This window comes from Fistularia commersonii, chromosome 3 (genome assembly GCF_037954325.1).
Source record: "Fistularia commersonii isolate RoL2024-O1a breed Wild chromosome 3, RoL_Fcom_v1.0, whole genome shotgun sequence".
NCBI lineage: Eukaryota > Metazoa > Chordata > Actinopteri > Syngnathiformes > Fistulariidae > Fistularia > Fistularia commersonii.
The window spans coordinates 11,290,099-11,429,810 of record NC_141286.1 but is presented as its reverse complement, the minus strand read 5'-3'; the positions used below and the strand labels follow the sequence as shown (position 1 = coordinate 11,429,810).

The window sequence follows — 139,712 nt, the reverse complement described above, 5'->3', positions numbered from 1 at the left end:
TCACACCACATGGTCTAAAGGCCAGCTTCCACCGGTTTCACTACTACTGAAACCTGCGACAGATCGACAATGCAAAAGCTGTTACCACGACGACAGACTGAAAGACAACAGAGCTGACTGGCTGTTAGACATGTTTTGAGGCATAAAAACACTTAGATTAGCTTAGCATGCATTCTAAGGAAGCATATCTCAGCTATTCATCACATCACAGCCATTGAGGAACCTCTGATATCCTGGAAGCAGACCCAGACACAATCCTTCTCACCCCGTTCCAGCATCCACTGGAATGTTCTAGACTCTTCTCAGGTTGTTCTCCTCCTGCCACTGCTGTGTGGTGGTCGTGGTCAGGAGAGCATTGGTGCTGAGTCCACAAAACCCGACATGCTCCAGTTCCAGTTCTCCAGAGAACACCCGCAGCATCAGGCTCTCATGGTTTTCAAGGTGCCACCTTAGAGAGCACCACCTGGGTTTCAGTCTGTTCATGGAAGTCATGGATAACAAAGCAGAACCTCCTCCTCAGGTGTTTGGTTCGTGTGGAAGATCCCCATCTTTGGAAACCATTTTCTTATACTCACGGTTTCACGGTTGCCACCCAGCTGGAGGTAAGAACCATGGACACTCTGGAGTCCAAGCTATGTTAGCTTCAGGAACCATTCTCCTGTTACTGCAGTATTTCCACTGATACTGCGCTATTCCTCCTGTTACTGCAGTATTTCTCAGGTTACTGCAGTACTTCTAAGTAAACCTGCACTGAGTGTTCATAGCAGCATCCAAGGCCAGAGGTTCCTCAGCCCAGGCTTGGAGGACCTTCTTTCTTTAGACAGCCTTTTGAGCCCACCAGCCCCGCAACCTCCAGGATTCCACCAGGCACTACGCTGAGCTGCTCTATTGAGGGAACACCTTGTTACTGCAACAATTAACCAATCAGTCGAGGCTGTAGGACTGAAGGGCCAGGGCTTAACTAGCTCATGCCTTCTGAGAGGCCTTCTAAGAGCTTCTAACCCACGGACTCAGAACCAGGAGATCCCACTGAGACCCAGGAGGTCCGACTCGGGACCGAAGCAACAGATGAACCTCTGACCTGCATTCAGAAGAGCTACCTGAGACAGGAGACACTGTTCCGCCATAGGACTCAGAGCCTTAGAACCCAGGCCCAGGTTCCACTGATCACCTAAAGCAGGTTCTCCAGCTCGGTTCCACACTTGGGTCCAGAGTTTGGTTTCCTCGGGTATGAGAAATCTAGTAGAACCTGGGAGCCGAAGCAGAGGACGGACCGTCGGACAGAACAAGCCGCAGATACGTATTTGGAATCATATTATGCATGTCCTGGAACCCTGGAATCCCGGACCCCTGGAGCACAAGAACCCTGAGGCCCCCGGACAAACAGAATTCATAGCCTCTGTTTTGGTGGTGCACAAAGATTTGCCCCGACAGTCCCTCCATCCTGGCATCGGGCCAGGGCACAATCCATTTACTGGAGGGGGGGGGGGGCAGCAGTGGCTGCAGGCAAGGTGATGTTAAACTGCAGATAAAAATTGATTGTACATTTTAGAAGAGAAAGGTCTACACATGTCTGCAGGGGAAACAGGGGTTGGGGGGGGGATCTACTATGTTCTGTTTCTGAGCCAGACAGAGATCACCACCCTGGAACCAGTCCACAGCACGGCTTCTGGATTCTAGCTATTCAACATACTTTCATCATCTGCTGTCAGCAGAAGCCAATCACGGCTCCCCCTGGGGAAGAGGGTGGGGCTTAACATACATTGCTCAGCTGTCAATCATCCAACCGTTCACCCTTTCATTCAAACCTGAGGACAATTTGGAGCAGAGGTCCCCAAACTTTTTCCTGCAAGGGCCAAATAACTTTTCCCTTCTCTGACGGGGGGCCAGGCCAATTTGTAACAAAAAGTGTGATGATCGCAGAGGTGTGTAAACATAAACATTTATTGTTTTCCAGAGAGCCACACAAAAATTAACCCTTTCTGGGATCTTGACAGGAAAAAAAAACAGAAAAGAAATTAAAACATTATCAATGAAATAAATAATACCATTTATGAAATAAATAATAACCAAATAACCCTTTTCAGTTTTTCAGGCTGTAGTTTTGGGACCACTGATTTAGAGCCTTCGATGGACTGTGGGAGAACATGCAGAACCTGGAGAACCCAACCAGGAGAACCTGGAGACCCCAGGCAGGACAAGTAGAGGTGGATGTGGACCCGCACTGAACAGTTCAACGACAAAGCTTTGTCACCCTGCTCCCTGTCCTCCATTTGTCTTTTAAGGGATAGTGGTGGTAGTCGTAGTATTGATGGGGGTTACTACTCTCCTGTGTATCTCTGTCCCATGTAATGTGATACATGAAGTATCAAAAACCAATAAAATACTCTTAGTTGATATCAGAACTTCTATTGGCGTAGGATAGCAGAACACCACAGTAACACTACTCTTATTACTACTACCACCACTAATACTGCCACCACTGACATTACTCCTACTAGCACTACTAACCAATACTACTACTACTACCACCATTACTACTACCACCACTACCGTTACTACTACTACCATCACCACTACTAGTACTACTAACAAATACAACTATTACTACTACCACCATTACTGCCACCACCACTACTAGTACTACTACCATTACTACTACTACCACTAATAGCGTCACCGCTACTATTACTACTAACCAATACCACCACTACTTCTACTAATAATAACAAATACTATTACTACTACCTCTGCTAGTACTACTAACCAATACAACCACTGCTACTACTACCACTAACGAGTGCTACTACAACTACTGGTACCACCACCACCACTTGAACCCCTGCTAATACGATCAGTAATACTACTACTACTTCCGGAACAACTACCACACCTACAAGCACTGAGACCACCGGGTTCTGACCTGACTTGACGTGATATGTTCACTGCCCCCTTGTCATATCAAGTCAAAGGTCAGATGAACCGGTTCCTCTAACCCCCGATCAGTGAACACTTCACACCAGCTCCTCGGATGAGCATTGTTTGAGGTTCTTTAAGGTTCTGGGGTAACCCAGCGGACCTCCGGCTGACAAGGTTAGATCCAGGCACCATTGTAGAACTTCCATATGATTCCAGGTCATTCTGTCCAATGAGCCATAGTGTGCAGAAGGTCAGCAGGTATGGGGCTCTACCCAACTGTCACTACATTCTACCAGTCAATCAACACCAAACAAAGCAGTTTGACTGGGTGGAGCGCCCAAACACCGGACCAGCTGAGTGTTCCTCACTCTTGTTGGTCTCCTGGTGCTTCTGGACCCTGAAGAACACAAACCAGGTTTCTATTCTGTCTGAGTTCCACTGGGTTCCTCTGCCACCCAACTCTGTCACAGGCTGTGGGTTGAAATTCTTTTCCCGCACTTTTTCCCTCCTCCATCCCCTCCTCCTCCACTCCTCCCCTCCATCTTCCTGTGTCCTCGTTCTCCTCATTCATATACCACGACCTCTTTCTTCTGGCTCCTCAAGACCCCCTCCTCCACCTTTTGTCATGTATGAAGGAGGCAGGGAGAGCTCTGCTCCAGCTCCCTCCTCGGAGTTGGGAGACTCGGTGCGTGTGCGCGGTTCTACCCGTCAAATAAACTGGGCGTACGGGAGCGCGCAACGGAATTAGAGCATAATTCTTAAAACGAAGGCGCGCTCACGAGGAGAGAAGAGGGGCAGCCAACCAGCAGGGTGCGCGTGCACGAGGGAGCAGGTGCCGCGGGTTCCCGGTGGAGAAGCTAATCTCTATTGCTTATGCCCCCCCCCGCGCAGACCTCCTAACATGGCGACGGCTCTCCGTTTGTTTTCCGCTCTCGTCTCCAGGCAACAACAACAACAACAACAACAACAACAACAACAACAAGTAAACAATCATCTCGCACTACAACAACGTTTTAACCAGCATACCCCCTTCTGCGACCGTCTGTCAGTGGTGCGTTCAAGGAACCCCATTAACGGTCTCTCTCGGCGCACGGGAGACAATGGTTGCGCACGTACGCACACGCGGGTAGGATGCGCGCGCTCCCGGTAGGCCAAGGTTCCGGGTGGATTAATTGCTAATGAAGATGATGGGGGTGGGGGTGGGTGAATCTCCCCCTTTCAGCGAAACGCGCGGGGCGCCAAATACACAAGCAGCCCCTTGTTCAGTGGGGGGCGGGGGCGGGTATGGGAGGCCTCCCCCATGACCTCCTTTCCCGCCGCCATGCGCTCCTGTCTCCGTGGACATCACAGAAAATGGCTGAGACCTTGGCGCCCCCCCCCCCCACTCCCATCCGTCCGTCCATACATCCCTGCGCGCGCTCACGCTGACACCTTCTCGTCGTTGAGGCGCCTAATAGACTTCATCTGCACGCGCACCACCGTTGACACACGCACACGTATGGCACAGACACACACGTGACAGATGTGACATTACCCCCCCTGTTGCTCCCCAGCTGCAGGTGCAGCGGGTCCGGGATCCGGCGGGACCGACACCCCCCTCTGTCCCCCTCCAACACCCCCGCCCCCCTGTCACAAAGCCCCCCCGTCTTTTCTGCCATTTCCCCCCAGAAACAGCACATTGAATCATCCATTCATCCATCCATTCATCATTCATCCATCCATTCATCTCTTTCCACGTTCTGCCCCCCCCACCCCCCTACACACACACACACACGTCTGCAGCTGCCCCCGGCCCCCGCCCCCGCAGGTTAACGTAACTATTAACGGCTAATCACCCACCATTAGCCGCGACCTGTAGCCTCCGGACGGGCGCGTCCACACGCACACCGACCGCGTCCACGGGGGGGGGGGGGGGGGGGGGGGTACAGACAGACGGACGGACGGAAAACAGAGGGACGGAGGAGGAGAAGAAGAAGACACCAACCTCCGTCCGTTCGTGCGCATAAATCCGTTTCTCCAAGCGCGTGCAGCGGTCGTTGTGGGCGCGTGCGGCCGGACGGGAAAAGACGGCTGAGTACGCCAGACGTCCTCCTCTGCGCGCCCTCCCCTCCCCCTTTCCTCCCTCCTCATCCCTTTCTCTCTCTCTCTCTCTCTCTCTCTCTCTCTCTCTCTCTCTCTCTCTCTCTCTCTCTCTCTCTCTCCCCCTAATTGTGTAAGAATTGGCGGGAGGGGTCGTACACGAACACAGGCACGCCTGAGGACGCCTTCCACCTTCTTGCCCCCTATGGTTGCCCTTAGCAACCGCGCCCCCCCTCATCGAATCCCCTCAGAGACAATCGCAACTCTCACATTTGCAGGCATTGTTCTGTGCACGCTTGCGCACTCGAATTTGAGGGGAACAATGGGGGCCTAGCATCGAGCAGAGTAACCCCCCTCGCCGGCCCTCAGTTGTTCTCCTCCGGCCCCTGTGGAACCTTCAGCGTTCTCCTCAGAACCTCAGACACAGAGCCAGCCCAGGTTCCTTGGGCCACACAACCTGCACTGGCTGCAGGGGTCTGGAGGTCTGGGGGGCTCCGTGCACACTGGGATCTGGAGGTCCAGGAGAATGACCCCCAGGTTCCTGTGTCTCAGTGGCGTTGAGAGAACTGGGGTTTCCTTGGGTTCCCTCTTACCAGCAGATGTTTTCTGGTCAAGAACCAGCCACTGACTCTTCAAAGAACAAGTTCTCACTTCTGGAGAACTTGGTAGAACCATGTAGAACCTGAAACCAGGGCGTAACTTAGGTCCATCACTATGGAAATGAGCTGACTTACAGGTGTGGTGGGTGTGGTCACGTGACGGGGGGGGCTCTCCGCACACTGAAGTCAGGCGCATGTGGGGGGGGGGGGTGTAGAAAATAATCTAGAACAAAATCACAGTTCGATCCCAGGGGCTAGGTAGCAGCTTCTACCTGGAGATCGAACACTTCACTCTACTCCACTCCTCTCCTCCACATCTCCACTCCTGATGGTGGAGGGTTGGAGGGAGTTTGTGGGGTTTGGCGGGGTCCATCCATAAAACCACAGCTGAGTCCATCCTTGTTTGTGGTTCAATCATCTCCTCCATATGCTAGCCTAATGAGGCTTCCTGACAGGGCTACCTGTGCATGCACACACACAATGAATGGGTTTGCAGCTCCTTGTAATGTGGAGCTGCTCAATGATCAGCTGGGATGTCCAGACGTTTAACCCTTTCTGTGCTGCCTTTAACTGCAAATACTCCCTGACAAGCACACAAACACACACACACACACTGCAGTGTAATTCATGGGGTTCTCATATCTGATCTTCAGCTCTCGTCCTGCTGGTTAAGCACTGATGTAGCCAGTGAGGTGAATGCTTGCTGACCTATTACATTCAGATTTACAGCAGATTTACACTGTGTGTGTATTTGGCTTTTACTGCGTCCATGAATGCCACCTCATAGCACCTCACCTGCAGCTAGCAACATCACTGGCTAAGGCACAGAGTGTGTGCGTGTGTGTCTAAAAACAAACACACACTGAGAGTCCCATTGTGTGACATCACAGCTTCCCTGCACCACACAAGCCCCTCCCACAGGCCATGCCCCCCACCTCTTACATCACACAGTACTTCCCTATGACATCATACTTTCCTGTGTGACATCTTGCCCCCGTCCTTACCTCCCCCCCTCAGTGACATCACAGTCTTGTGTTGACTTTCAAGCAGAGAGCTTCCCCTTCACAGGGCGCTCCCCCCCGTCCCACACCTCACAGTCACCCAACCTTGGGTAGACCTGAGTATCTGTGATCAATAGCAAGAAAAACACATGTAAACACATACACACACACACTCCATCCCATCATCTGACAAGACCCTCCATGACAACTCCATCAGGAAGTGATGGAGGAGGTGCTTCCCCACTCTCTGGATTGCCCCCACCTTGCTCTGCTCTCTCTAATCCCACCTCCAGCATCCCCCCCTTGACCCCCCAAATCGATTCAATAACCCCCATCCCTCCACTCTAATCAACGTTAGCACTTCTACTGACTGACACAGGTTGAGGAACACATGCCTCTGTTTGTCTGTCTGGGAGGCATGTAACACACACACACACACAGTCCAATGTCGTCTGGATGTCATAAAAGATGTGCCTCGAGTCCTCTGGTGACAGACATGCACGTTCACAAAGTTGTGACGTAATATGTGCATCTCTATGCGGGCATGTGTTTGAGTGGGTGTGCAGGTGTGCCTCACAGGCTGAAAAGGGATAGAGGGAATGTAAGCGCATCAGTGAAGGAGAGAAGGAATGAAAAAGTGAGGGAAGAAGGAGGGAGGGAGTGAATGAGGAATGAATGAGGGCAGGAGTGAAGGAGTAAAGGAATGAAGGAGTGAGAGAATAAAGGAAGGGGGGTGGGAGAAGTGGAGGAGTGAAGGGACCAAACAGTGCCCTGCATTACTGACCGATAGAGGGAGAATGGAGGTAAATGAAAGGGAGGGGGGCCAGAGTCATTGTGATGTCAGACATGGGGGGGGGGGCAGGTCTAGGAGAGATTCGGGGGTCCACAGTCAGAAGTAGGTCAGTCCGGGGCGTCCTACCTGGAGGTCAGAGAGGTCCTACATGGGGGTCATGAGGTCCTACGCCGGGGTCAGGAGATCCTCTGATGTCTAGCTGTTGGGCTTTAATTTTGAAAGTCTGATGAGTAGGCAACCAAGGTTCTTCAGAAGGTGCTCGGATTCCATACTTCCATACATACCTTCAGATAACCAACACTGCCCCATCTGTGGTTGGAGAACCTGTCACCGAGGCCTTCATCACTGGAGGTCAGGGGCGGCTGGAGTAGAGCAGCAGGATCACCTAGTAGGAAGGCCCATGTTCTCCTGCCATTTTTTCTCTCAGGTTCTCCATCTTCCTCCCACTGTCCAAAACCAGTCAGAAGGTTCATTGAAGATCCCAGTGGTCCAAAGGTGTGAATGGGAGGGTGAATGGTTGGAACCCAGAGCAGACAGTAAGCTGTCATGTTGGACATTCTATGAGGTTCTCGTCCATGAGATGGATCTTGCTCCGGACTGGAGCGGAGAACCACGTCCTTTATTTGACATGTGGAATGAGACACTTCTTCTGAGAAGGACAGAGTCTGTTCATGTTACACCTCCTAGCATCTTCAGCAGCTTCATGTTCTGTGCATGTGCACTAATCCATCAAAGCCTCAGCAGGACATCCTACATTCCTTCAGTTTAGCCTTGTGACTCCAGGTTCTGTAGGAGGAAGAGGAACTGTAGATAGTGATGGTCGGGCTCAGGAGTCCAGAGTAGCCATGAGAGATTTCTTGTATGAACCCCTGAGGACACTACTGACTGAATAACTCTCTGCCTCCTCCAGAGACGGACTGGTGGATCTCCCGCTCTCCAGAAATCGAAGTCGGCGACAAAGACCCGATTGGACCCGGTGACCTTCAGTCAGGTCCGCACCCTGCCAACAGCAGGGTGGGGTGCCGGGAAACCCTTTGTCTGCTCGGTGTGCGGCAAAAGCCTTCAGACTAAAGTGCAAACTGAAGGTCCACAGCGAGAAGAAACGTTTCAGTTTGACGTTTCAGGTGACCCTGCTGACACCATCTCCATCAGGTGAGAGCAGCTGCTCCAGCCCTAACCTAGCTAGCTGACTGGCAAGCACCCCCAGGCCAGCATGCTAACACAGTGCCATAAGGTTGCATGTGTATCAGTGATAGTCGTTATTGGTAGTATCAACTGTGATCCTCAGGTAGTGCAGCCTGTCTAATGCTAGTAATGGAGACAGTCCACACACACACACACACACACACACACAAACACACACACACACACACACTCTTCACTTTGAATTTGGCTTGGCTATAGGTCAGTGAGTGTGTTAGCCACCATGGCTACCAGTGCGCAGAGTTGGGGGGGTCAACCTTGGCCCTGATCTCCAGCAGGTTCAAACGCAGGGTAATGACTTGGATAAAAATTTGAAAATCAGCAGGAACTTCAAACACCTCCTACTACAGCGTTCAGTATGTGTATGTGTATGTATGTGTATGTATGTGTATGTGTATGTGTATGTGTATGTGTATGTGTATGTGTATGTGTATGTTTATGTGTATGTGTATGTGTATGTGTATGTGTATGTGTATGTGTATGTGTATGTGTATGTGTGTGTATGTGTATTTATGTGTATGTGTGTGTGTGTGTGTGCGCGCGCACTAGCAGACCCCCGTGCTGCCTGTCAAACTCATTTCCCACTCACTCATCCCTGCTTTGCTTATTTTCAGGCGTGCACTGTGCACGTGTGGCAGCATGTGGCCCCACTGTCCAATCGCTCCCAGCCTGGAGGTGCTGGCTGCAGCATGGGGCTCTGTGATTCGCCAAGTCGGCGAAGGCTATAAACGGAGGAGTTTAGCTGGGATTAACTCCGATATCTAATCAATGTTAAATGTTGGAATAAAGATGGGAGAAGAGGGGGAGGGGAGGAGAACAAAGGAGAAGAGGAGCACAGAAAGGAGGAGGAAACATGTGACAGCTGCTGCTGCCGTGACGCCATGACAGGAAAGAAAGGAGTGTGGAAACCGCCCGGAGAGGAGAGCGAGCAGGAGGCAGATGGCGAAGGGATGAGAGGAAGAAGATCAGGACAAAATCCTCTTCCTGTCTGAGGACGGCCACTGATAAAAGAGCTGTCGGGAGGAAACATACTTCCAACCGAAGCCGACAGGAAGTTAAGGAGAACAGGAAGTGACAGAAGAAGAGAAACATTGATACAAACCGAGGCCTTAAAAATGGAGGGAAAAATGGAACAAATTAGTACAAATTACTTATTACATTGCAATAAAAATGTTTTTACAATGTAACAACTGTTATTGTTAATTTCTAGTATAACTTGTTACATTGTAATAAATAGTTGTTCCTCTGTAACAGCTGTTCCTGGGAGCAGACAAGCCTAAGTTTGCTAAAGTGAAGAAAAGGGCAGGAGGACAGAAGATGGATGAAGGGGTGGCGTCGGCGTCCTTCAGCCCCCCATTCAGGGCTTTAAGGAGTTGTATGTCATTGTCACCGGGCGCCCAAACAAAGCATGACTTATCACTCACACACATACACACACACAGAGCCATGGCCTTGTCCCTCCTGTTGTGTGTGTGTGTGTGTGTGTGTGCGCGCGTGTGTGTGTGTGTGTGTGTGTGTGTGTGTGTGTGTGTGTGTGTGTGTGTGTGTGTGTGTGTGTGTTTTTGGGGGGGTCACACAGTGAGGAATGGTAGCTTGCCCTGCGGTTGCCATAGTTACAACAAAAAAGCCAATCCAATAGGCCTGCAGGGGATATTCAGGGATTGGAACAGACTGAGAAGCACGTATTCATCCGTCCATGCATTCAAGTGAAGTTCTGGCAAGTTCTTAGTGATAGGAGCCTATGGATACGTGAGAACAGGAGGAGGAAGAAGGGAACGCCAGAAAGGTCCGGAGCAAAGGAGCAGTCCGGGTAGTCACTGGGACAGGAGGCAGGGCTTAACCTGGATGGGTCAGCTGTTAATCATCCAGCCATTCACCCTCTCATTCATACCTGCAGACAATATAGATCTTCAATTAGCCTGTTTGAGGACTAAAGACGTGGAGAACCCACAGACATACTCAAACAGCCCAGGGTTCTTAGAAGAGCACTATTATCTTCTTTCTCTTCATTCCAGTGAAAGTGACGGAATAGAGGGAAGGAAGGGAGGAAGACAGGAGCCCACTGATACTGAAGATCCCTCCTCCTTCCTCCCCCTCCCTTCTCTCAGATCTTCATCCTTCCTTCTCCTTCTTTTGTCTCCATTTCATTTCTGCGCAGAGCGTGTTGTGTCTTAAGTTATTTTGTACTGATGTTTTCCTGATTTTCTACTGATGATCTCTTGACATTCTCCTGTGAAGCTGACTAGACCCATATTTCACGTTCCACAAGTTCCTTCTGGATAAATAGAGTATTTCTGATTCTGAGAAAAGAGGTTGAGTGTTCCAGTTCCAGAGAAGTGGGTTCTTCGGTGGTGAAGATTCTTGTAATCAAACAGCTAGCAGCTAAGATGCCAGCAAATATTAGCTTAGCTAGTTCAAAACACTCAGAGCAAGCAGAGAGGATTGTGGGAGGTGTAGTACTTCCAGTAGGTTCCAGGTGTTCTTTGGGGACCATGGCAGGAGAAGCAGGTTCCAGCCCTCACAGTACCCACATTAGAACCTGAAACACTGCTCTCCATTCTCCGGGTGTCAGAGTCTCAGACCCTCCATCAGTCAAGATGGCTGCTGGATGGCGGCGACCAAGACGCAAGCGACCACTGGAGCCAACACAGGGTAACATGAACTCCTCCATCTCTCCTCCTCCTCTACTGCCCCCTCAAGAGTAATCCCATTATGTGCGGCAACAACCTGTCAGAGTCAATCAGTGTTGTTGTTGCGGTGACGTTCCCCCATAGGCCGGTGCCTAGGCTGCCAACCAATGAGAAAGGTTCCTGCTGATTAGCTGGCGATGATCTAATTAGGGTAGCCCCGCCCCCTCCCTATGGGGGTGGGGTGGGGGGTTCCAATTAGGTCACCCCTTCTGGCAGCCATCTTGACGTTCAGCTGGAACACACGTCCTCCACCCAACATCAACAAACACTAATTAGCAGGTAACTACTGCAACTCTGCCTGCACTACAGTACAAGTACTGAGTAGTACTACCACCGGAAGTTCTACCAATACAAGGACACACTTTGGGCTATAAGCTAAGGTCCAGTAATACTGCTACTGCAGTATGAGTGCAAATACTAGAGGAAGTACTAAAAGTACAAGAACATATTTTTGGCAGTATGCAAATGCAAAGTGCTTCTGCTAATATAGTACAAGTGCTTCTATTACAGGAAGTAACGTATTTTCCGCACTATAAGGCGCACCTTCAATGAATGGCCTGTTTTAAAACTGTTTTCATATATAGGGCTCACAGCATTATAAGGCAAATAGAAAAGAAATTACTGTCGTGGCTGAGGTTGCGTTATGCATCTTCTAGATGAAGCTGCGCTTAAGGGAAAGTCAACAAAACAGATACGTCAGTCAGTCAAACTTCATTGATAGAATACAAACCAACGTTCTGACAACTCCGTTCACTCCCAAAACAAGTTAGTGCATTCACAATAAGGTACTGTACGTACCAGTAGCTCCTACTGGTATTTGCACCGCCTTTGTTGAAAACAATGTTTTTCCAACTCCATTTGTCACAGTTCAAAACGAAAGCACCCAGAAGGACCGCCTCTTAATTCATTGATGTTCATGTTGCTAGCTAGCGCTGTTGCCTTCATTTGAATAGTGACTGTAGGAAACACTTCTACTTGCTGCTCTCAGTTCAACAACCCACTGTTCGAGTTTGTCCTCCAACTGTAGCTATTTCGCTTTGTTTCCTCAGAAACTCTGTTTAGTCTTCATTACTTGGTGCAGGTCATCTTGTTGCTTCCTCCAGTTCTGTACTATTGATTCACTAATATTGAATTCTCCCGCTGCTGCTCTATTCCCAAGTTCTACTGTGTGACTGATCGCCTTGAGTTAAAACTCAGGGCGTAAGCGTGTCTCTTGAAAGGTGCCATTTTGGGGTCTTTATACACACACAAGTGGTGTGGGACTGGAATTCCACTTGACCGTTTTTACCGCTGCTTCTTCAGCGACGCTCCCTGAATACGGTAGCTATAATAAAGTTAATAAAGTTGTTCTCATCTCATCTCATCTCTCATAATTAACCAATATTGATCCATATATAAGGCGCATCGGATTTTGTTTTTTTGAGAAAATTAAAGGCTTTTGGGTGCGGCTTATAATGCGGAAAATACGGTACTTCGAGTACAAGCATGCATTTTGAACTGTAAGAAAAGGTTCTGCCATACTGCCACTGCAATACAAGAACTAATATTACAGGGAGTACTACAAGTACAAGCACACATTTTGGGAAGTAAGCAAAGGTGCAGAAGTACTGTTACTGCAGTAACACTGCATTTTACTCCAGTAAACAGTTCACAGCTCATTTGAGGTACTTCACACGGAGTTGGCTTCAGGCACTACAGGTACTTCATGGGAAGTTGGTAGTTTAATCTTATGTATCACAGGTACTTTTACTATCTCTGGTTCTGTTTCTGTGATGAAAACTGTGATGAGAGGTTCTGAACGTGTCTCTCCAGGTTCAGGAGGAAAATGAGCTCTTCTCCGAGAAACGTTGAGTAACATCCTGAACCTGATCCAGATCCTGATCCTGAACCTGAACCTGAACCTGAACCTGAGCCTGAACCTGAACCTGAACCTGATCCAAATCCAGATCCAGATCCAGATCCAGATCCAGATCCAGATCCAGATCCAGATCCAGATTCAGATTCAGATCCTGATCCTGATCCTGATCCTGATCCTGATCCTGATCCTGATCTTGATCCTGATCCTGATCCTGATCCTGATCTTGATCCTGATCCTGCTGGAGCTTCAATCCCCCGATCCATGCTCACCTTCAGACTCCACCCCCAGGGTCAAACCCCTCCCTCTCAGGTAGGGGGGGTGGAGTTTCATGCCTGCCCGAGAAGATCTGCATTCTGATGGAGTATGTTCTCCACATGAGACCTTCATCGCTCTGGAATCAGACAGATCTGATAGATCTGACAGAACATAGGATTGAGGTTTGACCAGAGATGCTGATCCCTCCTGACCCCTCATCTGATCTAATCTAGTTCAAAGTGATCCAATTGGTACTTGGATCACCAGGATCTTTTGTGATCTCATTTAATCTCATATAATCTGATCTACACCGTAATCTATTCTCAATTGGTCTAATCTTATCTATGATGATCTCCTCTCATCTAATAATCTGATCTAATCTGATCTACAAAGTAATTTAATATAATCTCTGTCTAATCTAATAAAATCTAATCTGGGGTTCCTCCTCCTTGCCCCCCTCAGACTCAGTTGATATCAGGGATTAGAGGATAACAGTCATCAGAAGATTGAACCTGTGGCCACTTCCTGTTAGGTGCATTCACTGACCAGCTGCATCATGTTAATCTGATGTCAGTAAAGGAGGTGGATTATAACGTCAGTCTGTGATTTTACGATGTTCTCCTGCATCAGAGAGGCCAGAAGAACTCAGAGAAGAGAGATGGACATCCCTAGATGGACCAGGGAAACATGGCTCAGGGGGTTAGAGTGGATTGGCTTGGAACCAAACATTCCTGGTTTGATTCACAGCTCCTCCTAATTGTTGTTGAGCAAGGCATTTGAGCCCTGACTGCTCCCCGGGCGCTGTTCCTTAGCTGCCTTCTGGGCAATGCTGTCGTCAAATTTCGGAGATGTGTTCAATGTATACCTGAATGTGACAATAAAGGTATTTCATTATAGCATCAGTCTGTGTTTCCACTACATTCTCCTGCATCAGAGAGGCTAGAAGAACTCAGAAGAGAGATGGACTCAGAGATGGACACAGAGCAGAGGTGGACCTCAAACCCAGCTCAGGTTCTCCTGCCTTCATTTGATCTTGATGGAACAAATAGCAGTGACCTTTTCTCCTGATGAAGGAATACAGCAGCGGCATGTAGATTCGGATCCAACGTGCACCCAGAGCTCACACAGATGCCCAACCTGCACAGACCCGTACCGTGTGCGCTAGCCCCCCTTCTAGGAGGGCAGAGCCTTTGGACCGGCCCCGGTCCCATCAGTGGCAGTGCAGCAGCCACTTCCTGTGGGACAAGAAGTGGAAGACCACCTTCACACCCCTTCAGATGAAGCTTCCGTCCCGAGCAGGAACGACTGAGGCTTTTATTAGTCCCAGAACCACCTGACAACCCTGGTGTTCAAGGTTCTCCTCATTTAAACTCAACATTGGGTCCAGAATATTTACCCAATGGAATGTCGAGGAGGTTAAGAGGTCAGAAGGCTCCTGATCGGAACAATGTCCCACAGGTGTTTTCATTGTTCTTTCCATGTTCTCCTGCCTGGGTCCTCTCTGTGTCTGCAGTGGCGGTCTTCACTGCTGTATGAATAGACTAATGAATGAATGAACCTCCCAGGGTTAGGGTTAGGGTTAGGAACCCGCCAGTTCCACCAACACACAGAACCAAACCTGGGTTCTTGTGATGCGGTCCAGGATTTCTAAAAGGTTTGTTTTCTTCTGGAGCTTCAGATGCTTCACCAACAAGAGAGGGGAGAAGGAGGCGGAGGCTGGAGAAGGAGAGGGGTCACAAGATTCCTGCGGCATTCCAAGTTGAAGAATTCAAGATATTCGGACTGATTGAAGCAACACACTGATACTGTTGCTGGATAATGCACACACAGAGGGTAGGAACAGAGGAAGCTACTCTGCTCTTCGGTGTGACCAGGGAACCAGGGAGGTTGAGAACCTGGAAGAGCCAACAAAAACAACAACCCAGTTTTCCAGGAAGCGCCTGGTGATGGAACCGTGGCATGATGAGTGGAGAACCATCCCTCTCCAGGATTCCCTCCAAGTGTGGCACAGGAGTTAGAGTAATTGTCTTCAGAACTGAACACTCCTGGTTTGATTCCTGGCTCCTCCCAGTGTTATAGTGTTGTAGTGTTGAGCAAGACACTGAACCCTTAACTGCTCCCCTGGCACTGGTGGACAGCATGCCTACTGCTCATGGTTTATCAATGGGTTAATTGCAGAGAACGAATTTCCCCACAGGTATTAATAAAGGATAAATTAATTATGACAGGTGTCTTATTAGGACTTCCATTCACAGGATGTTAGACGCCTACTCTCAAAATTTCAAGACGTCATCCTGAATCCTCCTTGGTTCTTTGGTTCTCCTCCGGTTCCTCTCGGACTTAACCTCCCTGGTCCCTTCTCATCTGGGTCCCTGTTGTATGAAGCAATAAGAACCCAGAAGGTTCCTGTGTCTGGGACCTGAGGTTCCAAAGTGGAACATCTAGAACCCTGAATGGGGTCATTGTTCCCTTGGGTTCTCCCCGTTTTACAGCCCCAGGGTCAGGAGTCCAAACACGAGAAGATAAGAGTGCATTGAAGATGGCAGCCAGAGACAATGGGCTCCATTCACCCCGGTTCTGTCTGGGATCTGGAGTCGGAACCCAGCTGACCTTCAGACGGAACTCCATTCATTCATGGACCCAGTCAGCAGCGTGGAGAACACACTCCTCTGTGTGTGTGTGTGTGTGTGTGTGTGTGTGTGTGTGTGTGTGTGTGTGTGCGTGTGTGTGTGTCTGATCAGAGGTAGTGACTCAATGACTTGGAATATCAAAATCAGACTAAACTTTACTTATCCCCTGAGGGGCAACTGGGGGAAAATATAACCTTGAGAATCAGCAGGTTCTGCTCTCGGAGAACCAACGTGGAACTGACTATTGCCAACAGAAACATGGCAGCATCAACTCTGGAGAATTCAGTTCAGGATCCGAGTCCTCAGAGCAACGATGGAAACACACACACACACACACACACACACACACACACACACACACACACAGGCACACACGCACACATGCACACTTTCCAGCAGGTGTCAAACTAACATTTGCAGGGTGTAAACAAAGCCAGCTGTCCATTTGCCATGGCAACAGAAGTCCACTGCTAACGCGGCTTCTAAAGAGCCAATGTGCAGCAGAAGCCCATTTTCTGAATCGATGCATCTTCAGGACAGAAAAAGAATTATGTATGGGCTCAAGTACGTGCACACACGCACACACACACAACAATGAGCAGCAACTGCACGTTTTACACACCGATGCTTCCATCACCTGACAGTGATGGCCACACAATTCACTAGCATGGGTAGGTAAACGTGTACACACACACACAAAGACACAGTGTTTTTTTGGGGGGGTAAGGGGGTGCAGTGGGGACACATTTTCAACACGCAACTTCTGACCTCAAACACAGGGGATTATACTGCTTTTAATGGTCAGATCTGGTGACTGTGTGTTTGTGCAGAATGACTACGAATAAAGGAGTAAAACACTGAAGTTCAACGGAAGTCTCAGGTTGATGGATCCAGTCAAAATCTTAATCTACACTGAAACTCAGATTAAGATGAACAACTTTGTGAAAAAGTTGCATGTAGAAAGAATGGTCATACTGACACACACACAAAATGGTTCATCTCAATGACTACGGTGTTTACAGTGTGTGTGTTTCTGTGTGTGTGTGTGTGTGTGTGTGTGTGTGTGTGTGTGTGTGTTTGCGTGGATTAAACAGACACACCACCTACTTACAGTTTATGAGAATGATGGCTCTCATTCTGCTTCAAGATGCATGCACGCCCACACACATACACACACACACACAGTAGTCCTGTGCTGCTAATCCCGGCTAACTGTATTAACGTTGTCACCAACGGCAGTGACTGCAACACGTGAGCGGCTCAGCGACAGATCCTGCAGCCAAATCTGCCGTGCTGTAAAAACCTGCAGCAGGAACCTGCCGTCAGTCATTCACACTCACTCACACACACACACACACACACACACACACACACACACACACACACACACACACGTCCCTGTTAGAGAAAATTAAGAATGAACAAAATTATGGTCACCATCAGGGTCCCCCCCCCACCAAACACACACACACACACACACACACACACACACACACACACACACACTGACGGCTTCCAGAAGGCAGAACTCTCTCAATAATATAAAACAGAGAAGAGTGTCCAGTCCTTGGAGAAGTGGAAATGTTTCATCTGCATTCTCAAGATGTTCCCTCACAAAGCCACCTGTCAATCACCCCGACAGGAACTCCCTCCAACTCAGAGTGAAGGGTCCTGTCTGGGGTCAAAGATCAGGGTCTGACGCATGGTGGTGGAGGACGGGTGTTCCTGTTCAACAATCGGACCACCTCCTGTCATCTGCAGGATTATAATCCATGGGAAGACATGAACGTCACCTCAGGTCCTTGTAGACCATTAAAATAAATACCAGATAGCTTGTTGTTAAGTGAGTTAGCTTGTTGTTAGGGGAGATACAGTAAGGTTAGGCCATCCATTGGTTATTGCACAGGTTATTGCACCATTGGCAAGGTGCAGTAATTTGGCTGGACCTTGCCAATGCTTACGGGTCGATTTCACATAAGCTGGTGGAATTATCCCTGAGGAAATACCATGTCCCAAAGAAGGTGTGCATCCTCATCCTCGATTATTGCGACAATTTTAGTCTAAGGGTGTTCTCTAGGACATCAAAATAAGATTGGTACCATGGTGGTGCTCCTCGAGCTAACAGTTCCCTGAGAGGACAAAATGGAGGAAACCCAGGAGAGAAAGAGACCGAAATACGCAGAGCTTGTGTCTGAATGCCGGAGGAACGGTTGGAATGCCCGCTTCAAGCTTATTGAAGTGGGCTGCTGGGGCTTTGCAAGCAGATCCCTCTACCATGTCCTTGGACTCCTAAGAATTTGCGGACTGCAGAGGCGAAGAGCCACCAAGAACATCTTGGAAGCAGCTGAGAAGGCTTCAGCGTGGCTCTGGTTGGGGGGCGGGGGGCGGGGGGGGGGGGGGGGGGCACCTTTCGTCCCGCTGTAGTGACGTTGTGCACTACCTGGACACAAGTCACGGGACTAGTCACCCCCGGCTGGGTCAGTGAGTCACTGAAGATGTGTCCAGGTTCCACTGCCAGGTGTATTGTAGGTCTAATGCTAATGGTAATGATATCGGGATATCGTCAGGAGGTAAAAGATGGCAGAAAGGAAGTGAATCAGACATCTCAAGCTAACAATGTAAAGATGTTGGTACTTTAGATTTAATTTTGGGTGACACATTTGGGTCAAAGAATGAAAACTGTGAAGATGCTAAAGGGTTAGTAGCAATGTAATAACTCTTAACCCTGGACTTCATGACAAAAAACCTTTAAGGACTTTTACGACCAAATTATTGGTCGGCAGATCAAATCAGTGGGCGAGGCTAAGTTTTATAACACATATATTACAACTTGATTAATATCTATAGCTAACGTGTGTTTAAGGACTGCGGTTCAAAGTGATTACGTTCAGCAGCAGCTAGCAGACACACTGGGTGCCATTCAAGAGGCCCAATTGGATGGATTTTACTTTCGCAGTTAATGATGGATTCATCTTTCATCCAATCCAAGAGGGGTAGGGAGAGATTAGTTCACTGCACATTGCCAGCGTTTGAAATCACGGAACTGTCATCCCACAAATTGGCAGAACTCCAGTTTCAATGGCATCACAAGGTAGCGCCAAACAGCTCTGAGATGATTTGTTCCTCAAACGAACAGGCTGGAGACTCATGGTAGCCTGCTGGGCCAGCATCGTCACTAACAAACACGCAGCGATAGCACAAGCTAATGCTAAAATAAAGAGACTATGGAACTGCCGTCGGGTCCAAGGGCCTCAGGTCTGGGTCAAGTGAACTAAGTCGGAATCTTCTGCGGTCACGCTTTCCTGAAGACGTTCCCACTGTTGGAGGTTCTGGACACGCATTCCACAGCAAGCTGCATGGCCAGAAGTGCTGAGCTGGAAGTTGTGAAGCCCTTCGCACCAGCAGGGGGTGGGGGGTCTCTGTGGGTGGGGCCTATTTGGGTGGGGGCCCATTGCCGTAGCTGAGGTGGAAGCTGCGAGCTATCTTGCTGCTCCAGTGACAGGGAGGCTGCAAGAAGGTCTCGCAGAGCAGCAGAACGAGCGGCAGGCACATGAGCACGGCCAGCAGGAGGCGCCACCCCCTGGTTTGGGGGTCACATTGTGGGGGGAGGCGGGGTTCGAGCAGTAGGACGGAAATTCAGGAAGACGCTGCAATGTCACAGTGTGACATTTGCCACAGAACACCATTCTTACTGCTAAGCTAACTGAGGCTAACATTTACCGTAGAACCCCATGCATTGCGCTCAGCTAACTGTGCAGGGGAACATCTGCTTTTCAGTCTCACTCTAAAGCCCCCCTGCCAGCAGGGTTTCTGGGTTCCTCACCTCTGTTCTGAGGGGAGACACTTGGTCTCGTCTCAACAGGACTCATCTTCATCCTCCATCATCTTCTCCACCTCCTCCTGCAAGCACGCTAACAGCTCCTGAGTCTCCTGGTGGGCTTATTTGAACATGGCTTCCCCTCTGTTCTGATAACAGTAATCGAATCATCCACTATCCAGAGCCACTCACAGCCCATACTGGAGTGAGGGAAGGGGCTTAACCTGGATGGGTCAGCTGTCAATCATCCAACATTTAACCCTCATTCACGCCTGCCAACCATTTGAGTCTTCAGTGAACCTGAATGAAGAACCCAGAGGGAACCCAGGCAAGAGAAACTGGATAGGAGAACCCAGAAAGAACCCAGGTAGGAGAACGTGAAGAGAAAACAGGCAGGACAACATGGAGAGAACTTGGGCAGGAAAACATTGAGAGAAGCCAGAGACTATTTCAAAATAAATCAAAGCTCCTGTGTGGTTGGATGTTGAGAATCTTTATTGATTAGATATGAGTTTCCTATTGGTTGAACGGAGAAACTACCTGGAGGCTTCATCCATGAAGGCTCTGCCTCTAATCAGGAGAGGTGCTCAGGTCATGTGACCACAGGTCGGAGACAGGACTTGTGTGCATGCATGCATCACATGCATTACATGCATCAAATGCATCACATGCATCACATGCGCTGTGGGCAGGTGCCCACAGAGCTGCAGCAGCTCCAGCAAGCGGCACTCTATGTGCTGAGTGTTGGCCAGCCGGCTGCTCTGGATCAGCGCTTCGCCATCGTGCAGTATGCCATTCACATGGCCCCAGTTGGAAAACACATCCTGCTGGAAGGACTGTGGACACAGTGCACAAAAAATCATCACACACACACACACTCTTTGAAAAACTGTGGACACAGAGCACACACACAGCATTACACACACACACACACACACACACACACACACACACACACACACACACACGCACACACACGCGCACACACACACACACATTCGCACATGCACGCACACGCGCACACACACACATACGCACGCACGCACACACACACACATGCACGCACACACACACACACACACACACACACACACACACACACACACACACACACGCACATACATACACACACCAGGTGTTTCCCCCCAGGTTCTGGACCTCGGTCAGTTTAGGTCCATTTTAGCGAGCCACAAGCAGAACTCCAACCACTCCGCCTCAAACTCCTCCCACTGACACACACACTCCTGGGATTGATCGACACTTAATGTCAGCCAAGATGTCCTTCCCAGCTTTCATCCAGAAAAACAAACTGTTATACTCACTCACACACACACACACACACACACACAAACGAAGCACCCCAAAGAAATACAACCTGTCAATCAAATGGGGGCAGCGGATCAGACAGACAGACAGGGACAGTTTCATGTTTGTGGAATTCACCCATTCATTCACTCACTCACTCATCCATCCATCAACAGCGTATCCTCCTCCGGGAGGGAGCGGAACCAATCACAACTGTGACTGGGTGAGAGGTGGGGTTTAACCTGGACAACCTCTTGTCAATCATCCTGACATTCACTCTTTCATTCATATCAACAGTCAATTTAGCAGACAGAGATCCTGGACAGAACCCAGGCAGGAGAACATGCGGAGAACTGAAGTAGGAGAGCATAGACAGAACCCTCAGCAAACCCGGGCCAGAAAACCCTCAGAGAACCCAGCAGGTGGATATTCTAGAGAAGCTCACTGAACAGACACTGGTTGTATTTGAAGGTTCCTCCCGAGGATGTTCTGTGATGACCTCCAGCTCGGTGTTGACCTGGTCTCAGCATAGGCTGCTCCTCCTGGTGGGAGTCAGTAGGCATGCTGCCATGGTACTGCGGAAGAAGCAGGTCAGGGTCTAGTTCCCGTGGATCAACCTTTCCAGGAGGGCCAGCTGGGATCCAGCTTCCCCACGTAGCCTCTGAGGACACAGGAGAACAGCAGCAATCAAGGATGAGAACATGAAGACAGAGGGACTGGTTTCTGTTGATCTGGGTTGGCAAAGCAGCACCTGGACCTCCTCCAACCTGGAACCTCCTGAGCTCCTCCTTGGCCCAGAAAATCTGCAGTCACTTTGGGTGGTGGGTGCCCACAGCCTCTTCAGCCGAGCTCAGCCAGGCATCTGCTGGACCTTCTCCATCATGAAACTGTGCTAGAGTAGCCATAGCCGCTCCAGCTCCAGGGGTTGGGGGGGTCAGGACCTCCAACGTTCACCAAGAACACCACTTCGGTCACTCCAGGACCATGACAGGGATCCCTCTGAGAAAGTCACCCATCACCGTCCCCCTGAGCAACTCATCTCTGCCTTCCCCAGGCCCCCCTATCTCTGTCCTCCCCTGGTAGCGGCAGGGGCCGCTCCGGGTCTGCCTCCTCCTTCTCACACACTTATGCCTTGGGGATGATGTCACCGTGGCAACATTAAGGGGCCGCGTCTACCACTGGCATCCCAACAACCCTTCAATCAGCCTGCCATCACATACAGGACAGGAAGTTCAGACATTTCGACAGGAAGTGACACCTGAGCAAAGAAAAAGAAGAAAAACTGGTCTATGCTCTCCTACTTCAGTTCTCCTCATGTTCACACCAGCGAGGAACCAGTCTCTGCTAGAGAGAACAAATAACACAAACTGAGAAGGTGGCGAATGCCGAGAGCATACGGATTATGGAGAACGTGGGGAATGGAGAATGTGGAGAATGTGGGGAGCAACACACTCAACCAATGGATGAGGGTCTGAGCTGCAGACAGAAAATAATTTTCTGCCCGGCAACCAGTGACCTCTCTCTGCTGAGGGGCTGACGTGGAGGAGACCAATTTACTGCTTTGAGGTTAAGGAAAAAAAGGCCAAAACCAACATCAGGACCTGAAGTTCTCCAATGAAAAGATGAGATGTGGAGAGGTGGAGGAAGAAGAGAAGAACAAGGAGGAAGAAGAGCACAGATCTTCCTCCTGGTCCGTCGGAAATGTTATCTATCACAAAGGAAGAAAGGTTTTGAGACATGCTCAGGGCGAGAGGTCCCTCGAACACAGCCGGTCGTGTGTCACACCCCCCAGAGCACGCACACACACACACACACACACACACACACACACACACACACACACACACACACACACACACGCGCGCACACACACACACACACACACACACATACACACACAAACACACACACACATACACACACACACACACACACACACACACACGCACACACACACACACACACACACACACACACATACACACACAAACACACACACACACACACATACACACACAAACACACACACACAAACACACACACCTGTCTTATCATAAGACTGGTGTGCCTCCAAAGATCTTCAGGGGTTGGATTTGAATTACAGACACTTTATGATCCTCCTTAATATCTTAATATTTTATCATCGTCTGGATTAGCACACACACACACAAACACACACACAAACACACACACACACAGATGTGTCTGATACATGGTATTACTAATTACATCACTAATGACATCACCCTGCTGGCAGAGGCCGTCTGATTGGTTGCAGCGACCGGCGCTCTGTCAGCCAGCACAGGGACCAAACACATTCTGGTTGTGTGCGTGTGTGTGCGTGTGTGTGTGTGTGTGTGTGTGTGTGTGTGTGTGTGTGTGTGTGTGTGTGTGTGCGTGCGTGCGTGTGTGTGTGTGTGTGTGTGTGTGTGGGTGTGTTTGTGTGTGTGTGTGTGTGCGTGTGCGTGTGTGTGTGCGGATACTGAAATGATTTATAAAGAACCTCAGAAGAAGTTGGAGATAAGATCTCCCTGAGTGGGTTTCAGTCCAGAAGCAATGATAAGCACTGAAGGGAACACAGAACTGCACACCCTGCTGGGGGAGGCAAGGTACAGGAACCTTCTGGATGCCTGGTTCTCTGGAGCCTGGAAAACTGACAGAATGTTTCTACAAACCCTAGCAGAGAACCGCAACCTACTGAGATGGGAAAATCCACCACCAGTGCTTCCAACATGGACCGTTCAGCTGTCAACCACAGAGTCTGCTATCAGTCACAGAGAGGACATAGGGAGAACTCAGGCATGAGAACGTGGAGCTTGACCTGAACCTGTCTCCTGTCCTCACTACTGCTTCTCCTCCTCCCAGAACCTCACACATTGAGCTTGGCTGGAGGAATTTTGAGGGTGCAACCAAACACAGTGATGGAACCATCAGACAGAATCCAGGGGGTGATAAAGACTCAGAGAGAACCTCCTGACACACACACTAACTCATGACATGTCTCAACAAATATCGTAGACTGGTTTGTGGCTCAACAGCACACGCATTAGCATGACTACACACACACACATTAACATGCCCACACACAAATTAGCATGAGCAAACACACAGACAAGCATGAGCGCACACACAAACACACATATTGACATGACCTCTGGGTCACGAGGAACATATGCAAGGACTTGAAGTCCAGCTCGGACAACTCATTACATTTAGCTTCACTTCCTTAGCCACCAATCCAACATGGCCGATGAGTTCAAAGGGGGAGGGGCTCGACAGAGAGTACCGTCCTCTGCATCAGCATCACATCGCTACTGTGGCGACCCAACACTGGGAATGTCCAGTAGAATGATTGTATCGTCCAATCAACCTTTGTATTGTCACGGTGAGGCGAGATTTGCTGTGGGCTCTTTGGTCATGTGACTCACAACACCGCTGTGTTGATCGTACAACGGGCGCAGTGCCGAACTCCCTGGCGTCTCGAGGTGGGAACCGGGTTGAGCCAAAATCTCCATTACGCTGAAATCCCAGCTGCCTTAAGACTAGGTGGCAAGCCCACTCATGCTGAGTCCCAGTATCCCCATGGTCTGTGAACTCACTGCTCTGCTCTACACAGGATCCAAGATCTAATGGCCTGATCCACCTCAGACTTCCACCTGTGTACTACTAGTTCTTCAAGTACTCTGAAGAACCTCAAATATTGCAGCAAAAAGATACTTCAAGGAAGGAGGTCCAGGTATAGTGAAGGTCCAAGCTGGAATGAAGGTCCAGGTGAAGATGACCAGCAGACAGTTCCTGCACAAACAGAAAGCTCCAGCTTCAGCTGCATGTCAGTGATCATAGTTTCAGTAGATAAAGGGTTAATAGCTATATCTGACACACACCACACACACACGCACACACACAGCTCGTGTGCAGCAGTCTGAGCGTGGACGTGGAGTTGGTATGCCGTCACTCCACAGGCCGATTCTTTTCTATGGGGGGAGGGGCTGACTCCCTAAAGAGGAGGATAATAATTACTAGAACAACAACAAATAATAATAATAAATAGAACGACCTGGTCAATAAAACATGCTTTTTGAAGCAGAGAACTTATAAACTGCACAGATTCAGTGTGTTTTGAGGGAGGGCAATTCTGTCCTTACATACAATGCCAAAAGGAGTTCTGAGGCGCAAACAACACAACAACACCGGCGCTCTGTTCACCTGCATGCGCAACCAGCACATTCTGGACGCCAGCCGTCCGGAATGAAGAATGAGGGGAGGGCGGCTTCCGTCATCTTCAGCCGTCTACATGCCACAGCAGAGGAAACTTTGAATCAACACACCTGCTGCAGGTAGCTCCAAGGTCACGCCCCTCCGGGACACCCTGCAAGCAGCTGCACACCCACTGCCACTGGAACACCTGAGGAGCTTCACCTGAAGCCTCCTGCTTCTCCTCCTCCTGATGCAGACTGATGCAGGTTGAGCTGATATTGTACTACTACTAGTAGTAGTACACTAGTATGCCCACTACTAGTATTGTACTACTACTAGTAGTAGTACAATATCAGCTCAACCTGCATCAGTCACCTGGTCACATGAACAGCTGGGACCCTGGAACCTCAGAACCCAGAAACCCTAGAAACCAGGTTCTGAGGGATTAAAGTATTTATAATCTGTTGTATTTAAGTGTTAAATATGAGTTTACTGTTGAAGTATTTCTAATATTTGCAGCCTTACAGTGTTCATAGCAGACCTTTATTTATTTGGATACGATGTGTTCAGGGACCTGAATGTCTGCAGCTTACAGTGTTTATAACAGACCTTCACATTTGTTTGGGTTCAGGGACTCCCTCCAGGTGTTTCCTCCAGCAGACAATAAAAGACATCCCTGGTGGGATGCTAATCTACAACCTGACTAGAAATCCACTGTCCATTGCGCCACAGAGCCACTTCGCCCCCAGTAAACAAAACTGAGAATCCCCCACTGCACCTGAAGACATTGCCTTCCAATGTTTATCTGATCTTTATTTATTTATTTGTTTGTTTGTTTATTCATTTTGATTTGATTTTATTTGTGTGTGTGTGTGTGTGTGTACTCCCCCATCTGCTTGGTGTGAGCCAGAATTCACTCCAACATCAAGAAAACACTGCCTCTTCCAATCATAAACATACAGCCATACACACACACAAACACACACCCACAGTCTTGAGTCTTTTGTCCTGTAAATGGTCCAATGATTGGGGCTTTGTCTGGCTGTCCACCAATCACAGCTCCTGTTGTGACACAAACCAGCCACTCAGGCAGCTGCCAGTGTCTGAAATCCACCAATCATCTGACAGACGCCCCTTTCATCCCGCCTGTGCCCCTGACCTCCATGTGGGAGTGCTACATCTGCATGTGTGTGTGTGGGGGGGGGTGAAACAAAACTACATCACATGATTGTGACCATCAGAGGGTTGGCGCTTTTTTTGTATCACAACACATACATACACTCATATAAAGACACAAAAAACACATACATCCACACGAACACGAGGATGGAGATGAGGGTGAGGATGAGGTTGAGGATGAGGATGAGGATGAGGATGAAGATGGTGATGGAGATTAGGATGAGAATGGAGATGGAAATGAAGCCTCCGACTGAATACCTCCTCTGAGGATGAAGATCAAAGGCCTCCAGACACAAAGACAAGAAACCTGGTTTCAGTGGAAACCCGCTCGGTGCCGCCATCTGCTGGCTGAGGAGGGAACAGCAGGACGTATTCTGTTAAATATAATCTAACATGTTTAATATAAAAAATACATTTGGTTTGAATTAATTTAATATACTTCATTTAAATCAATTTAATTTAACACATATCTTTAATTTTTTTTATTTAAATCTACTAAACATCTTTAATTTAAACGTTCCTGTTGCGTCTCAAGAGATTTTTTTTTAGATTGGTTTCTATTGATGCTGAATTTAACTTCCATCATTTTTTCTTTCCATTCAACTTTAAATTGAAATAAAAACTGAAAGCAACATTTTGAATTTGTTTTATGTTTTATGAATGACAAATGAAATAAATAATTCATGCAGTCTACAAACACAGATGGTTGTTATTTATGTAGAAATAATTGGCATGTAATGGAGTTACTTTTAAAATGAAAACTAAAATAATTGAATGAGTGAATAAATAAATGAATTTATTCATGAATAAATACCAGGGACCAAACAGGACATCTGGATTACTGAAAGCAAAAATAACCAGAATAAAGACACAAGTTCTCTGTTGGGCTTCCATCCATGTTCCTCTGTCTGCAGGTTCTAGCGGCTTCCAGGAGGTTCCACCATGTGTGAAACATCCCTTTGTTGTTCTAATCCCCTGGAATCAAAGAACCTCCTTTGAGGTTCTAAGATTCTCAAGCTGAAAGGAGGTTCCTTCAAAGACCCAAGCAGGAATGTCCCAAGAGTCCAAGCTTTTATCTGCCACTAATCGATGAGCAGATCTGGGGGTTGATTGAGAAGGTAATGCCTCTCTCAAAGGAGGCTCTGATTCCTCTGGAGAACATTCAAAGGTTCAAAGAAGTTCCATGTCCAGATCTGAGTCCCTCTGATGTGGCCTGAAGGCCCCCCCCTTCCACTGAAACCCCTGGCCGGCTTAAAAAAACCCACCGCACATGACGGTGGGGAGAACCAGACACCTTAAGAACCAGAGACAACAGGAGAACCAGAGACCTTCCCGTGGACATCCAGCAGACCTTCGGTGGACCTCCGGCAGACCTTCAGAGCGGCCCTGGTCTTTGGTGCTAGCAGCAGAATGTCAGACTTCAGCATCCGGCGCATTCTGTCTCCTGAGTTTGGATTCAAACCTGCAGCCGCCCGTTGGTTCCTCCCAGCTCTCCACTCTGGGTCCACCCACCCCTCTGGATTTGCCCCCCCATCTGCGTCCAACCCCCCCATTGGGTTTGCCCCCCCCTCCAGGTCAGGCCTCCCTGGCCCCGTGCAGTTTCCGGATCGGAGCTGTGGAGATGGGCTTCATGCCCTTGGAAGAACCTTGCATCACCTAGAGCTTCCAAACCCTGGAGGACTGGTGATCTTCAGGTCAAAGACAGAAGGTAATTAATCTGTAAGAACTACAACGATAGAACCCTGGAGGTCTAACACCTTCACTGGAGATGGATCAGGAATAGTTAAGGTTCTAATGACAAGTGAAGGTTCTATTGACAGAGATGAAGGTTGGGCTGTGAAGGTGAAGGTTCTAATGACAATAATGAAGGTTCTAATGACAGAGATGAAGGTAGGACCATCAATAATGAAAGTTTTGTCTGAAACATTGAAGGTTTTCACATAAACATCCCATAACTGCTTCTCTGGTTAGTTGTTGGCATGCCAGGGGGGACCTCAGACCTTCTCAGATGTTTTGTCCTGATTTCATTCATTATACTGACCTCCTCTTTGATTGTCTTCACACAGATGCTGCTCTGCTGACTGGTTTCCACGGTTATCACCACCTTCACCATGCCGCGGCGCCCGAGAAGGTCCGTCTGAGGACAGTGTTCACCGCCACCCAGAATAGACGTTTGGAGGCCCTGTTCCAGACCACCCCCTACCCCCGGTTGGGGGAGCGGGCTGAGGCGGCACAGGCTGCCGGGCTGAGCCAGGAGACGGTGCGGGTGAGTCAGGGTTCCTCACAAAGACCTTAAACTGTGGCACCTCGTTTGCTGACGTTGCTTTCCAAATAAGATACTGAGGCCTGCTCCACTCCTTTTCCTCTTTGACCGTCTGGGTCTCCAGGTCTGGTTCAAGAACCGGCGGGCCCGTGGGAAGCGGCAGGTCGGCGGGTCGAAAGTCAAGCCCCCCCCACCAGCTGCCATGATGCCAACAGAGAGGAAGATCTTCTCCTCCCTCATTTGACCCTCACGGGCCGACTGCAACCCGAAGTTCAAAGATCAGCCCGATCAATAGCAGGAAACTAGCGAGGACTGCTGGGGGGGATGATCCGTTCATGTGCTGCTGGAAAGTCAGACCTGCAGACTCAAAAGATTTGGTGTGGAGTTGCAGCTATAGATCTTCGTTCTTCTTCTACTGTATTTATTTGCCCCTTTCGACTTCTGCGGCTGCTTTGTGCTTCCTGCATTTTATTCTAAAAATAAAGCTCAGCCTGTGGGGGGGCCAGTTGATACTTTTGTGTTGCATCCTGAGTCCAGCTTTATTGCCCCCCCCCCCCCCCCGGAGAATGGAGGAGAGATATCAGGCTAGGAAAACATCAAGTCTTTATTATTTTCATCGAGTTGTTATAATTGTTTACATGCTGATGAGGAGGGGACACACAGACAAACTCACAGACACAAAAACAAAATCCAGGAAACATCAAGATAAAGAGAGAGAGCATGCAGTGAGTATCTGTTACCATGACGACATCCAGTGATCAACACCCCCCCTTCCCCAAGCACCCACCATTTTGACATCCCTCAATAAATGCTGCACGCACACACACACACACACACACACACACACACACGCACTCACACACACACACACACACACACACGCTAGCCTGTCGGCACCAGAAATAGACACCAGAACTCAAAGTACACTTGGTGAAGTTATCAAAATATAGGCTATAGACCACTGACACCCCCCCCAACGGCTAGCATCCAGCAACACACACTCACACACACACAAACACACACACACACACACACGCACATGCAGGATAGGAGATGATGTAAAGGACCAAACCAGTGATTTGGAACACATGATGATTATCACATATATATGTGGAAATATGTATACTGTATGTATACATAGTGTATACGTATATTAACTGTGGTTATATATACTGTTTATTTAGAGCACAATGACTTTGACATTAAAAATAAAGACCAAAGGTGTGTGAAGGTCTTCTGCTGGACTTTCTGAACTGACCTTACTGGGTTATGGAATAAGGTTCTGGTTTGACGGCACCCCCGGCTGGACGTGCTCATTAGTGCACAACGACTAGAAGCTAACGGCTACTTCACACATCTGTACAATATTAATAATCCGATTTGGGTTCTGGAGGAGACGTCAGGAGAACCTGGATTTAAAATCAGTCATTGAGTCTTCTACAGAGACTATGAGAAGGATGTTGTCCCCTCTGGAGGTGAGGGTTCTACCTGAAGCTAAGACGAGGGACTTCGGCGGGCACTCCTGCTGGCCACCAGAGACGCTCCATGATTTACACCAAGTTAAAATCAATGGACGTGTACAGAGATATGGAGTGCACTTTTATACTGTACGTTCACTGAACAAGGACAGACCTCCACCATTACTGCATTTGCACAAACATCACGGTTCTCCAAGGAGGAGGGTCAGTGGGTTCTCACTGTGGAGCTAAAGCATTGAGGGGCGAGCTGCAGACACCCTTCCTGTCCATGAAATCACTGGCAGAAGTGTCCGGGCAGATCTACGGGGTGGTGGATTGTGTGGAAGTTTGGGACCTATGGCTGGGGGGCATCTGCGAGAAAGTCCACAGGAACCCGAACCACCTTTCTCCAGAGGGTACACATCCAGAATCAAATCAACTTCACCTTGTTCTCAGCCTCCAACTATGTTCTATTTCTGTTCTCTAACACCAGAGAGACCCTCAGGTCCTCCTGTGACTGGCTGGGATCTGAGCCGGATGCAGAGGACCATCTGGGTCTCGGCCTCTCATGTCTGGGGAACCAGACATTGAAGAGGCTTCAAAAAGTTCTGGCAGGTTTATGACAAAGATGTTTCGGGTTGACTGATGTCCCAGTTTTCGACCTCATGTTCTCAGATGGCCCTTATTTCCAGTCCACCCCAGCTGCCTCCTGTCTGTGTTGATTGACAGCTGGCTGGCGTTCCTGGGCCAGAGATGGACGGGAACGTGGAAGTACTTTTGGGTCAACATTGATTCAACACTGCCGTTTACCCTGGACCCCACAGGAGAACCTCCACCTGCGATGGCTCCCGGATCCAGTCCCACCAGACACTTGATGTGTCGAATGGGAAAGTACAGATCGGTTCCACCATCTGACAACATCTGACCAGCGTTTCCACTTCGAAGGCAGAGCAACACCATCAGAGAGGCTACACAGAGTATCTGCTGATGCTCACATTCACAGAAGGTAATGGGAAGATCTTAACCCAAACAAGCACCAAGGAGCTTGTTTGGGTTAAAATACCTTTCAAAAATATGGAAACTCCAAAATAACATCAACACCAAAGAAGAAGGCTGTTCAGTGCCAGGATGTGAAGATGATGGCACCGCACAGCTGATTATCACTAAGAAAGTCCAAGCCATGAAGGTGCCCAAAGAAACCTGGGAAACAACTGAGGTTACTGAGGTTACAAGGTAGGTTTGGGGCTTAAGCAGTTTTGGTTGAGGATGGTTGTACATTTTTGACCAAAGAATTGACCAAACAGGAAGTGACGTATAAAGATCCAAACGGTTCCTCTGAGACATGACGAACCGATCGTTGCCCAGGCAAACCTCAGCTGCCTTGGTCACACAGTGGCATCAGTCGCCATTACACCCCACCCCCCCGCCCGCATCCATGACATGTGACAGGAAGTGGAGCTCCACCTCAATGCTTCGTCTCACATCCCAGTGGCCGGTGGATTCAAAACACCGGAAGCGTCTGCAGGAACGCAGTGGAAGCAGAAGCAACCTGACCCCGTCCTCGGCTCTCCGACGGAATCCCGCACCGGGACGATGGATTTGGACACCGCGCTGGCACCAGGGACATGGCAAAAACTCTTGACAAATGAAGGCATGATTTTAGCCAAATTCATTCAGAGTGTAGCTAATCTACTTCTCAGGATCCAATCAGGGCCCCAGGAGCCAATAAAATCGAGCTTTTTGAAAACTCCAGCTACCTGGAGACACAATTCTGCAAGAACCCCACAATGAGAAGCAGCAAAGCAAAGAGACGTAGCAGCGCATGCTAACGCCGTGTGTTGTTGGTGTGGTGTGGGAGCAGCAGTGGCAGTGGGGCCACCAGAGAACATTGAGACGGAGAACAAGGCACTAGAGTTTGCTATTGGATGAATAAATTAGAAGATACTACTACGAGGAGTTGGAGCAATGACGACTCTGAGAGGGAACGGACAGTGGAGAGAAAGTAGATCTGCCAGAAGAAGGAGAAGCAGAGGAGCTGAAGGGCGGAGTTAGGACTGCATCTCAGCGCGAAGCATCCATGGGAACCAGCAGCAGAACAGCAACCTGGAGGTGCAGGTGAAGGTGACCATAGGGCGAAGGAGAAGAGTGAAGAAGAGAAAAAGAAGAAACAGGCTTCAGTACATTTCCACCCAACAGGTTCTGTCTGCTCCACCGTCCAGGAGCCACCTTCTCCATGACATGTTCCTCTGCTTTTCAACCATATTCAGACTTCAGGAAACAAAGATTCAAAGGATATAGATCTACTTCCTCACCCAACTAACACCCACTGACCTTCCACTCACTCATTCATGGCCTGAAGGTATTCTCCTGCTCTTAGGTTGGGGGTTTGGTTGGAATCGGTTCCAACCTGTCAGGAGAAGGGGGCAGGAACTAACCTGAATCTCAGCTGTCAATCATCCAACCTTCACCCTCTCATTCACACCTATGGACAGTATAGTCTACAATAAGGGAGGAGGAAGGAGAACCTGGACAGAACCAGGGTGAGAGAGCATGGATGGAACTCAGCAGGAGTCCTAGTAACCCGTTCCTCAGACCACTCTGCTCTGCAGAGAATGTTTAAAACAATGGACCTTGGTGTGAGGCAGCAGAATGCGCACATGCTCCCCAAGTCTGAGGACCACACCTGAACAGCATGCTCCTCACCTGGATATGGAGTTCTCCGAGGTGAGATCTTTAGGAGAACGTACGGTGTTGAAGTTACGCTTGGGCTGTGACACTGAGGATGAGGAGAGACATGGAACGTTAGCACTCAGGTGAGAAACACAGATGGAGAACATAGGTGGGGAGAAAAGATGGAGAAAACGGGTCTGATCTAGATAGACTCAGGAGACTTACTGGTGACTTGGTGTACCTTCTTCACCATGGAGCTGTCATTCTGGGATCCATCTTTAGGACCTCCGATTCTGTTCAACACGATAAGACATGGATTATCTCCACTTTGCACTGGTTGCTACCCCACCACTGACAGAACCCAGGCCGGAGAACGTGGAGAGGGAACCCAGAGAGAACCCAGTGGAACAGGGGAGGAGAACCAGCCTCGATACGCCTAGTGAAACCCTTTTGCCTGTCCACTGGATCTCATGAGGTGTTCCAAACAGAGAGGCAAGGTTCTCCTCACCTCTGGACTCGTGATGGAGGAGCAAAGACTCCATACTTGGGGAGGCAGCTGAAGTAGCGGACGCCGAAGACAGAGCCATCGTGTTTGCCTGTGGGCTGGTCCAGCTCCACCCCAAACCAGAACCCTGCAAGATAGCACGCCTCAAATGCTCACTTTCCAACTGTGGAGAACTTACCCCTACTCAGAATGCTAGCATGCTAATGTGCATTTGAAGGTGTTGGACATGCCCGGTCCAGGGGTTCCGGAGAACATCCTGGACATATGCCGTGATGAATGATGGTTTGGTGGATGGACCTGGAGCGAAGTCGGTCTTGCCGTAGAAGCGGACCACGCCATGTTTCTGTCCTGCTACCAGGACCTGGTCCCCAACCTCCACATTCAGTCCCTCTGGGTCCAGACTCACAACGGAAGACTTCTTCCTCTGGGCTGAAGAGACACAGCGAGAGGTCCACCCCGGTTACTGGACCCTTAAAACCTGACCACCACCCCAATAGAACAGAGCTGCTGTACCCTTCTCCTTCTTTTCTTTCTCCTTCTTAGTCTTCCCAGCTAGCCGTGAGGCCAGGTCCATGCGGGGAGTACGGGGGGTGGAGGTGACAGATGAGAGCATCTGGTCCACCTTCTTGTTGATCCTGGAGACTGGAGCGAAGATCCCTGCGGGGTCGGATAGTTACATGATGACGGGATGAACCTCTGGCCTCGGAATCCGTCAGTACAGACCGAGACGGCCACCGTACTGAGCCCAGAAACAAGACTGAACAAGCATGTGCCCCACCCATGACCTTCTGGTTACCGAGTTTGGGGGGACAGATGAAGTATCGGACTCCGCCCACACTGCCGTCGTTCTTCCCCTCGGGCTCATCCAGCTCCACACCGACCCACTGCCCGCTGGCAAACTCAGTGGTACCGCAGAAGCGCAGGGTTCCAGTCTGCAGCAGATACAGACATGTTTCTATAGTTAGAGGTGAATGCACCAGGGTTCCCAACAGCAGAAAGACAACAGGAAAACATTCCACTGAGACGTTCCACTGGTCAAAAGAGCCTGGTCTCGCGGATCTAGAAGGTCCCCCTGTGGTGAAGAGTTCTTGTGCAGGACAGAATCTGCTGTGGCAGCTACTTGTCCTGCAGTTCAAAGACGGGAAAGTGATAAAAGAACCTGAACAGAACCTGTAAGAACAAGCTGTGATAGGTTCCACACAGGATTCCAGAAAGGAGACCACAGTACTTCCAAGGTTTCCTAGAACACAATGTGATGATTACACAAATGCTGAGGTTCTGCAGGGAGGCTCAAACTACAGGAACCCAAGGGACATTTCAGATGTTCTAAAGGTTCAGGGAGCTGTAGGTGGGGTCTCCAGAAGGTTCCTGTAGAGCGACCTGGGGGTTCTGACCTTCATGTCGTCCAGCACCACACGGTCTCCCAGCTTCAGCCCCAGCGACGTCAGCATCAGGTTCCCAGGGATGTTGTCATAGTTGGGCAGCGTGGCCCGGGGTAGGTTGCAGCTCAGTGGGACGGCATCCTGCAGAAGCTGTTTCAGCTCCTTGGCCACCATGGCCGTCTCTGCCTTGTCCAGGCTCATGTCCATGGGGTCGGGGACTACCTCCGCCGGGACCTGGCCTTTGTCGTTCTGTGAGAAGGAGAAGAACATTAACCCAGGGGTTGGCTTCCGACGCAGCCACGTGGGCGGTGGTCATACCCGGAGGGTGGGGCTGGCTCCGTGCTCCAGCAGGCACTTCACCGCTCCCAGGCACAGGTTGGAGGCAGCAATGTGGAGTGCCGTTCCGTAGTGGAAGTCGCTGCAGGTAGAGTTCAGCACTGGAGAGGAAGAAGAGGAGGAAGTTGAGCGCCTCCCTGCCCATCCTGCTGCTGTGGGCTGAGCTGTGCTCGTACCTCTGGGTCTGGCCGCCTTCAGCAGGACGCGGATCAGCTCTGGCACGTCGAAGTAGGCGGCGTAGTGCAGGGCATTCATGTTGGTCCAGCGGCTCCTCAGGCTCACATCAGCACCCAGGCAGATCAGCTGGTTGGTGAGACGCAGCGCCGCTGCCGGGTCGCCTGGGAAACCACACCAGGACCCGGACCACTGTTAGCTATACCTGTTAGCAACATCTAGCCTATGTCAGTCTCTGATCTGAATAAAAGTAAACAGCTGACACTTAGTGGCAACCATTAGCTTCAAACCAGGTTTGAGGATATTCAGATTTATTCCGATAGAATAAAAGTGAAATCCAATCCTGCCTGTTTGCTGGGAACCAATGGAACCTTGCACTTTGTCCTGCTGCAGCACCAGAGTACTTCAGGTGCAAACCGAGGAGTCACACTCACTAGCGGTAATAAAATGTCACATGATGTATCTGAAGGGGGGCAGAGTCACGCCTAGGTGGAGGATCTCACCAACTCCGTGCGCTCCAGCCTTGCAGCTATAGTGAAGCAGTGTCATGTCCGTCAATCCGTCGCGGTCATTCACATGGCAACCGCGCTTCAGGATCTACAAGCAGAGATTCAGAGTTCAACATGTCTTCTAGAATGCATTAGCTGTAGTAAGCAGTGAGTTAGCCTCCAATAGCCACATGTTTAGACTCCATTAATAAGTTTTGCAACTGCTAGCAGGTAGTAGATCAGTCTTTCCCAACCAAGTGTATCGTAAGAGATCATCAGGTGGGCTGTGGAAAAATGCCTACTTTCACCTGATTAGTCCAAACATTATTTATTCAATGCAAACAATGTGTCTTCGTACATCTATCTATGTGGGCAGCATGCAGTAACAGGCAGAACAATGAAATGCTTTTGCCCTAGATGGCAACAGGTAGTGAATTTACCTATGTATCTTATACGCTGGGGCAGAGTAACAGCAGAGTAATTAGTGATCCTTTAGTGAGACAGCGGCAGTGATGCACGATGGACAAACATTTTATTTCAGTCTGGACCCTCTAGTCCGAAAGAATATTCTGACCCAGGTGAAGGCCCGATGGGTAGCGGTCACAAGAAAGTTAAAAAAAATAGCTTAAGGCAATACAATGAAAATTATATTGTATTTGGATTCACTTTGGATTCACTTTTACTGGGGAACCAACTGAGACGACTCCATTATGCCTGGTGTGCAGGGAAAAGTTGTCCAACAGTGGCATGATTCCAAACAAACGCCATCCCCAAACTAAACACCCTTCACTTCAAGATAAGAACAAAGACTACTTTAAACAGACTGAGAAACAGGCAGCATTGTTGAAGAAAACCATGAGGACAAGTGAGAAAACTCTGAAAGCTAGCTAAAAAGTTGCTGAACTCATTGCTAAACCCAAACAGCCACACACCATGACAGAGACATTAATACTACCTGCCTGTAAAATCATCATACAGAAATGCTCAGCTCTGGCAGCGGGGGCTAATTAGCATGTAGGAGCTGCTGCTGCAGCCAACATGATGGAGTCGACGCTGTTCCACTTATTTTCAGGTTATCTGTGGCAATATCAGGCCATGGCTGCCCACAACTACCAGTTTTTACTCCCTTCTCTGCAGGAACGAGAGCCACCAAAACAAAATGCATGAAAAGACAAGAACACCAAAGGTTTTCCATCAGCGATTTGTTAATCTCTCCATCACCTCGCCGCTCTCCCTCTCCCTCCACTCACATTTCTGTTGAGTCACGATACAACCCCCTCCCACCTCTGCACCATTTTATCTCTGCACTCAGTCTCGTCTCGGACGTGCTGAGATGTTAACTGGGTCATCTCCATGGCACTGCCCTACCACCAGGCTCCACAGACACTATCCTTACCAGATATTGACAAAGCAATAAATGACTTTCCACCTTTTCCATTGGCAACTACTGGAATTAAGATCTTATAATAAATGTAAATACTTGTCTTTTATTTGTGTGTGAAAGTGTTCTTATTGTTGGAGTGGCTTATCAGTAAATATCTTTCACTAGTCATGTCAGTAAAGCTCATAAACAGCTTAATTAATGGTTCATCATGGTTCCAGCTGTTGGATTCCAATGTTTACAGTTCTCATCCAAACTCGATGGATATGAAGGTTCCCACATGAATACTGGGGATGGCTTTGGGTCTGACTCTGACTGATAGCTGAAAAACAACCACTTCTACTGCCAGTTTGTCTTTAACTATAAACAGCTTTAATTACTCACCTCCTAGTGAAAGTACTTCTACTACTGCAGCCAGTACTACAGGCACACAGAGGACCTGAGCTGCTTCCTGCAGCCAGCTAGCCAACTAGCTAACATGAGCACTTGAGGACTGAACTATCTAACTAGCTAACTTCAGCACACTCTGAGGACTCAGCGAGCTAACACAGAAAGGCACATGTTTACAGACATTAAAAACACCATGGTAAATAACTAGCAGTGACTAGCCAATTTCTGCAGGAGTGAACAGTCATTTTGTTACTTTGGATTCTGCTTGTTTCCAGGTATTAGTCACATCCCACAAGGGCAGCAATGGCTAAAAGTTGGGGAAGTGTTTTCATGGTAATGGAACTGCACTGTGTATTTGCAGCACTACTATTTAGTACTTGTTGTAGCTTACCACATGCTGGGACATAAACAAACACGGCAAAGACAATAATCCAACAGCCCTGATAGGAGTGTGACTGGATTCGAGATGGAGGACAGTCTGGTCACCTCGTTGCCAATGACGTCAATCTTGTGCTGCACCTGTGGGACCCACTGGCGCACAATGGCGAAGAGCTCGGGGATGGAGGTGTGAGGGTTCATCAGGATCTCCAGGCAGGCCAGGTCGTTGGGGTCGAAGAAGGTGAAGGCTGAAGACCGAGAGCAGGAGGCTGTTAGCGCGCCATAACCTCAAGGATTGCCATTAAGCGCCACTTCTGAGAAATATTAATGATTGACAGATGATACACTGATAATTCCGGATCCTAAGTTTATTCTTTTAGAAGAGCTTCTGCTGCTCTCCAGATTGCTCCCAGGTCAGGTCAGTGTGGCACGAAACCTCTTGCTGTCATTTAACTCATTTTAAAAATTTCCGAAAAACACACAAAAACAAAACTGAAACACATGGCAGTTATCAATTAGCCATGACACTTCGTTATTTAAAGTGGTATGACAATGTGTACCTAATGTTAACAGATAGGGTGTAGCATTTAAGGTGAAATAGGAGTTTGCTGTATTGGGTTCGACATACAATATGTACTTAAGGCAGAAAATGGTCAGCAATATTAAGAGTGATGTGTCATTGTATTTAAGGTGGTAGTAAAGGTGGTATGACAGAAGATATTTAAGTACACAGATCTTATAGCTGTCAGGTTCTGATCTTATGGTGGTTTCAGGCGGTATGACATTTTGACTGGTGCAGTGTTCCTTTTCAGGTGGTATGAGAGGATATATTGAGTGTGGTGAAGTATTATTTAAGGAGAAATGAAAGGACATATCTAAGGCTGACCAGCATAATTCAAGGTGATATGAAAGAGAATTTTCAGATTGGCGAAATGTGAATATAAGATGGAATGACAGGATATATTTAAGGAGGAACCGTATTATTAAAGTTGGTATGACTGATGACATTTAGACTGCTGCAGTGTGTATTTAAGGTGGTATGACAGACGTCGTTCGGACCAGTGTGGTCTGTTTAAGGTGGAATACCGTACCGTAGTCCTGGGGAAGCGGTGCCTGGCCGGAGGGGTGCACCATGGCCCGGCGACGAGGCTCATGGACCGGACTCTGGTACTCAGACACAGACAGTGGCTTGGGTCGAGCCCAGTCCTCGCCGTCCCCAGTGGCCAGCGGATCCCTGTCTTCCTCCTGATCCTCTCGCTGGCCCTCCGGCTCAACCTCCTCATCCTCCTCTGCTCTGACCGTCGCCTCCCTCTCCTCCAGCTCGTATTCTTCCTCATCGTCATCCTCATCCTCTTCTGTCAGCTCCTCATCCTCCCTCTGAACCCTCTGCTCCTCCTGCTCCTCACGGTTGTGCCTCTCCTTCTCCTGCACCTCTAGGGTCTCCTCTTTAGTCATGACAAGGACCTATGGGCCTGGCAGACACAAGCAGAATAACAGTTCTTCAGCTGCTTTCAGGACACTTGGGTATCACATCTGACCTCGAACCTACAGGCCATCCTTAGCCGTCAGCTGACGTGGTCACGTTCCTTCAGCTACTGGGTGGTGAGGTCAGGGAGTCGGAGTGTTGCAATTCAGATGTCAACCAACCAAAGGACATTTCCCACATATCTCTCAAACATCTCCCAAACACCTCTCAAATATCAGCGTAGTAAGGCCTGAATCTGCTGACTGTTGTATTTTAGAGCCTTAGATGTTCAAACACATGGTTTTCACAACAAGAAGAAATGTAAAAAAGTTCTGACAGTGATCCAGGTGTCTTCAGCTGTGCTCGATAATAAAGTGCAAGTACTTGAGAAGTAACACATAGACCAATGTACTCTAAACTACTAGAGTACGTTAGAGTACAGGCGTAAAGGAAAAGGTTTCATATCCATCTGACAACAACCACATCAAGAGTGTGTGTGCTTGTGTGTGTGTGTGTGTGTGTGTGTGTGTGTGTGTGTGTGTGTGTGTGTGTGTGTGTGTGTGTGAGTGAGCAGTAGGAAACAGCAGACCCGTACATCAGTGCCGTTGACAGGTTGGTCTGGATTAAGTCTAAAGTCCACTTAGCAAATGGCCTGGAACCCATCCAGGTGCTGACCCCCCACCTCCACCAGCACCTCCATGTCCTCCTCCACCCTGGTTCTTCTAATGTTCCTGTTTCCATCCAGCAGCATCAACCAGATGTCTAGACAAAAACCACAAACACCTGAACACAGCACCAAGCTCAGGCTCCACTTAGGTTCATGTCATTTGAAAAAACTACATAACAGCACTGGGTGAGTCAGCACACACACAAAAATGTGTGATAAATGCAGAAGGTTGCGTCAGACAGGGCATCCGGCATAAAACTTTTGCTAAAACCAAACATGCAAATCAATCATAATAACCAGACCAAACCGGATCAGTCGTAGCCCGGGTTAGCAACGACCACCATTGGTACCGATGACCTACAGGGAACCAACAGAAACTGGGCTACTGTCACCTAAAGGTTTGTTCAAAAGTAGAGAGAGAAGAGGAAAGGCAAGAGTCTGGGACGGAGAGTAGAGACTTTGAATATAGGGACTATGACAAGAAAAGGTAGAGAGTTGGTTGACATGATGCAGAGAAGGAAAGTGGATATACTGTGTGTGCAGGAGACCAGGTGGAAAAGTAGTAAGGCTTGAAGCTTAAAAGCAGGCTTTAAGTTGTACTATCATAGTACTGACAAGAAGAGAAATAAAGTAGGAGTTATCTTGAAGGAGGAGTTTGTTTGGAAGGATCTGGAGGTGAAAATAATGTCAGATAGACTTATGGGTCTGAAATCGGAAATTGAAGGTGTGATTCTCATTATGTTAGTGGCTATGCCCCGCAGGTGGGATGTGAATCTGAAGAGAAGGAGAAGTTCTGGAATGAACTAAATGAAGTGATGCAGAATATCCCCAGAGATGAGAGTGGTAATAGGTGCAGACTTCAATGGGCCTGTTGGTTCAGGTAATAGAGGGGATGAAGAAGTGATGGGTAGATTTAGTATACAGGATAGGAACGCAGAGGGACAGATGGTGGTATATTTTGCAAAATAGGATGGAAATGGCTATAGTGAACACTTTTTTCCAGAAAAGACAGGAACATAGGGTAACTTATAAGAGCGGAGGTAGGAGTACCCGGGTAGACTACATCTTGTATAGACGAGGTAACCTGAAAGAGATCAGTGACTGCAAAGTACTTGTATGTAAGAGTGTAGCCGGACAGCATAGCATGCTGGTTTGTAGGATGACTGTGGTGACAAGGAAGATAAAGAGGACAAAGGCAAAGCAGAGGACAAAGTGGTGGAAGCTGAAAAGGAAGGAGTGTTGTTTGGTTTTCAGGGAAGAGTTGAGAAAGGCTCCTGGTGGTCAGGGAGAGCTTCCAGATGATTGGACATCTACGGCCAGTGCTATCAGGGAGACAGGTAGGAGACAACTTGGTGTGTCATCTGGAAGGAAACTAGATGAGGATACTTGGTGGTGGAATGAGGAAATGCATGAGCACATACAGTAAAAGCGGTTAGCAAAGAAGAAGTGGTACACTGAGAACTGGAGAGAACAGACACGAATACAGGGAGATACAACGTAATGTAAAGATAAAGGTAGCAAAGGCAAAACAAAGGGCATACGATGATTTGTATGCTCAATTGGACAGTAAGGAGGGAGAGAATGATCTATACAGGGTGGCGAAACAGAGAAATAACGATGGAAAGGATGTACAACAGTTCGGGATGATTAAGGATAGAGGGAAATGTATTGACAGATGCTAGAAAAGTAATGGGAAGATGGAGAGAGCTGATGAATGTGGAAAATGAAAGAGAGGCAAGGGTAGAAAAGGTGACTATTGTAGACCACAAAGTAGCACAGATTAGTAAAATTGAAGTGAGGAAGAAATTGAAGAGGATGAAGAGTGGAGGGGCAGTTGGTCCTGATGATATACCTGTGGAGGTGTGGAAGTGTCTAGGAGAGGCAGCGGTAGAGTTTCTGACTAGTTTATTCAGCAGGATCTTAGAGAGTTAGAAGATGCCTGAAGAATGGAGACGAAGTATGATGGTGTCCACTTTTAAGAATAACGGGGATGTGCAGAATTAAGGCAGCTATAGAGGGATAAAGTTGATGAGCCATACATTGAAGTTATGGGAAAGAGTAGTGGAAACTAGACTAAGAGCAGAAGTTAGCATTTGTGAACAGCAGTATGGCTTCATGCCTAGAAAGAGTACTACAGATAAAGTATTTTGAGAATGCTAACAGAGAGGTACAGAGGGAGCTGCATTGTGTTTTTGTAGACCTAGAAAAAGCATATGACAGGGTGCCAAGAGAGGAAGTCTGGTATTGTATGAGGAAATCTGGACTGGCAGAGAAGTATGTTTGACTGGTGCAGGACATGTGTGCTAGCTGTGAGACAGTGGCGCAGTGTGCTGTAGGTGTAACAGAGAAATTCAAGGTGGGACTCAAGCAGGGATCAGCTCTGAGCCCCTTCTTGTTTGCAGTTGTGATGGTAAGGCTGACAGATGAGGCTAGACAGGAATCTCCATGGACCATGATGTTTGCAGATGACATTATGATCTGTAGTGAGAGCAGGGAACAGGTTGAGGAAAATCTAAAGAGGTGGAAATATCCACTGGAAAGGAGAGGAATGAAGGTTAGTCGCAGCAAGACAGAGTATATGTGTGTGAACGAGAGGAACTTAGGTGGAACGGTGGCTACAGGGAGTGGAGATCAAGAAGTTGGAGGATTTCAGGTACTTGGGTCAACAGTCCAGAGCAACGTAAAGGATGGAAAAGAGGTGAAGAGACGGGTTCAAGCAGGTTGGGATGGGTGGAAAAAAGTGTCTGGGGTAATATGTGATAGAAGACTATCAGCCAAAATGCAAGGAAAGGTGTAAAAGACAGTGGTGAGACCAGCGATGCAATATGTTCTAGAAACAGTTCCAATGACAAAAAGACAGGAGGCAGACCTAAAGGTCACAGAGATGAAAATGCTAAGGTTCTCTTTGGGAGTGACCAGGATGGATAGGGTCAGGGATGAGAAGTCCAATCATGTACAGAGGAGGGAGAGTGAATATATCGGTAGACGGATGCTGAAATTGGAGCTGCCAGGTAGGAGGTCTCGTGGAAGACCAAGGAGAAGATTTATGGACATAGTGTGAGAGGATATGAAGGCAGTTGGTGTGAGAGATGAGGATACAGAGAATAGGGTTAGATGGAGAAGGTTGATTCACAGTGGTGACCCCTGATGGGAAAAGCCAGAAGGAGAAGAAGATTTTCTCTTTCTTTGCCTTAATTTTATTTGCTGTCAGTTTTGCAGGTTATTCCCATCCTTCCCTCTTTCTTTCCTCACTTCCCTCCACACTCCACACAACAAAGATGGCCAACTATACCGCCCATGGCTAGTAGAAGGAGGAGTAGGAGGAGGAGAAAAACCACGACAGTCATGTTTCTAATGAAGGTGAGTCACTGACAAGGTTCCTGAGGGAACCAAGCTCTGGTTTAACTACTAATTGTCCCGGACCCCCAACACACATATTCACACACATTTATACATGGATGGACACACACACGCGCGCGCGCGCGCGCGCGCGCACACACACACACTTCCATAAACATCTTCTGAGGTTTATCTATTTTCATTTCATTATTCCATATTTTGGTCGCTTCCTTCCTCTTCTTCTTTTCCTTCTATCCTCCTCTCATTTCCTTCCTTCTTTCCTTCCTTACTTCATCTCTTCCTCCTGCAGATGAAGCTGGTTCTGATCCGGGGGAAACATCATGTGTTGAGGAGTAACAGCAGGTGGAGCTGTGTGATGGAGGCCTTCTTCTTCTTCTCCTCCTCCTCCTCCTCCTCCTCCTCCACCTCCTCCTCCATCCACCGCGCCTCCATTTTATTCCCGCGGTCAGTGAACGTCGCTGAAAAACACGGTCTACCGCGCACGCCCTCCTCGTCCCGCCGTCCCCGGTCCGGTCGGTCTGGTCTGGTTCGGTCTGGCCGCTGGGCCAAAGTGCGCAGCAGGTCTTGGAGATAAACGCCCAGCTGACAATGAGCGTGCGCGGAGATAAACATGCACGGACCTGAAAGCGCGTGTTCGTCGCAGAAAGCGGACGCATTATTTTGACTGATAATTTCAACTAACGCGTACGCGTACGCACGTGCAAGGCATCACCCACTAAATGGCAGATCAATGTCTTTACCTGAAAACAAGCCGCTGCGGTTTGATGGCGAATCTCCTGCCTGGACCTCCGTTAACTGATGCTCCTCTGCTGCTCCTACTGCTCTACCCCGCCCCCACGCCTCTCAGCCAATCAGGAAGCTCCCCCGCTCCAGCGGTCAGACCGCCAGCAGAAGGCGCGCTGCCGCCTCCCAGCGGCGCCTCGGAGCACCGACATCTCTGGAGGGATTAGGAGGATGGAGGGTTAGGAGGTTGGAGACCAGCCTTCATCTAACGGGGGCTTTGGCCAGCGGGGCCTCCTGGAGCTCCAGAACCTTCACCCCTGGAGGAGGTCCTGCTGGGATTCAAACCCAGGACCTACCACCAATGTAGGTAGGTATGCAGCCATGGAGCAAGAAGCAAAGGGAGCAGAGCCACAGGGACGGATGCCTGATGGCTGTATATCTGCTTTCAAATGATCAGAGTGACCATCTTTATCACTGAAGCTGGGGTAGAGCGGCACTGTAAGGCAGTGGTGGACTGTGTGCTGCAGGCAGGGAGCACCGTCCCGACAGCATAAAAGCACACGTCATCCCCATGTCGCATGGGGCATGTCGACCTTCACCGCTGCCTGCCGGGACCCTGAGGAGGGGGAGGCCTGGACCTCCCATCCAATATCGTCCAGGACGAAGAACCCACCACGGGAGCAGGCCAGGCTCCAGGACTTCCTGCCTTCCCAGCACAGGACCTACTCCCAGAGGCCCAACCCCCCCAGGCAGGTCGGCGTGTGGGGGCTGACCCCGCGCCCACGTCAAGAAGACAATCCTGCTCACCATCCGCCAGTCCTCGTACACAGACAGTCTGTGTTGGGCAGAGCCTGGGTCAAGGGTCAGCGGGCGGGCGTCTGCAGGGAACAAAATAGTCAGCCTTCTCACACACAGAAGCTCACCTGAGACTTCTTGTCCTGATTCTTAAACCCCCTCCCAAAGCTGGACAGCAGCATCAGCCCCGGGTCAAGCAGGTCGTTGGAGCTCAGGTCCAGGGTCCTGAGCCGGGAAGGCAGAGAGTTCAAGAACGCACTGCTCTTCTCGGAGAGCCCACAGTGGCCCAGCCTGAGGCCACGGAGCTCTTTGCAGACTGCGGACAACGGTGGCCAGAGACCGGCAGCCACTTTGTGGACCTCACATGAGGGTCCCCAGCCTGCAGTTTGGGCTCTTGAGTCCAGCAGAGAGCAGCCTCACACCCGGGTCCCCCATTCCATTGGACCTCAGGACTAGCTCCTTCAGCCCAGAGGAGCCCAAGCTCAGAAGCACAGCCAGAAGGTTACAGCTCCTCTTGGACAGATGGCAGCCAATCAGGCTGGAGAGGAAGAAGAGCAACAGCACAGAGGTCAAAGCTGGAAGAAACTCCCAACATCTGGTTCCTTCAAACATCTGAGGATGTCCAATCAGCTGTCAGCCATCATTGGGCAGGGCCTTACCTGGATGTCTCAGCTGTCAATTACAGACATCCAACCATTCACCCCCTCATTCATACCTGGAGACAATTTAGATCTTCAGTGAGCCTGCTGACTGTTTTTGGACAGTGGGAGGAAGCCGGAGAATATGGAGAGAACCCAGACAGGAGAACATGGAGATAACTCACCCTGTGAGTTATCTCCATGTTCACAGGGTGAGTAATCTCCAGGGTGAGTTAACCTCCAGGCAGGAACCTGGCCCCTCCAGTACAGAGATCAAAAGTGCCAGCCCGGAGTTTTGCAGGCTGTTGTGAACCAGGTGCAGGGTCTTCAGATGGGAACAGGAGAGCACCAAGGAGAGGTTTCCACAGGACCTCTTTGTGACGCTGGTTCCATTCAGCCTGGAGGTGGAATCAGATACTTATCCACATTACAGAAGGTTAGGGTGAGGATAACTCGGCAGAGTCCAGAGTCCACTGAACCAAGGGTTTCCAGCCCACAGTTTGGGTTCTCCAGCCTGGAGCACAGCACCAGCACCCCTGAGACCCGCAGGTTGTTGTGGCTCAGGTCCAGCTCCGTCAACTGCAGGACGGGGCGGCAAGAACATTGGCCAGGACCTCGCAGCTCCTGTCAGCCAGCTAGCAGCCAGCTTGGAGAAGAAACAGGGACAAACAGAAAAGTCTGCATCTCCAGGCTTCTACAACATTTCTTCCCTGGAACCTCAGTGTAGACATGGGGGTGACCAGGGGGCATTGCCCCTGTCTGGACACACTGATGGATCATCTCATCTGAGCTGCTCCTTTTCTGGTCCTTGGATCTACATCCTGCCCCACCAAGGAGAAGCCCAGATGAACCACTGGCTGTAATAGATGAGTTTGCCTCAAGAGCCAAAGAAGAAAATTCCACCTAGGGACGAACGGTGAAGAACCTCAGAGATGCCACAGCCCGTGGAACCTGGCCAAGATCCTGGGAGCGGGTGGTTGGGTGGGATGGCTCCTGCAGGTTCCATCATGACCTGCATCAGGAGCAGGATGTACTGCTCGAGGTCCTCAACCAAGTTCAACGGAGCAACCTCAGCCCCCAGCCTGTTAACCAGCGGGTCTGGTCCACCCTTGCAACCAAGATTCACCAATGTATCTGAGGAAAAGACCGTGGTTCAGGGCTTCAATCATCTACAAACATCTACACTCACAGAGCTTTGCTGGAGGACCTGGCCATGGGCAGCAGCCTCAGCAGACCCTCCTATGAGTCCAAGTCTCCTGAAGTCAAACACATCCAGATCTTCTCTGGCTGTCACCAGGATGATGGTCAGGTTGGACCATTCAGAGGGAGTCATATTCTGGAGGTGCAGGTGCCTCTAGCTCAGGAGGTCTGCTGGCAGGGAGAAGTCTCCCAGCTCCTTCAGGCAGTGGACCAGGTTGATGCTTTTTTGGGAAGAGAAATTCTTCCACATGATTTTCTTGATGTACGCCATGGTTCTCTGGTCAGTTCGGGCCGAAGTCCACCAGATCAGCTCCAGCAGGAAAGACCTGGGGGCTTTCTGAGGAAAGACCCAGGAGGAAATGGAGGAACAGATCAAGGCATTCATCTGGACTTTGCAGCACCTTGTCCCAGGTACTCTGGTAGAACCCTGTGGACTTTGCGGATGCTCCTTGGACCACCCTGTATCATCTGGATTTGGATTCGGTCAACTGGTTTGACGTTCTGATGGCTGAATGTCTGTTGGACATGAAGTGCAACAAAAAATTCCAGGAGGCTCAGGTGTGTGAAGCAAAAGACTTTGTCTTTGCCCAGTCCTTGCTCCTCCCTGAAGATGAGCCCAAAAGCTCTGGCACAGAGCAAGGCCTTCACGGTGTCGATGCCACTCCTGCTCAGCTCCGATTCACAGGAGACTAGGTTGCACTCTTTGAGCTGCTGAAAGCCCAGTTTCCCCAGAGACGTAATGATCTCCAGAATCTCTGTCCTCCGGCATAGGTTTGTCTCTGCACTGTGGCTCAGCACAGGAGACAGGTGACCATCTCAGTTAGGGTTCTGGGAAACACCTATGCATTCAGGGTTTTCAAAGAGTCCTTCAGAACAGTAACGGCCATCTAGCAGACCAGGACACTGGCCAGGGGGTTGAAATTCTGCAACTTGATGAGGGCCAAGATTCTTCTGACCTGTTCCTTGTCCTCGAAGCTCCTGCCTCTGTGAGTTCGTGAAGACCAGATGCTCTGTCACCAGCCCGAAGCAGTCCACAGGGATCTGAGCAGCTGCTCTGGGTCTGGAGGTGATCCAGAGGCGGGGAGATGGAAACATGTTCCCCCTGATGAGGTTCATCAGAAGAACCTCCGGTGACTCACTCTTTTTAACATCAGTCAGGACATCGGTGTTGTGACTGAAGCCCAGAGGAAGTCGGCACTCGTCCGGACCTTCTGGTGGTCGAAGCTGCACTTTGCCTTCATGGTGACAGAAAAGAACCTCTGGAGAAGCTTTAGGAGGCTGAATTTTTCATCTTCAGCTCCCTGAAGAACAGAAACATGAACTGTCCTGGTTTGTTGTATCTTCAGCCCAGTCCAAGGTGAACCTCTGGGCCAGGATTTTCTGTCCCAATTCCAGCAGCGCTCAGACCAGGTCCAGGCATTGGACCTTGCTCAAGGTATCTGCTGAAAGAGGTCTTTGGATGTGAATCAGCCATTCTGTTTCAATCAGGCGGACATTGGGTTGGTGGTCCGGCCCTTAAGCAACACCTTCTATGATGTGGAGCTCCCGCTGGAGCCGGACCTTCAGGGCCGGGTGTCCTGCAGCTACAGCCTCCTTATACCAAGAGTGCAGCTTCCTCTTCAGACCAGCTTTAAGTTTCTGCCTAAAGACATCCTCATGAGCTTCCGCAGGAACGAGGGGGAATGAGCCACGTTTCTTCACACAGTCACATCACTTGCTGCCTTCTGACCCTGAGCCGATCACCTACCTCCACCTGACTTTCAGCCAATCATCTGTCTCCACCTGACCCTCAGCCAATCAACTACCTCCATCTAATCCTGTGCGCTGCATCCTCTCCTCCCACATTATCTAGCTTCCTGTCCTCCCTCTGTCCATGAAGCTCCTCTCTGGTCTTCTGGGCCTCCCGGAGAAACTATCTAGAGAGTCCACCAGCTGTGTCTGATCCATCTTCCCCAGAGGGTGCAGAGCCATTTGGCAAAGGGCAGCTCCTCCTCCTCCTTGCAGTCCTCCACCTCCAAGCCGACCAACCCAGTCTCAGAACCTTCTGGAACCTCCTTGCCTCAGCCCTCAAAGGGGCAGTAATGTTTCTCACCTGGAGAATGACATCACATAGAGAAGTAGAACAAGGCGACGTCTGGGTCCGGTCCAGAATCCTGGTGTGCCCCCCCAGGGGAGGTCCTAGACTCTGGATCTAGGTTCTCCAAACAAACCATGTTTGTGGTGGAGACTGGAGAGTTGAATATTGAGAAGGTCTGACGAGAACAAGGCCCGAGCCCATCCAATGGTTCCACTTTTAGCTTCTTACCAGAGAAAGTGAGAGGGTCCTGCTTGGCCCAGTCGTTTATCACGCCAACGCGAGCGGCTCTGGGGGGGCTGGTCTCCTGGAGATCCTGGAGGACAAAACCACGCAGTTATTTTCCAGGAATGTCTGCACCTGCTTCCAGTAGAACCTTCCTCCATCTCTGCAGACAGCGGTCCAGTGAGTTTCTGTTTAGGTATTAAGGACTGGAGCAGAAACTGGTTCCTCCGATAGGTTCCTCCTCTGCTGAGACCTGCAGGAGAATCTGAAGTGACGCTGGAATGATGCTTGTTTAACCCTAGGAATGACATAAGTCACTGGCTTGGACCCTGGAGGGCTTCTTCTTCTTCTCCTTCTTCTCCATCCTCTCTGGGTTGGAGGTGTCTCTTTTTGTCTCTCTTTGCTCATCTTCTGAAGCCAGCCTGAGGGCCATCCTAAGACCCGACAGTCTCCCTCTCTCTGGCGTCAGGACCTTTCAACCGTCTGGCCATCAACAAACAGCGGATGGATTAAAAGCTATGTGAGGAGGAACCTATTGTTCTGTGCCGTGTCTCCATCGGTGCTGTCAGAAGGTCTAAGCAGGTCTGGACCAGAGAGCCCTGGATGGCAGTGGTGCCCCAGTGAGGTGTTAGCCAGAGCCTCTCAGACTGTCCAAGCAGGTCTGACCACTCTCAGCCTCTTGGCTGGAGGCTGGCGAGCCGATGACATCCAGAAATGAAGAATGGTGGGATATCTTCAGACAAAGAGAAGATGGAGGTTTGGAACCAAAGCCAGCCTTCAGTGCATCAGTATTTACATTACATTACATTTCATTACATTGCATTTGGCAGACGCTTTTATCCAAAGCGACCTACAATAGAGGACATATGGACTGCAAATACACCATACATTTACTGATCTGTATCAATATCCTGCTCCAATGCTCAAAGTTTCATCTCAACTTTCACGGAGCTTCAAATGATCTTAGTGTTAGTGGAATAGCAAACAACTATTTTAAAGGATCATGTGCTTCTTCTCTGGACTGGTCCTCTGGACGTAACATTCTCAGAGGTCTTATTATTCACATAGAATAAAAATCTACATGTTTAGAAATAAGTGTATCTAAGAAGGGGTCTTGAAAACACTGAAAATAAAATTAAAAACAGGCAACAAGAAGTTTCCTGGATGTTCAGAGTTTATTGGTGTCTTTACTTACTACTTTACAACTCAGAGATAAAGTCCAGGCCTGGAAACCTCGAGATGAAATGTGTTATATTCATGAAGGTGGTTTTGAGTATGAAACCTACTCCAAACCCTGCATAAACGTTCCCACACTTTCCCCACACCTCACCCTGGACCTCTTAGGTCCATCACCAGGCCCCTCCTCATGTGTGTCATCTCCGTCAACCATCATGGCCGTTTACCCGTTCAATCGAAGGTCAGGCACACTCTCATCTCTGATTGGTCCATATGCTTATGCCCCACCCATCTGGCGCTCCAGAAAGCTTACGCCCGCTCTGAGAGGCTTGTGAGCCTATCGCTCAAAATGACCGGAGCCAATCAGGTGCTTTTGTCCTTTTGACTCACCGCCGTCGTACAGTCACCGGCAGCTTTTTCCCAAGATGTCGGCTACATCCGTGTTACCCATGTGTGTTAGAGCGAGCGGCGGCCTCTGGCGGTTCAGGAGTGGGGCAGCGGCTCACTTTCTGCCGTCCGCGGTGGATGCGGTACGGACACTGTCCGCGGACAAGACCCCGGCCGGGGCTGGGGGTGCGACGGGCGGGCTAGCACAGGCTATCCTCCAGCAGAGGCTCCAGCAGCAGAGTCAGGTGAGGCGGATCTCTCTCAGGCTCGATGTGATCACAGAGGTAGCCAGCGGTCGGTGAAAACGGCGTAAACCTGTAGCCACACTCGCGGACGGGCAGCGCTGCCCACGGAATCTGTTCTTGGGTGTAAAACCATGGTATCCTCACTGTCGTCCCCTGCTTGACGTTAGCATGAAAGCTAGCTTAAGTTCACGTGTTAAGCCGGTAAACCGAAGGTGAAACTCAGCTTGAACCGATGTGTTGGTCGTCGCCGGGGGCTTCCCCCGCATCCTGCATGAGAGGCGCTCTAAACGAGTTAATGAACCCCAGGTGAAGACACGTAACAGGTTAGTGGACTTATGTGAGCATGCGTATTTTACCGGGCTGTACTGCGCCTTCTAGCCTCAGAGACACGCGCTCAACACACACGCACTACGGAACACTCAAGGCTGAAGGTGTGTGTGTGTGTGTGTGTGTGTGTGTGTGTGTGTGTGTGTGTGTGTGTGTGTGTGTGTGTGTTTGCTGGACGCCGTGATGAAACTACCCGGGTGTTTAGAACGCCCCCCTTGTGTTTGAGACGGTTCGTCCGCGGGGACCGTTGTACCGGAACCGGAAGCAGCTGAGGTTTGTTTGCTCTGAAAGTCAGCAGAGGAAACCCACCGTCCCCCGGCCCTCCTGCTGATTGTGCAGCACTCACCTATGCTCCCATCACACCTGCCCCCCCAGATATTTGTCTTATTTCTCAAAGTTGAGGTGAAGCATTGAGCCAAAGAAGCGGCCGATGAATGGTTCCTCTCTCTGAGCTCCTTCACCCTGGAGGCCAGCTCAGACCAGACAGTTTCCATGTACTTGTGAAATCCTCCTGTCCTCTCCTCAAACCGCTTCCATCTTCATTGTTATTTATATCCATGACTTTACCTCCTGTATGCTTTGTCTCCTGCACCCTGTGTGTTTGTCACACAACTTAAATGTAACTCTAACTACTTATCAATCAGTTCGATAGTGCGATAGAATTTCATAGTACATTTAAAAACAATCCAGTCGGTCCTCAGAGGATGCTGAGGACCAAATGACTAGAAGGGTCCTTGACTCAGGGGCCCTCATCTGTTTGTTCTGTGGATGCTGTTATTCTGGGTGTTGGTTTTTCAACCTGGCGGTGGTGTGTTTCAGGGCCAGCCGCCTCCTGAGGGGGGTGAAGGACAGACAGAGGATGACCAGAGGGGGGACCGAAAGCACAAGGAGAACACGGCCTATGCCAAAAAGGTGGTGCTGCGGCTGGCGGGGCTTATGGGGCTTGGGGGTGCCATCGGCATCGTCTACATATTCGGTGAGTTGCGTCCAATCTCAGCCAGACACACTGGGACACCGGCCCATCTGCAGGATTTTGGCCGATACGTAACACTGATGGCCTGGGTCGTCTCCAGGAAGTAGACCGATACATAACACTAATGGACTGGTCTGTCTCCAGGCACTAGACTGATGAAGACCTCAGGTTTAGGAGTTGTAACTTAGATGGTAGAAGGTTTGGTCCAGGTCTATTTGAATCCGTGCCCAGGTGTTCAAGATCAAACTCTGACCTGGTATAAGAATAAGAACTACTTTATTTATCCCAAAGGAAACGGTTGTATCAGCTGGTGTGTGTGTGTGTGTGTGTGTGTGTGTGTGTGTGTGTGTGTGTGTGTGTGTGTGCGCGTGTGTGCGCGTGTGCGCGCGTTCTGGGACATCAGCTAACACAGACATCCTTTGCTGAGGAATCTCCATTGAGTCCAGACACTGTATCAAGCAGCATTCCTCTGGGATGGGGTTGGAGACCCAGTTGAGTCAATGAGACAGAACCTCGGTGCCAAAAATCCAGGTTCTCCTCAGGTCACCTCCTCCTCTGGGTTTTTGGCTCATTCATATTAACATCTTGGAGTTTGGATTCAGCATACTGCACACACACACACACACACACACACACACACACACACACACACACACACAAACAGACAGATCCCCTCTGGACTTGGACCTGACCCAGAAAATCAATTAGGTGTGGAGCTGCAAGGTCTTCATCCCGCTGGGATGTCTGAAGAAGAAGGTGGAGGACCCAGGAACCCCAATAAGTCCAGCACGTCACCCAAAACCCATCACAGAATGCAGGAGAAGGAGGTGGTATTCAGAGGAGCTCGTGCAAAGTGCCTACCTGGAAGTACCGGTAGAGTTAAATGTTCCTGTAGTGCCTTCTCTGGAAATGATAGTTTTCCAAACATCTACTACAGGTGACCCTCAGTGGTGGAGAAACCCAGTCAGCAGTGCTAGAGACGTACTGTAGCCTTCGGGTTTGCCCCCCCCCCCCGCTGCCGGGGGTGGAACCTGGGGGTGGAGCCTGTCATCTGTCAATCACTCAGGGAAGAGTCTGGGAGATGTAGGCAAAGGAGCTTATTAGATGAGCTGGAGTCCTGGACCTTCTCCCGTGCCTGTAGCCCCAGGTCTGAGGCTGAGTCAGCACTTAGGAAACCAGCAGGTTCCCTGCAAGTTGACCGCATGACCGACACGGATATGAACTTAAACCCTTGCTTGGATTTATCTTCTGCGTCCTTCACCTCCTCTGGTATTCTCCTCAGTTTCTACGCTGTGATTTTCTACTTGGATTAAGAGGTGGTCCTGTAATTGCGGTTCTGAAGTTCTAGAAGATTTTCCTGGAGAAGGCTGTGAGGAACAAGCCCTTATGCCCAGCCCTCTGTCTGCTTATGGAGCCCTTCTGTCAGCAGCTGTGGAGGTTTGGTTCACTAACCTAAGAGCGCTTCTGGACCAGATGGGTCCGAGGATCTGTGCTGCATTGCCTTAGTTCTGTAGAATCTCACCTTCAGAAATTCAGAAGAGACCTTGAAGTTAAGTTATTCCGTGCTCCTGGTGGTTGTCACAGGTTAAGGGAAACATCCAGGTGTTTGTCTCAGTAGAAAATGAGGAAGAATCTCATCTGCAGGCTTGGTTCTGAGCAGGGGTGTCTAACTCATTTCTCATCGCGGGCCACATACGGCCTAGGTAGATGTCAAGTGGGCCGGACCATTAAAATAAAAGCATACTCAGCAATAAATAACCAAAATATCTTGTCTGTCCTCTGTTTTGGTGTAAAGAAGTACAAGGACATTAGGAAAAATTTGGGATTTAATGAACAATCCTTTTACAAAACATTTCATGAAACACCTCATATTTCCTTAGACAAAAGTGCAATTTACTTTTATCATTCACATATATGCATTGCAATCATTTGATCATACAATCCCACTGATCGTACAAAGGCACAAAACTTTAACAAGTAATTGGTATTGAAAAATATAGTAATGCACTTTAAGATTAAATGAGACTTATAAAGAAAGGGCTTTTCAAACCATTCACTCATTTGCATATAAAATCTAAATTGTATCCCTGCCCACACCCTCCAAACTAAAGAGTGCTATTAAATGTTTAAGGAGGAAAGTATTCTCCTGTCCTGTAAATGTGTAAACTTCATACATGAAACATGCATACACATACAATACATACTGAAAATGTATAGAGTTGCATGAACAGTAGAATTCCACCATACTCTTTTGTAGTGAAGCTGGTGACTAACAGTAAATTGCACATTTTCACTTGCAATTAGGTCACTGGCTTTTACCGCTACTTCACTGATTTCTTGGCTATGGGTGAAATTGGACTGCTGTTGCTTCAGACCCACCAGCAATTCGTCGATCTTATCTCTTCTCAGTTGTCCTTGCAAGCTGTCATATTTTTCGCTGTGATGAGTCTCGTTGTGGCGTCGTATATTATATTCCTTAAATACCGAAACTTGTTGCAAACACACCAAGCACAAAGGTTTCCCATGCGTCTCTGTAAATAAATAGGACGTAGTCAATTTTTCTTTGAAAATTCTACACTCTAACTATGTTTCTCTGTTTTGATAATGACATTTTGGCTAATGAGGGAGTAGCGGGGAGGTAGAGAACAGGGTAGAAACAATGTCATAACAAGCAGCAGGTGGTGCATTGATAACGTCTGCTGATTGGTCTGTCTCAGTGATGCGGATTGTCGTCTACTCTGACCAAAATAGTGCGCCCCTAGTGGAAAATCCTTGAATTGCTTTTAATTCATAAAATTAAATCCTTGTCTATTATGCATTTTTTCACTTTCAAATTATCCTGTGGGCCTGGTTGAACCCCCTTGCGGGCCGGTTCCGGCCCACGGGCCATATGTTTGACACCCCTGCTCTACCACCCTGAGGGTGGTCCTGCCTCGTCGTTCGACTGTGTGTGTGTGTGTGTGGTTCTAGAGCCTAGAACCACAGAAACCTCCCTGGACCGGAAGGCCTCGGGATGGATCCTTTGGCTTTAGTCTGATGATTGACATGGACCTCATGAAATGAGAAAACATCAAGCTGTTGGTTGAGGAGCACCCATCCTTGATCAGCAGATCATCTTTGGTCCAAGCTCTCCTCACCCTGAAGGTCTCCTCACCCTGTCAGAATAAGAGCCTCAGTGGAGCTGAGATTGAGGCTGTGGAGAGCAAGATTGAGACTGAGTTGGGCCGTGGGGTCAAATGTATCACTGTGCAGAACGGGAGGAACCCTCTGCTAGGAGACAGGTTCTCTGAGCATCAGATGGTCTTCAGACACTTTGTGAATCATCTCTGCTTTCTCTTGCAGGCACCAACTCCGTAGATGAACAGGGGAACCTGGTAGGTCTGAATGACTCACACACACATTTACACACACCCTGTGTGCTGAGGTGGGCACACTTCCTCGTGGTGCTGTGAAGGTCCTTTGGTGTGATCTTCTACAGTCCTTCCTGCTGTAAAGGTGGATTTAGCAGGCTCCTGTGACCTGTGTCCACCTCTCCCCACCCCATCCCCGCTGAGGAGTGTGAGTGGAGCACACTTATCTCATTCCCCTGAGGTCCTGGAGGTGAGCATCGGCACACTTGCCACTTCACCGCTGCCTCGGGAACATCACGTACGACACTCCACCAGAAGCTCAGCATCTAATCAGCATGTTTATGACCCCATCAAAGACCGCTGGGTGCTGCCTTTGATGTTGGCAGGAAGAGCTCTCACTGCTGCTCGATGGCCTTCATTCCAAACATCTGAGTGCGTGCCTCCACTCTCTTCACACATGGGCTTAGTGGTGCTGTTAGGGGTTGGGGGTAAACTTCAAAGGCACTCTGCTCACCTTCAAGACCTTCAGATTCTGCCTGCAGACTCAGGGGGCTTTGGGGGGGTCCATGACGGAGCCTGTTCTTCTTCTGTGGTGAATGAAGGACCAAACCCACAGACTCATGTTTCCATGGCGTTCTTAGTTATATCTTTCAACCTTGAAGCGTATCAGTTGGATCTGCTCTGTGTTTTGTGTTGACATCTGACAGACATCCTGATACTTCCACAATGTGTCTTCTTGTTCCTTGTCAGCTCCTGGAGATGACCGTAGCCCTAGTCTGTTTCTTCAGAGCTGTAATGTCAATCATGTTCTATGCCCAGGATCTCCTGCTTGCAGCTGTGTTCCTGGTCCTTGTAGAGGACACTTCCGTCTCCAGGTCTTCCTCAGGCTCTGCACTTCGTGTGCGGGTGTTATGCCCACTTCTCTCACCTGGACCTTCTGCTGTCTCCCAAATCAATGGTCCATGTCCTTTGGCTGTGGATTCTGTCCCCTGGCCTGTGATTAGTTGTTGGGGTTTGTCTTTGAGGGCCGGGAGGTGGGGAGGTCCTGGAAAATCTGAGGCTGTTCCCCGGTGGATATGCCCGTCCACCTGTAGAAGGTCAGCGGCGGCCACTGGGTGGAGGCGCTGGAAATGTCTCCTGGAACGCTGTCACAGGCTGTAAACCTAGGCCGCGTCCTGTCTGCTACTTCAAAGTCCAGGGGCTAAGGACCCTCAGATGTCTCCTGGAGGGGCTTTCACTGCAGCAGCCACCCCCGCCGCCCCCTCAGTCTGACCGGGACCTGCCATCTTCCTGGCCTGTTCCCATAGCGATGTTTGTTCGGGGTCCAAACCCGGCAGTGACTCTGCAGCTGGCAGACATGTTCACAAGGTGGCGCCCTGGAGTCCAGCCTTCTGCTGCTCTGCTGTGAATACCAGGCCTTCTTTATGTGATGATGGTTAATCAATTAAAAATACACCCCCCCCCCCCCCCCCCCCCAGGAAATGTTTCTTCTAGTTGAGTAAGAAAGGAACCCCCCCCAACCCCTGGTGTCAACGGCCTCTAACGACCACGTTCACACCTCCAACCCCCCCTTGTCTCACTGTCTGAGCCCCCCACCCTCCCGCTTCATTTGTGGCATTCCACTGTGATGCCTGGGTTTCATCTCAATGGAGGCCAAGACTCTGATCTGACCTGGACATCTCCATCTCAATCTGGCCACAGACAGAGGGCGTCTTGAGGCAGATTATTGTTAGGCTTTTGCAGTTTTTCTTCGAAAGGGTGTCAGAGGGTAGAAACATTAAGCTGGGGTAGGAGTTTGGTTCAGGTCCCTGGGGGTCCATGATGGAGTGCTGGGGTCTGAAGTTCGTCTCCCCATCCCTGCCTGGAGGAGTCAGTGGTGCAATTCTCCTTGGTGGCGAACGGCTGGAGTGGTGCTCCAGCTCTGACCTTCTTCACCACCCAGGGCCCTTCCGCTCTTCCTCACTGTTCTCCGGTTTCATCTTCACCTACACTTTCCTGTCATCCTGATTCTCCTCCTGCACCTCCTCCACCTGTCTCCATGTCAGATCCCTGATGTCTTCCTCCTTTTTACTCCACTCTGACTTGAAACTCCTCTCAGCCTTCATCTGATCCTGGTCAGAAGGTGATTGCAGGAGGTCCAAAGAACCAGAACATGCCTTCAACCTGGAGGAACATTGTTCTACCCTTTTCCCAGGCTCTGGCCAGCCAGTTCTCTCCTCATGCCCAAGGTTCCCTCACAGAAGGGTCCTCCTTGTAGGGTGCCAGATGAGTGTGGACTTTTATTTTGAAATCCCAATAGGCTGTTGTCCTTCTAGTGTGCTGCAAAGTTCAAGTAAAAAAGAAGGATCGACACCAAGATGGAGGCTGCGGTTCTACCACCCTTAGAACCAGGGTTCCATCTATTCAGGCTGGGATGTTCCAGACCTGGAGCTGACCTCCTGTTTGAGATGGCTTTAGAATCTCATGGTGCTCACAATGTACTGTCACCATGGAAACAAGCCTGTCAATCTCAGTGTTGACACTAAAACACACATTATGTGTGTGGTGTGTGGTGTGTGGTGTGTGGTGTGTGGTGTGTGTGTGTGTGTGTGTGTGTGTGTGTGTGTGTGTGTGTGTGTGTGTGTGTGTGTGTGTGTGTGTGTGTGTGTGTGTGTGTGTGTGTGTGTGTGTGTGTGTGTGTGTGTGTGTGTGTGTGTGTGTGTGTGTGTGTGTGTGTGTGTGTGTAAGTGCGCGCTCCAGCTCTTACCAGACCTTTCCTCTCTTCCTCAGATCCCAGATGACTTTGACTCAGGTGAGCATCTCCTTTATCTTGTAGACCTGGGGCAGGCAGCTTGTTGCCAGGTTATGATATCACCACCTTGTACACACACTCACACACACTCCTGCTGTCTGTGATGGGTGTGGGATGAAAGGGAATGATTGGTTGACAGGTTCATGTCATGTTCTGTGATTGACAGCCAGCTGGTTCAGGTTAAGTCCTTCCTGTCAAACTGTGCTCAAATGACTGGACTGTGGGTGTTGTTCATGATAGGACAATGAGGGATTTGATGACCTTTGCAACCTGTGTGTGTGCGTGTGCGTGTGTGCGCGCGCGCGCGCAAGTCCCCTTTGAATATCTGATCCGACATGACGGGCTGCTGGACTTTTCCACCCTGTCACTGGAGAGATCCTTACCCCATTACTGAATCTTCCCTGCAGTTTTGGGGCAGAACACAGTTTACTAAGGCTGGACTTCCCCTGTCCGCCTGGTTTCTCTGCGGCCAAGGGTTTGCAGGAACTGGACTGTCAGGGAGGCTGTCCGATGAATGGCAGCTGGGGCCGGGGATTATTAACAGTATCAGCAGGCCATCAGAAGGACTGTAACAGCACACAGGTGATTCTGGACCCACCGGCACAGAATATACACACACAGGTTCTCGTCAATGAAGGCTGAGGAAGAAATGGAGATTTATCCAGACATTATGTTCAGTCGCCACTTTTCCTTTGTAGATGGTTCTTGATGATTCCTCCTTTCTTTACCAACACTTCTGGTAACTGTTGAGGGTTTCTCTTTCAGTTGTCCTCATCCAGTCTCAGGTTTGGAGATGTTTAGGGTGAGTCCTGTCAGATGCTTAGGGGATGTTGAGTGAGATGTTCATAGTGTGTCATGGTGATCTGTCAGGTTTTTGTTCCTGTTAAAGAATGTGTTGGTCATTGTTGGCAGCTGTATGGTCCAGGAGGAGACCTTGTGGACATACTGGATGGAGACAGCAGTGCTATATTCCTCAGGAGTCTCCAAAGGACTGCTGTTAGTAAATTATTTCACCAAAGGAGCCTCTGACCCCAGGAAGTCCTCCTGAGCTGCCCCACAGATGAATATGAAATGTTTCCCTGCTTAATCACAAATTGATTTCACCTCAGTGACCGGAGACAGGAGGGAAGGACTCTACCCCTGGGGAGTCCTGGGAGCCAAATCCCCCCCATGAGCTTAGGGACGGGGGTAAAAGTTCACAATCCCTCAGGGAGCAGAGCCTGACCTGTGCTCCCTCCTCTCTGCCCCCGAAGCAACAGAAGGGAAGTGGGGGCTCTGCGGAGGAGTTTGGGCCCACGCTCCCTCTGCATGCAGAGTGGAAGTATCGCGACGCATCATGGAAACCATGGCAACCAGGACACACACACACACACACACACACCGAGGAGCCTCCTTGTAGGCCTCATGACATCTATGATGACCAATGAGCTCCAAGGCAGAAGGGCTGTCAGAGTGATGAATCCTCACAGGCTCTCCACCTGGACTCAGTCCAGAGCCAGAGGAAGAACCTGGAGGGGCACCTTCATCGGCGGTCCTGTCCATGCTTGTCCTGCTCCTTTCATCTCCTGCTTGTTGTGCAATATTCCTCACCTTGCTGGTGTTCTCCACCTCTTCCTCCTCCCTGGCTGATTGACTCTGGTTCTTCTAAAGAATCCTGCCTTGCGTCCTTGGGAGATGGCTAAGCGTCTGTAACGTAGGCCTCCTCTGTGGAATTAAGAACAGATTTTGTTTGTTGTTTGGTTTTCCTGAATTCTTCTTATTGTCAACTGATTCTGATTAAGACCAGCATGTACAGGACACACACACACACACACACACTGACAGCTGTCAATCACCCCGGTCTTATTTCTCCTGAGTGGGCCTAAAGTATAGATCATCCAGCATTGTGGAGCAGTCTATTTCCTGGGACCCCAGAAGGGTGTGTTCCAGACTCCCATCAAATCAGGTCTTTGTGAAGGCCTCACTCATCCATGTCAGATGAAGATGGGTATCCAGAAGAAGGTGCTTTCGACAGCCCCAATTCTTCATTCACAGTACAATTTTCAGATGTATTCATCGCAGACCCCCAGATCCACTGAAGGTCTCCACACTAAGGTCCCAGCTGGTCCACAAGTGAAGGGAGAGTCTGAAAATCTGAGAGGCTTTCTGATGGACCATTGATGGAAAGTTACTCTTCTAGACCTGAAGAACAAGTACCACAGTAAAATCTGATCTTCCTCTCCCCCGGCTGTTTGACACACTCCTCCTGTCAACCAGGATTCGTCCACGGCAACGCTTAACTTAGCCCCAACACACACACACACACACATCCCAACCTGCCCATCTCCATTACCATGAGAAAAGGCTGACTTAATCTGCCCAAACACACATTCTCATAAGGATAATATCATAGGAATACAAAGCCTGCCCCCCACCCACCCACACACACACAGGGTGTATAAGCGTGGCAGTTGAGTAAGCTCTCCCTCGGGACCCCAACCAAACACCCCTCATAAGAGGGGGCTAGGTGTGTGTGTGTGTGTGTGTGTGTGTGTGTGTGTGTGTGTGTGTGTGTGTGTGTGTGTGTGTGTGTGTGTGTGTGTGTGTGTGTGTGTGTGTGTGTGTGTGTGTGTGTGTGTGATTAAACATGTGTGCAATACCCCTTTCATTTCTCCTAACACCTCCTCCTCTGTGCTCATGAAGCCCTTTGTATCAAATATGTCCTAGAGGACATGTCTAGAACAGGTTCTCCACAGTGAACCTCTCTGAGCTTGTTCTCACCTGAACTGGTGGAGACAGACAGGGGAAAAAAGCCCAAGGTGATAGAGTTTGAGAGCAGAAGACAGGGGGAGTAGAACTTGTGCAGGAATGTCCTCTCCGGTACCTCTACAAGATCTACAATCACTTGCGTTCAAACCTTCATCTTTACCTCAGAGCCAGATTTCAAAGCCAATGAAAACTTTGGAAAATAAGGAGGAACGAGAGTTTTGTGGAGAGACTTCTTAAAGATTGCGTTAGGCAGAGGAACCCTGACGTGATGCTTTGAACATCCCTTGGCCATTTCCATTGACCCGCCCATCTGGTCTCTCGCACACACTCACCCGAAGGCTGCCAGCGAGTCATGGGCCGAGCACATGGTCCCAGCAGGACGCTGGCAGATGGCTACTCCTTCCTGGGGGATACAGTCCCAGGGGTCCTGGGATCCTACCTGGTGTGTGTGTGTGTGTGTGTGTGCGTGCGTGCGTGCGTGCCTGCCTGCCTGCCTGCCTGCCTGCGTGCGTGCGTGCATGCGTGTGCGCCGATAGCCACACATGTGCACATGCCTCATTTTATGTGCAAAAATGAGGTGTGGCCCACAGGGGGCCATTCTTATTATTATAAGTCATTAGTGCTCTGACAGCTGGAGGAGTCACTGGCATCCAGCAGCTCCACGGCGCTGCCTCACTGATCCGCTGGCAGGCTGCAGGACAACCCAGGTACCTTCTGGTCACCTTGGCCGACTGTGAACTTTAGCAATTTCAAGTCTTGAGAGGCTTGATAGAAGCTGATGATGTATGACGTTTGTGCACTGTCCTTCGTCTGGTCTGCTCACATTTAAATCTTTCACCTGCTGAGATGGAGGTGTATGTTTTGAATAGTGAGTTCTGTGCTGATCTCAGGGCTGAGATGCCTGTAGGCCTTCTCAGCAGCTCCACCCCAAGGGAGCAGTCAGCCCCGGGTGTTGTCCGCCAGGTGCAGGCTGTCACTAGATGTTCACTTTTCAAAATGCAAGAAGGCCATTTTTCTTCAAGGGTCCACGTTTCAGGCCTCACCGGTCACACGGTCATCTCCTCGCCTTGTCTCTGTCTTTCAGACCCCCCAGTCGTCCAGCAGCTCAAGAGGACCTTCAAGTACTTCAAGGACTACAGACAGGTGAGGAAGCATCCCTCCCTGTGTTAGCCAAGCACTATGACTGGCCATCCAAGGTAAGCGTTAGCCTTAGGACCCCGGGTACCCTGTCCTCTGGACAGTGGTGGTCAGGCTGACTTATCACTAGAGATGATTGACACTTGAAGGAGCTGTGCAACCCCACTTCCTGTTTTCCCTCCACGCTGCCGCAATGACTTTATTATTACTTCTGTTTCCAGAAAGTGTGATTTTTGCGGGATTTGTCACCAGCGACTTTAGAGGAAATGCTGGGCGGGGGGTTCCCTGGGGCTGGAGGGATTGAACCTCTTCTGACCATGGAAACCTCTGAGATGTTTGTGGGTATCTCCTTCAGATGATCATCGAGCCAACTAGCCCCAAGCTGCTGCCTGACCCGCTGAAGGAACCATACTACCAACCCCCCTACACCTTGGTCCTGGAGCTCACTGACGTCCTGCTGCACCCAGAGTGGTCGGTGTGTACACTGGAAGTATTATCTGTGGTAGCGGTACAAGTGCTAAGAGTACTCTGAGTAATAGTACTCTCACTGGTTGTTTTCAACCAAAGAAAAAAGAGAAGGAAGTAGACCGTTCAGATGTGGATTGAGCAAAGGTGAAGAAGCACAGGGCCACCTCTGTCTACACACAAACACCTATGTGACTAGTGTGCAGCAGCTGTCAATCCAGATCTGTTGCCCCCCCCACACACACACACACACAAATGTGTTTTAGACATACCTTATTTGTTTCATCTTAAAACTTCTACAAACAAACTTTCACCACACACACAGGCCATAAGTCCCCTTAACGAGGGCTGAGATGTCACTGACAAACCAGTAAGACGTAATTGATCAAAGTGTGTCTCTTTCCCTCTCTCTCACATCCACACACACACACACACATCCAGTTGGCGACAGGTTGGCGCTTCAAGAAGCGTCCGGGCATCGACTACCTGTTCCAGCAGCTTGCCCCCCTCTACGAAATCGTCATCTTCACAGCAGAGACCGGCATGGTGAGACACAGATGCACACACACTGATCTGATAAGAGGTGTTTGGTTTCCAGAAGAACCTGCTGGCCTCTGGATGACAAGGCCCTCCGATCAGGGATTTTGTAGGTCAAGATTTAAAGTTTGTCCAAATATTTCTGGGCCTGTGACACAGTTTGGGTGACACGATTGGTGGCATGATTTTCATGCCACCACATTGGATTTGAAATGAAATTACAACAGAATTGAAGTGTAGACTTTAAGGTTTAATTCAAGAAGTTGAACAAAAACATCTGATTAAACATGTAAGAATCATAGCTATTTTTATACAAACGCTCCTCATTTCAGGAGCTCAAAAGTAATTGGATAAATAAACCAACCCTAAGTAAATTGTTACTTTACAATGTTTTGTTGAGAATCCTTTCCAGGCAATGACTGCCTGAAGTCTGAACATCACCAGACGCTGGGTGTCTTCCTTGTGATGTTTTGCCAGGCCTTTACTGCCGCTGTCTTCAGTTGTTGCTTGTTTGTTGGTCTTTCTGCCTTAAGTTTTGTCTTGAACAAGTGAATGCATGAAATTCGTGAAATGCAATGCGGCCATTCAGAATATTCCTCTTCTTTGCTTTAAAAAACTCCTGGGTTTCTTTTGCAGTATGTTTTGGATCATTATCCGTCTGTACTGTGAAGTACCGTCCAATCAAGTTGTTGCATTTGGCTGAATCTGAGTATAAAGTATATCCCTATACCCTACAGAAGTCATCCGACTGCTTCTGTCTTTTTTCACATTTTCAATAAACACAAATGACCCAATGCCATTGGAAGGCATGCATGTCCATGCCATCACACTGCCTCCACCATGTTTTACAGAAGATGTGGTGTGCTTTGGATCATGAGCTATTCCATTTCTTCTCCAGACTTTCTTCTTCCCATCATTCAGGTACAGGTTGATCTTAGTCTCATCTCTCTAAAGAATGCTTTTCCAGAACTGGGTTGGCTTCTTCAGATGTGGTAAAGTCAATTTTGGCCTTTCTATTTTTAAGTCTGATTAATGGTTTTCACCTTTTGGCGAATCCTTTGTATTTACTCTCATGAGGTCTTTTCTTTATGGTAGACTTAGATACTGATACACTTGCTTCCTGGAGAGTGTTCTTCACTTGAGTAGATGTTGTGAAGGGCATTTTCTTCACCATGGAAAGGATACTGCAATCATCCACCACTGTTGTCTTCCTTGGACGCCCAGGCCTTTTTGAGTTCCTAAGTTCACCAGTGCATTATTTTTTCCCAGAATGTACCAAACTGTTGATCTGGCCACTCCTAATATTTCTGCTATCTCTCTGATGGACGTCTTCTATTTTATAGCCTCAGGATGGTCTGTTTCACCTCTAGAGCTCCTTTGACCGCATGTTGTGTGTTCACAGCAAAAACTTCCAAACACCACACCTGGAATCAACTCCAGATTTAACTGCTTAATTGATGACAGGTTACTGAGGGAAGTACCCATGCAGCCTTTTTCTTTTCCAGCCTTCTGAGTCAATTATCCAATTACTTTTGGTCTCTTGAAAAAGAGGCGGCTACAAATTAAAGAGCTGTAATTCCCTTGCTCCAATTTAGATGTGAATACTCTCAAATTACAGCGGAGATTCTGCACTTTAAGCCCATATTGATTATATAATTGTATCCTGAATATATTTTCGTAAACATCTAAAATAACAAAACTTGTCACTGTCCAAATATTTCTGGGCCTAACTGTACAGAGGACTGAAGTCAACACAGGTTCTTCCTGGAAAGCCCGAACTGGAACCACCTGAGATGGCCTCAAAGTCCCCCACTCTGTAGGGAACCTTAGCAACATTGGACAAAGAATCACTGCAAAGTTACCGGAATATGAGCTCCTGATTGGAAAGCCCTGTCCTCAGATGACGGGCCTGAGATAGAGGGTGAGGGAACATTGGTCCTAATGGTTGGGGGTGGTCTCCAGTGTTTCTCGTTCCATGGCCCACTGAACTTCTGCTGTTCTTTGACATGCAAACATCCTCTGTTTATACACACACACACAGACACATATATACACTTCAGACCTCATCAACATGTCAACACAGTGTTTTCATGCAAACAGTTTGAAGATGGTTCAAAGTTGCCCAACAAAATACCTCAGCCCAAGTCTCACCTGGACTGCATCTGGGACCTTTGCTGGCCACATGACTGCTTGGACTCACTTTCACTTCACTAACTGGTCTCAATGGATACTGGGTATCTGAGGACCTGAGTCCTGTGTCAGTAATGTTTGTGTGTGCCCAGACGGCGTACCCCTTGATTGACAGCATCGACCCCCAGTGCTTCGTCATGTACCGGCTCTTCAGGGACGCCACGCGCTACATGGAGGGACATCATGTGAAGGTAGTCCACTGCTCTGTCTGTCTGTCTGTCTGTCTGTCTGTCTGTCTGTCTGTCTGTCTGTCTGTCTGTCTGTCTGTCTGTCTGTCTGTCTGTCTGTCTGTCTGTCTGTCTGTCTGTCTGTCTGTCTGTCTGTCTGTCTGTCTGTCTGTCTGTCTGTCTGTCTGTGTGTGTGTGTGTGCGCACGCACGATGTTTCTGCTCTGGATGGGGAAGTCGGCCATGCTTGTCAGTGGCTCCAGTTACCTGAGGTTCTCCTTTAGTTTGCCCTTTCGGTTCTCTGAGGTGCTAGGAGACTGCAGAAGATTTCAAACACCTGATCGCGGCCCCCTTACCCCCCACCTCTTCACCATGGCTGCCTTCTGCTGTGCCATTGATTCCCCCTCGTCCTCCACAAAGCCCTCTCTAATCCCCAGCCTCATTAACCCCCCCCCCCCCCTCCGTTGCTTCTCCCTCACTCCTCTTCCTTCTGTCTCCCGCCAACTGCCGCCACCCCCACCCAGTGCCTGGAGGAGCTGGTTAACCTACTTCCCAGAGCCCAGCTCCTGGAGGCACCAGCTGGGGAGGAGGTCCAGCTCTTCCAGGGAAAGTTAGTAAACACCCTTTCAAAGTAAGACAAAGGTCTGAACTGTTGCTCATCTCCCTGCCGCTCCTGGAGGCCCCTAGGCTTGGAGTAGGAGATGTTCTGTGGGGGTCCGGCGGAGGTCCGTCCTCCAAACCTGGTAATTTTTTCTCATCTGGAATTTTTCCATCATCTGGGGGTAGATGTTAGATGTCCAGTGATCTGCAAAGGTTTTGGGTGGAACCTGAGCAGGTCAGGACTAGCAGACCATGGTGGTCCTCAGGCTCAGGGAGCGTGCTCCTACCACCTTCTTAATGAAGGCCTCTATTGTTGCTGGCCTGCATCATGGACCGGATCAGACGTCTTATTGTTAAGTACCTCAGAACAACAGTTGGATTAACTGTCTTCACCTCCATCCTGCCTGATGATGTCACAGAAGGTTGTGGTCAGACACCACAGGGGCCTGTGTCAGATATGACCTACAAACACAAGGGAGGATTAAAGAGCTTCCATGAACTTCTCCTGCTGCTCCAAGGTGAAGAACTTTCACTTCAGCATTTTCTGGAAGGAAGCTGGTTCCTCAAAGTTCTCCTTCAAACAGGAGGAGGAGAATAAGTCTCCATATCATCCTCTTCCCTCAGCCGCAGTGAATCTTCAATCTTTGTAGTTACTGCTAACAGTTAGACAATTCACATTTCATTATATTTCTTATTCTTCCTCCTTTCTACTATTATCTATTACTGTTATGTTTTTGTACTTGAAACTCTGGCACAACAATTTCCTTCGGGATTAATAAAGTTGTTCTCATCTCATCATCATCTCATACTGAAGGTCCATCTAGAACTCTCCGGCTGAAGGAAGAGAGAGTATACACTGCAGTGCACGCCAGTTCTCCCTCTACCAGACGCATGAGAACATCTCCTACTGTTGGGAAGCAGCTTCTTTGCAAATGAAACAGAGAGCATTTCCTATCCCCCTTAAGCTTCACTACATTCTGCTCCCGTTCAGAAGTTCCCTGGTCCTCCAGACAGATCTGTGCTGCTGGCACACCAATTAAACCTGACTAATGTGGCTGTGTTGTGTATCGCTAACTGCTATCCTGCTATCCTCTGCTAAGCCTCTCCTCTAACCTGCTTTGCAAACCTCTTGTGCTCCGACCACTTCCTGCTGAGCTCTAATACGAAGCTACAGGGCTAACCTCCACTGCTAGCCTGTAGCCAGGTTTGGTTTGTCAGTGATGCCTTCTTGACCGTACGGGTTCCGGCGTTCTGTCATCTTATCGCCACGGAGTGACCACGTCGCATCTCTAGTCCTGCAGAAGGTGGTATACCGGACAAGGCACCACTGTTTCTGTTTGTTCTGTGATGGAACACTCGATTCCTCTACCTGGTGTGGACAACCCCTGGGCCCAGCCCTCTTCTGGACTCTCCCTTGCTCAACCTTCTTGTGGTTCCTGTTCCTGGTAAAGTTCCTGCTGAGCCAACTTCAGATTCTAGAACCACTTTATCTCCAGTGTGGTTCTCCAAACCCAGGGGGATTCCAGCAGTTCCCTTCTGCTGCTGCTTCCTGCTCAGGGTTCCCAGCCGCCTTGATTGGTTCTCCAACGGCCTCCACCGATGGCCATCCAGTTTCTCCGCCAGACAGTTCCTGTCTGCTCTTCTCACCACCTGACCATTGGGTTCTCCTTATCTGAGCCGCATGAAGACCTGCTCAGGGACAGGTCCATGGGACGTTCCTCTCAGCGGGGAACCTTCTTTCAGTTTGAAGCCACAGATGGTTCCTGCCATCATTGCATCTGAGGCTCCCCCTTTCCCTGGGAGGCGCGCGTGTGCGTGGGTCTGTCCATCCGTCCATCCACGATATAATCACAGATGTACTTCTAAGGAACCTAATGGCTGATTGCAAATTAATTCACAGAACGTTCTGGCATGCAGAACCTACTTTAGAAACAGGTTCCTGCTCCTCAAGTAGAGCCCAGGGACATGTTCTTCTGGCTTCAGGAAAACATTTAGGTTATCATCACGACTTCAGACTGAACTGCAACATGTGCGTCTATTGGGCAAAACTGTCAGCCATCCTGAAGTGTATATAAACACACACATGCCTAGTATTCATTGGCTGTGAGATGCTGGACTCATGTGTCCACTGGGGTTTACACACAAACACACACAGCACCTCCCGCCACCCCCATCTGTCTCACACACACAGGGGCCAGCTGGGGACGCAGGAGAAAGTGTGTTTAATGTTAGGTAACATTAGGGGTCATTAAGATAAAGTCCTTTATTTGATCAGGATATAATAGGGTCAGCCGGTCCATCACATGGAGGGGGGGGACTTCTCTGTCATCACATAACCTGGTGGCGTGTGTGTGTGTGTGTGTGTGTGTGTGTGTGTGTGTGTGTGTGTGTGTGTGTGTGTGTGTGTGTGTGTCCATCAGGACGTGTCGTGTCTGAACCGTGACACCAGCAAGGTGATAGTGGTGGACTGCAAGCGTGAGGCCTTCCAGCTGCAGCCCTTCAACGGCCTGGCCCTGACCAGGTGGGACGGGAACTCTGAGGACCGCACACTCTATGACCTGGCCAACTTCCTGAAGAGTGAGAGCCTCCTCACCCTCGAAACTCACCTGGTTCACAAACACTGGTCACAACCCAGTTCTTTGGTTTCACTCTAAATCTTTGCTAACTTGAGGAAAAGCAGCCCCACCCTCTCCAACCTCCTCCTTGGTTCACCAGATCCCCTGGAGTACCTTGGCATACACCCTGTCACAGATCACTGACGGTGTTTGATATCTAATCGACCATTTATGTGAAAAAGATCCAGTGTTTCCGGTGAAGGTTAATGCTAAGCTAATCCTGCCGGGCCGCACACCAGCTGCAGACCGGAAGTGGTTTGTGTGTGACTAATGGTGGTCCATTGTCTCCCTGGCAGCCATCGCTCTTAGCGGTGTGGACGACGTGCGCTCCGTGCTGGAGAACTACGCCATGGAGGAGGACCCCATTGAGGCCTTCAAGCGCAGGCAGGCCCAGCTGGCGCAGGTAGAACCGCCGATGGGATGAGAAGGTCCGAGGCCCCACCCCCATCTCATGCCTCTGTCCCCCCAGGAGGAGGAGCAGCGCCTGGCTGAGCTGGCCCAGCAGAAGAAGCAGGGTCTGTCGCTGGGTTCCATCACCTCCAGGTTCTGGCGCTCCAAGCAGCAGTGACTCCGTCAATCCGCCCCGTCACTCCAGCACAGTGGCCCGCCTCCGCCATCGTCTGGGTTGAGGGACGAGGCCAGGACTAAAGCAGCCCAGACCAGTCCTGTGTGGGGGGTGGGTTCTGGAACCGAGAGCAGACTCTTGAAGGTGCTTCCTGTTTCCTGGAAGCGGGGGGATTGGCCCCTCTCACGCTGTGTCACTCGCTGTCAAACAAGCACCTGATTGGTTTAAAAGGAAAGGGGGAGTGGTCCAGTTCAGGTGAGCTTGTCGTTGCCGCTGGGGGGCAGATGTAAAGGAGTGCTATCTTTGCCAGCTCTAGTGGCTACCAGCGGAGGTGGAGCTTGGCGACAGAGGTGGCGTATATTGCTGTTGTTGCTGCTCTGTGGCTGGCTGGCGGTGGCAGCGGCGCCCGGCCCTCTGTTAATAACAATAAAGAACAACCACACGTCCACATTGGAGGCTTTATTTCTGATGCCTAGTACTACCATCGTCCAACATGGCCGCCCACTGGCGACACCCTCAGGTTGGTCATGTGACCGATGATTGATGTCATTGGCAGACAAAACGTGTACTTTTGGTTGTCACAGCAACCCCGAGGCCGCTGCCATTTCAGCCTGCTGATGTCAGATGATGTGGATGCGGGGCTTCTAAACCAGTAGCTCACCAATTGGACAAAGAGCGACGGGAATTTTAACAGGAAAGTGGAACTGTCGCTGGACTGCAGTATCTGGATGAAGTGGAAGCCCAAACTGGCCTGCCAGCAACCATCATGTACATACTGACCTGCTGTGTTGATCATTTGATCCACCTGCCAATAAACGCTGGTTTCTGCCCAATCATGTTTATTTTGGTTGTTTGTTCTGTGAGGAACCCTAAAGAACCTCCCGAAAGACTGAGCCAAAAAGGCTGTTGCAGTAATATGGTGACATGTTTCCCCAGTGTCCAGCAGTGTGCCAGTGTGCTCCTCACCAGAGGAGGTTGGGGGTTCAGCTCCTCACTGACCAACTATCATCTGTTCCGAAATGTTTGTTCCAGGTCCTTCTTCAGGTCCAGCCTGTTTGAACATCTCCTGGTGAAGCTGTTCCGCTCGGCACAGACCTCCCTCCGATCTAGCAGCGCTGGCGTCTCCTCAGCTGAGGAGATCAGTGAGGATTCTCCCCTGATGTGAGCAGACAAAAGCTGGGGGAAACCTGGGAACCTTCACAACTTCTGCAATTAATGCCAGTTCTGCAGGGCCACCAATAACATAGGTTCTGCCTGGTTCTGTGTCCTCACACCCTGGAAGCAGAGCCAGGTGAAGGCTTGGGGTCCCAGCAGGGTGGTGCTCTTCTGGAATTCTGAAGAATGTTCAGCTGGTTGTCATGGAAATGTCCTGTTTTGTTTTTTGTCTTAATTCTTCAGATGATCTGCAAGCCACAAACATCTTCACCTCCTGGGGCTCTGAGGGGTTAATGCTTTATGTTTCCTCCTCACAGTCTCAATCTGCACTGGTTAGCATCTACAGTACTGTTAGCAGCAATGAACTGTGTATATATATATATATATATATATATATATACATACGTATTTGTGTATATATACATATATCTGTATATATACAGGACAAAATGATGGAAGGCACTGGCGAGGTTGAGGACCTGAGACATTCAGGAGCTCCTGGCTTCTCACTGACGCATCATTTGACGCCATCAGCCTGCACAGACTTCTCACCAACGGATCAGGTAGAGGTGGAAGTCCAGCAGGGCTCTCTCAACGCTGGGCTTTCAGAACCGCCAGCAGACCCATGTTCCTGTTTGAGTACCTTAAGGAGGTGAATATTTACACATTTCCATGTGTTCCATTTAATTTGATTTTATTTGTTTGCTGGGGAATCTGCTGACAATATTTCCATGGAGATGCAGGACATCCTACTGGACCTTGACATGTGAGTCAATCGTGACCCTGAAATGCTTGTGTGTGTTAATCTCAGCCACTTGAAGCTGCTGGCATTTTGTGAATGAACAGATTATTTCAGATCATTAGCGTTAAAATGTGATTGAATCCTTCAGATGATGCAATGGCTTTTCAATGGCTCCTCTTCATCGGAGTAAATATAAGTTGAGGAGGTCAACCATTAGAGATGACAATGGACCTGGTGGTTGGTGTCAGAGGTGCTTCCTGCTCAGGTTCTCTGGTTCTCCTGTATCAGTACCGCATCAAGAGGAACCTAGAACATCTGAGCATGGTGTTCCTCTGAGCAGAGACCTGAGGCTGGAGTCTGGATGTGTGATCACATTGTCACGCGCCTCCATTTGCTCCTGGAGGGGGGTGGGATGGGGCAGTAACGAGTGACAGACTGCAGGGCCTGAAAGCTGCCACCTTCATGAACAGCTGACGTTTATTTTGACCCAGTCTCAACCTTTACATTTGTTTCATGCCAAAATATTCCAGGCCTGAAGCCTCTGACCCCTGAGCTAGACCAGACCCCCCCCACACACACCCGGATTCATGGAGGTGTGCATCTAAGATAGGATGTGGGACTGCGGCTTCCCGTTTGGACCCAAATGTGCCAAGATGGTTCTCCGACTTTGGCCCAAGGGTTTGTTTGGTTTTATTACTTCTATATTTTGTACTTGCATGAATTCCAGCACTGAAATACTGCTGTACTGAGTACTGCAACTTGGTTGTATTTCTACTCATGCACATTTATACACCCATGTGTTACTTCACACCTCCTAGATGTTCTTCTGTTCGTCCTCCTCCGTTAAGTACAGACAGGAGGGGGCGGGGCCTGGGGTCTGAGTTACTGGCTCTGCAGAGGCACGCGAGCCTTTCATCTCCCTCCCCGGCCCCTTTGATTCGCAGCCGTTTGTTTCGGGCCTCCTGTGTCCGTCCGCGCGTGTGCGCAGGTGTCACTCCCGACGCCTCGCCGATCTCACACTCGCTGCGGGTTCCCAAGCGTCGCGTCACCAGCCCCCCGGCACGCGGCTCTCGCACCTTGACAAAAGCTCGTGCCGCCGTTTGGTCAAGTGTCGGAACAAACGGGGGGGGGGGGGCAGCGTGACGGAGTACTGGAGTAATCCTTGGGGGGGGGGCGCACTGCTCCACCGCGTCTGGACACTGGGAGAACAAACACACACACCTGCGCGTTTGGCGCAGATCGATGAGCAGATGGCACGAGACCGAGCACGCGCAGACCCTTGCGCAGGTGACCAGTTATACGCTCACAGCCTCGCTCACCGAAAGATGCGGTTTATTGTGAAAATCTCAGCGGAAGGACGAAGGTGAGCGTTTGTGTCGAACCGGTGTCCGCGCGCACGCGCACGCCACCGGATGATTGGCGTGGATCAGAGAACGCTTTACTTTGACCGGGTTCTATAACTATGCTTCCGCTTGCACCACGCACGGTTGGGATCAGCCTTCAACATGTGGATCACTTATTGATTTTCTTGTGACCTTTAAGGGGGGACTCATCGCAAAGCCATAAGCGATCACCTTATCGATCACCTCTGCGAATTTTCAAAGCGAGTTCTTGCGATTTTCGGGCTCCGTTCCCACCCTGTCTGTCATTCTCTGCTGTTGTTGTGAGACGTCATGGCCCCCCCTCTGTTTACATCATATTGATATCATGCGATCGTCTGACAGGCGCGACGCACACAAACACCAACACAATGGCAGACGTGCGTGCGTGCTTGAGTGGCGGGCCCGATGAAGGGTGCCCTATAACAGGTCGTAAGGGGGGGAGGCACGCGCTGCCCTCATTAATAATAACAATAAGAGGAGAGTTGTGCACACAGAGGTGAGTTGAGGCCACACACGCATGCACAGTGCGTCGCCGTGAGGGGCGTGTTCGCGACAGACACCCAGCTCACATTCGCAGAACCAGGAAATCAATACCAGAGACTGATGCTTATTTATCGATCGATAGATATACAGACACACACATACACAATGGAGGAGGGACACATACGCACACGCCTATATCACGCGCTCCTTTTTAACGCGGCTCCACGCCACACGCCTACCGCGTACTTCCGGTTCCGGTCGGGGCTTTAGCCCGCCGGTCTGCTTTGACAGTCAATATTTGTATTTACATCATAAGCATGATCGAGCGTAGGGTTCGATCCCTTCGCGGACGCTGAAACGTTAGACCCGAAAATGTGAGCGCGTGCGCGTTGATCCACGTGAGGCCGTCAAAGCGCTCCTCTGATTGCTTTAAACGTCACAACGCCCAAAATATGCCTTTAATTTGAAATCGCCTTAGTTTTCGGCACGAGGGCGTGCGTATGCGTGCGCCTGTCTTTCCCAGGGCTGGATATGGGGGGCTGTAAAAGGCGATATTGTCCACTTCTGTTGCGCCGGCAGTTTGCTCAATTGCCTGCCCCGCGGTAATTACCCCCGTTGGTGAACCCCCCCGGTAGTTTCTTTACGCGTCTGACCTCATCCACACAAGTGTTTCTCGGAAAGCGAACAGAAAGCAAACATCCGCCTGTGTGTGTATACTACCGTATATATGCGTGTGTGTGTGTGTTTATGTGTATGTGTGAGTATGTGTGTGTTTATATATATGTATGTACGGGGGTCCTCAGATGGGACGGGAAATTTCCCGCGCCGGTCCAGAACACACCGATTCTGCGTCGGCGCGTGCCACGGAAAACATTTGTCCGGGCGCGCCAGCCCCCCCCTCAGGTGGATTGGGCCCCTGCAGCTCAGGACCTCCTCCCTCCCCATCCCATACCAACCCATCCCCTCCCCTCCTCTTCCCTTCCCTCCTATAAATTGGAGGTGGAACCTCGGCATTTGCAGTCTTGAGTTGAGCTGTGCAGTAGAGCTGTGCTATCCTCCTCCTCCACTTAGCCCGCCGCCGGCGCTCGAACCCGCGTCCTCTGACGTCAGACGGGGGTCTTCTCGGTGACCAGACCTTGCCCCGCCATGGTGCGCCTCCTGCTGCCGCGCCTTCTGCTACTGCTGGCGGCCGCGCGCACGGTGAGTCCCGGTCCGCTGAGTCCTCTTGGGTCCTCCTGAGTTTTTTTTCGGTTCTCCTGCTCAGCCTCGGTTCTTCTTGGTTCCCCTGTTCCTCCTGGTTCTCCTGCTCCTCGTCAGGCCCCCTGTCGTGGACGCGCCCGGGTCTTGCGTATTTATGCGCCTCCTGGTACAGAGGACGCGCGCGTACCGCGAGCGGAGAGCCTATTTTCTCGCGAGGTTTTCCCGCAGAAAAGGTTGAGGTCGTTTCTCGCGGCGTGTGTGTTCGTGCACGTCAGCGCACGCGCGCTCTCCGTCCGCTGTGCTAACTCCCCCCCCCCGCCCCCAGGCGCTGTGCTCCGGCGTGTTCGAGCTGAAGGTGAACTCTTTCAACAGCCAGCGCGGTGTATGCCGCCGCCAGAGCGGCTGCCAGATCTTCTTCCGTTTGTGCCTCAAACACTCGCAAGATGTCATCGACCCGGAGCCGCCTTGCACGTACGGGACCGCGCTCTCCGAGATCTTCGGCACCGATTCCGGCTCGGTGTCCCGGAGCCCCCCCATCCGGGTCCCATTCCACTTCAAGTGGCAGGTGAGCGACGCGCGAAGGTCCCGGAATGCCCCACTTCTGACTCGGAACGGCTGACTGACCCCCCCCCCCCTCCCCCTAGGGCACCTTCTCCCTGATCATAGAGGCCTGGAACGCAGAGTCATCAGGTCTGGAGTCCACAGGTGAGCCGCTGCAGCCAGGGGGCGACGGTTCCCGCCTCCCCATGGGAGGAGGGAGTGCAGAAGAGAAGGTCTGCGGTGGAGCTCTGAGGAACTCCAAAGGCCATTGAACTGCAATGAGCAATACTCAGGATTTAATGTCATTCTCAATGATCTCTTCCTCTTCTTGCAGAGAACCAGAACAACCTGATCAGCCGTCTAGCGACCCGCCGACGACTGTCTGTGGCTGAGGGCTGGTCTCAGGACGTCCACTTCGGGAACCAGAGCGAGCTGCGCTACTCGTACCACGTGGTCTGTAACGAGCACTACCATGGCGACACTTGTGCTGCCTACTGTCGCCCGCGCAATGATACCTTCGGCCACTACACCTGCGATCGTCATGGCAACCGCCGCTGCCTGGAGGGATGGGATGGCGAATACTGTGCTGACCGTAAGTCCACCTCTCACACAGGCACGCCTCCATCTTACGCTACCGTTTCTCATGAGTGCATGGGTGTGTGTGTGTGTGTTTATGTGTGCGTGTTGGGGGGTGGGACCCTTAGCACTTCATGTTTTTGTCCAGTGGCCTTCAGATTGTTAAGTCAAGCAGTTGTAAACGCCGTCATCAGCTTCTGTCCTCTGTGTGTGTGTGTGTGTGTGTGTGTGTGTGTGTGTGTGTGTGTGTGTGTGTGTGTGTGTGTGTGTGTGTGTGTGTGTGTGTTTTGGCTCCGGAGTCTGTTCCTTTTGTTTTACCCTCCCGATGGGGACACGCGCTGCGGCCTAATGTGCGCTGCCTTGCGTGAAAAGAAACGGCATGTGTTGCTTTTGTTGTGCGAGCCAGCTGCCGCTAACAAGCACCCGGTGGTGTGTGTGTGTGTGTGTGTGTGTGTGTGTGTGTGTGTGTGTGTGTGTGTGTGTGTGTGTGTGTGTGTGTGTGAGGCCCGGAGAAGGGAGGTAGGTGTGGCTTAGTGGTTCACGCTCTCACAGTGTCTCTCCCCCCTCCCCCCCTTCCTCCCACCAGCCATCTGCACTCCGGGCTGCAGTTCGGCCCACGGCTTCTGCGAGTCCCCGGGCGAGTGCGTGTGCCGGCAGGGCTGGCAGGGCGAGCGCTGCGACCAGTGCGCCCGCCACCCTGGCTGCCTGCACGGGACCTGCCAGCAGCCCTGGCAGTGTGACTGCAAGGAGGGCTGGGGGGGGCTCTACTGTGACCAAGGTGGGTTGGACCTCGGTGTGCAGGAGTTCCTCTAAGCTCCACCCCTTCTGCTCCCCTGTCCCTGTTTTCTGGTCTCCCGCCGCTGCGTGTGATTTAACACTCCACTCGACCTCGAAGGCTCCTTAGAAGGTTCTTGAGGGTTCAGATCAAGGAACACGATCTGTCCCTCCATGGCTCTGCAGGGTCCACTAGCAGGACATTCTAAGGAGCCGTAAGCTGTCCCCGAAAAGAAGTGTCCGACCGGTTGAAGATCCTGGACCTCCTCTCTCCTCCCAAGAAGGTCCTTACTACCTTCCTCTTGTCTGACCGATGCAGATCTCAACTACTGCACCAACCACAAGCCCTGCCAGAATGAGGCCACTTGCACCAACACAGGCCAGGGCAGCTACACCTGCACCTGCAGGCCCGGCTTCTCTGGCAACAACTGCGAACTGGAGACCAACGAGTGCAACAGCAACCCCTGTAAGAACGGGGGCAGCTGCAAGGTCAGTCCACGCTCCCACCCGCAGACATTTTGGATTCACCTCTGGAAACTTCGGAGAACCTTCTAACCCCCCCCCTCCCCAACAGGACCTGGTGAACGAGTACACATGTGTGTGCCCTCAGGGGTTCAGGGGCAAGACCTGCGAGATCAGTGCTATGACTTGCGCAGACGGACCCTGCTTCAATGGGGGAACGTGCACGGATGACGAGGGCGGGGGCTACAGCTGCCGCTGCCCCCCCGGTTTCACCGGCTCCAACTGCGAGAAGACCAAGAGCAGATGCAGCTCCAACCCCTGCGCTAACGGTATGAGAACCCTTTGCCCGAGTGGGCACCTCTTAGCTTTCAATGAGGTTCCCCAGCTGAAGGTCAGATGATTGGAAGCAGCTAGAACCTTCTAACAGGAGGCCGGTTTTAGTCCTGGCCCCGGCCTCTTCAGGAAAGGTCCCGGTGATTTCCGCCTGCTCGCCGTCTTCATTCTTCTCCCGGTAGTACAATGCCGGTCAGAGAGCAAACCAGAAGGCCTGCCTACTCTGAGGAGGAGCTTCTTTCTTGGATGGTCTAATCATTAATCTGTCCCCAGCAGGTTCACCTGCTCCCCTGCTCCACTGCCAGTCAGAGTGAAAGTGTGACATCAGACTGCAAAAATGCAGGTCCTCAGCTTACCGTTTGGCCCTGGGCTGCTGATTTATGGGCTTCTCCAACTGCCCCATCCACCCATGGTCGTCTGGATGCATCTATTGGGTTTAGATGGAAAAAAGCTGCAGGACCTTTCTTCTGAACCTGCAGTAAATGTATGGTTATAGACCTCCGGGTCGAGGCAAGAACCTGTCTGAGATGGAACTTGTAGGATTGAAGCTACAGGAGGAATCCTTTCAGACAAATTTTTAAAAATTTGAATTTCAAATTAAACTGGGCCACTTAAAAGAGTATTGAAATTTGTTCATTCAGAGTTCTAAGATCATGGCCTTTGTTAATGGGTTCTTGCTATAAACCGTGTTCTCTGAGGAACACTCACAGGCCCTGAAAGTCTTCAAATAGTGTTCTCTTTCAGAAAGGTTCTCAGCTTTGCTCCCTCTCCAAGCTCTGTGACGGGTAAACATTCTGACCGCAGATCAGTGGGCCACGTTCCAGGTGAACTCTTAACGTTCTAGGCCATCTCTGGCAGACAGATTGCAGCTGCACCTCTGGGCTGCCAGATTACATTTCGTAATTTTTTCTTTCGGTTCCCTGCCTAGACGTAGAGCCCGGACCGGCGTGTGCCATTCTATAGCAGACACACTGAGGGTTTAACACATAGGTGTCAAACTCTGGCCCACAAGCCAAATTTGGCCCGCACTGTAATTATATTTGGCCCGCAAAGCCATACCAAATGACTATTAGAGCTGGCCCGCCGGTATAGTCTACAGTGCATGTACCGCTAATTCTACGAATCCCAGAATTTTCTGCTAGTGTTTTGGCACGAAAATCACAACAGGACCCATAAACGTCCTCTCCTCTGTTGACAGAAGTCATAGCGACCTTATACTAATACTGGCACCCTGGTACTTAGGCAGAAAATAGGATTTTGCATGTGTGCAATATTAAGTTATATATTGTATAGTATCAAGCTACACTTATTCCATATTTAATTTTTAAGCAAAACTTGTTAGGGTCCATATGAAAAGGTTCATTGTTATATCTGGAGGATTTTTTTTCAATGAATATCAATGTTGGCCTGCGACTTCGTCCCAGTTTTGAATTTTGGCCCACTGTGTATTTGAGTTTTACATCCCTGGTTTAACACTCTTTGATTGGGTGCTGGACAGTTCTTGGAGACCAAGCTCTGCTGCCAGGTGAAGGCTTGGGTAGGCAGTCAGCTTGCTGGGACTGGCATTGTCCTGGTGGGGCAGCAGGCGCCTCGGCAGATGGGGAGCAGTCGGGTGGAGACAGCATCTCTGGGTCCTCCAAAGCCCTGTATTATCATGGAGCGTCTCCAGGAACCTTGAAGGTTCTCCTTTAGCTCCTCATTAGGAGCCCTGTAATCTCCCATCTGCACTCATTCAATTAATCCAATGGCCTAGAGACCCTCCCTTCCCCTGTGTTGCAACACATCTTAGCAGAGGATGGCCAAATATGGAGAGGTTCCAGAGAGACTCTAGTGGCTCTGCTGCTTGAGCAACAAGTTGCTACAGGACTTTACTCTTCTTTGTACCCGTACCTGGTACAGCCTCTGTTCTGACACCCCTGAGGTCCGTAGCCACAAACAGAACATCTAACTCAGGTCATGAAATTGTTCTCTGGGGATCAGTCCCTCTGACCGGAGAAGGAGGGACTCACTGGTTCTGTGTTGGACAGCTGATCTTTTTCTCACAGGTTTTGTTTTCACATTGGCACTAATGTCCCGCTGTGTCCACCGCAGGTGGTCAGTGCGTGGACCTTGGCCATCGCATGGCGTGTCGCTGCCAGCTTGGCTTCATCGGTGCTCGCTGCGAGATCAACGTCGACGACTGCGGCAGCAACCCCTGCCGCAACGCTGGCACCTGCGTGGACAGCATCAATGACTTCTCCTGCACGTGCACGCTGGGCTTCACTGGGAAGGACTGCTCAGTGCGCTCTGGCCCGTGTGACCTCTTCCCCTGCGACAATGGCGGCACATGCTACACCCACTTTACAGGCCCTGTCTGCCGCTGTCCTGTGGGCTTCATGGGCACACGGTGCGAGTACGCAGTCAAGTCCACCTTGCCACCGGTGGTCATCTCTGAGAACCACGGCCTCCCTGCCGCTCTGGCCACGGCCTTCACCTTCGGGCTGGTGACGCTGACACTGTTGGTGTGCGCCACCACTTTCATCCTGCGGCAGCTTCGCCGTAGCAGAGAGCTGACAGCCATTTCCACGTCAGTGAAGAACGACTTGGAGGCAGTCAACAACCGCAACGGCGTCATCGGCGGGTGCGGACCGAACAACGGGGGCTTACCAGGGGCACCCTTTGGCAGCCTGCGGGAAAAAGAAATTTTCCTCCTTCCGGGAGGGCGGCTGAAAGTATCCAATAAGGACGCAGCACTGGACCAGAAGGGCAGCGACAACACTGCTATGTTTAAAAACAAAATGGCAGACTGCAACCTGGTCAAGGAGGAGCAGCAGCGGGACAAGAAGTTTGATGTGTAAGGAGCTGACACACTTCTGTTTTCACTTTCAGCCTTCTCAGTGATGGCCTTCTGCTGTCTGACATTTCTAGTCCAACACTGCTGAACTCTGCTAAATCTCCTAACCTCCTTCCTTCCCTGTCTGTCTGTCTTTCTGCAACAGAAAGAACTGTGATTCGTCCAAAATAGAGCCTCCTCTCAGTTTTGCCAAGGACAGCTTGTATCCGGTGTACATCATCCCAGAGCAGATTGAGCAGTGTGTGTTTGCCACCGAGGTCAGAATTGGCTTCCACGTTGACTTCTCCCTCCGTAGACCCGGCCTCTTTAGAACAATGTTCCCCGGGATTCTGATTTGAACCAATAATAGCTGTATTTAAAAATTTGAGCTGTGACATTCTACTTGCATGCTGATGACTCACCGCTGTCTCTCCGTGTGGTTCTACAGGTATAGCCTCCCGCTTTCAGATGTTGGCAGATGGAATTTTTACTCCAAAAGCCTGTGAGACTTCCTGTCCCGGACAGTTTAACCCAGAGGATTTACTTATATTTAATATTTATTACTGCTGCTCAACAAGGAGAACAGGGGAATGGCACCCAGACCCATGGGGCTGGGATTCGAAGATGAAAGTGAGCAGCAGAGGAAGAAGAGCGAGGAAGCTGAATGTCCTGCATCATTTGCACTATTCAACTCTATACTTTAAATCTTAATATAATTTTTTGTCTGTTGCCTGAATTTAATCTCCTTCTTGTGGACCTGGAGCAAATGAGACGGTGTTGGAGCTGGAACTGTTGGCTGGCCGGTGACGACTGGCCCCTTAACCTCCACCCCTCGTTTCCTATACGCTTTCACAATAAAAGGCCGCCGTGTCCTTTGTGGAGTTTGAGCTCCTGCCTGGACTTGTCTGGATCCATACGGCCTCTGGGCGCATTTTTATCTAACCGTCACTTTCACTTCAGCGTCGGTGGGGGACAGTCGCGGCCCCGCCATGCAATCATGGTCTGATCCTGGACACCCTGAAGTGCCTCTTCTCTGTAGAGAAACGTGACAAAGGGGGGACAAGCTGCAGAAGGTTTCCACTCTGTCACATCGTCCAATCACATTCCAAAAGAAATCCTGTGAACTTTGTCTTCTGACTGGCAATTGTTTGTTGTTCCGTGCTTTTTTGCAAATAATGGCCGGGTTTCCTGCTGCACTACCTGCGTCCTCAGCTCAGTGTCCAGGGGCTCTGCTCTCCGGCGGGAAACCTTCTCCCCAGCTGTCCACACCCAAGCTTCTCTAGTGAAGGACTCCAAAGAGCTGTGATGGACATCTCTAGAAACCTCTGTATGCCTTTTCTATTTTTCTACCGTCTGAAACCAAAAAGCTGTTAATTTAAGGAAGTGATGCAATCTGTAAATATCTGCTCCTATTTAATTTGTACAGACGCCTGTATTTATACCCAGAGAATTGTATATACGTCTACATCCCTGAGCCTAGTGCCTGTCAGAACACCTATATTTTTACATAAATAAATCTCAAAGCATCCCTGACCTCATGTCTGCTCCTGATGGATGCCTGGAAGGTTCTGGGCTTACCGCAGCCACTGCGGACAGTAGGTCTCAGCTGGAGGATGGCAGGGGTTTGGGGTCAAAGGTCAAACAGCTGCTTGCGTGGTTGGTTCCCTGGTCTGGTAGAAGGTATTGGTGTGGGGTTCTCCGGGTTCAGTCCAAACCAGTCATTGGTACATTGGAGACTGAAGTGTCTGCAGGTGTGTGAGAAAGGGCAACAGCTTTTGATGGCTGACCCATTCAGGCTAAGCTCCAAGGTCCACCCCTCAGAGAAAACGCCCAAGTGTCTGGCAGGAGATCCATTGCAGGGGGTACAACTTCCTGTGCCTGCTAGTACCTTCCTGTCACGTGACCCAGGGTCCCTGGTTCACCTGCTGAAACCTCATCCACTGGTTTCCTGGTGAAGATCACTTCAGCAACATTGCAGTTCACTCGGTCAGGTGTGTGCGTGTGTGTGTTTATGTGCCTTCACTTTCCTTCTCAGGCTCTGCATTAACACACACACACAAACACACAGAGCGGGCAAGAGATTGAAGTTGACCACTTCCTGGGTTCTCTCTGCTTGTTGTCCCTCTTGTGTTCTATCCAGGTTCTCAGTCACTGATTGAAGATCTCAATTGTCCCCAGGGGTGATTGGGAGGGTGAGTGGTTTGATGGATGACAGATCTAGTCATGCACTCGGTCTGAGCCATTTGCCTGGCTCCATCACAGTTCTGACCGATAGAACTCTCAGGAGATCCACTCAGGCTCAGAGGCCTGTTTTCCTGCAGCCCAGAGCTCCAGCAGGCTAACGTCCTGGCCATCTCCTTGGATCCAAGAGGAGAGGAAGGAGGCAGAACTTAAGCTTGTCTTCATTCTGCAACTGAAAATCCTTGTTGGGATTAACGTGTGTTTGTGTGTGCATGTTTCTGGGAAACCAAAGGGGAGTTTGTTTCTTCTGTGTGAGATCATCTTGTCCTCTGACACTGGGCTGGTGGACCAGAGGTCCATGAGACTGGAGAGGATGGTCATGTTCTGATCCAGTGGTGGACAGGGTTCTGTCTGTGTGGAGACTACATCTTCTCTTGCCTGAGTTCCTGGGAGAGGAACAACACTGACGTTCATGAATGAACACTGTCTCGTCTCGTCTTCTCTTCTTATAAAAGACCACCTTGTCTTTTAGAACCAGCTGATGTTTTCAGGTTGATTTTCACTTTTAGGTTCTTAAATCATGGATAATGGAATGTAGTTCCTCTGGAGTCTGGACGTTCTTCTAAGCAAACCTCCTCCTGGCCATGGTTCCAAACCTCCTGCTGCTTTTCACTTCTCCTGCAGGCGGTCGCTCTTTGTCCGATTCCTTCCAGGAGAACTCCAGTTCACTTCTCTCTCAGCTCAGGAGGTCCAGTGCAGGTTCTCCTGGACCAGAAGGAAGAGGTTCTCCTCAGCAGTAAGATGTTAGGAAGATGTTGCAGGAAATGATCCTGGGCTGTTCTGGAGGTCTGTCTTCTGTCTGGTATCCAAACTGAAGGCAGAGTACTGCAAAACGGAGGTTGAAAAGTACAAGTATAAAGTTTCTGGGTTTTTTGAAATACTTTGGAATTCTGGTTGGAAGTTTCATCTGGGCGGAAGAAGGAGGTTTTTCTGAGTGACAGAAAGTCAACCACGTTAAGGGATATGTCTGGACTTGCTGCTAGCAGGCGTGTGTGTGTGTGTGTGTGTGTATGTGTGTGTGTTTGTGTGTGCGTGCGTTCGTGTGTGTGTGTGCCATGTCTGAAATACTCATCATGAGAGGGGAAGAGGATTCATGCTCTCATCTTCATCTTCCCTGTTTCCACCTCTCTCTCTCTCTCTCTCTCTCTCTCTCTCTCTCTCTCTCTCTCTCTCTCTCTCTCTCTCTCTCTCTCTCTCTCTCTCTCTCATGTGCGAACACACACACACACACTGATGTACTGGCTGTCATGAGAATTGAGAGCCTGTGTGTGTGTGGGAAAGGAGGAAGCAGGGTCAAAGGTCGCAGGCGGTGATGGAGTGACGACAGGTGTGTGTTTCATCTCGGTGTGTCTTCACACTCTTTCATCTCACCCTCCATCCTCCCAGCTCTCCTAGCCTGGAAGGTCCGGCTCCCAGGGCTTTTATTTTGGAGAGTCTTTCTGCTGTCTCTGCGGGAAGCCTGAAGCCTTCGTTCCTCTGGTTCTCCAGAAAAAGCTTCAGACTGACGCCCAAAGGAAGATCCCAAGATAATGCTAAAGCTAATGCTAATGTTAACCTTGCAGCCACTCCTGCCACATGTTTAAACTATCCTGTAGCCCCATTCTGTAGATAGTAACAAGCAACTAGCAGCTACATTACCCCCTTCAACTGCTGTCTTTATTAGGGCCAATGATGCCAAGAGTCTGCTATCAGCAAGTAGGAGCAGTCTCTCAGAAGGAGCTCCGAGTTCAAGCTGTGCCAAGGGACCTTAGACCACGGGTTCCAGCCTGGACTTGGTTCACATGGCTCAGCAGGACGGCCCTCACCCTCACTGACCCCCTTCAGCTGCTGGGACCCCTGGGTCAGGGGTCGCATGGGCAGGAAGTGACGGGGCTGCAGATATGGAGGTCTGGTGGGTGGAAGGACAAACCTGAAAATGGAGCTGGTGGTTTGTTGAAGCTCCAGGAGCTTCAAACCCTCTGAGGTGTGTGGAGCCAGAGATTCTAATAGCCCGTGCGTTACAACTTGACGCTTGGACCTGTCGGGACCTCAGTGTTAGAGAACATGTTGCTGTCTTCAAGATCGCTAAGCTGAGGGTTTAACTTTCAAATCAAAAGTCTGGAGATTTTCTGAAGATCCATGGGAATGTTCCCACAGCCTGGATGGACAGTCTGTATCTCCATCCCCTCTTCTTGTCAACCTTCATTCCTTCCTCCTCACATCCAACTGGCGACCTTTGACCCATCCCTTCGTGAGAACACCGTCAGTTGGGGGAGTTGGCGTGACAACAAGGAGGACATTACCACGGCGATGATGAGTCTAACAGAACCAGCACCTGTCTAACACCCCCTCCCCTGCTAACACACACACACACACACACACACACACACACACATACACACACACATACACACACACAGAGCTTTTCAAAATGTCTAATCACCTTGTTTCAAGCTCATGGATCTGAAGGTGCCTACATTTTTCTGAGGGTGACTGAATGATGGTACAGAAGGGTACCTTGCTGTGAAACCGTAGCCGCCTGCGTTCATATGACCCTCTTGGATTTATGGCTTCCTGTTTGGGTCTTACGAGGCTTCTATTTTGTGGAATAGGGGTCACCGGTTCGCTGAGCCTTTTCCTCCGAAAACAGGACACGGGTGAATTTTTCTCGGGTCCGGCGTCTTTGTGACTTGAATTCATCTTATCTTTTTTATTTCCGACGGAGGGTCGCTGGTGTTAGGTGGGTCAAAGGTCGGGGCTTCCTTTGCGGATGCCAGTGGTGCGTTCGCCATTCATGTGGTCATTTCTGTGAAATCGTCTGAAAACACTGGCATGTCTGGGACCTTCATCAGAGTGAGTGGTTAGGAACCCTCCTTGTTTGTGCGAGGTCGCAGGCCCAGGGGGACGCTGATGCTGCATTGGGGCTGGAAATCCCCAGACAGGGAGCTCAGCCCAGCGCAGCGCTGTCCTGTTCCAGAGCTGTCGCCAGCACCTCCAGGAGCCTGAAGGCCCCCAAGCACCACCCTCTCGGGTCAGCACACTGATCTCCAAGACCCATGTAGAGCCTGTTAGCAGGGCTTGACTCATGTAGCCTATTTGTAAACACACACCCCCACACACACACGGGTTCCAGAACCTCTGTGTGTGTGTGTGTGTGTGTGTGTGTGTGTGTGTGTGGGTGGGTGGGTTTACGCTGCTTTGAAAGGCCAAACAGGACTTTGCATGTCTTTGTTTGTCCAGCACGAAGGAGAGAACTGCAGGTTTACCTCCAACTTGACCTTTGACCTACTTTAGCCTCTACTAACACAATTGAGGGGGGGTATGCATGTATGTATGTATGCATGAATGTATGTATGTATGTATGTATGTAAAGTCATGTTTTGAGAATGATACAACCATAGAAACATCTGGCAAACACCTAAAAACCCTGAAGGAACAGACTTTGTGAAAGTGTCATTCTCAAAACTTTTGGCCATAACTGTATGTATGTATGTATGTATGTATGTATGTATGTATGCATGTGTGTGTGTGTGTGTGTGTGTGTGTGTGTGTGTGTGTGTGTGTGTGTGTGTGTATGTGTGTGTGTGTGTGTGTGTGTGTGAATTACAGGTTATATGTATATTTGTGTGTGAATGTATATATGTATGTGTATATATACACATATACATACAGGTCAATAAGTATTTGATCCCCTTGTGATTTTGCAAGTTCTTCCACTTGGAAATCATGGAGGGGTCTAAAATTTTCATAGTTGGGGCGTTTCCACTGTGAGAGACAGAATCAAAAAAAAAGAAAATCCGAAATCACATTGTATGATTTTTTTTCACACTTTTTTTGTAAATTACAGGGTCAAATAAGTATTTGATCCCTTTAGTCAAATAATTTAAATATTTTGTATAAAAGCCTTTGTTAACAAATACAAAAGTCAATCGGTTCCTGTAGGTCTTCACCAGGTTTGCACATACTCCAGCAGGGATTTCCGCCTACTCCCCCTATGGATCTTCTCTAGATCTCTCAGGTTTCAGGGCTGTCGCTAAGCAACACACAGTTTCAGCTTCCTCCTAAGATTTTCTATTGGATTTAGGTTTGGAGATTGGCTGGGCCACTCCAGAACCTTGATATGCTTCTTATGGAGCCACTCCTTGGTTTTCTTGGCCGTGTGCTTCAGGTCATTGTCATGTTAGATGACCCAGCCACAACCAAATTTCGGGTGCTCTGAATGAGGGAAGGAGGTTTTAGCCCAATATCTTACAATACATGGCCCCGTTCATCCTCTCCTTAATGCAGTGCAGTTGTCCAAGCCCCCAGAGCATGACACCCCCAGAGCATGATGCTTCACTGTAGGTATGGTACCTGCTTCACTGTAGGTATGGTATTATTGGGATGATACTCATCCTTCGTCTTTTCCCAAACACGGCTAAAGGCGTTAAGACCAAAAAGTTCTATTTTGATCTAATTTGACCACAAAACCTTCTCCCATGAGTCCTTTGGATCATCCAGATGGTCCCTTGCAAACTTCAGACAGGCCTTGACATGGGCTGACCTAAGCAGGGGAACCTTCCATGAGGTGCATGATTTTAAACCATTCCGTCTCAGTCTATAACTGATAGCCTCGTAAAGGGTGGTCCCAGCTGTCTTCAGGTCTTTGAACAGCTCCTCCCGTGTAGTTCTGGGCTGATTCTTCACCTTTCTTAGCATCATTGATACCCTACGAGAAGAGATCTACTGTGGGGCCCCCGTCCAAGGCACATTGACAGTCATCACTGGCCTCTTGCATTTTCTGACAATGGCTCCAACCGTTGTTCTTTTTCACTAAGCTGCTTGGCAGTTGCTCTGTAGCCCTTTCCAGCTTTGTGAAGGTCAACAGGTTTGTCTCTCGTGTCTTTTGACAGCTCTTTGGTTTTACACGTTGGCTGCTACACTTTTGACGGATTGTGGGGTGCACAGGTGTCTTTAAGAAATTTTACAACCTTAAAAAGGTGTGAATAAATAAAAAAAGATAAAAGAAAAATGTAGTACACATATGCATTATATATTCTTAAAAATAAACATACATACATACATACATACATACATACATCATTTCCCGAAGGTTCTCCCAGGGCATTCATTAAGTTTTGTCCTATCCTATCCTACATACACACATACTCACAAACACACATACTCTTTCTCTCTCACACACACACTCACATACACACCCACAATATATAAAGTAAACCCTATAGGTGCAGTAAGTGGACTCCTGTGGATGAAAAGATGGATTTAAGGCACACTCTTGTTCTTCCTCCACGGAAGAGGAGGAGGAGCAGCAGGAGATGTTGCTGCCCCACATAGGATTTTGAGACTCCCTGGGTTAAGGAGAACTTCATTCAGTCCAGAGTGTGTTTCATATTCCAGCCCAGCAGCATCCATGTTACCATGACCAGGTCCAGTCAGGCTTTGTGTCCGTGTCTGTGCCACCACTCTGTCACTTCAGGTTTGGAGCTGATTGGTAGCCGCTGTTTGTGTGTGTGCGTTTGTTGGTTTGTGTTTGGGTGGTAGTGGTGGGGGGGCAGGCGCTGTGGAAACCCAGGAACAGCTGGCTGGGGGACCTGCCATCCTCAGGAACCTGGGGTGCCCCCGGTGGCAGCAGGCAGGACGGCCCCGTACGTGCCTGTGGGAATCGTCCTGCCAATCATGGTCGGCTGAGAGCGCTTGGCAGGGAAATGTCCAGGTCCTGGTATTTCTGTCTTCATCTATTCATTGCACTTGTTTGTTCGCTTGTATAATTACTATGCTGTTTCTTATGTTTATATTTCTAATGACGATTTTTACCTGCTATATTTTTCTCATGGTTTTATGAAGTTTTCAATCAATATATTTTTAGCATACCATATATTTTAATTACTATATTTTAGTTATATTTTAATAAAATTATTACTAAATTATATTTTGATTACCATATTAAGATGAAAATATAATTCGTTAATTTTATCTAAAACTGCATTTTAATTGACTATTATGTTTCTAACAAGAACATTTTTATTAATTTATTTTTAATTATTTCTAAATTTTTATTGTCATATTTAAATCATTGCTATAGTATTGAGAATTGTATCTTTAATTCCAACCTATTTTCCAATAACGATATATATTTTTTCACATTGTTATATTTCTAACTACTATACTTTTACTTCATGTATATTATACATGTATATATATATATATATATATATTTTTTTTTTTTTTACTCATTTTCGGAATTACTAATATATTGCAAAATACTATATTGCTATTACACTTCTAATTAGTATTCATTCAATTAAGGCCTTATATTAAACTATTACATTTTAAATTACCAATATTTAAAAACCAGCACTGTTTTTATTCCTTCTTCTATTCTGATCCTCTTTCCCAGCAGGTGGAAGATGAAAGACCAAAGAAGAAGGTCTATCCTCTTCCTCCACCTCTTCCTCTTCCTCCTCCGCCTCCTCCTCCTCTTTTTCCTCCTCCTGCTTCTACTCCCCAATAACCTTTAACCCCCATTTCTATAATGGGAGTTACTTTTCTGCAACGAGGGGCAGAGGAGGTCAGCGGGAGGCCACTGGAGGAATGTTTATGTGGACAAGAAGAAGGAACACCATAGGTTCTTAGCTGTGATGAGGAAGAGGAGGAGACAGTGAGAGTCCTCAGCAAGATGATAAAACTGACATTTATAGATTAATCCGAGCAGAATATCCAGAAGAAACAGATCGGAGATCAATACAACTGAGGAACCACACAGGGAGAACCCAGGAAGGAGACCTGGAGGAAACAGGCAGGAGAACATGGACAACCCTTGGCAGGAGAGCTGGAGAACCTGAGCAGGGGGGAATATGGAGAGAACCCAGATGGGACCTAGGAGTGTGGAGAACAATCAAGGTGAGGTCAGGACAGGTAGAACAGGTGGAACCCTTCTGCCCTAGTTCTCCTGCCGGTTCCATCTGTTCTGCCTGTACTTGCAGGACTTCAAGAAATCCCATTGATTTACCTGAAAGGACCTGCCTGGTCATATGTCCAACAAAGTCCCCTTGAAGTTTCTCTGCAGGTTCCCTGGAACCCGCAGAGCAATCAGGGACAACGATCCACCATGCATGCATGCATGTGTGTGTATGTGGACACATAGACCCAAAGTGTTCCCAGAACCATGTTCGTGAAGATCAATTATAATATTTTATACTATTATTTACAGTTGAGGCGACTAAGGCCGAGCACTGAGGGAGAGGAGGAAGAGGAGCTCATAAAAATCTGCTGCCACCAATCAGGGGCTTTTCCCAGGCAGCTGTTTGTATGTGTTTTCACCCCTTCATCAGCCTCTTTGGATCCAGTTGCTCCTTACCAGAGAAGTCGAGGTTCTGAAGGAATGGTGGACTAGGTTTTCCATGTGGGTTCTCTCCAGGTTCTCCTGCTATCAGGTCCACCGAAGCCTCCAAACTGTGAGACGTGAGTGAGAGGGTGAACAGTTGGACGATTGACAGCTGACTGTCAGTTTAAGCCCCACCCCTCACCCAAGTCATAGAGGGGATTGGCTCTACCTTCCAGCCCCCGTGAAGAGGGCAAGAGGTGTAGAAGGTGAACAGATGAATGATGAACAGATGACTGGATGGATGAAGGATCACCTTCCTTCATAACACGGATGATCAGTTGTGCCAGTCTCAGCAGTTAAGGTATGTTCTACTCCCAATGGAGAATGGAGAATGGAGAACTCTGACTGAGTTCCTCAGAGTGTTCAATCTGCTGACCGGGGCTCCATGCCTGCTGGGAAAGGTTGGGTCGTGGAGCCTCGTGGCTGGATCTGACTTCATACCTGAGAAGGTCTGCGGAGCAAAGCGGGCCTTTATTTTGAAAATTCACTTTCCTGCCCCGTCTGGAAACATTCTGGACCAGTCTCCAGTGTGCGGAGGGGCACACCTGGCCAGTCTGCAGGGGGCTTGGCCATGACCCTTGTCACACACACACTGGTACTCTGCAACACACACTTGCTACAGGGGCCAATGAGTCAAGTGAAGGTCAGAGGTGTGCTCCTCACACCGGATAACATCATCCAGGGAATGGTGCAGCTTGTTAGCAGTGCCGCCTGTTAGCAATGCAGCCTGTTGGCAGTGTAGCCTCTTAGCAGTGTAGCCTGTTAGCAGTGCAGGCAGTTAGCAGTGCAGACAGTTAGTGGAGCAGACCCTTAATCGGCAACCTAATCCCTAGCTTCAGCAGCGGAGCAGACGCCAGCAAGCAGCTGGCCCTGAACACAAGCAAGCAGCTCTTAGCTACATTAGCATCTTATACAGTGATACACACACACACACACACACACACACACACACTCAGCGAACCCTCAACTCAGATGTCGGGAAGTGATTTCAGCCTTTTTTTCTTTCCTGTTTGTCATGCAAGTGAACGCTATCCACTCAATGCCGGTGACTCTCAGGAATGCAGAGCGGCCCTTATCAGCCCGCTGCCAGGGATCATTTCCCCTGAATTATGTCTTGCAGTAGTAAGGCTTCTCCGAATCGTGGTCTGCTTTCTGGTGCAAGACATGGGTCCGCTCCTGTCCTTCAGGGAGATTGTGTCCAAGCAGACCTCCAGGACATGAACCCCACATCCAGGAACCCGTGAGTATAGTGGCTTGTGACGCTCTTCATCTGTCAGGCTTTGACTCCCTATGACCACAAGGAAAGACGAACAACACAAATAAACTCAGGGTTGAGCAACTCTTGGCCTGACTGCACCGTGTGTGTGTGTGTGTGTGTGTGTGTGTGTTTGTCTAGATGACGAATGACTGTTTTCCCTGCTTCCTGTCAGACGGCAGCCATTGTTCTGCAGCCTCCCATGTTCTCTTCGAGGGACCTGAAACATGTTGATGGCAGCTGCTTTTTAGGTATTTTTTACTGAAGCTGACCAACCCCCCCCTGCACATGCACTTCTGGCTCGTACAATGGGCCTGGTGAAGGCTTCTTCCTGTGCACAGAGGTCTTTCTTCCTGTCCATCCATCTGAGTGCTGATTACAACTCGAAGGTCTCACTCATCTGACCCTGGTTCCCCCAACATCTCTTGGACCCGCAGATCTGACGCAGGTCAAATGGTTCAGCCGGTCTGTCTCAGATCTACCTGAACCACCGGGAGTTCTGATGGAATGCTGGGATTTTGTAGTTCTGCTGAACCTGTTCTACATGCACAGAAGCGGTGGAACTGGCAGCCAGAAGAGGCGGGAGCCTGGAGCAGATGATTTCCTTGAGCTTGGCCGTTTCTCCCTGGCCCACAATCATTTCACTTTTAAAAATAGAAGTTCTTCTGCTGGTTCAGAAAGGACAACCACATCATGTTTGGTTTTTTTTTTGGGTGAGAGTCCATAAAACTGATTTCCCTCAAACTGCCAAAAATAAGGCTCTGTACTGGGAGAACCCAAGAGCAGCAAGAGGGACCCGGTTCTCCTGAACAGGAAGTGAACCAGAGTGGTGCCATTGGCTGTCTGTCAGGATGGAGATCTGCCCCTAACACTCTGAGAGGCCCAGCTCGAGAACAGGAACCCGGCGGTAAGACTTTCCATCGTTCACCCCGTTTGGCCATGGAGCTGTGAAGATGAGGCCCAGTCCTGACTGCCATAGACAATTGAAGGAGGAGGGGCCCCAGGTTACAAACAAACCAGGTTAAGATTTGGGGACCAATCAGGTTTGCCGGGGCTGAAGATCCAGGAAGTGCAGCCGGACATCCTTGAAACAGGAGGGCTGGAGAATGTGCTGCTCTCCTCCTGGTGTTTACAGCCTCTGCCCTCTGCTCTCTCAGACCCTTGAGGAGATTGACACTCAGAGATGGAACTCTGACCTCACATCCTGTTTGTGTGTTGGAATGTGAAGGCGTTGTGGAGTGGCGGGATGAGCCAAGAGGACAAAAATGCTTCTCTCAAGGGTTTGACCTTTCATGGTTAACATTCACAGAAGCCCCACCAGCTTCTCCTCCATCCTAGGAGGAGGACACCACCGGGTATCAGGATCCTCAGGCCAGACATCAGAACATGGGGTGACCACAGATGAGATGTACCTGCTGAGAAAAATCACAAAAACGAGGAGGCTCACTTGAGAACTTGAATGGCCCAGAAGAGTGATTGAACGAGTGAAGGGTTGAACGTGGCCCTTTGGCCATGAGAGACCTCGGTTAGAAGGTTCAGCACAAACACTCCTGATTGTGCTGCTTCTATAAAAAGCGAAAGCAAGGAAAATGTCAATTTCCTGTCTGCTCACAACCTCTTCCTGTTGCCAGGAGCTAACTTCCTGCGGCCACCAGGGAGGAGAACCTCGGCCCTGGAGGAGATCCGTCAGCCGAGGAGCTGAGGAATTCTGAGGGACCAGAGATTGTGGAAACCAGGAAACCCTCAGACAGGTTGGAGTGGGACCCACTCATCTTAGGTTCCAGGTTCTCTGTGTGGAGTCTCCCTGCTCTCCAGCCTAGGTTCCCTCCGTGTCCTGGAGGTGTGACCAGTTGGATGATTGACAGCTGAGTATTTCGGGGAGCTCTGCCTCTACAGTGGCCACAAGGTGGTTGTCCATTCCCTGCGCAGCTTCTACAACATCCAAAAGGCTACTTGTGGAGAGACTGAGTCCTGGAGTTCCAGATCTTCCACAGACTGGATTTGCTGAGAATAACAATCATCTGGATCTACTTTGAACTAAGGTTCTCCAGGTAGCATCTGTGCTGCTGGTCTTCAGAACAGGGTTCTGATGTATGGTTCTGACTCCAGTCCCATTCCATGACAGCGACTCTTCTCAAGGACTTTGGATCCTCACCTTGATCTCTGTTGATGACAGATTCCTCAAATAAGAGGCCCGGTTTTCCTCAGAAGCAGCTCCTCAGAAGCTCCTGACCTCTGACACTCGATTCCCCTACTGTGTTCTCCAAGGGCCGTTGGAAGAACCAGGCCATGAAGTGATGGAGTTAGAGCTCAGATAATCACAACGGTGCTCTTCATGGAACCTGATGCAGTCGCCTGGGTCCAAGTTTGAGATCAGAACTCAAAAACTGGAGGCTGAAAGATCTTCACCAGGTTCCAAGGAGCTCCAGGTGGGGGTGGACCCACCTTGTCTTTCAGCAGGGAGTCACTGCTGCACCTTGACAACTTCACTGACCGTTGAGGCAACACTTCCTATTCCACTCTCCCTTCATCTGCCCCCTTGGAAAACTGACTCATGGAGAACCGACCCTGGAGATCCAGCCACGAGAGAATCAACCCCACTGTCGTTGCAGAGGACGGAAGAGCAGGTCCCCAACTGGGAGCCATCACATCCACACCTTCTTGTTTTCTTCTTGTCTCCACTTTTTATGTTCTGTAGATACGTCCCGTTCCAAGCATCAGCTGGAACCCCTGGATGTTCTGGGCCAGTAATACTGCAAGGTACTTTGATGGTACAAGTACCTTTGAGAATTTTAATACAAGCGACATTCTACTTTTTTCCAGTACTTCTAAGTGTACTTCCAGTCGACATATTTCATGCAGAAAACCCCAGCCTCCGATCAGTGGGGGTAATCCAACCTGTGGGGAACCTGCCTGTGGCCCAGAGCAGGTTCTCCTCGTTCTGCTGGCTGGAACTCCGGAGTACAACAATGAGGAAGTACTTTATCTGAGCCGGTACTCTGTGAAGTGTGTATTCCGGCGATAAACAAGTACCAACATGAACTCACTCTGCACGGCCTCTCCTCATTGCACTGCCACCAGCTGCACACACACATTTATGTATACACATGTGTCTACATACACTTATGTATACATATACATATACATATACATATACATATACATATACATATACATATACATATACATGCATGTATTCAGTCTATATGTGGATTGACACGTATACACACACACACACACACACACACACACACACACACACACACACACACACACAAACACACACACACACACACACACACACACACACACACACACACACACAGGTTAACTCGGTCTAATAATGGTATTGTAGTTTGTTGTGAGGAAACTGCTCCTCAGGCCAGAAGGTGTGGAAGAGGGAGTGAAGATCTTCCCTGGTGGAGCCAGGGTTTCCATTGCTGGATTTCCTTGCCAGCGCTTTATCTGACAGAGAAGCAGGAAGTGACCCGGGAGGAGGAGAAAACAGAACCTCCCTGATACAAGAGGGACATTTACAGGTGTGTCAGCATCTGTGGTGAGAGCAGGACAGGTGGAGGAATGAAGATGAGCTGTGAGCAGTGAGGCTACGCAGGCTGGAGATGAAGAAGGTAGAGGACTTTAAGTGCTGAGGGTCAATAGTCCAGAGCTGTGGAGAAGGTGGAGGAGAGGTGGAGGAACAAAGAGGTTGGGATGGCTGGAGAAAAGAGTATCATCCGGAAGGAAAGGAAAGGTGGAGAAGATGGTGGGTGGGAGCAGCTGTGGTGTCTGCTTTGGAGATGCTGAAGAGTAGACAGGAGGCAGAAGTGCAGATGTGGAGGTCCCTCTTTGGGAGTGAGGAGGATGGAGAGGATCAAGAAGGAGTTTATCAGAGGGACACCACAAAGTTAAAGACGCACTAAGATGGTTTGGAGATGGACAGTGGAGGGATGGTGAAGATCTGGGTAGAAGGATACTGAGGTTGGAGCTGCCAGGAGGCTCTGGAGGAAGACCAGTGTGGAGGTTTATGGATGGAGGGGAGGAGGACAGGAAGGTGTGAGAGGAGAGGGTTAGATGGATGGTAATGATTGGCTAAGTGAAGTTAGATGAGATGATTGGAGATGATCCCCCTGGGGAGAACCATAACTGATCATCCATTCCATCATGCACCTGTCCCCAGTTGCTCTTCAGACCCGCTGAATCTCTGTCCCACCTGTGGCTCCATTAGCCAGAACTTCTCCTCCTGACAAGAAGCCGCCCCGAAACTTCTCCTGCAATCAGAGACCTGCTTCTCCAACAACCACCTATACACCAAGGTTAGGTTCTAGGTGTGTGTGTGTGACATGAGGGCAAAGGCTTAGAATGTCTTACAGAGGAACCCTGAGTCACCAAGAGCTTTCAGTTTCGTTGAAGTAGAAGGCAGGTATTCCCCGTGTCACACACACACACACACACACAAAGGTTCCGGTAAGGAGGTGGACATTCCTGTGTCATGGTGACTAACCCGTTCTCTACGCAGATGTTTGTCACTCAAAGTGGAACGTTAATGGAAGGGTTTCTCTTTCTGTTATCTTAACTGGCAGTGTGTGTGTGTGTGCGTGTCAGTACAAAGGCTCCGCTCCTCTGTCGTCATTAAATGTCATAAAAAAATGTGAGTTGGAGGTCAGGACTTTTCTCTCTCCTTCAGGTTCTCTCTGGGTTTCTTCCAGGTTCTCCTGTCCTTCCACAGCTCATTGAAGAAAGCGTCTGTAGGTGTGAATGAGAGGGTGAATGGTTGGATGATTGACAACTAACTTCCTGCAAAGAGGTTCCTAAGGGTCTGGTCAGAGCCCTTTGCTTCCAGAAGGTGGAGGTCGGACTCGTCTCCTGGTCCTCCTGTGGTTCTGGCGAGGGGTTGCTGGTTCTCCCGGGCTTGCTGTAGGTTCTGGGTGTGCGGCTCCCCGTGAGCTGCCAGAGTTCTCCTCCGCCTGCCCAAGGAACAACATCCGGCTGTTAATGACTCGCCGGTGAGAGGCATCCCATCATTCGCTCGGCTGCTGTGCCCTCATTACCGGCCCTGGTTCTCTGCGGGAGACCCCGCCCCCAGCGGGGGCAGGAGGCCCCGCCTCCCTGGTGGAGGCCAGCCTGGACGCCTTCACCTCGCATTTGTCTCAAGACACAATGACACTTATATAACAGGCATTCCAGGCATACCTTCACCTCCACCTCCACCTCCACCAGGGGCCACCTCCACCTCCACCCAGGACCACCTTGTCCTCCACCTCCAACCTGGACCACCGCGCTGGAGACCTAGAGAACCTGGAAGTGTGTAGATCATTTGTGTGGATGAGACCATTTGGGGTTTGGACCCACAAACCATCTGCTGGGGTTGACAGGAGAATCTTTACAGCCCAGGAGAACCCCCACCCGACACACACACACATACACATACACATACACATACACATACAAATACATATACACATACACACACATACACACACACACACACACACACACACACACAGAGCAGTGTGAGCAGTGAGTTTACCAACAATACTTTGGTAAATATAATCAGATTCTACTTACAGTGCCCTTATGCACGCCACTCTTGTGCACGCCGCCCTCGTGCATGCTGCCCTGTGCAGGAATGCTTGCACGGGCTCCATGCATGTCACTACTTCTGTCTCCCCCCTGATCCGCTGCACTGGAGCCGGGAAGTGGTGGAGCTCGGGGTCAAAGGTCACTCAGCCAGGAAACCTACATTCATTTCCTGCTGGTCAGTAGCCAGCATCACACACACGGACACACACACACACACGCAGGAATGCTTCAGTTTCATTGCCTGTGACAGTTGGGACAAAAGCTCAGCGAGGCGGAGTGGTGAAGGGGCCGAGCCCCTTCGTGTGTCCGCCCACCCTCCAGTCATAGAAATATCAACCTGACAGCCTGTCAATCAAACGCCACCTTCTCTCTGTCCTCACTCTCTCCTGAGATGTCTCTCTCCAGGCCTCATCTGGATCTCCTCCAATGGGCTCCCAGTGCCTCCTGCCAGCCGAAAAGGTAAAGGACTGCGGGCTGCGGGGATGAGGGATTTGCTTGAATTTCTCGTCTCATGACGCTTCGACATGGTCTCCTCAGGAGTGGGGGGAACACTCACAGATCTGGAGGACCTGAAGCTCAGCAGACCTCCGGGGAGCACAGGATGCAGGGGCTGTAATTGACAGGCAGCGTCTGATTGACAGCTACCGTTCAATTGCCAGGCAAACACCGAACCCCGTTGTTGAGATCAACCTGCTTCTTCAGGCTGAAATATTTGTGAATGGTTGGACTTTCGGCCTCGATGCACTCTGACACTCTGATTGTACCCGCCCGCCCACGCAAACACGCTCACGCGCGCGCATGCACACACGCACGCACGCACGCACGCACGCACGCACGCACGCACACACACACACACACACACACACACACACACACACACACACACACACACACACACTTACACCGGTGGCGCCACCTGCTGCCAGTAAATGTAGTCTCTATCAGCTCCTGAAGGAACCTTGGACTGTCAATGTACTCTAGGGTCCACTGACAGTACTCCTTGGTACACTGTAGTGTTTTCCATGTATTCCTGAGTTCTCTTTGTATCTTACTGATTCTACTGAAGGACTCTTTGACCAGAGGGATCGTTCTGGTCGAAGGTTCTCCATGGTGGAGACCAGGTTTGTGTTTGGGGTGTCCTGTGCTTCCCACCCCAACCAGCAGGGGGTGGCATGAAGCAGTGCCTGAGGACACAGGGACTTGGACAGCACTCGTCTAGCGTGTAGGTCTCGGCTCAGGATGGGTACCAGCAGCTCCAGGATCAAGAATGTTCCAATGGCTGAGGAGCTGATGCAGGAAACCGGCTGTGAGTTACAGGAAGTCCCTCACTGGTACTTCTCAGGTCCTCGCTCTTGGGCTCACTGATACCATCCAGCCAGGGTCTTCAGTCTGGCTCTCCATGGTTCTGCATATTGATAGGAAATCTTTGACGGGTTCTTCTCAAGAATCTCAACTGTTCCTTTTTTGTGGAACACCTTGAAGATTCATCAGATCTTCTCTTTCATTCTGCCTGATTTTAACTCGGTACCTCAGGGTTTCTCATGCTTCTTGCTGGTTCCACTAAATGTTACGAGAAACATTTCTGTGGCTCTTCTCTGTAAACAGTCTGGGTTCCCCCTGATGGGTTTATCTCCACCTCAACACGCCTGATAGGGGCGTCTGTTGGCCTGATAAGGCGCCTGGTGGATCATGTGACCCGACTGCCGTTTGGCAGGAGGTCCAGGAGGTTCTCAGACCTGGTTCTAAATCACTGACAGCAGAGGGTAAAACAGGAAGTGATGTTATCTCAGAGGTTTCCACTGAAAGGGGAAAGTTTGTTCCAGGAACCATAAAAAGAACCAGAACCATTGAAAAAGGATGTGAACTACTTTTGAACCTCCACATTCTGGGAAACCTCCAGGTGGTTGAGGAACTGTGTTGAAGGTCAAACCTGTGTGTTCTCAGTCTCCGCTGCCCATATCCTCCGTCTCTATGAGAGGTTCCAGTCCCTGGACCAGGAGAACGCTGGGCACCTCAGGTGATGTCTGCCAGCAGTTGCAGCACTGAGCGGGACTCCAGGTGTGGACCTTCTGACCTGGGGCCCCTTCTGATTCCAGGCCAGATGATCTGGAGGTGGTTGGAGAGCTAGCCATGAATCCCATCGGAGGCAGAATCATCAGTGCCTTTTTCCCGCCGGGGTGAGACCAAGGAAGCAGCGCCGCCATGGGTCAAACTTTACCTTCACGCTCCTCTCCTCCTGCCTCTCCAGGCAGGACCTGGTGGACTTCCCCTTCTTTGTCCGGATCCTGGCCCACTTCCGTCCCGCCAGCTCGGCCAGGAGCAGAGACGGTGTGCAACGGGAACCCTCCTGCAGCAGAACTGGGAAGCTCAAATGTTTGTGTTCTCCCAGCTTTGCCTCATCGATTTGTTCTTCTGAGGAGTGAAAGTTCTGATCACTGGCCTCCTGTCCAGTTGCGTTCCAGCTGTACGACCAGAATAATGATGGGAAGATCCAGAGGGAGGACCTTCTGCAGGTCAGACCCTCTCATGCACCTATTCAAAGACACACATTTTCACCCACTTCTCTAGAGGGAAGTGGAGAACCCACTCAGTATCAGAACCTCCAGGTTCTACTCACTACACACTTCCTGGGTCAATCAGCCTCACTGATTATGTTCATGGGTAGATATGGGGCGGTTCCTTTTTGGCCCAGGAGTTCTGTTGTCCAGACCCAGTCCAGCACCTGGTACTTTAGAACTGACACCTTCTCCAACCCGGTCTTTGGAACCCAAACATCAGCTGATTAGCTCCAAACCCCAGCTGGGTTCTTCTCTGAACCTTGTTGGAAACACTCCTGTTCTGAACGCTGGGTTTGACCAGGTGGTTCTCCTGCAGGTTCTCCGAGCCATGCTGGGGATCCAGGTGACAGAGGAGCAGCTGAAGAGCATTGCAGACCGAGCCCTGGAGGAGGCGGACCTGGACCGAGACGGGGCCATCTCCTTCAACGAGTTCATGAAGGTAAGACGTTCCGCTTCCCGCTGACCGATGACATAATTGCTGACCTTCTTCAGGGTCTGAAGAGAACCAGAAAGAGCAGAGGATGAGTTTCAAGAGCAAACCCTGGAAAATGAGAGTTGGGGTCAGAGGGTTGCTTTGAGGAGGTTCTCCTGGGGCCTCCTTCCAGAGGGGAGTTAGGCTAGTCCACCAGGAGGCGCCGTGGTCTGCCCATAACACAGGATCTCCCCAGGTTCCCCAGGAGGAGCCCTCATGGGACCCCCCCCCCCCCCTCCCCTTCGGAGGAGAACCATAACCACCCCTCTCCTCTGTCTTTCAGTCTCTGGAGAAGGTCGATGTGGAAAACCGGATGAGCACCTCCTTCCTGAAGTGACCTCCTCCGCTCAACGTCAGCACCTCCTCCTCTTGGTAGGAGAGGTGGAGAGGGACCTTCACATCTGCTGGATTCAGGGAGAGGGGGCCATGGGAGGGTGGAGGTGGTCAATAAATCCAGTTCACCAGAATAAGCTGAAATCACTGCAACTGTGTGTATGTGTCCAGGTCTAATAGATCAGAAACACACACTTTGTTTTTCACTCTTTTTAATGAAGAAGCTTTGATGGAATAAAATCACACAGCAACACCAGCATTAGACAGCTCCCCAGGAAATAGACAGGGCCGGGCTCCTCTAGGTCTTCTGGGACAGTGAGGCGAAGAGGAGCCAGTACAAGGAGTAACAGGTTCCTGTATGGAGGACGACAAGAAGATCAACCACTGCTCCAGAACTTCACATAGAACCAAGAGAGGGCGGGGGGGGCTCTTGGTCAGATTTTTATGGTCTTGGCATCACCAAGCGTGGTGGTTACCTGCGAATTTGAGCGCTATGGTAACCCGGTACCGTGCCACATCGCCACTGCCTCCCTTGATGTGGACAGGCAACCCATTGATCTCCTGTAACCATGGAAACCACAGCCCTCAGAGAAGGTGCTGGCATGGCCAAATCAGGAGGAACAGGTGGAGGTTCTCCGCTTGATGTCCTCAGACAGAAAGCAGAGAATCTGTGCGAGAAGATCCTGTGGACGCCTTTGGACCCAAAACAGGTACAGAGCCTGGCTCCAGAGCCAACCAACTCCACGCTGAAGAACCAGAGGTGGGTTCTTCACACTTCACACCTCCACACCTCTCCACACCTCACCTGGATCAGTTTCTGGGCTTTAGGAACTTTGTTGGTCATCCGTCGGGCCGAGCCGCTGAAGGCTTAACCCACCAGGACCTGGAGGTTCTTGAAGGAACTCAGGAGGGGCTTTCAACAAGGCGGGAATCAGCAGGTGTGTGTGTGTCATACAACTCATACATCTCTAATATTGGAAAACGCGCCACATGTCATTATAAGTGAAGAAGCCTCTGGGATGAGGGGTGAAAAGTCCCTAAGTCCTTAAGTGAAGAAATTCAAGGACAGTTGGCATAACAAGCAGATTTTGACAAAAATTTACAATGACCGGGATGACTGAGAACTTTCACAGACATCTCTAAGAGGTAATGTGAAATAGAGATCAGAGGGTTCTGGACTGAGGGACAGAAGGTTCTGGATGAAGGACAGGCGGTTCTGGCTGAGGGACGGGACCCTCAATTGACTGTCAGAATGCTCCTGCAGGGTTTAGAGTTGGTTTGGAAGGAAACATGAACAAGGGAGAGAGGAGGTGTCCCTTTTGTTTTCACACACACACACATACACACACACACACACACACACACACACACACACACACACAACCTTCAAATCACAAGTTTCTGGTACAAGTCCAAACAGAGGCTTCTGGTACAGGACCACAGACAAAGAACCTTCAAAACAGAAGCTGCTGGTAGGAGTCCAGACACAGAACCTTCAGGTGATGACCTTCAACATTCCCATCTCAATGTTCTGACATCTATATTTTGTAACATTAACTCCTCTCTCGTGTCTATGTTGAGTGTCTGGTTCACCTCCAGAGATTCTGTAGCCTCCTGGATCGAGGAATGGTCTTCATCCAGAACTACGTGGTCGATGTTGGACACTGAGGGAACAGGAACCAAGGAGAGGTCAGGGTTACTCTCCTGGTAGCAGCTGATCCGGAGGGAATGATTGTGAGATCTGAGGAGACTTACCTTCAGCCTCCTCTGCACCGGGGCGACACCACACAAACACAAGAAAGGAGGAATGGGAGAAGGTGCAGGAGAACAGTGGAGGTGCAGTCAAGGCAAGAGGTGGGATGGACAAGAGGATGGAGGATAAGAGGCGAACAGATTTAAAAAAATTGAGAGAAAGAATCCAGGATGAAGAGGAGGAAAAGTTGAAGATAAGGTTAGACGCAGGTGGAGGAAGGGAGGGTGAGCCATGGACAGTCATCAGGGCGAAGTCAGGCAGCAGCAGCACAAAGCATGACGGGAAAACACGACAAAAGAAAGAAAAAAACAGATTAATGGTGACCCAACAGCACAGAAGCATGGAGGCAGGAGAAGGTCTCCATGAGGTGGTGGGACAGATAGAAGAAACCAGAGTAACAGCGCCCTACTGCACAACATCCGATTCTTCTCAGCCTCTGCAACGCAACCAGCTGCCCCACTACACCTGCTGGGTGTTTGGGCAGAGCCACACACGCTCTAGTTTGCAGTAGGACTCCGCTTGGGTGGTCAGAGCAGACCTTCACGCAGATCTGACTACTATGGCCGTTTGAATACCTTTGATATCAATCAACTTTTAAGTTGGAATGTCCAGGACCATCACTGATCCGCCTGTCCCTGGACTACAGACTGGAGCCAGGCTCTAGTTAGTCTCCAGGTGAGATACAGATGAGGTTTAACAATGTTGAAAGCTAAAGCTCCACTTCGTCCATGGGTTCCAGCTGCACGTCTGCAATCAGCAGCCAGCATCTGCACCGAGGGGATAACGGACTGTGCAGCTCTGCAGCTGGAGATGGAGAGACCGTGCAGGAGAAGGACATGGCCGGTGGTGCCAGTAACAGGCCAGGACAGACTCACATAGCTCAGCATCTACTACATGGACCCGGAGTTCATACTCCTGGTCCAGGATGGACCTGGGACTCCCGGGTTTGGTTTCTACTAAAGTCCCACCCTGGGTGATGCTTTCTTTTCCACGTGCCACATAGAAAGCACCAACCACATCAGTTAGTCCAGGGAAACAATCCAAACAATAAAGCACGATATTCTTCTACCAGCCAGCAGGGTCGGGGAAATAGTCACACTTAGTTCTCTGGGTTTGTGGAAGCTGCCAGCATGAAGATGGCAGCCGGCTTTGCTCCAGGTCAATGTAATGCCTCTGGAAGCCATGCTTTGGTCCGGGTTAGCAGCTCAGCGTGGCTTTCAGAGAGGACCGGACCATCAGGGTGGTTTTCGAAGTCCAATGGGCCAGGAGAACAAGGTGGAGACAAAAATGGATTTGCCTGCGTTGCTTCTGCATGTTAGGTGGCACAGACAGACACAGCTGCGCTGGAGATGAGGTTAATACATTCCCACATTTATGGTGAACATGGATCATGGACGGCTAATCAACGAGACAGGTTCTCCATTCACTTTCAAATACACATGGTGTCAATGAGAAGTCAGAGGGGGAGAATCTGGAGCAGAATTACCGTTAACTGAAGAGGACATGCATGACAGACAAAGAGACGTCAGTCAGACTGGAACTCCATCAGTCTAAACATCACAACACACGCACACGCACACACACACACACACACGCACACACATGAGTCAGTGGAAACATTCCCCGTTGTGTTTTATTCTGAAAGGTTCAGGCATCTCTTCCTGTGCTGTAATTCCAGGTCACACCGAGTGATAGCAGTCGAAATGGACACGCCCCCCTTGGCCAATCAGCTGCTGCCTCAGATTCGCTGACCAATCAGGGGCAGAGAAATTTATGAAATTTTATTAATGTGTGTGTGTGTGTGTGTGTGTGTGTGTGTGTGTGTGTGTGTGTGTGTGTGTGTGTGTATGTATTGTGCAGGTCATGGTGCACATGCTCCGCAGCCACGTCCACACACATTTAAAGAAACAGACTCTGGACCCGACTTGGACCCCCACTGGGCTCCAGCCTCCAGAACACTCAGAATAAACATCTGAGAATAAACAACAGATGGACAGACACCGGTATCTAATTGGTCCACTCTCACCTGACACAGGTAGGGTGAGAACACAACTAACCTGAAACTAACACTCCAGAACATCAACAACAACAGCTCAAGACCCTCTGACCTCAAGGGGCAGAGAGAGCAGCCCCCCAACACGCACACACACACACACACACACACACACACACACACACACACACACACACACACACTCACACACATACACACAACTCCCCAAAATTCAAAGAAGAAGTGAGAGGAAGGTTCACTGCCCCGGAGCTGCTTCATGTTTCCACGGTTGCTGGTTTTGCATTCTGACAAGGACACACACACACATTCTGACAAGGTGCCAGAATCTTGATAGACGCTTAACAGTTGTCCCCTGCAAGAAGTGGGGAGTTGCACTTCCTGTTTTCAACAATAAAAGCACCAGACATGTGCAGGCAAAGCACAACACACACACACACACACACACACACACACACACACACACACACACACGCACACACACGCACACACACGCACACACACACACACACGCACACACGCACACACACGCACACACACACACACACACACACACACACACATTTTCCTGAGGTCAGCTTCACTTGGAGGACCTTAGCAAGACTTATACAGCATACACATAATATCAATGTATAGGAGACACCAGGGGAAAACATCACATAATAACCCTGGTAGGGGGACTGGGCCTAGTAAAACAGGAAGTAATGTCACCAAGAACGTCAGTGCAACAGGATTGGGTAAGAGAAGGCACCCAATTGGTTGGAGGAATTCCCTGCTACCATTTGATTGGTCCAGGTCACAGTCGCATCTGTTTGCCACAAAGGGCGGAAAGTTCCGGTACCTCCGCTGAGTTCTGCACTTCCTTCTGAAGCAGGTTCCATTTCCTCCTCCAGGAGACAATTCACAGCCAAGCTTTGGACGGTGGCCAGACGCCTCGCCGCCACAGCCTGGTGAGTCCAACACACTCCGAGAACACTCGCACAACACTAAAAGAACCTTAGAGAACACTAATGGAACCTTCAAGAACAATAGGAGAACACAGACGACACTTGGAGAACACACATAGGACCTCAGAGAACACAGGAAATACTCATGGAACATTGAAGAGAACCTTTAGAGCGCACACACACACCCACACACACATGCACACACAGCAGGTCGACCCATCACCTGATGCTCCTTCCTCACATCATAAACACTTTGACAAATAACTACTACTTTTACTACTAATACTCGCAGTGCTAGAACTCCCCTTAATGCAGTGAGCTGTGGACTTGTCTAGGTAGTTGCCCCTGCCCCAGCTCCGACGTCCCCTCAGACCACCGGACGGACGTCCGATCTACTTCCAGTCCTATGGCCACCATGCTGCGCTCTCTGGCATCCCCGCTGGCTGGCCCTGGCACCGTGCCCCTGCTCCTGCTGCCGCTGTCGGTCATCACGGCGACACCAGGCTCCCCGCCACAGGCCTGCTTGCCCAAGACCTGCTCCTGGAGCTGCATGATTTTCACCCTGGAGTGGCCTGGAGGTTTCTGTCAGGTGACCCTTATCTTCATTCTCATTCTCAGCTTCACCAACAATCAGTAGAACCAGAAGATCCATACAGGTGTGACAGGGAGGACACGGGGGGGGCAAGACTAGAATACAGTGTTCAAGGAAGACGAGGACAAAAGGAAAGCCAGAAGGGAGGAAAGGAGGGCAGAGGATCATGTGACCAAAGGCAGGGTGTCATCCAGCTACATCTGACCTTCTGTGTCCTTCAATCCCAGCACAAAGCGGACCTCTGCAGACTCCCGCCCTCCGTCAACGGCTGGACCATCCATGGCCTCTGGTAACTCCTTGCTTCTTTGTACTTTTCCTGCCAGGGGTCGCCACTCCTCTCTCACACCTACTACCTTTATATCCTCTTTCACTACGTCCATAAATCTTCTCTTTGCTCTTCCTTGAGACATCCTGCCTGGCATCTTTAATTCCAGCATCCGTCTACCAACATATTCACTATCCCTCCTCTGTACATGACAGAGCAACCTCAATCTGGCTTCTCTGACCTTCTCTCCAAAACATCGAACATATGCGGTTCCTCTGAAAGAATCATTTCTGATCCTATCCATCCTGGTCACTCCCAAAGAGAACCTTACCATCTTCATCTCTTCGACCTCTAGCTCTGCCTCCTGTCTTTTCGTCATTGTAACTGTTTCTAGGCCATACAGCATCACTAGTCTCACCGCTATCTTGTACACTTTTCCTTTCATTCTGGCTGATAGTCTTCTATCACATAGTACCCCTTTTCTCCACCCATTCCAACCTGCTTGAACCCGTCTCTTCGCCTCTTTTCCCCAATCTCTGTTGTTCTGGACTGTTACATTACATTACAGTCATTTGGCAGACGCTTTTAACCAAAGCGACTTACAAGAAGTGCAATTCAGCAGAAGTCAGAATTCAGAAGTGCCCACTCCACCAAATAGCCATCTCAGAACCATATACATAAATACACCTTTATTTTTTTTAGCAAGGGCTAAGTACGATTAGTTGGGTAATGCTTGGTGAGGAGGTATGTTTTCAGCTCACGGCGAAAGATGGGCAGCGACCCTGCTGTTCTGACCTTTTTCAGGAGTTCGTTCCACCACTGAGGAGCCAAGAGAAGAGCTAAGACTGGTTCGATCGCCAGCCAGGGGCTCTGAGTGATGGGGTGGACAGTCGTCTAGAGGTGGCAGATCAGAGGGGACAGGTAGGGACATGTGGCTTGACCATAGCCTGGAGATAAGACGGGGCCTCCCCCATTCACAGCCCGGTAGGCAAGCACCAGGGACTTAAACTTGATGTGGGTGGCTACCGGGAGCCAGTGTAGGGACATAAGAAGGGGAGTTGTGTGGTAGAATTTGGGACGATTGAACACCAGGCGTGCTGGCGCTTTCTGAATAAGCTCCAGAAATCTGATGGTCACCGCTGGGGCATCAGCAAGGAGGGAGTTGCAGTAGTCCAAAATAGAGATGACTAGGGCCTGGATGAGTATCTGCGCTGTATCTTCAGTGAGGAATCTGCGGATCTTCTTTATGTTGTAGAGGCGGAATCCGCAGGAACATGCGACTGGTGCGACGTTTGCTGAGAATGACAGTTGGTTTTCAAGGACCACACCTAGGTTTCTCGGAGTTGGGGTTGGCCTTACCACAGTATTGTCAATGGTGATGGCCAGGTCTCTGTGCGGAGAACCTTTCCCTGGGAGAAAGAGCAGCTCAGTTTTGTCTAGGTTGAGCCTCAGGTGGTTAATCCCCATCCAATCTGAGATATCAGACAGACAACCTGTAATTTGGGTTTCGACCTGTGTGTCAGACGGAGGGAGGGACAGAATCCGCTGTGTGTCCTCAGCATAGCAGTGGTAAGAGAAGCCATGTGAGTAAATGACAGAACCAAGCGATGTTGTGAACAGGGAGAAGAGGGGAGGGCCTAGAACCCAACCTTGTGGAACACCGGGAGTCAGTCTGCAGGTTCTGACAAAGCCCCCCTCCATGTCACCTGATAGGAGCGACCTGTCATGTAGGATACCAACAGGGAGAGTGTAGAGCCTGTGACACCCAGACCCTTGAGGGTGGAGACAAGGTTCTGGTGGTTGACTGTGTCAAACGCAGCTGACAGGTCAAGAAGTATGAGCACAGACGAGAAAGAGGCTGCTCTCGCTTCCTGCAGTGATTTGGAAAACGCAAGGAGGGCTGTCTCTGTCGAGTGACCTACCTTGGACCCTGACTAAAGAGGCTCCAAGTGGTTGTTTTGCTGAAGGCAGAGAGAGAGTTGGTTAAAGACTGTTTGTTTTTGAGAGATAGGGTAGTTTGGAGGCGGGTCTATAGTTTTTGACGTCAGATGGGTCAAGTGCTGGTTTCTTGAGCAGAGGGGTGACCCTCGCAGACTTAAAGGCAGATGGAAAGCAGCCTGTCTGGAGAGACATTCTGATGAGGTGAGATAGGAAGGGGAGAAGGTCTGGTGCTATGGATTGTAAGAGGGGGGAGGTGACCAGGTCGAGGGGACAGGGGGTCGGGCGGCTGCATGTTATGAGTTTGAGGACCTCTGGGGGAGGGAGAGGGGTGAAGTGGGGTAGGGTAGGCTGAGGTAGGCAAGGAGGGGATGAAGAAGACGGGTTGGAGGAGGGGGGGTAGTGACTGGTGCGGCAGGTGGGGAGGGAGAGGAGGGGAGGGTGGCTGTGGAGCTGGTCGAATTGTGAGAGAAAGAAGATCTAATGTAACTTACTTTCTTTTTGAAGAAGTTTGCAAAGTCATCGGGAAGAAGGGAAGCGGTGGTCGGGGTAGGAGGGGGTTGGAGAAGAGTATTGAAGGTTTCGATTAGTTTCCTGGTATTAGATGCAGAGGATTGTATTTTAGAGCGATAGAGGGTGGCTTTTGCTGTTGAGAGAATGGGGTAGAATGTGAATAGGAGCGACTTGAAATTTTGAAGGTCATCAGGGAGTATGGATTTCTTCCATTTGCGTTTGTCAGCTCTGAGGGTCCATCTTTCACTACTCACAGTGTCAGATAGCCATAGTGAGGGTCAAAGGAGGAGAGGAGAGAAACTAGTGGTTCAAGCTTGTCATTTTAGGTGGATGGAAGAAAGTGTGACGGAAACAGGAGATTTCCATTCTGGGGAGACTAACGAGCCAGTTCCACCCCCACGCTCATTAGCTCTGGGGGTGTGAGTGAAAGTCTACACATCTGACAGGGCAATCCATGTTTCTGTGAGAGCTAGAAAGTTTAGTGTGCAAGTGGATATATGGGTTGCAATGAAACCTTTTCTTTCACTGCTGAGAGCCCCAGGTACCATCTGCTTAGTGTAGTTAGATACAGTTGGATATATGAGGTTGGAAGGGTCACAGCATCTAGGTGTGACCCGTCTGCGGGCGGGTGCTATGATGGGGATGGGAAGGAAGCGCATGGTCTAGACTAGGGGAATGGTTGGCGGTTGGTTGTACATAGGTTTTGTTGATTTTGCTTGACCACGTTTTTGCCTTGAAAAAGTTGCCTGCCTTAATTCGGGGTGCCCTACACTACGAATGCTCAGCTATGAAAACCCAGCTTTCAAGAGTGGCTGGAATTTAAGGAGCACTAATTGTCAGTCAATCACCGACAGGCAGGACACTGGGATACGCCCAGACACGTCCCAAGTTGATGGCCCAATCAGAAACAGAAACCAATCACAGCAAGGACTAGAACCACCACAACAAGAACAACAAGAACAACAACAGCAATAACAACAACAGCATGGTCCATAATACCCCTACAGCACACCACACCACTGTCTCACAGCTAGCATACTGTACATATCCTGCAGCAGTCTAGTATACTTCTCTGCCACTCCAGATTGCCTCATACAATACCAGAGTTCCTCTCTACGCACCCTTTCATATGCTTTTTCTGGGTCTACAAAAACACAATGCAGCTCCCTCTGGCCTTCTCTGTAGCATTTTCAAAGCAAATACTGCATCTGTAGTACTCTCTCTAGGCATGAAGCCATACAGTTGTTCACAAATGCTGACTTCTGCTCTCAGTCTAGTTTCCACTACTCTTTCCCATAACTTCAATGTATGGCTCATCAACTTTATCCCTCTATAGTTGCCGCAATTCTGCACATTCCCCTTATTCCTAAAACTGGGGATTATCACAATCCTGTTGCATAAACTAGTCAGAAACTCTACTGCTGCCTCTCCTTGACACTTCCACACCGCCACAGGTATATCATTAGGACCAGGCCTTTCCACTCTTCGTCCTCTTCAATGCCTTCCTCACATCCATTGTACTAATCTGGGCTACTTTGTGGTCTACAATAGTCACCTCTTCTCCCCTTTCCTATCTTTCATTTTCTACATTCATCAGCTCTTCAAAGTACCATGTTTTCCGCACTATGAGGCGCACCAGATAATAAGGCGCACCTTCAATGAATGGCCTATTTTAATTTTTTTTCATATATAAGGTGCACCGCATTATAAGGCGCATAAAATTGAAGCTACAGTAGTGGCTGGGGTTGCGTTTTGCATCCACAAAATGGAGCTGCACTGAAGGGAATGTCAACAAAACAGTCAGATGAGTCAGTTAAACTTTATTAATAGAATACAAACCAACGTTCTGACAACTCCGTTCACTCCCAAAATAAGTTAGTGCATTCACTATGCAGTACCGTAAATACCGGTAGCTCTTACCAGTATTTAAGCCACCTATGTTCAAACAGTGTATTTCCAATTTGTCACAGTTCGAGGCTTTTACAAACAAAACAAAAAAACGAAAGCATCAAGAGGGATCGTCTCTAAATTCATCGATGTTAAGTTCGCGTGCTAGCACTGATGCCTTCTTTTGAATAGTGACTTCTACTTGCTGCTCTCAGTTCAATAACCCACTGTTCATGTTTGTCCTTTAACTGTAGCCATCTTGCTTTGTTCCCTCGGAAACTGTTTGGTCAACTCTACTGGGTGCGGTCATCTTGTTGCTTCCTCCACTTCCGCACCATTGATTCGTTAATGTTGAATTCTCTTGCTGCTGCTCTATTCCCATATTCTACTGCGTGACTGATAGCCTTGTGTTTAGATTCTGTGTCGTAAGCCTGTCCCTGAAAGGTGCCATTTGGGGGTCTTTGTCTTTATACATATACAAGTGATGTGGGACTGAAATTCCCCTTTACCGTTTCTACCGCTGCTACTTTGGTGACACACACACACACACACACACACAAACACACACACACACACAAAAATGGAAATGAAAATGCACACTCCTGCGCACTACTTCTTCTACGGGAGAAAATGGCATTGACGGCTGCTTCCCATACCTGCGAGACCTCTTGTGGCTCAATATTGGTCCATATATAAGGTGCACCGAGAAGATTTGAGAAGATTAAAGGCTTTTACGTGCGCCTTATATTGCGGAAAATATGGTACTCTTTCCATCTTCCCATCAAATATGGTACTTTTTCCATCTTCCCATCACTGTTCTAGCATCTGTCAATATATTTCCCTCTCTATCTCTAACCCTAACCCTAACCTGTTGTATATCCTTTCCATCTTTATCTCGCCTAACCTGTATAGATCATTCTCTTCCTGCTATATTTACCTTACGTTGTATCTCCCTGTACTCCTTTCTGTTCTGCTCAGTCCTCTCCGTGTCCCACTTTTTCTTAGCTAACCGCTTTTTCTGTATATAGTCCGGCACTTCCTCATTCCACCACCAAGTCTCCTTATCTACTTTCCTTCCAGATGACACACCAAGTTGTCTCCTACCTGTCTCCCCGATAACACTAGCTGCCCAATCATCTAGAAGCTCTCCCTGACCACCCAGAGCCTTTCTCAACTCCTCCCTGAAAACCAAACAAAACTCCTCCCTTTTCAGCTTCCACCACTTTGTCCTCTGCGCTGCCTTTGTCCTATTGATCTTCCTTGTCACAAGAGTTATCCTACAAACCAGCATTCTATGCTGTCTGGCTGCACTCTCACCTACCACTACTTTGCAGTCACTGATCTCTTTCAGGTTACCTTGTCTATACAAGATTTAGTCCACCTGCCTGCTCTTACCTCTGCTCTTATAAGTTACCCTATGTTCCTGTCTTTTCTGGAAAAAAAAGCGTTGATTACAGCCATTTCCATCCCTTTTGCAAAATATACCATCATCTGTCCCTCTGCATTCCTATCCTGTGTACCAAATCTGCCCATCATTTCTTCATCCCCTCTATTGCCTGCACCAACATGCCCATTGAAGTCTGCACCAATTACCACTCTCTCGTCTCTGGGAATATTCTGAATCACTTCATCTAGCTCACTCCAGAACTTCTTCTCCTCACACTAACATCCCACTTGTGGGACATAGCCACTAACAACATTGAGCATCACACCTTCAATTTCCAGTTTCAGACCAATAAGTCTATCTGACATTCTTTTCACTTCCAGATCATTCCTAACAAACTCCTCCTTCAAGATAACTCCTACTCCATGTCTCTTCTTGTCACTACTGAGATAGTACAAGTTAAAGCCTGCTTCTAAGCCTTCCTTCCTTTCTACCTGGACACACAGTATATCCACTTTCCTCTTCTGCATCATGTCAACCCACTCTACCTTTTCTTGTCACGGTCCCAATATTCAAAGTCTGTACTCTCAATCCCAAATTCTTACCTTTCCTCTTCTCTCTCTGCTTCCAAACACAGCTTCCACCTCTCCTTCTTAGACCTACAGTAGCCCAGTTTCTACTGGTTCCCTGTAGGTCATTGGTACCAATGGCGGTCATTGTTAACCCAGGTGTGATCTGGTGTGATCTCGTTATTATGTTTGATTCGGCAAAAACCAAACCTGCCGTTTTATGCCGGATGACCTTCCTGACGCAACCCTCTGCATTTATCTGGGCTTGGGACCCGCTCCGGGAGACACCAACCCGTGCTGCCCTGAGGCTGCATTCCATCGCCTCTGGTATCTATCAGCTAGCATCTGGAGACACCATCACCGCGGTCGGCTGACCTTCACGCCTTCTCCTCCACAGGCCTGTCCACCCCAAGAACTGCTCCACCTGTTGGCCCATGTTCCACTCAGACATCCAGGTGGGCGAGTGTGCACGAGTGTGTGTGTCCAGGTGTGATGATGATGATGATGATGATGATGATGATGATGATGATGATGATGATGATGATGATGATGATGATGACATCATCTTCCAGGAGGTGGAGGCAGAGCTTGAGCAGTACTGGCCATCTCTTCTGAAGGGCACATGCAGCTTCCAGTTCTGGTGCGAAACACCAGGGGTTTGATCCCTCCTCTGCCAGAAATAGTCCCAACCATCTTCATTTCAGTCCTCCTTTAATTTAAGTTTCTGTCTTCACCCCATCCCTCTGCTGTGCGTGTGCAACAGGCAAGACGAGTGGGGTAAACATGGCGTCCAAGCAGGAAATGTGGAGGGGATGAACTCACCGCTAAGATACTTCAAGACCTGCCTTCAACTCAGAGAACGCTTCGACTTAGACAAGTCCGCACACACAGGCACACACACATGCACATATGTGTACCTAAAAACCTCCAGGACAGTTAGATATTTTTCTGAAAGGCAGGACACTATTTTGTTAGTCATACTATTCTTATAATGATTACATTTTAACCCCCAAAATAAGACTAACAAAAATCCCTAGAAGCCAGACCTAGCTGTACTGCCCCCTCAGTCCAGCAGGATCCAGGGTCCTCTGTCCAGCAGAAAATGGCCTCTGGACCACATGGTGGTCCGGAGGCATGCCACCAGAACCTCTTCTTCAGTGAAGCTTGGATGTGTGTGTGTGTGTCCCCTGCAGGAGGCTGGAGGCCGCCGGGATCACGCCGTCCTGCGAGCGAACATACAAGGTGACCCATGCCACAACCTACTTTGTGTGTGTTATCTGTGATGTTCTGCTGCTACCTTCAGGCAGGCTCTGAACACCTGAGCAGACCTCAGTTCTAGATCTTCGCTTGGACCAATCTCCTGCTGGGAACTTGTTGGTCAGCTTGGCGTGTGTGTGTGTGTGTGTGTGTGTGTCCGTCCACAGCTGCAGGAGGTGCGTGCAGTCCTGGACCCCCTGGTTGGCAAGCAGACTGAGATCCAGTGTGTGACGGACAAGCAGGTCAGATCTTCACGCGAAGGCCGAGGGCTCGGCTCAGCTCCTGTCTAGGTTCTCCTGGCATCAGCTGTGACACGTGTGTGTTCCTCAGGGCAAAGAGGTCTGGTTCCAGGTGAAGATCGAACTGTTCAGGAACCTGACTGTGGGCTGCAATCACTATGACAACTCTGGAGTGGCAGCCTCTGGCGGCCACCCCTGCCCGGTGAACTCCACCTTCTTCTTCCTGCCCCTTGACCACAAGCAGCCCTCCAGGCCCTGTGGCTGACTCAATGGTTCTGCTGGATCTCCTGCACGCAAGCTGAAGACAGAGGCACTTTCAGAGAAGCCATGTCAAGGGGATCGTAAACGTTCAGCTGCAGCTTTGGGGGCTTGGACCTTCTCCAGGTGTTTGGCTGGCTGAGTTCACTGTGCTGAGCTGCTTCTGCTTATTAAAATCATGAATTGCAGATGTTCAGGTATCCTCCTTGCAGATTCAGAACTGACCCTCGGTGGTTCCTCACACCTGGTTGAGAAGTCTCCAGGAATCCAGATGAGGTGCCTTAGTGTGCTGACTTGGTTAAGCTGTGGTGAGGCTCTTCTACATTTTGTCTGAGCAGAGCTTCAAGCCACCTTGCTTGTCTGAAGGAGCTCTCCTGCAGCTTCATGAGTCAAGCTTCTCCTGATTTCAAAGGCACCTTCAGCCTTGTTAAGAGTAAGCTGTCTGACTTGTATAGAGTCCGCTCCTGAAGGACCTGGAAGTTCTGCAGTTATCAGACCCCTCCATATCCTCCCAGTAGAATATCGCCTTTCATGCCTTGAGAGAAAAGACCCAGTTACATAATTGAGTGATTTGAACTTTATTGACTGAGCAGACTGCTTGGACCTTCTGCTCCCAGCAAAACAACAGACGTGATGGAGAAGAGCTCTAAAACTTAGAAGGAGGTAAAAAAATCTAACACATGAAGATCCAAAATCCAGAACATCCAGCCTGGCTGCTCTGACAATGTGTGCGGGGGCCTCAGACCTCCAGGCGTCCCAGGAAACGCAGGTTGAGGATCTTCAGCTGGTCGTCCTGCTCCATGCGGACTATGCCATCATCCCCGTCGATGCTGAGCAGGATGCCGGTGGCCTCACGGTCCTCGCCCAGGATCACCTTCACCTGCGCGCGCACACGTACGCACGTACGCACCCATGCACACACACACACACACACATGGCCATGTGATATTGGAGCTGCGATCCTTCACACACTGCAGCTCCTCCACTGGCATGTCGCCATCTTGACTCAACAGCAGCCCTCCAATCAGGAGGTATGTAATGTGTATGTGTTGAACAGGTTACCTTGTTGTTTTTGGTGGGGGTGACGGGCTCCAAGTGGTCGCTGCTCATACTGACCACCTTCTCAGACTCCTGCATGAACATCGAGCACATTCCGCCCTGCACACACACCATTCAGAGGCTTGCACTGTTTATCATATACTTCTCATGCAGAAGATGATGTCCATCACTGGAGCTTCATGTGCTGCCTGAATGGATCATCTGTGAGGTGGCCCATAATCAGAACCAAGAGCTCTGGTCTCCACACACCACATTGTCCCAGGGCGTTTCTCACCGTGACGCTCCTGATGACGCCTGTCTGGCCCATCAGATCCATGAAGGAGTCCTTGACCCGGACCAGGATGTCGGTGGTCACCCAGTCACTGGTGCCCTGCTCGATGTTGGAGCCCGGGGTGTGAGGGTTGTAGCCTCCAGGAGAGGGCGCTCCGGGCGTCATGGGGCTGTAGCCCACCGGGCTGGGGCTAGGACTGGCCTGAGGAGACCACACATCTCTCATTAGCCAGCATCTAATACCGCATTTTTCAGACGATAAGTCACAGTTTTCTTCAGTTTGGCCGGGGGGGGGCGACGTATACTCTGGAGCGACTTATGTGTGAAATTATTGAGCTCTCTTGCTCTTATGTTTGTCTGTCTGTGTCTGCATGTGTGTCTTTAATATATCAGCGATCGTCACACACACGCCAACAAATCCAAATTCAGCGGGGGACGGTCATGGCAGAAGTGCGTTGTGAAAAAAGATGCTACCAGCGACTTCTTTACCAAAGAAAATTGATCATTTCAACATTCGCAATAACCTATAAAAACAACTGAGGCGGGCTGAACAAAAATGGCACCGAAAAGAAAATCATATTCTGCAGGTTACAAGCCGGAAGTAGTGAAATATGCAGCCAAAAAAGGCAATCGAGCAGCAGAAAGAAAGTTTGAAATTAGTGAGAAACTTGTGAGGGACTGGCGAGAAGTGGAGGTTACTCTTACTGAAATTAGGAAAACTAAAAAAAGCTAACTGCGGGCTAAAAGCTAGCTGGCCACGGCTACGGAGTTCACACGTAGGTGCTTGAACCAAGTGCTGCCAGGAGAGGCTTGTCAACAGTACAGTTGCCAAGGAGATGAATATAAATGACTTTGCAGGAGGACCTGCCTGGTGTTACCACTTCATGCAATGCAATCGTCTCTCTATCAGGGCAAGGACACCATCCCGTCAGGATTCAGAAAGATTGGAATAATTGGAACTGCAAGTGACGATGACTCTGACGTAAGCAACGTATCCGTAAAAGAGGAAGCAGCGCATTGTCTACCGTCGGAGTTGGCGGAGTTGTTCAGAAGTGACACCGAAGTAGAAGATTTCGTTGGACTTTGTGATTAAGAGTGACACTGATTGTTTGGTTGTAGCATGTGCCATATGCTATTTGAATGACTCTTATCGTGGTATGTTACGTAACATAGCCTACCATGCACGTTCTCAGTTCATTGTTTATGCGTCATATAGGCTATACTAGGCTATACTTATTTAGCCTGTTGTTCTCTATTCTATTTTTATTTTAAATTGCCTTTCAAGATGAAATGTCTATTCTTGGTCTTGGATTTTATCAAATAAATTTCCCCCCAAAAATGCGGCTTATACTCCAGTGCAACTTATAAATGGTTTTCTTCGTTCTTTATTATGCATTTTGGGCTGGTGCGACTTATAATCCGAAGCAACATATAGTCCAAAAAATACGGTACACATCTAGGAACGAGCAGAAGCTCCTTCTGACAGGAGCTCAGTTTGGAGCCTCGACTGGAAGATCAGTTGTCATTTGGGGGCTTATCCATTAGGTGTCAGCATCTGCTAGATCATGTGTGTGTGTGTGTGTGTGTGTGTGTGTGTGTGTGTGTGTGTGTGTGTGTGTGACTCATGATAGTGAATCTGAAGGAGACCTCTGGGACCTGCTGGGTCAGCTTCTCAGGCCTCCTTAAAATACCTCAGTCGCGACGGTAATCTGGCGGTCCCACCACACGGCCATGTCTGACGCAACTGGAGTGTCTTGAGTGGGTGAAGCCCACTGGGGATCCAGGTCCTACCTGGTAGGCCATCGGGGAGGGCGTGGGGTGGTAGCTTGCCGGAGAGTGCGTGTTCTGGTAGCCCACTGGTGACGGCGCCACCTGATGGTAGCTCTGAGGACTTGGGCTGGGCTGGTAGGAGCCTTGGGGGGAGGGGGCAGCATAGGGCGAGTACTGCTCCGTGTTGTACCTACACACACACACACACACACACACACACACACACACACACACACACACACACACACACACACACACACACACACACACACACACACACACACACGTTATGACCTCTCATTTGGCCTTGTCCAGCTTGGGCCATCCCATAATTTCAAGGATTCAGGTGCTTTTAAGAAGAGTCTAGATGACAATATCAAAATAACTATGTTCTGTGGGTTGTGAGATTAGGGAAGGATTATTGTGATGTGTCTCAAGGAGGAGTTTGTCTGAGTTCCAGACCTGGAAGAAGTTGGCAGATGTGACTGATGGGCCCTCTGGGGGAAAGAGGGTGCAATGTGTAGAACAGGAGCCAGTCAGGTTCTACTGGGAATAACGTGACCCCTCACTGAGTCAGAAGGGGGGTCCTGAATTGGGATGTGAAGGAGCCTCACCCCAACGTTCTGTGCAACAGCTGGGATGGCTTTAGGGCAGGGTGTCAGACATTCGGCCCGCAGGCCAGAACCGGCCGGCAATGGGATTCAACCAGGCCCATAGGATAATTTGAAAGTGAAAAAATGCATAAAAGACAAGGATTTATTTTTTTGAATTAAATGCAATTCAAGAATTTTCTGCTGGGGGGGGGATTTTTTGGTCAGAGTAGACGACAATCCGCATCACTGAGACGGACCAATCAGCAGACGTTATCAATGTACCACCTGCTGCTTGTTATGACGTTGTTTCTGCCCTGTTCTCTACCTCCCCGCCACTCCCTCACTAGCCAAAATGTCGTTATCAAAACAGAGAAAAGTAGTTAAAGAGCGTAGACTTTTCAAAGAAAAATTGATTACGTCCTATTTATTTACGGAGACGCACGGGAAACTTTTGTGCTTAGCATGTTTGGAACAAGTTTCGGTATCTAAGGAATATAATATACGGCGCCCCTACAAGACTCATCAGAGCGAAAAATATGACAGCTTGCAAAAACAACTGAGAAGAGATAAGATCAACAAATTGCTGGCGGGTCTGAGGAAACAGCGGTCCACTTTCACTCATAGCCGAGAAATCAGTGAAGCAGCGGTAAAAGCCAGCAAGCTAATTGCTAGCGAATATGTAGAATTTAATGTTAGTCACCAGCTTCACTACAAACGAGTATGATGGAATTCTACTGTTCATGCAACGCCATACATTTTCAGTATGTATTGTATGTTTATGCATGTTTCATGCATGAAGTTTACACATTTACAGGACAGGTGAATACTCCAATCCTTACACATTTAAAAGCACCCTTTTTAGTTTGGAGGGTGTAGGCAGGGATTAAATTTAGATTCTACATGCACATGTGTAAATGGTTTAGAAATCCCTTTCTTTTCAAGTCTCATTTAATCTTTAAGTGCATTACTATATTTTTCAATACCAATTATCGCATGATCACATGATTGCAACGCATACATGTGAATGATAGAAGTAAATTGCACTTTTGTCTAAGGAAATATGAGGTGTTTCATGAAATGTTTTGTAAAAGGATTGGTCATTAAATTCCAAGATTTTCCTAATCTCCTTGTACTTCTTTCCACCAAAACAGGAAAGATATGATATTTTGGTTATTTATTGTTGAGTATGCTATTATTTTAATGGTCCGGCCTACTTGACATCTACCTAGGCTGAGAAATAAGTTTGACACCCCTGCTTTAGGGTGTCTTGGAAGTTTGAGAGGTTTCCTCTGAGCAGATCGTCTCTGACATCAGGTTCTTTCGCACTCTCTGGGCTTTGGCCCAGGATCCAGGTCCTGGATCAGTACGTTTGAAGGCTTCCCACACACTGAAGGACATGGGATGACCCGGTTCTTCCCGAACCACTAGTCATGAGTCTGCTGGACTGCGATGGCCCCATCTTTGAAGCCCTGAACCCTGGGATGGCTGGAGAACACATGAAGGTCTGCTGAGGAGTGAGCTGTGGTGGCTACTCACATGGCGGGCGTGCCAGGGGTCTGCGGGTTGTACTGGGGGTTGACCTGTGGTGAGGGGACCTCTGGGTACCCGGGGGTCTGCGGGTTGGGAGTCCCCCCATACCCCTGGGGGGACGGCGAGGGCTCGTCGTCGTAGCCAAAGTCATATTCCTCTTCATTCCTAAGAGGAGACCGGGTGCTTTTAGTTGGCATGTTATGGTCCTCAACCTGAGTTTTAGTGTGTGTTACCTTGAGGGTGTGTTGGGGTTGCTGGGGTCCCATGCGCCGCTCTGACCCGGCGTCCTACTCCCATCATGCAGCGGGGTCTGGGAGCCGTAATGAGGGGTGCGGCTTCCTATTGGAGGGAGAGAGGAACACTGTGTGAGCGCCGCCTTTTAATGATGGTAACCTGGAGGTCTGAAGGTCACTGCCTCCCTTCATTGTTCACAAAACTGGTTGTGTCTGAGGGTGTGGTCCAGAGGTCTTCTCCCTGTGAAAGCAAGGGCTCACCGTCGTGCAGCGGCGTCTGGGAGCCGTACATGGGTGTCCTGGAGCCTGTGCCATACATGGGAGTCTGGGAGCCATACATGGGAGTGCGGCCATGGGTGGAGGTCATCCCGCTGTGTTTCTTGGCTCCCCTGTGGGGGGAGGAGAAGGTCAGTGAGCGGACAACAGGCAAATAATTTACCTACAACCGGGAAGTCCCCTGAGGTCTCTGATGAGGGGGGCCCAGCCCAGGTAGCCCATGGACTAGACCAAAGCTGCAGGAAAGACCAAGATGATAGAGGATTGCAGAGCACAAGGGAACAGATATGATCTCCATACACAGGGTGAGGCTGAGATGATGATCAAGATGTGAATCATGCCTTCTCCACATATTCATACAGAATGTGTCACCACCACAGACCAGTCTACTGTGACGGCGCACTCAGCATCCCAGTCAGCCGAAGGTCACACCCTGCAAACTCTTCATCCAGAAATTAACGGTGTCTGGAAGCTTAGAGGAGACATAGAGGACCACCAGAAGACCAGGGGACGGCAGGGCTCAGTGTGACACTCAGGGTGAAATGCTGAGCAGATGTGTGGCATTGCATGACAGCCTCAGGAAAGGCAGTGTGAGGTGGAGCTCTATCTGTGTTTGCTTCATTGTTGCAGAGCCTGGAAGCTAGCGGCCAATCCAATCCTGGAACCACGCTTTTCCTGGGATTGGGTTTCTTGGCCCACACGGTGGCTGTACACGTCAAAGTACTAGCTGAAAGCAGGGTACCCCGGGCCTATAGGTAAAAAGATCTCAGATCCAACAGGGTGCTCTGGTCCGAGGCCAGATAACACCCCTAACACCTCCAACCCCAGGCTGCTGCTCTGTGCGAGTCAGCATCTCCATCCACTGGAGGTCAGACAACAGGGGTGGGGTTGGGTATGGACAACATATGGACACAATGTGCCCTGCTCCACACCACAGTTGGAACTCCTGATTGCATCGATGCAAGAGGTCTCATCTGGAAAATACAGCAAGTGTGGCCTCCTCATCAAACAGGTAAGATCTAACAGACTTCAGAGGACACGTGCTGCTCCTGGTCAACGCTGAAGAAGTGGATGCTAGAGGACACCTCAAATTCAGGAGAGGTGGACAGAACCTTCTGGGCCACCTCCTGCTCACAACATCTCCTGACTGAATTCCGCCTAGACCTTTGTGTTCACATGTTCTACTGAGAAGATCTTTGCAGTCAAAGGTTCTACTGAGATTTTTGTATTCACATAATCTACTGAGAAGATCTTAGCTGATTTAAGTGCCTCCTGCTGTGTTACAGGATCTGTGTGGGACCAGAGACGTCCAATGAATGACAGGCAAGCAGTCCGTGTGTGTGTGTTTGAGGGAACATACATGGTGGTCAGTCGCTGTCGGTCCACAGAGATGGTCTGACAGGTGGAGTGAAGCTCCACCCTGGCTGTGGACTCCGTGGCATCCTTCACCACACCGATGTAACCTGGGGAACCAGGGCAGGTTCAGCTTGAGAGAAAGGTGAGAAGAGCAGCAGCAGCTCCCTTCAGAGCCTCTCACCTTTGTAGGGACCCTGGGAGATGCGGACCGTCTGACCAATGAGCTCGTTGTCTCGTCTTCCTCGTCCCCGCCCCATCCCACCTCCTCCACCTCCTCTCTGCTGGGCCCCTGCAACGGGACAACACCTCCATGAATGTTAGGATGACCCACAACAGGTCTGAGCTGGAAGAACATCTGATGCTTTGAGCCAATTAGGTGGCAGGTAGTGAGCAGACACCCCTCTGACATTCAGCTTGTCACCGCCTGGACCAGAGACAGCCCAGACCTTTGGCTTCAGATGTTGTGCTAGCTCTGACCTCAAGCTTCTAACATTTGGACCAGCCAAGGACCCGGTCTCAGCTCCATCTGGAGCAGAGATCAACAGCACTGAGAGAGCTGTCTCCGCATCTGGCAGAAATCAGTCGTATTGCCTATAGAAAGGTTTCATTCTGAGGTCACTGGAACCCGTTCCACTGGGAAACACCATTTCCTCAATGGGAAGGGGCCCAGAAGCTGTGTGGAGCACTGACCTCCACAAGCCGCAGGTGAAGCTACAGGACCTCAAATGACTTTCAGGCTAAGACAGTAAAGGTGGCGCGCGCACTGACCTCCCCCGCCATGGTGCATGGGGCTGCTGATGCGGGGGCTCATGGGCGCGAATCCCCCCACAGTGAAGTTGGTCACATCCCTGGGCTGAAAGAGGCAGGTGGACACCATCAGACCAGCCTGACTCCTGGATCCCAGGACTACAGGATTAAATGTTGGGTGAATGTCCGTCGTTTGGCGATGGTCCAGATGTCCACCGGGGCTCACCTTTGACCCACCGGCCAGCACCAAGTGCCTGGTCTTGCAGACGAACATTCCTCCATTCTCCACCAACTTCTTACAGTGCAGGAAGGCGAAGCCTCTGAACAGGTGACGGATCTCACCTTCACGGCCCTGCAGGTAGACACAACAAGAACATCGCAGCTCTAGGAGAGGACCTTGGACATCTTCAAACCCTCCCTTGACCCCATCTTCTCTGCTCTCTAACTGGAGTGAGTTTGAACACGCACACATGCACACATCTGGAGTCCAAATGCTACATGGAGAGCTCAGTGATCCTGCGAACATGGATCTAATTTACATGCAGATTTTATTTATTTATAATGCACATGCGGCGCCCTAAGGCACACGTACTGAGTGTGGCCCGTCGATGACCTTCACAATGTCCTTGACGTGGATGTTGTTCTGCTCCGAGTCCAGAGCCACAGCAAAGCGGTTGTCCTTCCGTCGGTTTACCGCCTGGTGGCGCACTGTCAGCACCTTCCCGTGCATGTTCAATACCTGGGGGACACATGCCAGGGTTGTCTGAGGGCCACGCTCTGATTCAGAGATAAAACCTTCTGCACATTCACTGTAGAGCAAAGCATCACCTGAAAGGTCTCCCTCTCCAGTCTGACAATGACCCCGACCGTCTGTGGGTCCAGCTGGACCAGCTCCCCCCACTCGTGCTGCCCCCCTGCGTCCACGCCAGACGCTGTTTCCGAACAGAGCTGCAGGTCTCTGGGCAGGACCTTCAGCTGCAAACACAGTGGAAGGCGGCGGGTCAGAGGGACGAAGCGGGGACCGGTGACCTGGGCGTGGTCAGAGGACATCTGGGCAGGGTACCTCATGCATGGTGAGATCAGAGAAGAGGATGACGAAGTTCTCCTCCACCCGGACAATGAGCCCCGTGTCGCCTTCATATCGGCCAGCGATCACCTTCACGTGGTCACCCATCCGGAAGTACTTTTTCAACTCATGGGCAGGGAACTCCAAGGGATCCTGCCGAGCACACACATATCTCCACTCTGAGAAGTATTAATGGCGCATCGCACCCCTGCATCCTATCTCTAACCCTTTTCCACCCGACCGGTCGAGGCAGAAAGCTGCCCTCACTGACCAAGGTTTTCCACATCATTCCCTGTTCCATGGAAATAGTCTTCATAGAAGATCTTCAAGTATGAGTGAGTCTGTGGAGATGGCTGTATGTTTGTGTGTGCACGTACCTTCAGGTCCTCGTGTTTGGGCATGATTGTGATCTTGTTCCCGTCCACGCTGAGGATTTTCCCCTGCAGGTTGATCAACTCTCCCTCACACACCTCCACGTTGTCACCAGCCTGCAGGTTGTGTTCCCGTTCTTTACCTGTGGAAGGGACAAACAAACAGACTGTTGAGCCAGTAGACAGAGCGCAACCCTTGTTTGATCCAGTAGCAGCCAAGAGAGTACAGCACCTGACTCGGTCACCACCTCCAGGTCGATTCCTTCAGGCTGGTCCTCAAACTTCTCCAGCTCTGACAGTGTGGGCTTCACCCCATCTGTGATCTGACACACACACGCCCACACACACACTTACTTCCAGGAGCTTGGAAGTGACCAATGAAAGAAGCTAAACCCCTGACCCAGTCTCCGTAGAGACAGGTTGACCTGGTGCCAGCATGAAGATCGAACAACAACCATCATTGAAGATTCAGCATTTCTCAGGTTCTACAGGGCCCTTCTCCTCACCACGGCAGACATGGCAAAGCTCTTGAATAGGAATCCTTTGCGGCTGTAGCGGTTCCCCTCGAAGATCATGAAGTCCCCATCATGGCTGACCTCGCCGCCAAGGGACCTGTCAATCAAACAATCGTCTCACTCACACACACAAGTATACAAACATTGAGTCATTGTGTGTATGTGTGTTCATACCGGATCTTTTCTGCATCAAACAGCCTTTGAGCAGGTCTCTTGAACTTCTTCCTCTTGGCGAACCAGTCTTTCTGTAGGACAGACAGGAGCAGTTACCCATCAGTGCACACTGTGTGTGTGTGTGTGTGTGTGTGTGTGTGTGTGTGTGTGTCTGTGTGTGTGTCTGTGTCCTACCAGGCTCATCTTGGCCTTAATGCGGTCCAGGTCTATGCGAGGGATCATCTTGAGGGAGATGGTGTTCTGACTAGGTTCGACATAGTCCACCTGGAGAAGGAAGCAGTGAAACCAGAGAAGAGAAGATCAGAAAAGATCATCTGATTTGTGCTCCAACTGGATGCCTACAGTTTTTGGATTCTCCAGTCCGATGCGGGCAAAGGTGCTTGGTACCTGCGCAATGTCGTCCTTGTACAGGCCCCTCTTCAGCCGGACCCAGGACTTTGGCTTCAAGTTGGTCACCTCTTTCACCACCTTGAGGACATCAGTCATCTCCTTGATGGGAACCATCTGCTGGTTCCAGAAGCCCATCCTCAGGTTGCCTATGCCCTCGATTGCGGCCTTGACGTGAGTCTGCTTGTATGACTCCACATAAATGTAGCCTTTCACGTGATCTGGTGCCACCACAGACTTGATCTGCAGGGGCTGCGGGGAGTGGAGATAGGGTTTCCAGACCTGCTGTCATCGGCCAATCACAGTGAAGCATTAGAACAAGGGACCTTACTGTGTCGGTGAACTGATAGGCGATGAACTTCCTCATGAGGGCGATGGCCGTGGCTCTCTCCTCTCCGATCTTAAGAAAACAACACCTTGAGCAAACCTCAACGTGTGTGTGTGTGTGTGTGTGTGTGTGTGAGAGGAGGCATTGTGAAAAGGGGACACACACCTTACACTTGACCGTCCAAAGGTTTGGATCCCTGGTGACGACAAACACATTGTGAGATTAGGAGGAGCTTGAGCTGTTACAGGCAGCCAATTAGTGGAGGAGCGTTTTACATACTTGACCCCAGGAAGTAGCTGCTGCTGCGTAATGTCATCTGACAGCTCCTCTGACCCCCCAGAGTAACTGCAGCGAAGAGGAGACACACAGAAGGGTTCATCTCTCAGCACAAAACAAGAATACATGAACATGAGACCGACACAGTCGCAGACTGGGCTTCCAGAGTGGACCACCAGGAGGTCCCGTCAGGAGGCAGTAAAACATCAAAACGCACTTCCTCACATGGAGGGGAGCTGAGCAAGCATCTGGTCTTCACCTTCCAACAGCGATTCATCAATTTCTGTGAGAACCGGAGACACTCACTGCTCACCGCCTGATGACTTGGCGTACTTCCTCATGTAGTATTCACCCAAGGCCTCCTCCCTGGAGTCCCTGCAACACACACACAACCTTCAAATCACAAGTTTCTGGTACAAGTCCAAACAGAGGCTTCTGGTATGGGTCCATAGACACAGAGCCTTCAAACCAGAAGCTTATAGTCCAAACAGAGGCTTCTGGTACAGGACCACAGACAAAGAACCTTCAAACCAGAAGCTGCTGGTAGGAGTCCAGACACAGAACCTTCAGCTGATGACCTTCAACATTCCCATCTCAATGTTCTGACATCTATATTTTGTAACAGTAACTCCTCTCTCATGTCTATGTTGAGTGTCTGGTTCACCTCCAGAGATTCTGTAGCCTCCTGGATCCAGAATGGTCTTCATCCAGAACGACGTGGTCGATGTTGGACACTGAGGGAACAGGAACCAAGGAGAGGTCAGGGTTACTCTCCTGGTGGCAGCTGATCCGGAGGGAATGATTGTGAGATCTGAGGAGACTTACCTTCAGCCTCCTCTGCACCGGGGCGACACCACACAAACACAAGAAAGGAGGAACGGGAGAAGGTGCAGGAGAACAGTGGAGGTGCAGTCAAGGCAAGAGGTGGGATGGACAAGAGGATGGAGGATAAGAGGCGAACAGATTTAAAAAAATTGAGAGAAAGAATCCAGGATGAAGGGGAGGAAAAGTTGAAGATAAGGTTAGACGCAGGTGGAGGAAGGGAGGGTGAGCCATGAACAGTCATCAGGGCGAAGTCAGGCAGCAGCAGCACAAAGCATGACGGGAAAACACGACAAAAGAAAGAAAAAAACAGATTAATGGTGACCCAACAGCACAGAAGCATGGAGGCAGGAGAAGGTCTCCATGAGGTGGTGGGACAGATAGTAGAAACCAGAGTAATGGCGCCCTACTGCACAACATCCGATTCTTCTCAGCCTCTGCAACGCAACCAACTGCCCCACTACACCTGCTGGGTGTTTGGGCAGAGCCACACACGCTCTAGTTTGCAGTAGGACTCCGCTTGGGTGGTCAGAGCAGACCTTCACGCAGATCTGACTACTATGGCCGTTAGAATACCTTTGATATCAATCAACCTTTAAGTTGGAATGTCCAGGACCATCACTGATCCGCCTGTCCCTGGACTGCAGACTAGAGCCAGGCTCTAGTTAGTCTCCAGGTGAGATACAGATGAGGTTTAACAATGTTGAAAGCTAAAGCTCCACTTCGTCCATGGGTTCCAGCTGCACGTCTGCAATCAGCAGCCAGCATCTGCACCAAGGGGATAACGGACTGTGCAGCTCTGCAGCTGGAGATGGAGAGACCGTGCAGGAGAAGGACATGGCCGGTGGTGCCAGTAACAGGCCAGGACAGACTCACATAGCTCAGCATCTTCTACATGGACCCGGAGTTCACACTCCTGGTCCAGGATGGACCTGGGACTCCCGGGTTTGGTTTCTACTAAAGTCCCACCCTGGGTGATGCTTTCTTTTCGACGTGCCACATAGAAAGCGCCAACCACATCAGTTAGTCCAGGGAAACAATCCAAACAATAAAGCACGATATTCTTCTACCAGCCAGCAGGGTCGGGCAAATAGTCACACTTAGTTCTCTGGGTTTGTGGAAGCTGCCAGCATGAAGATGACAGCCGGCTTTGCTCCAGGTCAATGTAATGCCTCTGGAAGCCATGCTTTGGTCCCGGTTAGCAGCTCAGCGTGGCTTTCAGAGAGGACCGGACCATCAGGGTGGTTTTCGAAGTCCAATGGGCCAGGAGAACAAGGTGAAGCCAAAAATGGATTTGCCTGCATTGCTTCTGCATGTTTGGTGGCACGGACAGACACAGCTGCGCTGGAGATGAGGTTAATACATTCCCACATTTATGGTGAACATGGATCATGGACGGCTAATCAACGAGACAGGTTCTCCATTCACTTTCAAATACACATGGTGTCAATGAGAAGTCAGAGGGGGAGAATCTGGAGCAGAATTACCGTTAACTGAAGAGGACATGCATGACAGACAAACAAAGAGAGGTCAGTCAGACGGGAACCCCATCAGTCTAAACATCACAACCCGCTGAGCTTTAGCTTCACATCAGGAGGATCTCCTTCCAAACACACACTCAGTGTGGACTTCCCTAGTCCTCTGCTGGAGGGCAGTGGACACCTAATCCAGCTGCAGGTGGACCACAGTGCTGGTTTCCCCACATCTGCTGCTGCCACCCACGGACCCAGCTGCAGACTAACAGCGAGCCAGGCGCGCGGGTTTGAACAACCACCAGCAAGGAAACATGGTTCTCGTTCCGAGCCCGCGAAGGAGAACATTATAGTGTACAGTGATGTTAGGAACAGTGCTTGGTATCTGGTACCTCCTCATTCAGTGGAACAAAGGAAAGCTGTTCCTGAAAATTAAAAAAGAGGGAGAACAAGTATTTGATACACTGCTGATTCCTCAGCTTTTCCCACTTGCAAAGCATGTAGAGGTCTGTAATTTTTATCATAGATACTCAACGGTGAGTCACAGAATCTGAAACAAAAATCCCAAAAAAGACATCGTATGATTTGTATGATGCATGACACAAGTATTTGATACATCAGAAAAACAGAACTTAATATTTGGTAAAGAAACCTTTGTTGGCAATTACAGAGATCAGACGTTTCCTGTAGTTCTTGACCAGGTTTGCACACACTGCAGCAAGGATTTTGGCTCTCATACAGATCTTCTCCAGATCCCTCAGGTTTTGGGGCAGTCAATGGGCAATGATTTCAGCTCCCTCCAAAGATTTTCTACTGGGTTCAGGTCTGGAGACTGGCTAGGTCCCTCAGGGACCTTTAGATGCTTCTTAGAGTCACTCCTTAGTTGCCCTGGCTGTGTGTTTCGGGGTGTTGTTATGCTGGAACACTCAGCCATGACCCATCTTCAAGGGTCTTACTGAGGGAAGGAGGTTTTTGGCCAATATCTTATGCTACATGGCCCCATCCATCCCTCCCTCAATACAGTGAAATCGTCCTGTCCCCTTTGCAGAAAAGCATCATTGTTAGACTCAGTGCCCAGCTACAGTTGACCAAGTCCTGTGGTCTTAGGGTAGCACTGAAAAACATCCCCTGTCTCCTGAACCAGGGAACATGGTATCATGACAAACTATCCCTCATGCCTGCCAAGTTCCATGCCTGCCTATCCCTGCACGCACTGCAAGTGCCCCCATCCATCTCATAATCATAAAGGGTCAGAGGATACCTGGCTCACAGGCCTTCTTCCAACCCTACTCGCTCTTTGGTAAGCTCAACTTGTCACTTTGCGGCAGGCCTCTGCTTGAAGAGAACAATCATTCGGCCTACCTGCTGGATCAAATCCTCACCAATGTCCCAATCCAGGTGAAAGCAAAGCAACCTCTCGGGATGCTGGTTGACGGCTCCTTCCATGACGTTCAAACTGACAATTCTAGTCATGGGAGAGCTATCCCCCTCCCTGACCGTTGGACCAGACAAATCCCTTTCACCTTTCAGAACAAAAAGAGAAAATCTGCTTTGTCCAGTGTCTCGACTACCTTGACAGGGACAGAGAGTTCCACCAGGAGGCGAGCTTCTCACCTCATTGCCTCAGTGCTGCTCTGGCACAGAAATAATACACTGAGAAGAGAATCATTGCCTATACCAGCAGACCCCTCAGCAGCGTAGAGACCAAATTCTCCAGCTGGCCACAGTGTCGGATGTGGAAGACTTCTGCAGCTATATTGGAGGCCAGAAGGTGATTATAGAAACTTGTCACCAACCCGTCACGTTCCTGAAAAGCCAGCGGCTTTTTTTGCATTGCCACATCAATGATGGCATTGCAGGGCTATGACACTTAAGTCAAATATGGCCACAACCACAAGATGGTTATAATCCAAGGCCTGGCTGACAGCCAACACTGTGACTGTTAGAGCAACCAAATTCCCAGTCCTCGCTGGTGTTTCTCCCTCACTTCCTTCCCACCACCTCTACTATGATGAAGATGCCTGCTTGGACCTCCCGAAGGTCCTATGTGGATCAGGGGTCTCAAACTCGCAGCCCATGGGCCAACTGCGGCCTGCTTGACGATAGTTTGAGGCCCCCGCCTTAAGATGAAAGTTTAATGTTAGTGCGGCCTGCGCAAGTTTGATATGGAAGCTGTATATGTTAGCACTACCTCTGTGCTTAATAGTTAGGTCTGTCTCATTCTGGGGGCTGCATGCTTCGGAGCACCAGGACTCTACCGGCAATGTGACCGGGCCCACTGTGGAGCCCGCTCCAACTAGAGGAGGGGAAGATGTAACACCTTAGTTGTAGGATTAACTGTATGCTCCACTCACCCACCCGCATGCACCAACTCCTAGCACATCATCCCCTCTGTTCTGTAGCGATCCAACTCCAATTTGTTACAGATTGGACTCCTTTGGATTCTCAGCAGCCTCCTTAGTCTGCCTGCCACAATGCTCCTGGATGTGGTTGAGCCCGGCCCACCTACCAGTAATGTTCTTCAAGAACAACCAGGCCTCCTAATTACCCATTGACACATATACACCCAAAGAGTCTACGTGCGGTTGGATCCCTGGGATGTATATCGCAAACACATTCGTGTAGCTCCAAAATTAACAGAGGGTAGACTAAGTGGTGAACAAATGACTAATGTGGGAACATGCCACGTAAACAACAATCCACATGGTCGGCAAGTTACAGAAGTTTCTGGTCACTGAGAATGATCTCAGTAATAGCAGACGACCAAAACGGTTCCTGGGAGGTTTGCTTGCTGCAGCACCACACTGTATCAGCGGTTGGATCTTTGTTTTCCCTGGGCAGCAAACTCCGTTTGACACTTGGTCGCTTCAAAGAAACCTGGACAGGCTTGAAGAGGAAATACCAGAAATCCAGAGGCTCCTTATCCAGCAGGAACAATGAGATAGCAAAGATTTTCCAAACTCATTGCCATATGAGTGTCTTTGATATTAGATATCATTGCTATTGTTACATTGTAAACTTGCTGATTGTCTAACTCTCTCTACTTTCCTTCCTTTTCTTAACAGAAACGCATTTACACAGGACATTATTTATTGGCTTTTCACCCATTCCGTTGTGTCCTCCAACCCTGGTCACGAGGTAGCACCAGGTGGTAGCCTTTGGACTACAACCGTCAACATTTTGGTAGTTCGGTAGTCAGACCGCCATTTTGGTAGTTTTCTGAGGCTGACGCCATTTTTGAAGTCCAACACACACACACACACACACACACACACGCGCGCGCACGCGCACGCGCACACGCACACGCACACGCACACGCACACGCACACACACACACACACACACACACACACACACACACAGGATTGTCATAGAAACTTCATTATATCTCAAAAGGGGGGTTTCTTGGTTATTGTTTGGGAGTACTGTGTGATTTCTTGAGACTTTGTTCCACTCATTAGGTATTATTTTCCAGCTTTGCTGGTAGTGCCCCAAACGAAGATTGGTATCATTATTGAGTTAATGATATTCCAAGAACTTTGATTGATAACTGATAATCATCGCATATAATTGTCAGTTATTATTAATAACTAATTAACAAATAGTGCCCTGCATGAGGCTAGAGTAGAACAGTGCACAAGTGTTTTTCTGGATTTTTGTTTTAGATTCCATCACTCACAGTTGAAAAGTATCTATGATAAAAATTACAGATCTCTACATGCTTTGGAAGTGGGAAAAACTGAAATATCAGCAGTGCATTAAATACTTGTTCTCCACACTATATCTATACAAACAGTTATAATTCAGTTTCTCTGCTTCTCCTATCCAATTACGCACACTTATGTGAACGTAATCCAAGCCTTCACCTTTTTCAAGCATTGTCTCTGAGCTCTGATCAGGGGGGAAAGCAATACTTCAGAGATGTTTCAGCTGACAGGAGCTGAAGAGCATCAACCACATGGACAGACTTCACGTGGCTCCGTCCCTCTTCACATACTGTACATTAAACTCTATCCTCCAATAGACCCATGACGTTCTCCTGCTCTATCTTTCACTGAATGTGTGACGCTTGAAAGAACCCATCCACCTGCTCCTCCTGCTCAGTATTTACCAGCACACTTTGTTCACTGTGTTTGAATAGGTCCATGAACATGGGACCTTGGTGGCAGGACTACAAGTTATTTCCAATCAACCTTCTGAAAGCTAAATCCACTTTTGTGAGGAGTACATGAAAAAGAAACCATTTAAAAAAAAAAATTAAAAAAAAAAATGAAATGTGGAGAACAAACTCTATCTTTAAATCCAAATTCACCGGGATGTGTCACTACAATCCTGTGAGATTAACACAAAGGAAAATCTGGAGGTATTTCAGAATCACCAGGAAGTGAAGCGATGATGTTGAATAAAAGACGAAAAAAAAAAAAATGAATCCAGTACAAATCAAGATGATTTGAGACACTGCTTTAAACGTTTCTAGACTAGATATTAAGATGAATGGATTTAGAATTAATATAAGCTAATCCTGAATATGTTGTAATTCATTTATATGTCAGATTACTATGAAGGCTGTATTCAAGGGCCTTTACAAACGTTTAGATCAAATAAAGAGGGCGTTCAGGAAGCCCTCATTTCTTTAGGGTGTGTCTAATATGTGATTTTACATGTCTGAGCTGGTGTCTGATAGACACCGACTTTCTAATTGTGTTCTGTATTGATCAGTTAATCCTCTGTAGCCATGCCTCCTCACCTTTCTCCAGGATGTCCTCTGCTCCTTCCTCCCACTGGTCCTCCTCATCCTCGTACTCATCGTCCACATCTAGAGTGAGACAAGGTAGATACAGGTTTAGAGGTACCTATTTGACCAGGGCTGAAGCTTATCAAGGAGGGACATTCATACCGGCTTCGTCCAGGATGAAGCCGCCGTGTCTCGGCTTCTTCCTGGGACGGTCGTCATCATCCTCCTCCTCCTCCTCGTCATACTCCTCCTCATCCTCCAGGTCCTCGCCCTCCTCCTCTGCTACCTTGTCACTGCCAACAGGGCTGTTTGGCTCCTCCTGCAGACAAGAGACAGAAGGCTGAGTCTCTGCTCCCTGTGGGGTCCCATCCACTGATCAGCTAGACCACATGTGTCAAACTCAAGGCCCACAGGCCATAAGTGGCCCGCCACGTCATTTTATGTGGCCCGCCAGAACGTCTTATAGGGTCTGATTGTCTTAAAATAAATAAGTCCAACGCGTGTGTTGACCATAAAATACATTTCCCACAATTCATGCCGATCATGTAACATGATTACATTTAGTTACATTTCTACTGTTACCTTTACATGTGGCCCTTTGAGGGCAACCATTATGTTGATGTGGCCCTCGGTGAAAAGGAGTTTGACACGCCTGAGCTAGATGAAGGTGTGACCCTCAGATTTTGACCAGATACATCAGCATCAGTGTGACAAGGAAGCAAAAATCTCTGATGGACACACACTCTGAAGCGCAACCAAGCGCAACTGACATTTTGAGACTTGCATCGACAAGTCCAAGTAGATGATAGTGGACATGAGGAAGGGGAGACCTCATCAGCCACTGTTACTCTGGGGTCTTGAGGTTGGGAGGGTGAGCAGATTCAAATATCTGGGTGTCCACACAAGTGACAACCTCACCAGAGGCTGTACTTCTTGAGGAGGCTGAGGGGGTTTGGCATGTCGCCTAAGATCCTAAGCAACTTCTCCAGCTGCATTGTTGAGAGCATCCTGACCAGCTGCATCATCGTGTGGTACGGCAGCACCACTGCTCTGGACCACAGCGACTGCAGTAAGTGATAACAACTGAGGATCACCAGAACCCCACTGCCTTCTCGCCAGAGCATCTACCACGGCTGAGTCCACAGGAGAGCTGCCTCAATCAGCAAGGACCACGCCTACCCTCAAGATGGAATGTTCACTCACCTACCCTCCTGCACTTTACATTCAGCACTGCACATGTAACTACTGCTATTTAAACTGCACTCGTCCTTGCACCTGCACTCTATGTTTTACTTCCAAGGCCAACACTGTTCATATTTATAACAATGTTAACACTATATATTTTTGTCAATACATATCCAAATGCACTGCGGACAGCAAAGTAAGAATTTCATTGTACATGGAAACACGTTTTCACACTGTACATATGACAATAAACACTATGACTCTTGAAAACCGCCCACCAAACCAGTAGATGTTGAACACCCACGAGACGTTGGCTCTGCAGGACTCTGATGCTCTTCAGGTTTATGTTCCATGCAGTAAAACACACCTGGTCATTGACATAATGGTCTTCTGCTTTCAAAAACAACACTGTCTTTCAGCCATTTTCCACTTTCACTTAACCCTACAATGTTTTGTTTTTTTTTGTTCATAATATATATTGAAAATGACTCTTGTTGACGTTCCTCATTGCAGGTGTGATAAGGGACCGTCTAACATTAGCCTGAGCGTCTATTTACAGGGCATTCTAAGCTCTTGGATATGCAGGGCTTGTGTGTGCTTAGTTAAGTATTCCCTGGCTTCTACAGTAAGGTGGGTCATGAGAAAACGTTAGTAAGTCTTCCGTTCTTGTTGTTCTCCTTGTGGACGTTAGGGTGATGTTCAGAGCATATTCCCTGGGACAAACACCTGTGACGGTGGGTCCTGACTAACACCCTGGGCTCAGCCAGCGGCGGCGGGACGGCGAGCTCACTTCGTTCTCCTCTGCCTCCTCGGCCTCCCCATCGGTGCTGCGCTCACTCTGGTTGTCGGAGAAGTCGCTGTCCTCGCTGTCCGACATCTTTTACCTCCGGGGCGGCGTGGATACACGGGATGACCCTGGCGTTAGGGAGCCTGTTAGCTTACACCGCGAAGAAAACGGCGCCGGGATCCGGTGATTGGCTCGCAGCGAGGCCTAGTTAAGCCCGCTAACAGTTAGCATCGATGTTGTGCCAAAGTTATTGAATACAGGAACAATCAGATGTTCACTGCTTACTTCCGACGGGTCTCCGGTGCCCGTTTTTTGGCAAAATGCCGCCCTTCCGGATAATTTCCAACCGGCGGGAACAAACACCCAAATATTAGCTTGTTTTGCGCTCAGATATCCGCTCAAGTCTTTACGAGAGACCGCGAGATTTGCGTCCCCGGAAGTCTCGGACTCGTGACGTTACCCGGAAGCGTCCCTCCATTTCTGTCGCCCTCCCGAAACAACACTCAGTCACACCTTATTGCAATTGGGTTTGGCCATATCAAACGATTAAAGACCCCAAACGTGTTTCTAAATACGTGTTCGTTGTTTGCATAGTATATTTTATTTGAATTTGTGTTTAAGTGTAAAAAAGTTAATATTTGTACACTCGTCTATGACGGCGAATTAAAATAAATATGTTAAAGATTTCCTCCGAACGGTTCAGTTTGTCCTGGCCATTGAATTCAAAGATTGAGAAATCAGTAACATTTTTTTGCTCTCTTCTTTTAAAGTTCTTTATTAGAAATGGCATTACTCGAGGTCGTCCTCTAATATCAGATGATTATTTCCGAAGAAAACAGTCATTGTTTTAAGAAGAAAATGAACAGAACTCATTAGACAAGGAAGTTGTAATGAATATAAGCATAGTGTATATATGTTTTTGTATTTATGCAAGACAAATAAAGTGTTTCTGAACCTGGGCCAGTAGTTGTTTGACGGGACGGCTCTACGCTTGGTCCCAACGTAGGTCTTACGTCTACTCTGACGTCACGACGCTTGTGCGTCAGGCCGCACGACCCAAGCGGCAGATCCGCCCTGAGCCCCCAGCGAGCGCTTCTTCCTGTTTGGCGGCGAGGTGAACCGACGGAGCGGGCGACCGGAAGCGGCCGGTGTCCCGAGATGAACAGTGTCGGTGAGGCGTGCACCGACCTGAAGCGGGAGTACGACCAGTGCTTCAACCGCTGGTTCGCCGAGAAGTTCCTGAAGGGGGACCGCGGCGGGGACCCCTGCACTGACATGTTCCGGTCCTACCAGCGCTGCGTGCAGAAAGCCATCAAGGACAAGGACATCCCCGTTGACGGCGTGGACTTCATGGGTCCCAACAAGGACAAGCCCGAGAGCTGACTAAAGAGGATTGGGGGGGGGGCCCAGAGCCGTCCCGCACCACGGAGCATGCGCAGGTGGACTTACGGCGGCTGGCTACCCGGCGGACCGCAACAATCCTAGCCCAGACCACCCCAGGTCACCACCGGAGTACCGCTCAATCCGAGAAGGACCCGGTCTTCGCATGACGTCGACACGGCGAGGAGGAGGAGATGCGGGCAGTGTGATCCACGCCAGGACTTTGGTGACGAGGCTGTGACTTTGTGACTGGAGATGTGACAGGCTTCCAAATAAAAAGCGTTTTGACCGAAAATTCATCGTTTGTTTGTTTGTGGGGGTCTGAATATGGACTGCAGTTGGGGACATCTAGCCATATCACTCAAACAATTGTCCCTGAAGGCCAAGGCGTCTTTGGAACCTCAGCCACTTTAGTCCTGGTTCCAGTCTCCAGAAGGTTCTATTCCTCAAAGACAAGCCTGCATCTGACTCTAGAACCACCAGGCAGAGCTGCGATCCACCAGGAAAGACATCTGGAGTACAGCAGAATACAGGGCAGTGTAGTGGTGTACAGTAGAGCACAGTACTATTATAGCTGATCAAAGAATGCTCAATAGGGGTGTGTGTTGTAGTGTTCTCTATTATCAACCTGTCCAATGCCTTCTTCAGCATCCCAGTACACCTAGACAGCCAATTCTGGTCCACCTTCATGTTTGATGGCAAACCATACACGTCACCAGTCTATGCCGGGTATACTGTGAATCACCTACAATTAACAATATGGCACTCTAGGACAGTTAGTCCCTCCACAGTTATCCCCTGGAACTAATGTCATCCAGTACATAGATGACATTATCTTAGACTCTGAAACTGGTGAGCAGTGCGAGGCTGACAGTCTCACCCATTTAAAACATCTCTACAAAGAAAGGCACAAAGCCAGTCTCTCCAAACTCCAATTCATACAATCAACGATGAGATTCTTGGGTCACATAATATCTCAAAACTCCAAAATCCTGTCTCCAAAACAAATCCGGGCCTCCAAAATTTCACCACACCTGAAAAACAACTCTGGCGATCTTCAGGGGCCTGTAATGACCCTGTGACATGAGTCTGGTGGGGACCTGATAACCATCCATGCCTGCCCAAACAGTTCTTCACACATTTCACTAAGTTGACACAAGGATTAGACCAGGTATCAGAAAGGGGGATGTTAGACCAGATGAAAATTTACAGCTCCACAAAAATATTGCAAAACCTGTCTAGAATCAGAATCAGAGAATCAGAATCATTTATTGAGGCCACGCAACAGTGTTGGTGGAATTTGTTTCCGGTACAGCACATAATGCTCACATCTCTCCTGTGTCAGTTCCATCGTCAACAATACACTACAGACAGAAAATCAAGCCAAGCAGACGGGACACATCACACATCAAGACAGTGATTTGTTCAAAGTCCGTATAGCTGTTGGAAAAAAAGCTGTTTTTAAATCTGACAGATTTGGTTCTGAGAGACCTGTAGCGCCTCCCAGAGGGCATGAGTGTAAACAGGTGGTGTGCAGGGTGCGTGTGGTCTGAAGAGATTTTGATTGAACGCTGTATGATGCGTCTTTGATACAGAGTGTCTATGGGAGGAAGAGTGTGAGCCATGATTCTGGATGCTTTATTGATAATGCGTTGAAGTTTGAGCGTGATTGACTGTCCAAGTTACCATACCAGAATATTATCGATGAGGTCAGTATACTTTCAATTATGGCTGTGTAGAACTGGAGGAGAATATCGTGTCTCATGTTGAATTTTTTTGGTTGTCTGAGGAAAAACAGACTTTTGTTGGCTTTTTTATAGACTTCTTCTGAGTGCTGTTTGAATTTTAGTGTGTTAGTGATGTGTGTGACCCAAGAAATGTGAATGAGTCCGTGATGGCTATGGGATCATTGTTGATGGAGATGGGTGTTTTGGGTGTGAGTGAGAATGAAAAATCAATGATTAGTTCTTCTGTTTTTGAAGAGCTTGGCTGCAGGTTGTTGTTCTGGCACCAGGTGACTGCCTGGGCGACCTGCTCTCGATAGTGATCCTCATTATTGTCAGTGATGAGTCCAATTATTGTGGTGTCGTCTGCATATTTTAGGATGGATACTGAGCCGTGGGAGGGCGCAGGTGCTGAAGGTCAGAGGTCAGGATGAGAGGCCATTCATCCCGACTCTTTGTGTCCTTCCTGAAAGAAAGCTCCTGATCCAGTGACACAAAGAGATACCAATGTCCATGTCCATGAGTTTGCTGAAGAGATTGTCGGGCGTAGCACCCGGGCGTAGGTGTGGGGGGTTTCAAGATGGTGTAGAATCCTGTGGAGAGCCATATTGACCGCATCCTCCACAGATCTGTTGGCCCGGTATGTGAACTGGAAGCTGTCCATGAGGGGTGTGGTGAGCTCTTTCAGGTGTGAGAGAATTATCCGTTCAAATGATTTCATGATGACAGAAGTGAGGGTAATTGGTCCATAGTCATTCAGGGATGTTATTTTACTATTTTTTGGAACCGCGATGATGATAGAGTCCTTAAAACTTCTGGGAACTGTGCACTGATCGAGGGAGCAGTTGAAGATGTTAGCATATATTGGGGCTAGCTGATGTGCACAGTGTTTCAGGACTGTAGAACTGACACCATCAGGACCAGTGGCTTTCCCTTTTTTCATCCTCAAGAAGCATGCCCTCACCTCCTCCTCCTGGATGGTAAAAGGAGGTGATGGAGGGAGCAGCAGAGGGGAGTAGATGGGAGTGGGTAGCTGTTCAAACCTCCCATAAAAGGTGTTGAGCTGATCTGGAAGGTCCTTGTCAGTATTGGTGATGGGAGCAGTTCTGCTTTTATAGTTAGTCATCATCCTCAGTTTTTTCCAGATGCCCCTGATGTCATTTGAGGCGATCTGCTTCTCTAGTTTATGTGCATATTCCGATTTGGCTTTTCTTATTGCAACCCTGAGTTCGTATTTAGCTGCCCTGTATTGCCCCATGTCTCCCTCAGTAAAGGCACAGCATTTTTTCTTGCGTAAAGCCTGAATGTCCTTTGTAAACCACGGCTAGTTATTGCCATGGATTTTAACACTTTTGTTGGGAATATACGCCCCGACACAAATGTTGACGTATGACGTCACTGTGCTCGTCCAAACTGTCCGCAGCTGCGCGAAATATGTCCCAATCGGTACACTCGAGGCAGCCTCTCAGCGTATCGATAGCCGCACTCAACCAGCACTGGACAACTTTAGATTGTACACAGTTGGATTTAAGTTTTTGCCTGTACTTTGGGACAAGCAACAGTGTGGCATGGTCCGACCTGCCCAGCGGTGCCCTCAGAAAGGACCGGTACGCATCGCTTATAGGAACGTAGCAGTGGTCGAGGATGTTGGCACCTCTGCTTGGACAGGTAACTTGCTGGATGTACTTTGGGAGCTCTTTCGACAGATTGGCATGGTTGAAGTCGCCCAACAAAATGACAGCAGTGTCGGGATTGGTGTTTTCCACTGAGGAGATGTAGGTTGCCAGCTCTGTTGTAGCTACGTTGGCATTTGCCGATGGCGAGATGTAAACACCAATCAGAACAACAGAAGCAAACTCTCTGGGAAGATAGTGAGATCTGCATTTCACCGCGATGTTTGGCAGGTACAGATTTCTTTGCCTACCCTTTGGACTCAAATCATCACAAGATGAGTTTCAGCGCAAAGTGGATGAGACATATGAAGGTTTGGAGGGTGTAACAGCCATAGTTGATTAGGTTCTCATCTATAGTAAAAGCAAAGAGGAACATGACAAAAACCTTCGTGCAATGCTGCAGCGTTCCAGAGAGCGAGGAGTCAAGCTCAACCCTGAAAAAAGTAAAATCTGTGCCACTGAAGTCAGCTACTGTCAGGGTATCACACCTGTGTCCAATTTGTAATCGGCGCCAGCTGCAGCAGATGCCGCTAATCAAGATCCCTATAAAGGGCAGCGGCACGCCCCCCCTGGCGTTGGGGGATTGTGGCTCTCACAGACCACTGCGGAGCCCTGCCACGAGCCCGCCCCGCCCCGCCCCGCCCCGCCCCGCCCCGCCCCGCCACGCCACGAGCCCGCCCGCCCGCCCTGCCACGAGCCCGCCCGCCCGCCCGCCCTGCCACGAGCCCTCCTTGCCTTCGCGCCGCAACCTGTCCTGCCACCCTGCCTGCAACCTGTCCTGGTGAGACCCAGCCCTGTGCAACTCTGTCTTGGGGCCAGGGGCTTACCAGCGACACCCTACCTGCTGTTCCACATAATAAAGCGCTTTCAACCCAGATTCTGCTCTGAGGTGTGGTTCCCTGCCCAGGTCCGCCCCTGCGACCCGTGACAGCTACTTTGGACATGTGATGACAAAAGATGGAGTCAAGCTGGATCCAACAAAGATCACAGCTGTCAGAGACCTGGAGCCACCCAAGGACAAAGGTGGACTTGAAACCATTCTTGGTATGGTCAACTATCTGTCAGAGTTTGCCCCCATGTTATCTGACATTAATGCACCTCTGCAACAATTGTTGAAGAGTCCAGTGAGTTGGTCTGGGATGCACAGCACGACAAAGCATTCAAGAAAATGAAAAAATGTATAACACATGAGCCAGGCCCTGTTCTTGCTTTTTATGATCCCAAGAAAGTGCTTAGGCTACAGGTTGATGCCTCAAAGTATGGTCTAGGTGCAACTCTGCTACAAGAGGGTAAGCCCTTCGGCTATGCACCCAGATCTCTCACAGACAGCGAAGTGAATTACGCACAGATCGTGAAAGAGCTATATGCCATTTTGTTCGGATGCAACCGTTTTCACCAGTATGCATATGGACGTCATGTCATTGTGGAAAGAAACCACAAACCACTAGAATCCATTTTTCGCAAGCCTCTCACTACAGTTCCTCCAAGGTTGCAAATAATGATTCTCCAGTTGCAAAGGTACGATTGCAGTATCATTCACAAACCAGGCAAAGAAATTCCTCTCGAAGATGCTCTCTCAAGGAAATCACTGCCTCACCCTGATGACAGCCTCAAGGAAGGCATGGATTTGCATGTGCATACAGTGTACCACAGCCTACCTGCCAGTGACACAAAACTGAAACAAATACAAACAGAAACTGAAAAGGACCCTCAACTTATATTTCTGAAAAGGACAATTCAG

General features: G+C 49.6%; 10 protein-coding genes across 17 annotated transcripts in view; 6 read left to right on the top strand and 4 right to left on the bottom strand.

The window, feature by feature from the left end:
- LOC147235554 (uncharacterized) overlaps positions 1-5,055 on the bottom strand; it is a 16,493-nt gene extending 11,438 nt beyond the window's left edge. Inside the window, exon 1 of the mRNA XM_086177794.1 lies at positions 4,904-5,055. The gene's annotated coding sequence lies outside the window, so the exon portion shown is untranslated. The remainder of the gene's footprint in view (positions 1-4,903) is intronic.
- Positions 5,056-28,409: 23,354 nt separating this feature from the next.
- dharma lies at positions 28,410-29,032 on the top strand. Its single transcript, XM_086178157.1, has 3 exons — positions 28,410-28,415; positions 28,657-28,791; positions 28,913-29,032. Exons 1-3 carry the CDS (start codon positions 28,410-28,412, stop codon positions 29,030-29,032), a joined length of 261 nt encoding a protein of 86 aa, XP_086034283.1.
- A 1,345-nt stretch (positions 29,033-30,377) lies between these two features.
- Positions 30,378-44,292, bottom strand: clip3 (CAP-GLY domain containing linker protein 3). Its single transcript, XM_086143638.1, has 14 exons — positions 44,182-44,292; positions 39,041-39,421; positions 38,058-38,197; positions 35,816-35,909; positions 35,315-35,476; positions 35,121-35,239; positions 34,815-35,051; positions 34,217-34,352; positions 33,934-34,077; positions 33,718-33,849; positions 33,424-33,547; positions 33,141-33,208; positions 32,949-33,021; positions 30,378-32,348 (listed from the first exon to the last, which is right to left on the bottom strand). Exons 2-14 carry the CDS (start codon positions 39,402-39,404, stop codon positions 32,294-32,296), a joined length of 1,848 nt encoding a protein of 615 aa, XP_085999764.1. The 5' UTR covers positions 39,405-39,421; positions 44,182-44,292; the 3' UTR covers positions 30,378-32,293.
- A 6,333-nt stretch (positions 44,293-50,625) lies between these two features.
- timm50 (translocase of inner mitochondrial membrane 50 homolog (S. cerevisiae)) lies at positions 50,626-70,201 on the top strand. 2 transcript variants are annotated; one of them, XM_086177773.1, is made up of 11 exons: positions 50,628-50,904; positions 52,051-52,207; positions 55,547-55,578; positions 58,324-58,345; positions 62,178-62,236; positions 62,586-62,705; positions 63,137-63,241; positions 65,515-65,613; positions 68,609-68,765; positions 69,100-69,206; positions 69,273-70,201. In XM_086177773.1, exons 1-11 carry the CDS (start codon positions 50,698-50,700, stop codon positions 69,369-69,371), a joined length of 1,164 nt encoding a protein of 387 aa, XP_086033899.1. In that variant the 5' UTR covers positions 50,628-50,697; the 3' UTR covers positions 69,372-70,201. The 2 variants fall into 2 exon arrangements, with proteins under 2 accessions (XP_086033907.1, XP_086033899.1); XM_086177781.1 differs by lacking the exons at positions 55,547-55,578; positions 58,324-58,345 and having other exon boundaries at positions 50,626-50,904.
- A 2,362-nt stretch (positions 70,202-72,563) lies between these two features.
- On the top strand, positions 72,564-80,942 carry dlc (deltaC). 3 transcript variants are annotated; one of them, XM_086177754.1, is made up of 11 exons: positions 72,564-72,628; positions 74,202-74,330; positions 74,656-74,895; positions 74,975-75,035; positions 75,205-75,462; positions 76,033-76,224; positions 76,540-76,709; positions 76,795-77,011; positions 79,107-79,848; positions 79,994-80,105; positions 80,276-80,942. In XM_086177754.1, the coding sequence occupies exons 2-11, from the start codon at positions 74,277-74,279 to the stop codon at positions 80,279-80,281; spliced, it is 2,052 nt and encodes a 683-aa protein (XP_086033880.1). In that variant the 5' UTR covers positions 72,564-72,628; positions 74,202-74,276; the 3' UTR covers positions 80,282-80,942. The 3 variants fall into 3 exon arrangements, with proteins under 3 accessions (XP_086033880.1, XP_086033871.1, XP_086033889.1); XM_086177745.1 differs by lacking the exon at positions 72,564-72,628 and having other exon boundaries at positions 74,168-74,330; XM_086177763.1 differs by lacking the exons at positions 72,564-72,628; positions 76,033-76,224 and having other exon boundaries at positions 74,168-74,330.
- Positions 80,943-97,440: 16,498 nt separating this feature from the next.
- On the top strand, positions 97,441-99,763 carry chp2 (calcineurin-like EF-hand protein 2). 2 transcript variants are annotated; one of them, XM_086139294.1, is made up of 7 exons: positions 97,441-97,572; positions 98,211-98,283; positions 98,363-98,443; positions 98,515-98,639; positions 98,718-98,779; positions 99,141-99,263; positions 99,580-99,763. In XM_086139294.1, the coding sequence occupies exons 1-7, from the start codon at positions 97,506-97,508 to the stop codon at positions 99,631-99,633; spliced, it is 585 nt and encodes a 194-aa protein (XP_085995420.1). In that variant the 5' UTR covers positions 97,441-97,505; the 3' UTR covers positions 99,634-99,763. The 2 variants fall into 2 exon arrangements, with proteins under 2 accessions (XP_085995420.1, XP_085995428.1); XM_086139302.1 differs by having other exon boundaries at positions 98,515-98,594; positions 99,580-99,758.
- Positions 99,764-99,927: 164 nt separating this feature from the next.
- On the bottom strand, positions 99,928-100,503 carry cox7a1 (cytochrome c oxidase subunit 7A1). Its single transcript, XM_086178143.1, has 3 exons — positions 100,435-100,503; positions 100,106-100,190; positions 99,928-99,983 (listed from the first exon to the last, which is right to left on the bottom strand). Exons 1-3 carry the CDS (start codon positions 100,471-100,473, stop codon positions 99,928-99,930), a joined length of 180 nt encoding a protein of 59 aa, XP_086034269.1. The 5' UTR covers positions 100,474-100,503.
- Positions 100,504-104,042: 3,539 nt separating this feature from the next.
- rnaset2l (ribonuclease T2, like) lies at positions 104,043-113,430 on the top strand. Of its 2 annotated transcripts, none has more exons than XM_086139280.1 (9): positions 104,043-104,343; positions 104,680-104,929; positions 105,160-105,221; positions 111,886-111,943; positions 112,061-112,128; positions 112,252-112,365; positions 112,682-112,730; positions 112,913-112,987; positions 113,076-113,430. In XM_086139280.1, the coding sequence occupies exons 2-9, from the start codon at positions 104,747-104,749 to the stop codon at positions 113,247-113,249; spliced, it is 783 nt and encodes a 260-aa protein (XP_085995406.1). In that variant the 5' UTR covers positions 104,043-104,343; positions 104,680-104,746; the 3' UTR covers positions 113,250-113,430. The 2 variants fall into 2 exon arrangements, with proteins under 2 accessions (XP_085995406.1, XP_085995400.1); XM_086139274.1 differs by having other exon boundaries at positions 104,045-104,343; positions 104,676-104,929.
- A 374-nt stretch (positions 113,431-113,804) lies between these two features.
- supt5h (SPT5 homolog, DSIF elongation factor subunit) lies at positions 113,805-134,213 on the bottom strand. 3 transcript variants are annotated; one of them, XM_086177522.1, is made up of 29 exons: positions 134,150-134,213; positions 133,198-133,322; positions 131,385-131,541; positions 131,235-131,303; positions 124,858-124,927; positions 124,500-124,568; positions 124,197-124,262; positions 124,083-124,113; positions 123,921-123,989; positions 123,590-123,841; positions 123,377-123,466; positions 123,203-123,273; positions 123,020-123,125; positions 122,746-122,836; positions 122,520-122,656; positions 122,140-122,295; positions 121,905-122,051; positions 121,669-121,815; positions 121,303-121,428; positions 121,098-121,182; positions 120,511-120,618; positions 120,334-120,436; positions 118,959-119,086; positions 118,698-118,803; positions 118,471-118,629; positions 116,363-116,531; positions 114,576-114,773; positions 114,305-114,400; positions 113,805-114,122 (listed from the first exon to the last, which is right to left on the bottom strand). In XM_086177522.1, the coding sequence occupies exons 2-29, from the start codon at positions 133,282-133,284 to the stop codon at positions 113,982-113,984; spliced, it is 3,234 nt and encodes a 1,077-aa protein (XP_086033648.1). In that variant the 5' UTR covers positions 133,285-133,322; positions 134,150-134,213; the 3' UTR covers positions 113,805-113,981. The 3 variants fall into 3 exon arrangements, with proteins under 3 accessions (XP_086033648.1, XP_086033638.1, XP_086033630.1); XM_086177512.1 differs by lacking the exon at positions 134,150-134,213 and adding an exon at positions 133,480-133,623; XM_086177504.1 differs by lacking the exons at positions 131,235-131,303; positions 131,385-131,541; positions 133,198-133,322; positions 134,150-134,213 and adding an exon at positions 125,019-126,174.
- A 29-nt stretch (positions 134,214-134,242) lies between these two features.
- On the top strand, positions 134,243-134,869 carry triap1 (TP53 regulated inhibitor of apoptosis 1). The gene has a single exon (XM_086177733.1). It carries the CDS (start codon positions 134,353-134,355, stop codon positions 134,575-134,577), a length of 225 nt encoding a protein of 74 aa, XP_086033859.1. The 5' UTR covers positions 134,243-134,352; the 3' UTR covers positions 134,578-134,869.
- The last annotated feature ends 4,843 nt before the right edge of the window (positions 134,870-139,712 follow it).

Excerpts from the sequence above, each read along its gene's own strand:
- dlc (XM_086177754.1), top strand. The coding sequence starts at position 74,277 with ATGGTGCGCCTCCTGCTGCCGCGCCTTCTGCTACTGCTGGCGGCCGCG. Across the intron at positions 74,331-74,655 it reads TGCTGGCGGCCGCGCGCACG|GCGCTGTGCTCCGGCGTGTT; the intron begins GTGAGTCCCGGT and ends CCCCGCCCCCAG. Across the intron at positions 74,896-74,974 it reads CATTCCACTTCAAGTGGCAG|GGCACCTTCTCCCTGATCAT; the intron begins GTGAGCGACGCG and ends CCCTCCCCCTAG.
- dharma (XM_086178157.1), top strand. Across the intron at positions 28,792-28,912 it reads TGAGCCAGGAGACGGTGCGG|GTCTGGTTCAAGAACCGGCG; the intron begins GTGAGTCAGGGT and ends CTGGGTCTCCAG.
- cox7a1 (XM_086178143.1), bottom strand. The coding sequence starts at position 100,473 with ATGACCAACAAAGTTCCTAAAGCCCAGAAACTGATCCAG. Across the intron at positions 100,191-100,434 it reads AAGCCCAGAAACTGATCCAG|GAGATCAATGGGTTGCCTGT; the intron begins GTGAGGTGTGGA and ends CCATGGTTACAG. Across the intron at positions 99,984-100,105 it reads CATAGCGCTCAAATTCGCAG|GAACCTGTTACTCCTTGTAC; the intron begins GTAACCACCACG and ends TCCTCCATACAG.
- triap1 (XM_086177733.1), top strand. The coding sequence starts at position 134,353 with ATGAACAGTGTCGGTGAGGCGTGCACCGACCTGAAGCGGGAGTACGAC.
- clip3 (XM_086143638.1), bottom strand. The coding sequence starts at position 39,404 with ATGACTAAAGAGGAGACCCTAGAGGTGCAGGAGAAGGAGAGGCACAAC. Across the intron at positions 33,022-33,140 it reads GAAGGTACACCAAGTCACCA|TGTCACAGCCCAAGCGTAAC; the intron begins GTAAGTCTCCTG and ends CCTCATCCTCAG. Across the intron at positions 32,349-32,948 it reads TCGGAGAACTCCATATCCAG|GTTGCTGTTCTGCTGCTGGT; the intron begins GTGAGGAGCATG and ends CTGCACCTCCAG.
- chp2 (XM_086139294.1), top strand. The coding sequence starts at position 97,506 with ATGGGTACCAGCAGCTCCAGGATCAAGAATGTTCCAATGGCTGAGGAG. Across the intron at positions 98,780-99,140 it reads AGAGGGAGGACCTTCTGCAG|GTTCTCCGAGCCATGCTGGG; the intron begins GTCAGACCCTCT and ends GTTCTCCTGCAG. Across the intron at positions 99,264-99,579 it reads CCTTCAACGAGTTCATGAAG|TCTCTGGAGAAGGTCGATGT; the intron begins GTAAGACGTTCC and ends TCTGTCTTTCAG.
- rnaset2l (XM_086139280.1), top strand. The coding sequence starts at position 104,747 with ATGGCCACCATGCTGCGCTCTCTGGCATCCCCGCTGGCTGGCCCTGGC. Across the intron at positions 104,930-105,159 it reads GGCCTGGAGGTTTCTGTCAG|CACAAAGCGGACCTCTGCAG; the intron begins GTGACCCTTATC and ends CTTCAATCCCAG. Across the intron at positions 112,731-112,912 it reads CCTGCGAGCGAACATACAAG|CTGCAGGAGGTGCGTGCAGT; the intron begins GTGACCCATGCC and ends GTCCGTCCACAG.
- timm50 (XM_086177773.1), top strand. The coding sequence starts at position 50,698 with ATGTCGGCTACATCCGTGTTACCCATGTGTGTTAGAGCGAGCGGCGGC. Across the intron at positions 55,579-58,323 it reads TAGATGAACAGGGGAACCTG|ATCCCAGATGACTTTGACTC; the intron begins GTAGGTCTGAAT and ends TCTCTTCCTCAG. Across the intron at positions 58,346-62,177 it reads CCCAGATGACTTTGACTCAG|ACCCCCCAGTCGTCCAGCAG; the intron begins GTGAGCATCTCC and ends TCTGTCTTTCAG.
- supt5h (XM_086177504.1), bottom strand. The coding sequence starts at position 125,358 with ATGCTTCTGTGCTGTTGGGTCACCATTAATCTGTTTTTTTCTTTCTTT. Across the intron at positions 123,990-124,082 it reads TTTGGACGGTCAAGTGTAAG|ATCGGAGAGGAGAGAGCCAC; the intron begins GTGTGTGTCCCC and ends TGTTTTCTTAAG. Across the intron at positions 119,087-120,333 it reads CGACAGCGACTGACCACCAT|GGGAGCCAAGAAACACAGCG; the intron begins GTATGTTCCCTC and ends CTCCCCCCACAG.